Source organism: Mus musculus, chromosome 14 (genome assembly GCF_000001635.26).
Source record: "Mus musculus strain C57BL/6J chromosome 14, GRCm38.p6 C57BL/6J".
Lineage (NCBI taxonomy): Eukaryota > Metazoa > Chordata > Mammalia > Rodentia > Muridae > Mus > Mus musculus.
In genome coordinates this window covers 3,607,718-3,743,200 of record NC_000080.6, presented here as the reverse complement: position 1 = coordinate 3,743,200, position 135,483 = coordinate 3,607,718, and the positions used below count along the sequence as shown (strand labels likewise).

Genomic DNA, 135,483 nt, shown 5'->3' with positions numbered 1-135,483 from the left:
ACTCCCACAGTCTCCTGGGTGCTCCTACCCAGTTATCAACGAGACATGACTGTATCACAGGTATGCCCAAAGGCCAACTTTGTAAAAGACAGTTACTCCACTGAGACACATGATTTCAGGTGATACCATACAAACAACAGGTTTAGACAATGGAGGTGACTGCTATCATGGAACCGTAGCTTTACACAGACTGCCTGGCTTTCCCCTCTCCCTTACACCTCGATAACTTCTGTCTGGCTGACCAGTACTTATCCTGACAGCAACCACAGATCCGAAGTCATCACTAAGATTCTCATCTTATGTCTTCTTAGGAATAATAGACATCCTGATGATGATGGGATGGACAAAGTGGGAAAGGGAAGGAAAAGTGACATTGGACACTGATTTGGTTTGTGATGAGAAATAACTAAGTTCCATGAAAAACAAGTATAGATACAGAAGAGAAACATAGTCTCTGAATAACAGTCAAAGGAGAGTGAAGAGAATTAGTTTGTGTTCCTAGAAATCTTCTGAATAATCCAGTGAGGCAGCATGGTTGGTGAGATTGTCTCACATTCTGTGCAGTGGTGCATAGTACTTTTGTTCAGTCCTTTATAAGATGCTCTTAGTGTCACTGGGAACTAGCTGACAGAAACTGGAAACATATTTAGTGCTTTAGTGTTGATTTTAACAATGACCTTGGCAGAAACTCCTTTCTGTCAGTATTAGAGATTTAGATGTGTGAGGTTGAAGAGTTCCCCAGTTAAAGAATTTCTTTTTTTTATTAGATAATTTCTTTACTTACATTTCAAATGTTATCCACTTTCCTCATTTCCCCTCCAAAAACCCCCTATCCCATCCCCTCTCCCCTTGCTCACCAACTTGACTACTCCCAATTTTCTGTCCTGGCATTCCTCTACACTGGGACATCAAGACTACACAAGACCAAGGGCCTTCTTCCCATTGATGTCTGACAAGGGCATCCCCTGCTACATATGTGGCTGCAACCATGGGTCCCTCCAAGTGTACTCTTTGGTTGGTAATTTAGTCCCTGGGAGCTCTTGGGGAACTGGATGGTTCATATTGTTGTTCCTCCAGTGGAGCTGCAAACCCCTTCAGCTCCTTGGGTCCTTTCTCTAGCTCCTCCATTGGAGACCCTGTGCTCAGGCCAGTGGTTGGCTGAGAGCATCCACCTCTGTATTTATCAGGAGTCTCTCAGGAGACAGCTATATGAGGCTCCTGTCAGCAAGCACTTGTTGGCAACCACAATAGTGTCTGGGTTTGTTGATTGTATATGGAATGGATGCCCAGGTGGGGCAGTCTGTGAATGGCATTTCCTTCAGTCTCTGCTTCACAGTTTGTCTCTGTCTGTCCTCCCATGGGGATTTTGTTCCTGCTTCTAAGGAGGACCGAAGGTTCCACACTTAAATCATCCTTCTTGAGCTTCATGTTGTCTGTGAATTATATCTTAGATATTCTGAGCTTCTGGGCTAATATCCACTTATCAGTGAGTGCATACCATGTGTGTTCTTTTGTAATTGGGTTACCTCACTCAGGATGATATTTTCTAGTTCCATCCATTTGCCTAAGAATTTAATGAAGTCAATGTTTTTAATAGCTGAGTAGTACTCCATTGTGTAAATGTACCACATTTTCTGTATCCATTTCTCTGTTGAGGGACATCTGGGTTCTTTCCAGCTTCTGTCTACTATAAATAAGGCTGCTATGAACATAGAAGAGAATGTGTCCTTATTACATGCTGGAGCATATTTTGGGTCTATGACCAGGAGTGGTATTGCTGGGTCCTCAGGTATTACTATGTCCAATTTTCTGAGCAACAGCCAAACTGATTTCCAGAGTCATTGTACTAGTTTGCAATCCCACCAGGAATGGAGGAGTATTCCTTTCTCCATATCCTCACCAGCATCTGCTGTGACCTGAGTTTTTTATCTTAGCCATTCTGACCTGTGTGAGGTGGACTCTAAGGGTTGTTTTGATTTGCATTTCTCTGATGATTAAGGATGCTGAACACTTTTTCAGGTGCTTCTCAGACATTCAGTATTCCTCAGGTGAGAATTCTTTGTTTAGCTCGGAGCCCCATTTTTTAATGGGGTTATTTGTTTCTCTGGAGTTTAGCTTCCTGAGTTCTTAGTATATATTGGATATTAGGCCTCTATCGGACGTAGGATTGGTAAAGATCTGAACCCAATCTGTTTGGTTGCTGTTTTGTCCTATTGACAGTGTCCTTTGCCTTACAGAAGGTTTGCAATTTTATGAGGTCTCATTTGTCAATTCTTGATCTTAGAGCATAAGCTATTGGTGTTCTATTCAGGAAAATTTCCCCTATGCCCATGTGTTTAAGGCTCTTCCCGACTTTCTTTTCTATTAATTTCAGTGTATCTGGTTTCATGCGGAGGTCCTTGATCCACCTGGATTTGAGCTTTATACAAGGAGAAAAGAATGGGTCAATTTGCATTCTGCTACATGCTAACCGACAGTCGAACCAGCACTATTTCTTGAAAAATGCTGTCTTTTTTCCGCTGGATGTTTTTACCTCCTTTGTCAAAGGGCATTGTCTTTTTCAGTGAGAGAAGCCCTTCCCTGTTCTGAACCCTCCTTTACCACACGCAAAGACACACATTATATCCATGACTGCTCAGCCATGTGTCCATCCTTTTATTCAGGCTGAATTGGTACTTCCCTTATCCCCCAGGTCCTACTGTGTCCTTTTCTGTTTTCTTTCAGAAAGAAATCAATACCTCCTTGTAGATACTGGGCAACAGCACTGCATCCCTGGCACTTTACAACCTGATTTCTGACAATAACTCAACGTGGAAATTGATTCTCTGGAACGACTAGATGACCCAGTCATTTAGGGTGCGAGCTGATCTTACAGGATACCTCAGTTTGGTTCTCATCACCCACATCAGACAGCTCAGTTCTGCCTCTATCCCCAGCTCTGGGGGATTTAACAGTCTCTTGTAGCTTCCAGGGCACCGGCACATTAAAAGAATAGAATAGAAGAAAGTCTACTCACTACCACTCACCTGAAGTCACCTCAGAGGTCCCTGCTTCCTACACCCTCTGCCACTTCTAGTTTAACCCTCACAACATCTTCCTTTCTTTCTCTTACCGTTTCACCCTGCACTGGCCCTATGTCTCTATAACCAGCTCCTGTCATGCACCTATCTTCCCCTGTACCTCTCTTCCTACACAGAAATCATTGGTAATCTCTACTGGATATTCATTGGCTAGCTCCTCAAGCTGTTTACTTAACTTTTCCTGAGCCTGCAGTTCTTTTTTTTTAATTAGGTATTTTCTTCATTTATATTTCCAGTGCTAGCCCAAAAGTCCCCCATACCCTCCCCCTCCACTCCCCTACCCACCCACTCCCACTTCTTGGCCCTCGCATTCCTCTGTACAAAGGCATATAAAGTTTGCAAGACCTATTGGCCTCTCTTTCCAGTGATGGCCAACTAGGCCATCTTCTGATACATATGCAGCTAGAGACACGAGCTCCGGGGGGTACTGGTTAGATCATATTGTTGTTCCACCTATATGGTTGCAGACCCCTTTAGCTCCTTGTGTACTTTCTCTAGCTCCTCCACTGGGGGCCCTGTGATCCATCCAATATCTGACTGTGAGCATCCACTTCTGTGTTTGCTAGGCCCTGGCATAGCCTCACAAGGGACAGCTATATCAGGGTCTTTTCAGCAAAATCTTGCTAGTGTGTGCAATGGTGTCCGCATTTGGAGGCTGATTATGGGATGGATCCCTGGGTATGGCAGTCTCTAGGTGGTCCATCCTTTCGTCTCAGCTCCAATCTTTGTCTCTGTAACTCATTCCATGGGTGTGTTGTTCCCAATTCTAAGAAGGGGCAAAGTGTCCACACTTTGGTCTTCAATCTTCTTGATTTTCATGTGTTTTGCAAATTGTATCTTATATCTTGGGTATTCTAAGTTTCTGGACTATTGTCCACTTATTAATGAGTACATATCATGTGAGTTCTTTTGTGATTGGGTTACCTCACTCAGGATGATGCCCTCCAGGTCCATCCATTTGCCTAGGAATTTCATTAATTCATTCTTTTTAATACAAGAGTAGTACTCCATTGTGTAAATGTACCACATTTTCTGTATCCATTCCTCTGTTGAGGGGCATCTGGGTTCTTTCCAGCTTCTGGCTATTATAAATAAGGCTGCTATGAACATATGATACATGTGTCCTTCTTACAGGTTGGAATATCTTCTGGATAGATGCCCAGGAGAGGTATTGCGAGATACTCCGGTAGTAGTATGTCCAATTTTCTGAGAAACCACCAGACTGATTTCCAGAGTGATTGTACAAGCTTGCAATCCCATCAACAATGGAGAATTGTTCCTCTTTCTCCACATACTTGCCAGCATCTACTGTTACCTGAATTTTTGATCTTAGCCATTCTGACTGGTGTGAGGTGGAATCTCAGGGTTGTTTTGATTTGCATTTCCCTGATGATTAAGGATGCTGACCATTTTTTCAGGTGCTTCTTAGCCATTCAGTATTCCTCAGGTGAGAATTCTTTGTTTAGTTTTGAGCCCCATTTTTAATGGGGTTATTTGACATTCTGGAGTCCACCTTCTTGAGTTCTTTATATATATTGGATATTAGTCCCCTATCTGATTTAGGATAGGTAAAGATCCTTTTCCAATCTGTTGGTGGCCTTTTTGTCTTATTGAGAGCCTGCCGTTCTTTATTACACCTTGGTGGTACACACCTCTGCTTACTAGAATCTTTAGGAAATTAAGTGATAGGACTAATATAATGACATTGACAAGGTCCACCATCTGGCAGTCACAGGAAACTCACTAATACAGGACTCATGCAGGCAATTTCAACTGCTCCAAAAGCTTGACTGGTAGGTTGCCTTTGCAATACACCAGCTGGGTACTATCCTGTAACCCTCTATCCTTCTATTCTCTTTTGAGCAAAATAGAGTGACAACGACAATAGTAGCAGACTAGCGCTCAAGCTAAGATGGATGCTATTGATAGACTTTCTCTGAGAGATAAACTTCACAGAATCAGGTGGAAGCTGAAGGAAAGAGATATTATTATTATTATCATTATTATTATTATTTATTTTCTTTATTTACATTTCAAATGTTATCCCCTTTCCTAGTTTCCTCTCTGTAAATAGAGGCATAGAGGAAGAAAGAGTTTTATTTAGCTGGTTTTCAGGTAATAAGTGAGGGGATAGGAACTCTCCACCTTAATCTCTACCCTGTCATCCAAACACTGTCCCTTTAACTATGTAAGAAAACCCATGTGTAGACCTCAAGAAATCAGAAATCAGGGGTTTGTGGTGTGGGGTACATGTTATATACCAATAGATCTTTTTAAATGGCCCAACAAACATTTGAGTGAAATAATAAAAATGTTACCATTTTGTGGGGTAGTGGGCTGTGCACAGACAGCCTGGTCTCCAGTCGAACAAAGGTCTGGAACCCCAGAGACTAGATGGATGGTGATTTCCACCTACATGGGACGGAAGGTGTTCCATCATGTCTCCTGGCCTTCTGGCTCCTGTCAAAGTTACCATCCCCACAGCCCACACAGGAGAGGTGTGTGGCTATCCGTCACGTAGGAGCAGCACCAAGCCTTCCCACAAATGAGAGGTACCTGCTGTCAAACCCTGAATCACCCCCAAAACTGTATATAAATCCTATCCAGGGAATTAAAGGTGCTCGAGAACTACTCTGTCATCTGAGTGTTATGTTCCAAGAGCTGTAACACTTGGGAAGAGATCTTCTCTCCATCTGAGGTTCCACTGCACTCCTCACTGAATAGTCGGCTTCTCCTTGGCCCAGCCCAACCCAACTCAGTGCAAAGCAGCTCAGAGTTACTGAGTGACCTGGAAGGCATGGCAGAAACTTCATCTTTGCCTGCAATCACTTCCCTTGGCTGGAACCCTGGCATTAGGCCTGGCCAGAGATCTCCATGGAAAACCTCTGGTACCCAGGCCCACATCATTGAGGATCACTTCTGGTGGACATGTTATATAGCAGCCTGAAGAAACAAGAGCCATAAATATACTTATTAACTAAATCCAATTCATGAAATGAAACCACCAGCAACAGGAGAATCAGAAGTGGAGAGGTAGGCCTACCCAAAGATTTCTCAGAGTCAATTGTTAAAGGACAAACAACTCTCGTTCTGTGTCCTTGTTCAGGAGTAGCCTCAATAAGAATGATCTAGATCTATAAGCAGCATGTGGTGGCAAGATGTCTCACAGGAAATTCTCAGCTCCCGGGCATGGGTCATTGGGCTTCTTGCCTCACAGGCACAACAGCCGGCATCATGGGAAAATGAAGAGCCTCCCCAAGGATGACCCTTCCAAGCCTATTCACCTCACAGCTTTTCTAGGCTACAAGGGTGCCATGACCCACATCCTCTGGGAAGTTGACAGGCCAGGATCTAAGGTGAACAAAAAAGAAGTTCTGGAGGCTGTGACTATTGTGGAAACCCCACCAATGGTGGTTGTGGGCATTGTAAGATATGTTGAAACCCCACGAGGCCTCTGGACCTTCATGACTATATTTGTTGAGCATATCAGTGATGAGTGTAAAAGGCAGTTCTATAAGAAGTGGCACAAATCTAAGAAGACGACTTTTACCAAGTACTGTGAGAAATGGCAGGATGACACAGGCAAGAAGCAGTTGGAAAATGACTTCAACAGCATGAAGAACTATTGCCAGGCCATTCGCATGATTGTTCACACTCAGATGAGTCTGCTTCCTCTGTCCCAGAAGGCACACTTGATGGAGATCCAGGTGAATGGAGGCACTGTGGCTGAGAATCAAGACTGGGCCCAAGAGAAGCTGGAGCAGCAGGTTCCTGTAAACCAGGTGTTGGGGCAGGATGGGATGATTGATGTCATCAGCGTGACAAAAGGCAAAGGATACAAAGGGGTGACCAGTTGTTGGCAGACAAAGAAACCACCCCAAAAGACGCATCAAAGTTTGCACAAAGTTGCCTGGATTAGAGCCTGGAACCCTGCCTGTGCAGCCTTCTCTATGGCTTGAGCTGGGCAGAAAGGCTACCATCACTGAACAGAGATTAACAAGAAGATTTACAAGATTGGTCAAGGATACCTCATCAAGGATGGTAAACTGATCAAGAACAATGCATCTACTGACTATGACCTGTCTGATAAGAGCATCAACTCACTGGGTGGCTTTGTCCATTATGGTGAGGTGACCAATGACTTCATCATGATCAAAGGCTGTGTGGTGGCGACCAAGAAGGGAGTGCTTACCCTTTGTAAGTCCTTACAGGTCCAGATCAAAAGTCAGGCCCTGGAGAAGATTGACCTAAAGTTCATTGACACCGCCTCCAAGTTATGTCATGGTCATTTCCAGACCATGGAGGACAAGAAAGCATTCATGGGACCACTCAAGAAAGATATCATTGCCAAGGAGGAAGGTGATTGATTCCAGGATCACTTTGCACAGCTGGTGGGGTCTCAGCAATAAAATATTTCTAGAAAAAAAAAAAGAATGATTTAGGACTGGAGCCCATGCCTCCAGGGCATCAAGGTTGTGGTCTTTTTGGATCCATCTCTTGGGCTCTGGCTATCAGGGCTTATTCACCTGTTTCTGAGGTGTCCCATGCTCTCTTTGGCAACACAATTACACTTGGCTCTTTGATGACTGTGGCCATTTCCCCATGTAAATAATCTATATGATGCTGTATTTCTTCATAAACCTGCTTGGATTAAGCCAAATTAGTAAAAGATCTGAAGACACAGCTTCTATCTTCTCTATCCTTCTAAACTCCTGGCACCTCCCCATCAATAATTTGTCACTGATGTTGGATGTGCTGGTCCAGGTCAATCAGAAATAAAGAAAGGAAGGTTCAAAAATTCTCTGATGTCTCAGAAAGTGATGGCAGGTGGATGGCTTGCCAAAGCACAATAATTATGCCTTCCTTAGAACTGCTACCACTGGGGTAGAAGCTGCAGTCTTCCTCCCTATATTGCCATGTAGAGAAAGTTGAGTTATAGTTGATTCCACTTCCCATGGCTAACTTAGTCACCATTCTACTGTTGTGAAGAGTCAGCATGGCCAAGGCAAGTCCTATGAAAGAATTTAATTGTGGGGTTGCTTACATTTTGGAGGATTAATCCCATAGTAAACATGGCAGAATGCATGATGTTAGGCTTGGTGCTGTATGTATCTGAAAACTGCATCCTAACAGAATGACCAGAGAGATGAAAAGGGACCAAAATGGGGTGTGAAAATCTCAAAGCCCACCTGCAGTGACACAATTCCTTCAAGAATGTTGTATTTTTTCCACCAAGCCACACCACATAATCCTACTCTAATTGTCTCACTCCCTGAAGATTAAGCATATAGATACAGACACTTCTGTTGGGAATCTTTCTTCAAATCACCAAAATACCTTTGTTCGGAGTGCGGGAGAGATATAATCCTCAGTATAACCATCAGTGCCATGGATGGTGGTGTTTGGGGGGGGCATTGTTTTCTCAGTGAAATAGGAAAATTCTGATTACACATTTTTTTATGAGAAAGATGCTTTGGACAGTTGGGATGGCTCTTACTCTTTCGGTTAATATTATAACAAACATTAAATTGTATTCAGAAACATATTTTGATTATTATCTTTGTGTGTTTTGGATCTCATGGCAGTAATAGGTACCCGAGGTGTTAACTACCGTTTCTGTAACAGCAAACTGTCTCTCTCTACAGCCCAATGCTGTGTAGTTTGTATGGTTCATTTGTTGTTGGCTTGTTGTTATTGATGTTGTTTGTGTTGCTGAGGCTAGAGTCTGGGGCCTTGTACATGTTGGGCAGGCAAATTCTCCACCACTGAGTCTCCAGCCACTTTTCTGGAGGTTTTTGTTGCTGTAGATTGTACTGAAGAAGTCTTTCAGCTTTTATATTTGAAAAAGATACCACGGCAAGATACACAGCCACAACCAATGCACCACAATAAATAACCAACCCAACACATGACATTATGATACAGTAAGAATCAATTTAAAAGATATATCACCTCATTCTTGGGTTTGCCTATGTTCTTAATTTTTAGATTAAAAATCTTTTGAAACATTGAATGACACCTCTCATCTATCAACTACTGCCATTAAATATCGCATCTTCACAGCTGAATAAATAGACCAGCCAACATCCAGAATAGTCCTCCAGTCATTCAAGAAAGAGTTCCTAACTAAGGACAAATTGTTTCTACTGATTTCTTTCCTGGGGTTTCATTTTGGATTGCATGTTCACTTTTAAAGATGCTTGCTGATCTCTTCGTGGACCAGAGATGGAGGAAGCACACCACTCTATTTATTTTTTCACCACAAGATTAATTCAGGTCAATCTCAGCTCTCAGGTTTGTTCTTGTAGTGGTTTTGAAGGTTTCAAAGGAAATGTTGCTGCATGGAGAGCTATGAAGCTGCTGATGTTTGCAAGTCAGTTAGAGAGTGACTTCTACAAGCAGATCAGATTGGTGACCCTGGTCTTCTGGCTGTCAGGGGAACACCACTTTGGCCACTGATTCAAAGAATGTTCTGTTGAGAGCATTTGCTAAGGGGGTTCTGATGATGGCAACTTGCTGATGTCAGGGAACTCCAGGGACATGAGCTCACTGAATCACTGCTTTCATTGGAAAAGGAACTTTTTGGCCAGAACAATCCTCTTAGAATCTATCTTTCTGCACAGCAGCTCTGGATCATTTCTCCAATGCCCTGACTGGTTTAGCCTTAACTATAGGGGAAATCACACACACACACACACACACACACACACACACACACACACACACACACACACTGTGGTTAGCATCTGCTTTCTTTCCCTGTCTACCTGGGCCACAAAATTTCTCCACCTCAAATATTTTCAGGTCTCAATAGATAAAAGTTCTGAAACTTCATCTTGATATGCACCAATAATACAGTAACACACAATTTCTAGCAGTCTATGTAACATTGATGTTTTGTCCAGGAAGCTCATAGCTCTTTTTTCAAGTAATCACCTAATCCAACCCTAAGTCACAAAAATTGCAAACCTGAAGACAAAAAGAATCTATTCTGAGTCAGGTGAAGTCTCTGCAATGTTCTTTTGAAGTTCATATACTGTTTTCAGATCTTCCCTCTGATATTCTAAAATGTCACCATCATTCCTTCACTGAGGGCTTTATCAAGAATGAAGTAGGAATATTGAATCCTCTCTGTGGCATTGGCTTTAACTCACTCAGTCTTGGAAGATACACTCATATCATGGATAAATTCTGTTCTGCCACCCACAGTGCAGAGCAAGCTACAAATCTATCAGATATGTGTCAGCATCTACATGTTCACAGTAATTCATGCTTCATGATTTATGACCACACATCTTGAACGATAATATGTCCTGTCTTGATCAAACAAGCTTCACATTATCATCCCCAAATTTTATCAATCGCCATCACCTTCAGTTTTAAAACAAACCCTGTAACATCAGTTATGGTTCTCTCTGCTGGAAATCAGGAATGCATGGAAAATAATTTGTAGGGTCCTTATGATCTGTTTCTGCTATCACAAAATTCAGGAAGTCATAATTTTCCCAATAACTCAAATTATCATTGTCATGACAGCTTTAGTCATCTCAGGGTTATGCTTTCTACATCCTAAGCTTCAGTCAAAATATTAATAGCAACCTCCAGCTATGCTGACCGAGTGCAGTTTGCTGTTTCTGTCTAGTAGTTGTGCTGTCACATGATCCATAAGTGATCCTCATATAGTTTTCCTTTATACTCAGCTGGATCTCATCATAATGAATGGGGCTGGGAGCCCACAATTCTGCCTTGTATATAGGGTGTCACCCTGCCTCTGGATAATTTTGCATTGTACTATCTGTACACGTCTTTCAGCTGATGTTCATTGATCCAGCAACATACATACATACATAGCTGTTGAGCTTCAGGGTAGTATATGAAATAGCTCAGCCAAATGATTAGTAGCTCCAACCTGCAATGTGCATATTGCCTGGTAAACATAGAGCTTTTTCAAGCATTGGTATATTTTGCCCTGAATCATCAATCTCTGTTGGTATAAAATACACTGTCTTGGCTTGCTGACCTGTGGAGAAAAGTAAGTTCCTCATTAGGCTGATACTATAATATGGATTCTTTCAGTCAATCTCTGCTTGTGACCTTCTGGAGAAGTAGCTGAACATTGGGAGCATCTGCTCTTCAAAGAGGTCAAACATGCCCTCTACAAATACTTTCTCAGGACTGGACATTTCAGTCCAGCGGTGAAACCGGAGTCTCCAGTAATTTTCTTTATGGAGGAACAAATGAGTAACGGGAGGAATGAGGGACTGTTGTCATCTCTGACACAAATTATCTTCGTCCACATGTTACTCTTGTGCGTGTGATGGAGTCATTCTGCTTTAGCACTCTACTGGAGTTGGAATCTTATGCATTTGGTTGTCATCTGTTTGGATAACAACCTAGATCAACACAGTTGACAACATTTTTTCATGACAGATTTCCCTACACATAGGGAGAACTGAGGACTCAGTAAGCTTACCACTGCCTTGGGCAGTAAACTGACAAGATTCTTTCTTGCTCACGAGCAAATCTTCCCTCCATGTGGGCTACTTGTTGGTGGATATCTGGGTTTTGAGTACAGTTATAAGGAGTTGGGCAGAGGACATGGAAGTTGAAAGGAGGGGCAGTTGAGTGCAGAGAAAGTCAATGTTTGACCTTGCTTACTGAATGTAATAAACCAAAGGGGCAGTGGTTCCCATAATTCAAATAAGTGAATCATGTGACTATGAAACAGCATGTGATTATATTGGAGAGTCCTATATTACTGGATAACTGGATAGATACCAGGACATTTTTAGCTCTTTTGTTTTCAATGAAGTAGTTCAAACTTCTATGTAGGTTTGTATTTTTAGTGTATTTTGCAAAGAGTCACTTTCTTGATGCATATACTTTTTCCAATTATGGCCACTCCCACCTAATTTATCGAATTGGTTTTTTCTTCCAAGTCCACTGGGTACTTCAAATTTAATATGAGAAACTGAAGACAATGTCCTAAATCTTGTCTCTTGTCTTAGGATTTCCATTGTTGTCAAGTGACACATGACCACAATAATTCTTAGAAAGAAAAATTTTATTGAGGCTGGTTTACAGTGCAGAAGTTTAGTCCATTATCATCATGGTGGGGAGCATGGCAGTGTGCAGGCAGAAATCGAGCTGGAGGACCTGAGAGCTCTAAATTTTGATCTGCAAGTAGCAGAAAGAGATTGGGTTATACCAGGCTTGAGCATATATCAGACCTTGAAGCCCTCTTCCAGTTACACACTTCCTCTAACAAGGCTACACCTAGTGCAACAAGACCACACCTCTTAGTAGAGCCATTCTCAATGGGTCAAGCATTCAAACACACAAGTCCATGCAGGCCATGCCTATTCCAACCACCTCATCTTGGAATTACTCCACACTATCAGCTGGTATCTCATCCTAATTAGGACCAGGTGGTAAATTGTACTGAAATCCTGAATTGGGGAAGTTTTGGGTCCTAGTAATTCTTCATAGCTCCAACAGTCATTAAGTTCTGTGTCTGTTGTTCTGTCTTTATCGTTGAGGAGAGCATGCCTACTTCTTTTGTATTTATTTTAATGTTTCAAAATGTTATTTACAGTCACATAATACATTTTTATCTAAAACACCACACTTTACTTCCCTCAATTCATTCCTATCTGTAACCACTATTCCTTTACACACTATGTATTTTTAAAGAAGATAACAGAGCCCACTTAGCATGGATAGAATTAGCAAAATCTACTGGAGCATGAGTAGCCTCTCAGGGATGTATCCCCAAAGAAAACTGGCTCTCTTCTCCTCAGCAGCCACCATTTGCCAGCAAGTCCTTACCTAAGGATGGTCCTGCATGAGCCTCTCCCTTGTTAATGCTGAGATGTTCATTGCCCAGATCTTGCTCACCTTTTGGGCATGCAGGTACAATTGCTATGAAGTAATGTGTGCAGCAACCCTATCATAACAGATAAATACTGTTTTGGTTTGGACATCCTTACCTCTGCATCTCAAAAATTTCCTCTACCTTTTTCTGCCATAACTCCATCGCTTTGTAGTATGAGGTTGTGATATAGCCGGGTCATGTAAGCTGAGAACTCCACAGACCCATATTCTCTGTACATTGATCAAGTGGTCTTTTAGGACTCTAATAACTGTTATACACTGTTAGGAGAAGTATAGGACCAGAAAGGTGTACAACTTACAGAGAAAGTCTGACACAAGAGTGAGTTTGAAACATGTCCAATCCCTGAAAATATTATCCTGAATACAACACTAGGAGCATTGTGTCCTCCTTGTCTGAGCCTGCATGTTCCAGCTCACTTACAACACCTACCTCCACCACCCTTGAGGTAATCATTTACTCTGGTGACTAGATTACAGGTTAAACTTCCTTTCACTCTATTATGACAGGACCAGCCAACACATGGAGTTCTTCATGCAAATGAAACATTCACAGCACATTTGCACTGGAGAATAATGCAGTTACCCTGAAAGCCCCTACCTACATGTTCACTCCAATTTAAGGAGATCTGTTTCACTGAAAACCGTCTCAAGAGAAGACTATTTCTCCCACACTTACACCAACCAAGATCTTGGTATCCTAACTGGCTACTCATCATTCTTTCCAGTCAAGCCTGGGGTACAATGGTGCCTAGATATGCCCAAGGGAAAAACAGATTTGACTGACAGAGACTCTTTTCTGATGATTACCTAGAGCTATACTATTTTATGTGTCTAGAAATGAAACTTAGAAAACAATACTATTTATTTACAGTGGGCAAATAGTAGCCAGATCTCCCCTAGGGGCTATGTCCTACACATACATATTTAGCCCAGTCAACATCAACATAAATAAATGTGGAACTTTGAATCTAGTGTGGAAAGGGTTGGTTACTCCCATAACATTCACACTACTATTTCACTTGGGATCGTGATTTGCTGGCTGAGGAACATTGTTAATCACAGGGTTCACTGTTGAGGAAATGGTTGATTATTTTCTCACTGTTAGCATGAAGGCCATATCCTAATATTGTGAATGTTATCAGGCAGGGATGAACCTTCCAGGTTAGTACCAGATTGAGTTCTCCATGTCCTATGACTCAAGGATATAATGTCTTCAGCAAAAGGACCTTAACATTGAGTTTTGGAGGCTAACCATGAGCCATGGGATTATTCCATATTTTTGAAGGGATTGTATCTATGGGACATTTTTACTAGATAAATTTTTGGGTGAGAAACTCTCTTGTCAGTATAGAGTAACTCCATTTAAATCCATTTTATATATGCAGATGTACATATTTTACCACCTGTTTACTAATGGGTCTAAAATTATCTATGGGACTATGGAACTATCTTATCATGTTCATAATTAACAAGGTTCACAAGGTTCATGGGTGGGTGAGACTGTTGAAGGCTTTCCCCCAGCAGGTTATAAAAAAATATAGTAGACAAAGAATTGATACATCTGTAACATGGATCAATCCTGAAAACAATGCTAAGTGAAAGAAGCAGTTCATGAAGTCTAATGCAGCCTGAACACATTTATATTTAAATAGTCACCCAAAAATATTCCTCCATGCTCTGACACAACTAGATATAAAGCACAGTTATTGTAGTATGTGACCTCCCAGATCTCAGCTACGTAAGGCATCTTTGGAAGAGTAGAGATTTTATTAATGAGGCCTTATTTGTTGCAACGCTACCATTCTGCATAACTCTCCTTTATCAGTCATTCCCTACCCTAAATTTGACAAGTTAAAATGAATAACGCAATTCATAGATATTTGCTTTAGAGTGCAACACACTTTTCCTTATAGCTCTTAGTCATTTCCTGACATGTCTAAGAGCTGTTGAAATCTTCTAATGGGTGGTCATTTAATGAGTGGACCCTGGCCCCTCAAATACTTCCAGATCCTGTATTTTGTTTTTGTTTTTGTTTTTGTTTTGTTTGTTTGCTTGTTTTGTTTTTTGAGACAGGGTTTCTCTGTATGGCCCTGGCTGACCTGGAATTCACCTCGAACTCAGAAATTTGCCTGTCTCTGCCTCCCAAGTGCTGGGATTAAAGGTGAGCACCACCACCGCCTGGCAGATCCTGTATTTTTATTCAGGTCTTTGGTCAGAAAGACAATGAGAATATTATCAAATAATTATTTTGTGTGCTTTGTTTTCTTTTAATTGATGTAGGTAGTATCCTATCTCAGCATGTCTATTAATTTCATGGACCCAAACATTATCAGTCTGACAGAGCTCCATAATGAGAGCCACACTGTTGACAAACAGTAATAGGGGCAGTAAGATATGTTAGGAACTTAACTTTACTGATTGTGGAATCAATTATTCTTTTAAAAATCTGAGAGAATTGAATATAAATAGTAAATACATTAACAACTAGTATAACTCCATAGGTTGCTTTAACCCCATCATGTATTCTAGCTTTTTACTAAAAATATGATACTAACAAAGAAAAAGTTAAATAAATGCTTTCTTTGTATCATAACCAGTTGGAAACAGATAGAACGGACTGAAGGCAGTCAAGACTGTATCTCACTTAGTTGTTTCCACAAATTAAACCATTAGCCAAACTTCCAGAAACTTCTTCAACAATCTACATTTGCAGTTGCTCTTAAGGAGCTGAACCTTGTGTATTTGGAGCCAGAGTTATAGACTGGTCCTTGTAGATGAAGCACACATGTGCATTAGTGTGCTAGGGATCCACCTTTAGTTTTCATGTCACTTTGCATCTATAATTATTAGAATTTACAACCCTTTGCTGTTGATCAAAAGAGAGATGCTAGTGTTTCTTAATATGGTTAGTATGGATTTCTATTGAAGTACTATAAATTTGCTAATAGTGGTTGAAAATGGCATTAGATTTTAGAGTTGAAGATGCAGCTCACTGTTAAAGCACTTATTCCAACAGGAGAATGTCAGCCTTCATGGGTTAATACTGGTTATGCTTGAGAAGGTTATACTTATTCTAAAAGTTGCATCCTTCTTTTTATTCTTATGCCTTTGAGCAAAATGCAACCCAAAGGGATTGTAACTGAATTCTCATTAAAAAACATTGATATTTTATTTCTAGTTTGTGATTTGCATAAATTTTAGTATACAGACATATAAAATGTATGCAAGTATAGAAATTTACAAAATGAAAGTCAGAGTTTACAGTAACTTCTATTTCTTCTTAATCATTAGAATACAAGTACAATTGATATCCAGCAAAAGTTCCAATCTTTTAGAATTAGAGAGATTCTCATATTCAATCACCACAACCACAGATTTCCTCAGTCACCAGCTCTTAATCTAAATCACTGGTGAGGCATTGCTTGCTAACTTTTCAAATCCATATACAAAGCAGTTAATAGCGCCTACAATAATCATGCTATGTAGCAATGAGAAGCATATCTTTCCAGGCAGGTAGTAACTTGCAGGGTCAACAAGTGCTGAGGCTGGAGGATTATTTCAGGATTTGGTTCTTCTACCATGTGGACCCAAGATCAATCTCAAGTAATCATGTTTGGCGAGTGGCACATTTACCCATTGTACCATTTAACTGGACCCTCAAACAGTTATTACATGAATTAAAGCACAGTATGGTTCCATGGAGCTTTTTCTTCTCTGCTTAGTCTTGGTTATCACTTACCCGTCTGCACTGTTTAAAAATTTCCACTTGCCCCTAAATCAGATAGGGGACTAATATCCAATGTATATCTAAAGAACTCAAGAAGGTGGACTCCAGAAGATCAAATAACCCCATTAAAAATGGGGCTCAAAACTAAACAAAGAATTCTCACCTGAGGAATACCAAATGGCTGAGAAGCACCTGAAAAAAAAATGCTCAACATCCTTAATCATCAGGGAAATGCAAATCAAAACAACCCTGAGATTCCACCTCACACCAGTCAGAACGGCTAAGATCAAAAATTGATGTAACAGCAGATGCTGGCGAGGATGTGGAGAAAGAGGAACAATCCTCCATTGTTGGTGGGATTGCAAGCTTGTACAGCCACTCTGGAAATCAGTCTGGTGGTTTTTCAGAAAATTGGACATAGTATTACTGGAGGATCCCGCAATACCTCTCCTGGGCATATATCCAGAAGATGTTCCAACTGGTAATAAGGACACATGCTCCACTATGTTCATAGCAGCCTTATTTATAATAGCCAGAAGCTGGAAGGAACCCAGATGCCCTTCAACAGAGGAATGGATACAGAAAATGTGGTACATTTACACAATGAACCATACTCAGCTATTAAAAAGAATGAATTAATGAAATTCCTAGGCAAATGGATGGACCTGGAGGGCATCATCCTGAGTGAGGTAACCCAATCACAAAAGAACTCACATGATATGTACTCATTAATAAGTGGATAATAGTCCAGAAACTTAGAATACCCAAGATATAAGATACAATTTGCAAAACACATGAAAATCAAGAAGATTGAAGACCAAAGTGTGGACACTTTGCCCCTTCTTAGAATTGGGAACAACACACCCATGGAAGAAGTTACAAAGACAAAGTTTTGAGCTAAGACGAAAGGATGGATCATCTAGAGACTGCCATACCCGGCGATCCATCCCACAATCAGCCTCCAAACGGTGACACCATTGCATACACCAGCAAGATTTTGCTGAAAGAACCCTGATATAGCTGTCTCTTGTAAGGCTATACCGGTGCCTGGCAAACACAGAAGTGGATGCTAAATGTCAGCTATTGGATAGAACATAGGGCCCCCAATGGAGGAGCTAGAGAAAGTACCCAAGGAGCTGAAGGGGTCTGCAACCCTGTAGGTGGAACTGTTGTCTTAGTTAAGGTTTCATTGCTGTGAACAGACACCATGACCAAGGCAAGTCTTATAAAAAACAACATTTAATTGGGGCTGGCTTATGGGTTCAGAGGTTCAGTCCATTATCATCAAGGTGGGAGCATGGCAGTATCCAGGTAGGCATGGCGCAGGAGGAGCTGAGAGTTATATGTCTTCATCCAAAGGCTGCTAGTGGAAGACTAACCAGTAACCCCAGGGCTTGTGTCTCTAGCTGCATATGTAGCAGAAGATGGTCTAGTCAGCCATCACTGGGAAGAGAGACCCCTTGGTCTTGCAAACTTTATATGTCTCAGTACAGGGGAATGCCAGGGCCATGAAGTGGGATGGGGTGGGTATGGAAGTGGGGGTGGGGGACTTTTGGGATAGCAATTGAAATGTAAATGAAGAAAATACCTAATTAAAAAATTTGGAAATGGAAAAAAAAACAGAAAAAAGAAAAAGAAAAAGAAAATATCTTGCAACATTACAAGGAATTGACACAAGTCTGTTCTGAGGGACATACATATGACATACACATATGAGGCAAATGTCATTTTTGTATAATTTAATTGGGTTTTCTTCTTATATAGTCAGGAGGATTAGACATTCTGCTCCCTTCTTCCTTCAGTGCATCTTGGAGTTTCGACCCATAAGTTCTTGCACCCATAATTACATAAATTATCATAGACTCAGACTGTGGTGTTGTGAGGAAGCAAAGACATGTTACAGGCATATGAAACTCAGATGGGCTGTTGGGAGCAGCACCTGCCTGTACAGGTGTCAAGGCAGCTAAAATCAGAGCAATATGCAGGACAGCTAGTTTTAAGCTGAGGCACCAGTGTGGATGGAGTGGGCAGGGAAGGTGTGGAATGCTCAAGGGAAAGAATGGCTTGGAACTAAAAGAGGGAGAATCAGAAGATCTGTGTGGAGAAGGGGTACAGAGAGGTGGGGGCCTGATTGGGCAGATGTTAATGTCACTGTATGATGTTAACACTGTGTACCCATTTGAATGAATAAGAAAATTTCATAATGTAATGGGAAAAAAATTTCCACTTGCAGGCTCCTCCCCATCTGCTTTCATAGAACATATATTCTGCCCTCCCACTTACCTTGAGATCTGTCTCTTTTTTTTTCTTCCCTTTCATAGTCCCATTACTGCTTTCTGGACTTTACAGGCCCTTCATATTAAACACATTTGTCTGGAACTCCATAGCTATGACCTACATGTAAGACAGAAGAGACACATAATCATTCTGTCCATTCTAAGTATCCATTTTTCTTCCCAAATCTTCATTTGTTCCGCTGCTCATGTTCCCTAGACCTGAGCTGAGGTTCTAAGGCCTCCGAATCTCTGCAGCTGGTTGGAAGTTTGAACAGTGTTTCTTTTTCTCTTTTTCCTGCTTTTGCACTACTGCTTGTTTTGTTTTTCACACAGCTTCTCATTAAACTAGAAGAGGGACTCTCAGATTCTGTCTCTGTCTCCCTGCTTCTCTCTCTGTCCCTCTCTTTCTTGTCCTCTCCCACTGTGTGTGTGTGTGTGTGTGTGTGTGTGTGTGTGTGTGTGTGTGTGTGTGTGTGTGAGTTCCTATCCTCTCATCCTTTTATGTTCATAAAGACACGGTTCAGACCAGTTTAAGCACATAACTTGCTTCTAAATTCCAGTGTGACCTGAAGGTGTTATCTCTACAAGACACTACTTTAAATAAGAGTTGACATCCTCCTAAGGGAAATGATTTTGGGGGAAAAGCACAGAGATCTGAAGAAAATGCATTCCAAACTGTCCATGTGTTGACTCCTCTTTACAGCAACTCTCAAGGAGAAACATTGTATATAGTTTAGAAAGGATGTATGCTACAATATCCCAGAGTGGTTCCACTTGCTAGCTTCTTGCCTGACATTCTCATGTTCTTCTGATAGATAGTGTATCTAAAGCTAGCAACAGCACATTTTTAAGAACATAGGAATTGCCACAAATGGGTCTGTGCCAAGGCATTTGGCATTTCTTTGCTGGGTGTAGCACCATAGCAGTGATCTATATCATGTTCACCTCTGTGGCTGAGGGTTTAGTGTGAGTGAGTGTGAGTGTGAGTGAGTGAGTGAGTGAGTGTGTGTGTGTTTCCAGCTCATGTTGTTTCTACATAGCTCAGGCTGATATCTTACTTGCTACTACTCTGTCCTCAGCTCCTTGATTCAACATATGGGCCAACATACTCTTCCTGGGATTGTTTGCTTCTGATGGCTGAGGGATCACTTGGGCTGATTCAGGACTCACATGGATCCAGCTAGACCTATGAGTAGCTTATCATAACTTCACTAACATCCTCAAAGCTGTAGTGAGTTCTGATGAGGATTTGGGGGAAATTCTCATCACTATGTATGTGATTTCCTTTGAACACCCACTCAAAGAGTGTATAGTCCTAGAATCTTCTCCAGATGCTTGTTCATTTCAGAGGATTCATCCTGCTGGCTCTGTATCAAACAATTCTAAATTCTCGTCATCCTTTTTTTTTCTTATCTTCCTCACTATGAACCTCAGAATGGAAAGAGCCTCTTCTAGCAGTGCTTGGAAATTGAACCTTAAATTCCCCCATAGATTAAAAAGTTTCTAATAAACCAGAGAGCTATTGGAAAGTGGAGATGATAAAGAGCTTTGTTGTCACAAATGACAAGGAGAAAAAAATCCCCTGGTCAAAGCCAGAGGTTCTAACTCTTTACATCACACTGTCTACCAGTGTGATATCAAACCTGCCAATGACACTTTATAGTTCTGAATGCCTGACCTCTTCCTAGCCAGGCATCTTTCCTCAAATTCAAATGCAGGTTTGGACCATCACTCTTTCTGCCAGTGTTTGCTCCTTGTATCAGAGGGCTAAGCTTGTGTCTGCCAGTCCTTAGGTATCTCCAGCCTGACCTGTCACTGCCTGAGCCCACCTTTTCTAACATCATAACGATTGGAATTTATTCTGTTGAAGCTTTGAGGGAAATCTCCATCTTATGTGACACATCTTTGTCACACACAGGCCCCCCCACCCTGACACATTTTACGGGCCCTGAGGATCTTCCTTTTGTCCTTGTATATGTCAGGTGACTGGCTTTTGATATGCATTATCCTGATCCAACTTCCTAGCAACTTTTCTCATCATCCTGATTAGAGGAATTAAGGAGGGCAAGAGCTGGGCTGTGTGGGAAAAGTGAGTGTCCACCTTCCCACATGAAGTAATGACATGATTCTAATGTAGCAGAGATTTCACACTTTTTTGGTAGAAGGGGATGCTAAAGACTTTTTCTGGGTCTCGGGGAAGGCCTGTGGAAAGGTATGTTAAATTGTGGAAAAGCTAACTACGTGTAGGCTCCTGGTGATGACCCTAACAGCTCCTTCACTGGACATTGTCTTGTATCCTGGAGAGCCTTAGCATCCTCTGTGATGCCACCAGTGTTGTGATGCCATCAACTATTCTGGGGCATTTGTTTGTTGCACATAAGGTTACCCATAAATATGTAGGCCAGACTGAACAAGCTGCTTCAGAGAGAGAATGGAGAGCCTAGCAAGAGCAGAGAGAGGCAGAAGGAATCCAGCCTTTGCTTTCAGAGTAAAACAGCAAGAAACAAGAGTTCTGTGGTTGGCACAGAAAGTCCTGAGCAAGGGATGGATGACAAGCTTCCTGAAGTAAATGGTCTGGAGATATGTCTTCTAGTTTTGGGGCTCTGTAGCTGTGAGTTCCTGGGAAGAAATCAGCCTTATAGGCTCCAGCTTGAAGCATGCTGCCCTGGTCATTCGGTGTTTCTTTAGGGTTTTTTCCCCACTATGCAACTTCTTTTTTATTATTAGATATTTTCTTTATTAAATTTCAAATGTTATTCCCTTTCCTAGTATCCCCTCTGAAAATCCCCTATCCCCCCCGCTGCCCCTGATCCCCAAGATAACCTTCCTCCTTCTTTGCCCTGGCATTCCCCTATTCTGGGGCATAGAACCTTCACAGGACCCAGGGCCTCTCCTCCCATTGATAACCGACTAGGCCATTCTCTGCTACATATGCAGCTAGAGCCATGAGACCCACCGTGAGCTTTCTTTGATTGGTGGTTTAGTCCCAGGGAGCTCTGGGGTTACTGGTTAGTTCATATTGTTGTTCTTCCTATGGGGCTGCAAACACATTCAGCTCCTTGGATACTTCCTCTAGCTCATTCATTGGGGATCCAAGCTTTGGTCTTCCTTCTTCTTGAGTTTCATGTGTTTTGCAAATTGTATTTTGGGTACTCTGAGCATCTGGGCTAATATCCACTTATCAGTAAGTACATATCATGTGTGTTTCTTTGTGATTGGGTTACCACACTTAGGAAGATGTCCTCCAGATCCATCCATTTGCCTAAGAACTTCATAAATTCATTGTTTTTAATAGCTTTGTAAATGTACCACATTTTCTATATCCATTACTCTGTTGAGGGACATCTAGGTTCTTTCCAGCTTCTGGATATTATAAATAAGGCTGCTATGAACATAGTGGAGCATGTGACCTTGTTACAAGTTGGAGCGTCTTCTGGGTATATGCCCAGGAGTAATATTGCTGGATCCTTTGGTAGTACTATGTCCAATTTTCTGAGGAACTACCAAACTGATTTCCAGAGTGGTTGTACAAGCTTGCAATCCCACCAACAATGGAGGAGTGTTCCTCTTTCTCCACAACCTTGCCAGCATCTGCTGTCAACTGAAATTTTGATCTTAGCCATTCTGACCTGAGGTGGAATCTACGGTTGTTTTGATTTGCATTTCCCTGATGATTAAGGATGTTGAACATTTTTTAGGTGTCTCAGCCATTCAGTATTCCTCAGTTGAGAATTATTGTTTAGCTCTGTACCCCTTTTTTAATGGGGTTCTTTGGTTTTCTGGAGTCTAACTTCTTCTTTTGGGGTGGTGGTGGTGGTTTCGAGACAGGGTTTTTCTATATAGCTCTGGCTGTCCTGGAACTCAATTTGTAGACCAGGCTGGCCTCCAACTCAGAAATCGGCCTGCCTCTGCCTCTCCAGTGCTGGGATTAAAAGTGTGCACCACCATGCCCGGCTGAGTCTAACTTCTTATCCAGAGATGGGCAACTTTCCTCATGTACAGACCAACCTAAGACATGGGACCCGGTGGTGATAGGGTTAACCTATGACAGGAAAGGCTGTGACATTGGAGGAATGACCTAAGACAGTAACCACAGCAGATGGACATGACTGCAGAGGCCTAGACCAGCCTCAAATTTTAATAAAATAAAAAGGGGGAAATGTGGAGAGCCGTGCCATTAGCAATCGCCATTATAAGATGGCGCCGGCTTCCACTGAGCCTAACTAGTAAACAAGCCTTATGCGCAAGTGCAAGAGTAAATTCACGCCCAGTCACTGCCCATCTCGGGACGTAGTAATGGGGTGATGGGCGAGCAACTAATCAGGTGCTGTCACGCCACATCAGGTGCTGAACCGTCACGCTGCGGGCTATATAAGCAGCACCATTTTCTGGGTTCGGGGTCTTCCTTATGTTGAAGCAATAAAAGCTTTGCCGTAGAAGGATCTGGTTGTCCGAGTGAATTCTTGCCGGCGAGATACTAGCTCGGGTGAGAGTCCTGGGGTTAAAGCACTCCCTGGAGGCAAGCTCTCCTCTGGGAGGGAAGGTGCTCGGAGGACTGAGGGTCAGCTCCACCTCCTGGCTGCAGATGTAGGCCTGTAGGACCCTGTCCCAGAAGCTCTGTTGCTTCTGTGGCCTGTCCTCTTCTGAGTAGACCTGCCTTCATTTCTTTAGGTTTTATGCATTCCTTTTCCACAGGCTTTTCCATGGGACTTAGCATCGTCTCTCCTGGTCTCTCTTATTTTTCTCTACTCTACCTAAAAGGACTATCTTGAAGGCATCATCTGCACTGCTCTTCCCCAGTGATCGGGATACAGAGATGAACAAGGCAGATAAACTGCCATTTCACCCTCAGATTATGACCTATGAGAGGAATGAACTGCATGCAATTCTGGATCATTATAGCAACAGTGATTTGAAGAACATGTAAGCATTACGCCCAGTTCTGTTTTCTGTTTTGACACCATAACATCATCCCCAGTATTTGTCAGATCACAAGAGGTTGTGCCTCAATCATATTCTCATCCCCAGACTAATTTTTATATATTCTTCTAAGAGACAGAACTGATGCCTGGTTAGTAGGTATATGTACTGTGTGGGAAGTATTCTGATCCCCTTCCTCCAAATAAAAAGCAGAGCCTGTCGCATGGAGTCAGGGGATAAGGGTACTAGAGTGTGATCTCACAGCACACATTTCAAGAGGTCTTGACAGGTGTTAGCTTCTGTCATATGCTAGGTATTGTGAGTTTATGGTGAGTCTTTATACTTAATCATCATGAGCATTGGTGCTGATTGCTCAGACTACAGCAGAAGTGATCTGGTGCCACTTGGTCTGTCGAAGTTTGTGAACAGATTTTACCATTGCTCCTTTCTTGTCTACTGCCTTAGACTCTGGGACAGTGCCAATTTCCTTCATTTTTTTGCATGTTTCCCTCTGGATTTTGGTAATTAGGCTTCGGGTCACCAGGATGATTTTCCTTTTACAAGTTCCAAGCAGTGCCAGTGCTGAGACCAGGGAGCCCCACTTTGACCCTCGCTGCTCTTGGCCTATGGCCCTATGTGTTCACCTTGGAGATATATCAGAATTCCTTGTAAACCGTAATCCAGACATCTTTATGTTGGATTTCCTCCTTGAAAATACTGATTGTGTGCTCTGGGCTTCCATGGAGTAACAGGAACCCAGGATCAAAAATCCTTGTTCTGAAGAAAACACAAATGTCACCGCGGGTTGCATGTGAGCCTATATCCCCTGGAAAATTTTTAGAGAGTTAGTTTACTCCTCCAGGCCCATTGAGGGTTCTCATTCATCTCTGGCTCCCTACCTCTGGTTTCCTTTTCTCTGCTGTTTTGGATCATGAGAATAAGTTTAATAAACAACAGGAAGTTCCAGTGGGTAAGAGCCAGTGTTTGACATCCAGTGTGCTAGAACAGTTCAGGACTCACACCTGAATTCATGTTTTCTTTGAGACCTGTGTTCATGGGCTTCTTTGTTGTTGAGGTCAGAACCAAGATATAGATAGATAGATAGATAGATAGATAGATAGATAGATAGATAGATTTTGCTATTTGATTTCTATCACTCAAAAAACATTAATTTAGCACTAGGTGTTGCAAGTAACGTTGAATCTACTTCCTGTGAAGTAATTCTGCTCTATTTTAAACTTAAACTGATGAAACAGATGCGTTCCATGCCAGGGACTAAGTTGAACTACAGTTGAGTATCCCCAGATGCACACACAGTTCATTCAGAAAAGTGAGGCATTAATGCTAAAATTAAACTCAACAACTTTACCCAGCAATATTTTCTTGAAATGTGTGCCTAGGATTTATTGAAAACACCATTTTCGTGACCAAAGGTGAACACAATTCAAATGACTGTCAACTAGAGAACTACGAAATAAATTGTGCTTTCCTTATACAATAGAATGGAGGATGCAGTCAGTTACCAGAGCAGCCACACAGGTAAAACTCTATAACAAACAAGCATGTTATATACACATGAAATCTAAACACAAAAGTGAAGTAAATGCATAGAATTTCAAACTGGGAGTTGATAATGTAACTCAGTGAGTCCAGAGTGTGCCAGGATTGACAGCTAGAGTTTGATCCCAGGGATGGATGTGGTAGCATGACAGAACCTGCTAGTGCATGTTGTCCTTGGCCCCACACACATGCTATAGCACAATCTTGCCCATGCACATATATACATGCAAAAATCAATAAATGCAATAACTATTTTGAGAACAAATTTCACAACCATGTAACTCTAAACGATATATTGTTTAGTGACATAGATATTCCTGGCTAAACGATGGGGAAATCAAGCTTCCCTTCAGGTTCAAGATAGAAAATGAGTGAAGGGAAGCTGCCAGCATATTGCTAGAGAGGAGACCACAAAGGCTTTGTAGGTTCTGGAAGGTTTTACTTACAAACGCATGAGTATAACTTGTATCTATCCATGACAGTATACTCACCCCACTTTGATGTTTTCTGAATGACAGAGATCTGCAGGGAGGAGCATTGACACTGTTGTGCCAGCTGCAGGGACACAATGACTTTCCCTTCTTCCTTCCCTGTTAGCTGTGGCACACCTCACTATCACTTGGCACTTATTCCATGCTCCTTACATTACTGTTAGCTGTGAACAAGTCTATTTTCCTCTGCCCTTAATTTGTTCATTCAGCTAACCATCATGGAATGTCCCTAAAGTGTCAACAGGCAGGAAAGGGCATCAATGAAGAGACCATCCAATAAAGAAGAGACAGCTGGATTACTGGTGTGGTGACAAGCCTCTTATTTCAACACCATGGACATAGGGCAGAAGGATCATGACTCTGTGCCTGCCTGGGAAACATGAGACTCTATCAACAACAGTAATATGAATAAAATAAAGAAAGGCCTGATTATCAGTGGTGGGAAAGAAAGAACCATCTGTGAATATGGCCTGATTTGGTACTAGGCCCTCAAGTAAGGGCTCCAAAAGAGATATCACTATGGAAGCTGAGAGCTCATCCTTTCTAACATCCCAGCATGTGTTTTCTAGAACAGACAGTCCCATCAATATGCCACTGCCAAAGCCAGGGGACAGCTGGGCCTGGAGAAATGAAGGCCCAAGTTATGAGAACTCTACTACCTTAACTGCAGACAGTCACAAGCATCTTTTACTCTTACTGGAGGAGTCTTCTTGGTTTTTTTGCTCACAGGACACTTGCTGATAAGACTGACAACTGTGCAAAAGCAGGCACATTATCCAAGTGGGCCTGGCCAGAGGGTCTGAGCCAAAGTTTGGCTGTATCAAGCCCCTTTACTGCTACGTGCATAGTCTAGTGATTCATCTTCTCTATGCTGAAGAAAGATGGGTCTCATTGTCTGGGACAATGTTTGTGAATCTTAAATGGACTGAGACTAGATGAGTACCCATCATTCCTCAGAAACCTAAATCAATGAATGAATGTTTGAACTCAAGACACCACAAATATTCAGTTTCAATATTACATTTGAAACATTTCAGGAAGGTACAGGGAAGTTGAAAGTAGCTGCATTGGTAGTTCTAAATTGTTTGTGTGTGTCTTTATGTTTGAAATTTCTTTTTCATTTCCCATAGTTAGATCCAGGGCCTTGATCATACGAGATCAGTGCTCTACCAAGGGCCAGAGTTAATCCTTCTTCTTATCCACAAGGTTGACTTCACCATGACTCAATTGTGCCATTTGTTCAAAAAACAGACTGTACCTTGTATGGTGGCTCTGAGGACTGAAACACAATGCTTGAAACTGTTCAGCCTGATCCTACTGGTGTACATGCTGAGATTTGAGGTCCTTTGCTTCTTTCTGGAGATGAAGAGCAGAACAGTCTTGGATGGAAGTCGTTCCATTGAGGGAGAATTTCCCTTCCCAAATCCATGAGGCTCAGAGTACCAGGATACAACTTACAATCCCTAAAACCAGAGCAAAGAAAGGGCATTGGTACCCACTGCCTAAGCAACTATAGGCCTCTGATCACATTGCTTGTCATCATAGTATGCTACTACATAGAGTTTCCCAAAAGGTTCCTAAGCTTGCACATCTGGCCAGTCAGGAGAGAGAATAACAATACCAAGTAGGATTGCTTATGGCCCCTGGAGAAGGCCGCTTGGAATAATCAATTCATTTCTTGACTCTATGCCAGTGTACACCCTGGGGAAAAGGAAGGAATGAGACTCAGATATGGTCATAGTAAAGGGAAGTAGGTAAATTGGAAGCTGAACTAAGGTTAGGTCTGAGGAATGCGAAAGAGTAAGAGCCATCCCAACTGTCCAAAGCATCTTTCTCATAAAAAAATGTGTAATCAGAATTTTCCTATTTCACTGAGAAAACAATGCCCCCCAAACACCACCATCCATGGCACTGTTTAGATGGTTATACTGAGGATTATATCTCTCCCGCACTCCGAACAAAGGTATTTTGGTGATTTGAAGAAAGATTCCCAACAGAAGTGTCTGTATCTATATGCTTAATCTTCAGGGAGTGAGACAATTAGAGTAGGATTATGTGGTGTGGCTTGGTGGAAAAAATACAACCTTCTGGAAGGAATTGTGTCACTGCAGGTGGGCTTTGAGATTTTCACACCCCATTTTGGTCCCTTTTCATCTCTCTGGTCATTCTGTTAGGATGCAGTTTTCAGATAAATACAGCACCAAGCCTGACATCATGCATTCTGCCATGTTTACTATGGGATTAATCCTCCAAAATGTAAGCAACCCCACAATTAAATTCTTTCATAGGACTTGCCTTGGCCATGCTGACTCTTCACAACAGTAGAATGGTGACTAAGTTAGCCATGGGAAGTGGAATCAACTATAACTCAACTTTCTCTACATGGCAATATAGGGAGGAAGACTGCAGCTTCTACCCCAGTGGTAGCAGTTCTAAGGAAGGCATAATTATTAGTGCTTTGGCAAGCCATCCACCTGCCATCACTTTCTGAGACATCAGAGAGTTTTTGAACCTTCCTTTCTTTATTTCTGATTGACCTGGACCAGCACATCCAACATCAGTGACAAATTATTGATGGGGAGGTGCCAGGAGTTTAGAAGGATAGAGAAGATAGAAGCTGTGTCTTCAGATCTTTTACTAATTTGGCTTAATCCAAGCAGGTTTATGAAGAAATACAGCATCATATAGATTATTTACATGGGGAAATGGCCACAGTCATCAAAGAGCCAAGTGTAATTGTGTTGCCAAAGAGAGCATGGGACACCTCAGAAACAGGTGAATAAGCCCTGATAGCCAGAGCCCAAGAGATGGATCCAAAAAGACCACAACCTTGATGCCCTGGAGGCATGGGCTCCAGTCCTAAATCATTCTTTTTTTTTTTCTAGAAATATTTTATTGCTGAGACCCCACCAGCTGTGCAAAGTGATCCTGGAATCAATCACCTTCCTCCTTGGCAATGATATCTTTCTTGAGTGGTCCCATGAATGCTTTATTCCCCTCCATGGTCTGGAAATGACCATGACAAAACTTGGAGGCGGTGTCAATGAACTTCAGGTCAATCTTCTCAAGGGCCTGACTTTTGATCTGGACCTGTAAGGACTTAAAAAGGGTAAGCACTCGCTTCTTGGTCCCCACCACACAGCCTTTGATCATGATGAAGTCATTGGTTACCTCACCATAATGGACAAAGCCACCCAGTGGGTTGATGCTCTTATCAGACAGGTCATAGTCAGTAGATGCATTGTTCTTGATCAGTTTACCATCCTTAATGAGGCATCCTTGACCAATCTTGTAAATCTTCTTGATAATCTCTGTTCAGTGATGGTAGCCTTTCTGTCCAGCTCGAGCCATAGAGAAAGCTGCACAGGCAGGGTTCCAGGCTCTAATCCAGGCAACTTTGTGCAAACCTCGATGGGTCTTTTGGGGTAGTTTCTTTGTCTGCCAACAACTGGTCACCCCTTTGTATCCTTTGCCTTTTGTCACGCTGATGACATCAATCATCCCATCCTGCCCCAACACCTGGTTTACAGGAACCTGCTGCTCCAGCTTCTCTTGGGCCCAGTCTTGATTCTCAGCCACAGTGCCTCCATTCACCTGGATCTCCATCAAGTGTGCCTTCTGGCACAGAGGAAGCAGACTCATCTGAGTGTGAACAATCATGCGAATGGCCTGGCAATAGTTCTTCATGCTGTTGAAGTCATTTTCCAACTGCTTCTTGCCTGTGTCATCCTGCCATTTCTCACAGTACTTGGTAAAAGTCGTCTTCTTAGATTTGTGCCACTTCTTATAGAACTGCCTTTTACACTCATCACTGATATGCTCAACAAATATAGTCATGAAGGTCCAGAGGCCTCGTGGGGTTTCAACATATCTTACAATGCCCACAACCACCATTGGTGGGGTTTCCACAATGGTCACAGCCTCCAGAACTTCTTTTTTGTTCACCTTAGATCCTGGCCTGTCAACTTCCCAGACGATGTGGGTCATGGCACCCTTGTAGCCTAGAAAAGCTGTGAGGTGAACAGGCTTGGAAGGGTCATCCTTGGGGAGGCTCTTAATTTTCCCATGATGCCGGCTGTTGTGCCTGTGAGGCAAGAAGCCCAATGACCCATGCCTGGGAGCTGAGAATTTCCTGTGAGGCATCTTGCCACCACATGCCGCTTATAGAGCTAGATCATTCTTATTGAGGCTACTCCTGAACAAGGACACAGAACGAGAGTTGTTTGTCCTTTAACAATTGACTCTGAGAAATCTTTGGGTAGGCCTACCTCTCCACTTCTGATTCTCCTGTTGCTGGTGGTTTCATTTCATGAATTGGATTTAGTTAATAAGTATATTTATGGCTCTTGTTTCTTCAGGCTGCTATATAACATGTCCACCAGAAGTGATCCTCAATGATGTGGGTCTGGGTACCAGAGGTTTTCCATGGAGATCTCTGGCCAGGCCTAATGCCAGGGTTCCAGCCAAGGGAAGTGATTGCAGGCAAAGATGAAGTTTCTGCCATGCCTTCCAGGTCACTCAGTAACTCTGAGCTGCTTTGCACTGAGTTGGGTTGGGCTGGGCCAAGGAGAAGCCGACTATTGAGTGAGGAGTGCAGTGGAACCTCAGATGGAGAGAAGATCTCTTCCCAAATGTTACAGCTCTTGGAACATAACACTCAGATGACAGAGTAGTTCTCGAGCACCTTTAATTCCCTGGATAGGATTTATATACAGTTTTTGGGGTGATTCAGGGTTCGACAGCAGGTACCTCTCATTTGTGGGAAGGCTTGGTGCTGCTCCTACGTGACTGATAGCCACACACCTCTCCTGTGGGGGCTGTGGGGATGGTAACTTTGACAGGAGCCAGAAGGCCAGGAGACATGATGGAACACCTTCCGTCCCATGTAGGTGGAAATCACCATCCATCTAGTCTCTGGGGTTCCAGACCTTTGTTCGACTGGAGACCAGGCTGTCTGTGCACAGCCCACTACCCCACAAAATGGTAACATTTTTATTATTTCACTCAAATGTTTGTTGGGCCATTTAAAAAGATCTATTGGTATATAACATGTACCCCACACCACAAACCCCTGATTTCTGATTTCTTGAGGTCTACACATGGGTTTTCTTACATAGTTAAAGGGACAGTGTTTGGATGACAGGGTAGAGATTAAGGTGGAGAGTTCCTATCCCCACACTTATTACCTGAAAACCAGCTAAATAAAACTCTTTCTTCCTCTATGCCTCTATTTACAGAGAGGAAACTAGGAAAGGGGACAACATTTGAAATGTAAATAAAGAAAATAATAATAATAATAATAATAATAATAATAATAATAATCTCTTTCCTTCAGTTTCCAGCTGATTCTGTGAAGTTTATCTCTCAGAGAAAGTCTATCAATAGCATCCATCTTAGCTTGAGCGCTAGTCTGCTACTATTGTCTTTGTCACTCTATTTTGCTCAAAAGAGAATAGAAGGATAGAGGGTTACAGGATAGTACCCAGCTGGTGTATTGCAAAGGCAACCTACCAGTCAAGTTTTTGGAGCAGTTGAAATTGCCTGCATGAGTCCTGTATTAGTGAGTTTCCTGTGACTGCCAGATGGTGTACCTTGTCAATGTCATTATATTAGTCCTATCACTTAATTTCCTAAAGATTCTAGTAAGCAGAGGTGTGTACCATCAAGGTGTAATAAAGAACGGCAGGCTCTCAATAAGACAAAAAGGCCACCAACAGATTGGAAAAGAATCTTTACCTATCCTAAATCAGACAGGGGACTAATATCCAACATATATAAAGAACTCAAGAAGGTGGACTCCAGAAAATCAAATAACCTCATTAAAAATGGGTCTCAAAACTAAACAAAGAATTCTCACCTGAGGAATACTGAATGGCTAAGAAGCACCTGAAAAAATGTTCAGCATCCTTAATCATCAGGGAAATGCAAATCAAAACAACCCTGAGATTCCACCTCACACCAGTCAGAATGGCTAAGATCAAAAATTCAGGTAACAGCAGATGCTGGCAAGTATGTGGAGAAAGAGGAACAATCCTCCATTGTTGGTAGGATTGCAAGCTTGTACAACCACTCTGGAAATCAGTCTGGTGGTTTCTCAGAAAATTGGAAATAGTATACCGGAGTATCCCGCAATACCTCTCCTGGGCATCTATCCAGAAGATATTCCAACCTATAAGAAGGACACATGCTCCACTATGTTCATAGAAGCCTTATTTATAATAGCCAGAAGCTGGAAAGAACCCAGATGCCCCTCAACAGAGGAATGGATACAGAAAATGTGGTACATTTACACAATGGAGTACTACTCAGGTATTAAAAAGAATGAATTAATGAAATTCCTAGGCAAATGGATGGACCTGGAGGGCATCATCCTGAGTGAGGTAACCCAATCACAAAAGAACTCACATGATATGTACTCATTAATAAGTGGATAATAGTCCAGAAACTTAGAATACCCAAGATATAAGATACAATTTGCAAAACACATGAAAATCAAGAAGATTGAAGACCAAAGTGTGGACACTTTGCTCCTTCTTAGAATTGGGAACAACACACCCATGGAATGAGTTACAGAGACAAAGATTGGAGCTGAGATGAAAGGACGGACCACCTAGAGACATCCCTACCCAGGGATCCATCCCATAATCAGCCTCCAAACGCGGACACCATTGCACACACTAGCAAGATTTTGCTGAAAAGACCCTGATATAGCTGTCCCTTGTGAGGCTATGCCAGGGCCTAGCAAACACAGAAGTGGATGCTCACAGTCAGATATTGGATGGATCACAGGGCCCCCAGTGGAGGAGCTAGAGAAAGTACACAAGGAGCTAAAGAGGTCTGCAACCCTATAGGTGGAACAACAATATGATCTAACCAGTACCTCCCAGAGCTCGTGTGTCTAGCTGTATATATATCAGAAGATGGCCTAGTTGGCCATCACTGGAAAGAGAGGCCAATAGGTCTTGCAAACTTTATATGCCTCTGTACAGGGGAATGCTACAGAGCTGAGGACAGAGTAGTAGCAAGTAAGATATCAGCCTGAGCTATGTAGAAACAACATGAGCTGGAAACACACACACACACTCACTCACTCACTCACACTCACACTCACTCACACTAAACCTTCAGCCACAGAGGTGAACATGATATAGATCACTGCTATGGTGCTACACCCAGCAAAGAAATGCCAAATACCTTGGCACAGACCCATTTGTGGCAATTCCTATGTTCTTAAAAATGTGCTGTTGCTAGCTTTAGATACACTATCTATCAGAAGAACATGAGAATGTCAGGCAAGAAGCTAGCAAGTGGAACCACTCTGGGATATTGTAGCATACATCCTTTCTAAACTATATACAATGTTTCTCCTTGAGAGTTGCTGTAAAGAGGAGTCAACACATGGACAGTTTGGAATGCATTTTCTTCAGATCTCTGTGCTTTTCCCCCAAAATCATTTCCCTTAGGAGGATGTCAACTCTTATTTAAAGTAGTGTCTTGTAGAGATAACACCTTGAGGCCACACTGGAATTTAGAGCAAGTTATGTGCTTAAACTGGTCTGAACTGTGTCTTTATGAACATAAAAGGATGAGAGGATAGGAACTCACACACACACACACACACACACACACACACACACACACACACACACACACTCACAGTGGGAGAGGACAAGATAGAGAGGGACAGAGAGAGAAACAGGGAGACAGAGACAGAATCTGAGAGCCCCTCTTCTAGTTAAATGAGAAGCTGTGTGAAAAACAAAACAAGCAGTAGTGCAAAAGCAGGAAAAAGAGAAAAAGAAACACTGTTCAAACTTCCAACCAGCTGCAGAGATTCGGAGGCCTTAGAACCTCAGCTCAGGTCTAGGGAACATGAGCAGCAGAACAAATGAAGATTTGGGAAGAAAAATGGATACTTTGAATCCATGTGTCTCTTCTGTCTTACATGTGGGTCATAGCTATGGAGTTCCAGACAAATGTGTTTAATATGAAGGGCCTGTAAAGTCCAGAAAGCAGTAATGGGACTATAAAAGGGAAGAAGAAAAAAAAAAGACAGATCTCAAGGTAAGTGGGAGGGCAGAATATATGTTCTATGAAAGCAGATGGGGAGGAGCCTGCAAGTGGAAATTTTTTTCCCATTACATTATGAAATTTTCCTATTCATTCAAGTGGGTATACAGTGTTAACATCATACAGTGACATTAACATCTGCCCAATCAGGCCCCCACCTCTCTGTACCCGATCTCCACACAGATCTTCTGATTCTCCCTCTTTTAGTTCCAAGTCATTCTTTACCTTGAGCATTCCACACCTTCCCTGCCCACTCCATCCACACTGGTGCCTTAGCTTAAAGCTAGCTGTCCTGCATATTGCTCTGATTTTAGCTGCCTTGACACCTGTACAGGCAGATGCTGCTCCCAACAGCCCATCTGAGTTTCATATGCCTGTAACATGTCTTCGCTTCCTCACAACACCACAGTCTGAGTCTATGATAAGTTATGTAATTATGGGTGCAAGAACTTATGGGTCGAAACTCCAAGATGCACTGAAGGAAGAAGGGAGCAGAATGTCTAATCCTCCTGACTATATAAGAAGAAAACCCAATTAAATTATACAAAAATGACATTTGCCTCATATGTGTAACTGTATGTCCCTCAGAACAGACTTGTGTCAATTCCTTGTAATGTTGCAAGACATTTTCTTTTTCTTTTTCTTTTTTCTGTTTTTTTTCCATTTCCAAATTTTTTTAATTAGGTATTTTCTTCATTTACATTTCAGTTGCTATCCCAAAAGTCCCCCACCCCCACTTCCATACCCACCCCATCCCACTTCATGGCCCTGGCATTCCCCTGTACTGAGACATATAAAGTTTGCAAGACCAAGGGGTCTCTCTTCCCAGTGATGGCTGACTAGACCATCTTCTGCTACATATGCAGCTAGACACACAAGCCCTGGGGTTACTGGTTAGTCTTCCACTAGCAGCCTTTGGATGAAGACATATAACTCTCAGCTCCTCCTGCGCCATGCCTACCTGGATACTGCCATGCTCCCACCTTGATGATAATGGACTGAACCTCTGAACCCATAAGCCAGCCCCAATTAAATGTTGTTTTTTATAAGACTTGCCTTGGTCATGGTGTCTGTTCACAGCAATGAAACCTTAACTAAGACAACAGTTCCACCTACAGGGTTGCAGAACCCTTCAGCTCCTTGGGTACTTTCTCTAGCTCCTCCATTGGGGGCCCTATGTTCTATCCAATAGCTGACTTTTAGCATCCACTTCTGTGTTTGCCAGGCACCGGTATAGCCTCACAAGAGACAGCTATATCAGGGTTCTTTCAGCAAATCTTGCTGGTGTATGCAATGATGTCACCGTTTGGAGGCTGATTGTGGGATGGATCGCCGGGTATGGCAGTCTCTAGATCATCCATCCTTTCGTCTTAGCTCAAAACTTTGTCTTTGTAACTTCTTCCATGGGTGTGTTGTTCCCAATTCTAAGAAGGGGCAAAGTATCCACACTTTTGTCTTCCTTCTTCTTGAGTTTCATGTGTTTTGCAATTTGTAACTTGTATCTTGGGTATTCTAAGTTTCTGGGCTAATATCCACTTATCAGTGAGTACATATCATGTGAGTTCTTTTGTGATTGGGTTACCTCACTCAGGATGATGCCCTCTAGGTCCATCCATTTGCCTAGGAATTTCATTAATTCATTCTTTTTAATAGCTGAGTAGTGCTCCATTGTGTAAATGTACCACATTTTCTGTATCCATTCCTCTGTTGAAGGGCATCTGGGTTCTTTCCAGCTTCTGGCTATTATAAATAAGGCTGCTATGAACATAGTGGAGCATGTGTCCTTATTACCAGTTGGAACATCTTCTGGATATATGCCCAGAAGAGGTATTGCGGGATCCTCCTGTAATACTATGTCCAATTTTCTGAGAAACCACCAGACTGATTTCCAGAGTGGCTGTACAAGCTTGCAATCCCACCAACAATGGAGGATTGTTCCTCTTTCTCCAGTGTTGTTTTGATTTGCATTTCCCTGATGATTAAGGATGTTGAGCATTTTTTTTCAGGTGCTTCTCAGCCATTTGGTATTCCTCAGGTGAGAATTCTTTGTTTAGTTTTGAGCCCCATTTTTAATGGGGTTATTTGATCTTCTGGAGTCCACCTTCTTGAGTTCTTTAGATATACATTGGATATTAGTCCCCTATCTGATTTAGGGGCAAGTGGAAATTTTTAAATAGTGCAGAGGGGTAAGTGATAACCAAGATTAAGCAGAGAAGAAAAAGCTCCATGGAACCATACTGTGCTTTAATTCATGTAATAACTGTTTGAGGGTCCAGTTAAATGGTACAATGGGTAAATGTGCCACTCGCCAAACATGATTACTTGAGTTTGATCTTGGGTCCACATGGTAGAAGAACCAAATCCTGAAATAATCCTCCAGCCTCAGCACTTGTTGACCCTGCAAGTTACTACCTGCCTGGAAAGATATGCTTCTCAGTGCTACATAGCATGATTATTGTAGGCGCTATTAACTGCTTTGTATATGGATTTGAAAAGTTAGCAAGCAATGCCTCACCAGTGATTTAGATTAAGAGCTGGTGACTGAGGAAATCTGTGGTTGTGGTGATTGAATATGAGAATCTCTCTAATTCTAAAAGATTGGAACTTTTGCTGGATATCAATTGTACATGTATTCTAATGATTAAGAAGAAATAGAAGTTACTGTAAACTCTGACTTTCATTTTGTAAATTTCTATACTTGCATACATTTTATATGTCTGTATACTAAAAATTTATGCAAATCACAAACTAGAAATAAAATATCAATGTTTTTTAAGAGAATTCAGATACAATCCCTTTGGATTGCATTTTGCTCAATGAGCTGCAAAGTCAGTACCTCAAAGGCATAGGAATAAAAAGAAGGATGCAACTTTTAGAATAAGTATAACCTTCTCAAGCATAACCAGTATTAACCCATGAAGGCTGACAGTCTCCTGTTGGAATAAGTGCTTTAACAGTGAGCTGCATCTTCAACTCTAAAATCTAATGCCATTTTCAACCACTATTAGCAAATTTATAGTACTTCAATAGAAATTCATACTAACCATATTAAGAAACACTAGCATCTCTCTTTTGATCAACAGCAAAGGGTTGTAAATTCTAATAATTATAGATGCAAAGTGACATGAAAACTAAAGGTGGATCCCTAGCACACTAATGCACATGTGTGCTTCATCTACAAGGACCAGTCTATAACTCTGGCTCCAAATACACAAGGTTCAGCTCCTTAAGAGCAACTGCAAATGTAGATTGTTGAAGAAGTTTCTGGAAGTTTGGCTAATGGTTTAATTTGTGGAAACAACTAAGTGAGATACAGTCTTGACTGCCTTCAGTCCGTTCTATCTGTTTCCAACTGGTTATGATACAAAGAAAGCATTTATTTAACTTTTTCTTTGTTAGTATCATATTTTAAGTAAAAAGCTAGAATACATGATGGGGTTAAAGCAACCTATGGAGTTATACTAGTTGTTAATGTATTTACTATTTATATTCAATTCTCTCAGATTTTTAAAAGAATAATTGATTCCACAATCAGTAAAGTTAAGTTCCTAACATATCTTACTGCCGCTATTACTGTTTGTCAACAGTGTGGCTCTCATTATGGAGCTCTGTCAGACTGATAATGTTTGGGTCCATGAAATTAATAGACATGCTGAGATAGGATACTACCTACATCAATTAAAAGAAAACAAAGCACACAAAATAATTATTTGATAATATTCTCATTGTCTTTCTGACCAAAGACCTGAATAAAAATACAGGATCTGCCAGGCGGTGGTGGTGCTCACCTTTAATCCCAGCACTTGGGAGGCAGAGACAGGCAAATTTCTGAGTTCGAGGTGAATTCCAGGTCAGCCAGGGCCATACAGAGAAACCCTGTCTCAAAAAACAAAACAAGCAAACAAACAAAACAAAAACAAAAACAAAAACAAAATACAGGATCTGGAAGTATTTGAGGGGCCAGGGTCCACTCATTAAATGACCACCCATTAGAAGATTTCAACAGCTCTTAGACATGTCAGGAAATGACTAAGAGCTATAAGGAAAAGTGTGTTGCACTCTAAAGCAAATATCTATGAATTGCGTTATTCATTTTAACTTGTCAAATTTAGGGTAGGGAATGACTGATAAAGGAGAGTTATGCAGAATGGTAGCGTTGCAACAAATAAGGCCTCATTAATAAAATCTCTACTCTTCCAAAGATGCCTTACGTAGCTGAGATCTGGGAGGTCACATACTACAATAACTGTGCTTTATATCTAGTTGTGTCAGAGCATGGAGGAATATTTTTGGGTGACTATTTAAATATAAATGTGTTCAGGCTGCATTAGACTTCATGAACTGCTTCTTTCACTTAGCATTGTTTTCAGGATTGATCCATGTTACAGATGTATCAATTCTTTGTCTACTATATTTTTTTATAACCTGCTGGGGGAAAGCCTTCAACAGTCTCACCCACCCATGAACCTTGTGAACCTTGTTAATTATGAACATGATAAGATAGTTCCATAGTCCCATAGATAATTTTAGACCCATTAGTAAACAGGTGGTAAAATATGTACATCTGCATATATAAAATGGATTTAAATGGAGTTACTCTATACTGACAAGAGAGTTTCTCACCCAAAAATTTATCTAGTAAAAATGTCCCATAGATACAATCCCTTCAAAAATATGGAATAATCCCATGGCTCATGGTTAGCCTCCAAAACTCAATGTTAAGGTCCTTTTGCTGAAGACATTATATCCTTGAGTCATAGGACATGGAGAACTCAATCTGGTACTAACCTGGAAGGTTCATCCCTGCCTGATAACATTCACAATATTAGGATATGGCCTTCATGCTAACAGTGAGAAAATAATCAACCATTTCCTCAACAGTGAACCCTGTGATTAACAATGTTCCTCAGCCAGCAAATCACGATCCCAAGTGAAATAGTAGTGTGAATGTTATGGGAGTAACCAACCCTTTCCACACTAGATTCAAAGTTCCACATTTATTTATGTTGATGTTGACTGGGCTAAATATGTATGTGTAGGACATAGCCCCTAGGGGAGATCTGGCTACTATTTGCCCACTGTAAATAAATAGTATTGTTTTCTAAGTTTCATTTCTAGACACATAAAATAGTATAGCTCTAGGTAATCATCAGAAAAGAGTCTCTGTCAGTCAAATCTGTTTTTCCCTTGGGCATATCTAGGCACCATTGTACCCCAGGCTTGACTGGAAAGAATGATGAGTAGCCAGTTAGGATACCAAGATCTTGGTTGGTGTAAGTGTGGGAGAAATAGTCTTCTCTTGAGACGGTTTTCAGTGAAACAGATCTCCTTAAATTGGAGTGAACATGTAGGTAGGGGCTTTCAGGGTAACTGCATTATTCTCCAGTGCAAATGTGCTGTGAATGTTTCATTTGCATGAAGAACTCCATGTGTTGGCTGGTCCTGTCATAATAGAGTGAAAGGAAGTTTAACCTGTAATCTAGTCACCAGAGTAAATGATTACCTCAAGGGTGGTGGAGGTAGGTGTTGTAAGTGAGCTGGAACATGCAGGCTCAGACAAGGAGGACACAATGCTCCTAGTGTTGTATTCAGGATAATATTTTCAGGGATTGGACATGTTTCAAACTCACTCTTGTGTCAGACTTTCTCTGTAAGTTGTACACCTTTCTGGTCCTATACTTCTCCTAACAGTGTATAACAGTTATTAGAGTCCTAAAAGACCACTTGATCAATGTACAGAGAATATGGGTCTGTGGAGTTCTCAGCTTACATGACCCGGCTATATCACAACCTCATACTACAAAGCGATGGAGTTATGGCAGAAAAAGGTAGAGGAAATTTTTGAGATGCAGAGGTAAGGATGTCCAAACCAAAACAGTATTTATCTGTTATGATAGGGTTGCTGCACACATTACTTCATAGCAATTGTACCTGCATGCCCAAAAGGTGAGCAAGATCTGGGCAATGAACATCTCAGCATTAACAAGGGAGAGGCTCATGCAGGACCATCCTTAGGTAAGGACTTGCTGGCAAATGGTGGCTGCTGAGGAGAAGAGAGCCAGTTTTCTTTGGGGATACATCCCTGAGAGGCTACTCATGCTCCAGTAGATTTTGCTAATTCTATCCATGCTAAGTGGGCTCTGTTATCTTCTTTAAAAATACATAGTGTGTAAAGGAATAGTGGTTACAGATAGGAATGAATTGAGGGAAGTAAAGTGTGGTGTTTTAGATAAAAATGTATTATGTGACTGTAAATAACATTTTGAAACATTAAAATAAATACAAAAGAAGTAGGCATGCTCTCCTCAACGATAAAGACAGAACAACAGACACAGAACTTAATGACTGTTGGAGCTATGAAGAATTACTAGGACCCAAAACTTCCCCAATTCAGGATTTCAGTACAATTTACCACCTGGTCCTAATTAGGATGAGATACCAGCTGATAGTGTGGAGTAATTCCAAGATGAGGTGGTTGGAATAGGCATGGCCTGCATGGACTTGTGTGTTTGAATGCTTGACCCATTGAGAATGGCTCTACTAAGAGGTGTGGTCTTGTTGCACTAGGTGTAGCCTTGTTAGAGGAAGTGTGTAACTGGAAGAGGGCTTCAAGGTCTGATATATGCTCAAGCCTGGTATAACCCAATCTCTTTCTGCTACTTGCAGATCAAAATTTAGAGCTCTCAGGTCCTCCAGCTCGATTTCTGCCTGCACACTGCCATGCTCCCCACCATGATGATAATGGACTAAACTTCTGCACTGTAAACCAGCCTCAATAAAATTTTTCTTTCTAAGAATTATTGTGGTCATGTGTCACTTGACAACAATGGAAATCCTAAGACAAGAGACAAGATTTAGGACATTGTCTTCAGTTTCTCATATTAAATTTGAAGTACCCAGTGGACTTGGAAGAAAAAACCAATTCGATAAATTAGGTGGGAGTGGCCATAATTGGAAAAAGTATATGCATCAAGAAAGTGACTCTTTGCAAAATACACTAAAAATACAAACCTACATAGAAGTTTGAACTACTTCATTGAAAACAAAAGAGCTAAAAATGTCCTGGTATCTATCCAGTTATCCAGTAATATAGGACTCTCCAATATAATCACATGCTGTTTCATAGTCACATGATTCACTTATTTGAATTATGGGAACCACTGCCCCTTTGGTTTATTACATTCAGTAAGCAAGGTCAAACATTGACTTTCTCTGCACTCAACTGCCCCTCCTTTCAACTTCCATGTCCTCTGCCCAACTCCTTATAACTGTACTCAAAACCCAGATATCCACCAACAAGTAGCCCACATGGAGGGAAGATTTGCTCGTGAGCAAGAAAGAATCTTGTCAGTTTACTGCCCAAGGCAGTGGTAAGCTTACTGAGTCCTCAGTTCTCCCTATGTGTAGGGAAATCTGTCATGAAAAAATGTTGTCAACTGTGTTGATCTAGGTTGTTATCCAAACAGATGACAACCAAATGCATAAGATTCCAACTCCAGTAGAGTGCTAAAGCAGAATGACTCCATCACACGCACAAGAGTAACATGTGGACGAAGATAATTTGTGTCAGAGATGACAACAGTCCCTCATTCCTCCCGTTACTCATTTGTTCCTCCATAAAGAAAATTACTGGAGACTCCGGTTTCACCGCTGGACTGAAATGTCCAGTCCTGAGAAAGTATTTGTAGAGGGCATGTTTGACCTCTTTGAAGAGCAGATGCTCCCAATGTTCAGCTACTTCTCCAGAAGGTCACAAGCAGAGATTGACTGAAAGAATCCATATTATAGTATCAGCCTAATGAGGAACTTACTTTTCTCCACAGGTCAGCAAGCCAAGACAGTGTATTTTATACCAACAGAGATTGATGATTCAGGGCAAAATATACCAATGCTTGAAAAAGCTCTATGTTTACCAGGCAATATGCACATTGCAGGTTGGAGCTACTAATCATTTGGCTGAGCTATTTCATATACTACCCTGAAGCTCAACAGCTATGTATGTATGTATGTTGCTGGATCAATGAACATCAGCTGAAAGACGTGTACAGATAGTACAATGCAAAATTATCCAGAGGCAGGGTGACACCCTATATACAAGGCAGAATTGTGGGCTCCCAGCCCCATTCATTATGATGAGATCCAGCTGAGTATAAAGGAAAACTATATGAGGATCACTTATGGATCATGTGACAGCAAAACTACTAGACAGAAACAGCAAACTGCACTCGGTCAGCATAGCTGGAGGTTGCTATTAATATTTTGACTGAAGCTTAGGATGTAGAAAGCATAACCCTGAGATGACTAAAGCTGTCATGACAATGATAATTTGAGTTATTGGGAAAATTATGACTTCCTGAATTTTGTGATAGCAGAAACAGATCATAAGGACCCTACAAATTATTTTCCATGCATTCCTGATTTCCAGCAGAGAGAACCATAACTGATGTTACAGGGTTTGTTTTAAAACTGAAGGTGATGGCGATTGATAAAATTTGGGGATGATAATGTGAAGCTTGTTTGATCAAGACAGGACATATTATCGTTCAAGATGTGTGGTCATAAATCATGAAGCATGAATTACTGTGAACATGTAGATGCTGACACATATCTGATAGATTTGTAGCTTGCTCTGCACTGTGGGTGGCAGAACAGAATTTATCCATGATATGAGTGTATCTTCCAAGACTGAGTGAGTTAAAGCCAATGCCACAGAGAGGATTCAATATTCCTACTTCATTCTTGATAAAGCCCTCAGTGAAGGAATGATGGTGACATTTTAGAATATCAGAGGGAAGATCTGAAAACAGTATATGAACTTCAAAAGAACATTGCAGAGACTTCACCTGACTCAGAATAGATTCTTTTTGTCTTCAGGTTTGCAATTTTTGTGACTTAGGGTTGGATTAGGTGATTACTTGAAAAAAGAGCTATGAGCTTCCTGGACAAAACATCAATGTTACATAGACTGCTAGAAATTGTGTGTTACTGTATTATTGGTGCATATCAAGATGAAGTTTCAGAACTTTTATCTATTGAGACCTGAAAATATTTGAGGTGGAGAAATTTTGTGGCCCAGGTAGACAGGGAAAGAAAGCAGATGCTAACCACAGTGTGTGTGTGTGTGTGTGTGTGTGTGTGTGTGTGTGTGTGTGATTTCCCCTATAGTTAAGGCTAAACCAGTCAGGGCATTGGAGAAATGATCCAGAGCTGCTGTGCAGAAAGATAGATTCTAAGAGGATTGTTCTGGCCAAAAAGTTCCTTTTCCAATGAAAGCAGTGATTCAGTGAGCTCATGTCCCTGGAGTTCCCTGACATCAGCAAGTTGCCATCATCAGAACCCCCTTAGCAAATGCTCTCAACAGAACATTCTTTGAATCAGTGGCCAAAGTGGTGTTCCCCTGACAGCCAGAAGACCAGGGTCACCAATCTGATCTGCTTGTAGAAGTCACTCTCTAACTGACTTGCAAACATCAGCAGCTTCATAGCTCTCCATGCAGCAACATTTCCTTTGAAACCTTCAAAACCACTACAAGAACAAACCTGAGAGCTGAGATTGACCTGAATTAATCTTGTGGTGAAAAAATAAATAGAGTGGTGTGCTTCCTCCATCTCTGGTCCACGAAGAGATCAGCAAGCATCTTTAAAAGTGAACATGCAATCCAAAATGAAACCCCAGGAAAGAAATCAGTAGAAACAATTTGTCCTTAGTTAGGAACTCTTTCTTGAATGACTGGAGGACTATTCTGGATGTTGGCTGGTCTATTTATTCAGCTGTGAAGATGCGATATTTAATGGCAGTAGTTGATAGATGAGAGGTGTCATTCAATGTTTCAAAAGATTTTTAATCTAAAAATTAAGAACATAGGCAAACCCAAGAATGAGGTGATATATCTTTTAAATTGATTCTTACTGTATCATAATGTCATGTGTTGGGTTGGTTATTTATTGTGGTGCATTGGTTGTGGCTGTGTATCTTGCCGTGGTATCTTTTTCAAATATAAAAGCTGAAAGACTTCTTCAGTACAATCTACAGCAACAAAAACCTCCAGAAAAGTGGCTGGAGACTCAGTGGTGGAGAATTTGCCTGCCCAACATGTACAAGGCCCCAGACTCTAGCCTCAGCAACACAAACAACATCAATAACAACAAGCCAACAACAAATGAACCATACAAACTACACAGCATTGGGCTGTAGAGAGAGACAGTTTGCTGTTACAGAAACGGTAGTTAACACCTCGGGTACCTATTACTGCCATGAGATCCAAAACACACAAAGATAATAATCAAAATATGTTTCTGAATACAATTTAATGTTTGTTATAATATTAACCGACAAGTAATATACAAATTTGGTAGATACCAGGGAAATCAATACATGTTCTTCTCTTTCCTTCCCTCTACCAAAAGAATTATGACAAGAGAGAGAGAGAGAGAGAGAGAGAGAGAGAGAGAGAGAGAGAGAGAGAGAACACATCAGCTTTTAGGTTTTCTTGTTTTTGCTTTTGTTTTTTCCATGTTCCTCTGGGTCAGGCCAACCTGAAACTCACTGTACGCTGAGGATGAATTTCTGCTTCCCACATGTCTACCTGTAGAGTTCTGAGATTACAGACACGAGTCACAACCTACCTTACACAGTGCTAGGGATTGAAACAAGGGCTTTGTATATACTAGCTAGGTAAACACTCCACCAACGGTACTACATCCCAACCTGTAAAATGCCACATTTTACAGAACGAAAAAGGAAAGGAAAGGAAAGGAAAGGAAAGGAAAGGAAAGGAAAGGAAAGGAAAGGAAAGGAAAGGAAAGGAAAGGAAAGGAAAGAAAAGAAAAAAGAAAAAAAGAAAAGGCAGGTACATTTCTAGATAGTAGGCAACAACTTTATTACTAACCTGAGACAAGTGTTTGTTTCTTGTTTTATTACCAAAATTGTTGATCCGCAAGGAGAAAAAAAAAATTAAAGCTTAAAATAGCATGAAAAGTGAAGCCAGCTGACAATATTATGGAGAAGGAAGCATCTGGTTTGGACTCAGGAAAAAGCCCACTGTGGTAGAGCCCCCTTCTCGCCACACGCCAAGGGTCACCTTGGGTAAAGGAGAATTGGTTGCCTGGAGGAAGAAAAGTCCCAGGAGCTGTCTTCCTGCAGACTTCCAAGAGAACAGAAAGAAATGCCTGGATTCCAGTCCAGGCTAGATGAAATTAAGGCCTGTTCAGACCAAAGAAACCAAAATAAAGGAGGAGCATACAGCCCATAACAGCCATGGTTATTAGGGATGAGAGGCAACAGTGGTGTATTTCCTGTGCACACTCAGTGCTCCTCCTCCAGCACTTCTCTTTGAGGGAGATCATGTCGTGGTCTGTGCCATGTTCCGGTTTCTACTGGAGTTTACACACTTAGAGAAGAAGAAAAAAAAGTCCTGGTAAGCATTTGTCAATTCAACTGTCCCTCCCAGAACATCTTTATTCAGATGGACAAACCAACATGACATATCAGCTGAGATCATAACGTGCATCCCAAGTGTCATAGAGCACCTGAGCTTGGAATTGTTTCTCACCTTTTAAAAACTGCTAGAAACTGAACTGTCAACTACACATTATACTGGAGTTCTAAAAAAAACACCACATTTCTCCAGTTATGCGGGTATATTATATTGAGTAATAACATTGTAGCAATGTCTGAATGTGAATTCAAGAGAGATGTGTGCAACTTTGAAAACCATGTGGATTCCTTATGGGGTGCGAGCGTGCCCTGAACAGAAGTGAAGGCTATGATTGTTTCTCCAGTGCAGGAACCTCACAGGGTTCCTCTTGTCAATCCCCCTATCTGCAAATAACCAGAGACACCTTACAACACAAAAGCCCATGGGTACTTCATAGGTCCTAGAATCTGCAAGAGTTTGCTAAAGAAAAATATTCCCAAGGCCGAGCAATGAACCTTAAAAGTTATGGTCATGAAAAAAACAAAACAACACCCCTGTACATCTATGACTATTGTAGGGCACACATTCAAACACACATAATATTTGTGTTTATGCAATACAAGCATATTGTATTGCAGTGACCTGTTTAGTTTCCCGGTTAATACAAATATAAAAATCTCCCAGGAAACATTGGAGGCATAAAAAACAAATCTTGAAGGGGAAAGATACTTAGTGGGCATAGCATATAGGCAACACAGTCAGTGATATGCTTTCCACTCATAAACCGGTCTGGGATTCAGGGTTCTTGTCCTATTATCCAATCTGGCTCAGCAAGTTCCCAAGGCTGTGTAGAATAGGTTTGTTTCCCAGCCTAGGCTCACATGTTGTTGGTGGACCAGCCTCTTGTTGTTGCTCACTGTTTCAGACTTGTCCCAAAGTAAACAGTTTCTTCCAATAGGATCTCCCCTTTCCATCACCTGACTGACTTGTTGTCCAAAGGCATGAGCCCAGAGTAATAGGAACTGTCTATAACTAGGATCCAAAGGAACCATTTTCTCCCCAGAATGTGATTGTGCCAGGGCTATTTTGAGTAAGAAAAGGCTGACTAATTGAAGGGCAAAAGCTTGCATGGATTATCTCACACTGAGTTCATGGAAGGGCTGCACCACACAGGACCTTTTCATCCTTCAGCAGATGGACATCAGGATAGCTTCTCCTTCAGGGCTGCTCTGAGGACAACTACAACACTGAGTGCCCTAGACTCTATGGATATCTCCTCCTTGTTCTGGAAACACTGGGTCAAAAAAGACTTCTTTTCTACTTTCTGAACATGGCTTCTGACAGACATACCCAATTTTATACTACCAGAACTGTCTGAAGGTCCTCATTTCTCCCAACCCCCACTGAGGCTGATTTTAACTCTGAGAAAATGATGTTGAAGAACAGTCATGCTGAATGCTACACAGATAAGATAGTGTGAGTACTTTAGATTATCAAGACCCTCAATGGGCTCCTGTAACAGGCCTGGTTTGCTCCACTGCTATGGGAATTCTGCTGGATCCAAGTTCAGCTCCAAGCAACTCAATCTCTCAATGAGTAAAATCCAAGACAAACTACAAGGCAAAACTTCACTGAGTAGAGGTAGCAGGAAATGCAATGGTGGCAGGCAATGAGGAAAACAACCTGGAATGCTTAGAAGACACAGTGAGCCACCTGACCTCCCAGTGGTCCTTCACAATTCACCAAGAGCAGAAAAGGGACATAAACACATGGATTTTATAGAGCAACCTCCTCCTTACCTCCATATACCATATCCCTTACATTTGCTCTAATGATTTTAATGAGAATCAATAGCTTTGTCTCTAGTCAGCTAAAAATCTGACCCTACAACAATTTTTGTGTCCTTTTATTCTTGGATTTTATGTGAGCATGCAGAATAAATGGACTGCTGTATTTGATATTTCATAGGTGCAAGCTAAAACCTCAGAGTGAATTTCTCATTAAATTTGGCCTCTAGAGAGATGCATTTATGCACAATCACACACACACACACACACACACACACATTTGTATATACAAGCACACATATCACAAAATTACCTAGTATTTCACAAACACACAAATTTAATATAAACAAGCTCAGCCAAAGGTGGTCCAAACATACACAAACATACACACAAGACACACAAACATACACACATTATACTGGAGTTCTAAAAAACACCACATTTCCCCAGTTGTGCAGGTATATTTTACTTAGCAATAACATTGTAGCAATGTCTGAATATGAGTTCAAGAGAGATGTAAGCAACCTAGAAACCATGTGGATTCCTTATGGGGTGGGAGCGTGCCCTGAACTGAAGTGAAGGCTATGATGATTTCTCCAGTGCAGGAACCTCACAGGGTTCCTCTTGTCAATCCCTCTATCTGCAAATAACCAGAGACACCATACAACACAAAACCCATGGGTATTTCATAGGTTGCAGTATCTGCAAAACTTTGCTAAATAAAAATATTCACAAGGCCTGGCACTGAACCTTAAAAGTGATGGTCATGAAGAAACAGAAAAACACCCCTGTACATCTATGACTATTGTAGGTCACACCCTCAAACACACATAATATTTGTATTTATGCAATACAAGCATATTGTATTGCAGTGACCTGTTTAGTTTCCCGGTTAATACTAATATAAAAATCTCCCAGGACACTTTGGAGGCATAAAAACAAATCTTGAATGGGAAAGATACTTAGTGGGCATAGCATATAGGCAGCTCAATCAGTGATAGGCTTTCCACTCATAAACCGGTCTGGGATTCAGGGTTCTTGTCCTATTATCCAATCTGGCTCAGCAAGTTCCCAAGGCTGTGTAGAATAGGTTTGTTTCCCAGCCTAGGCTCACATGTTGGTGGTGGACCAGCCTCTTGTTCTTGCTCACTGTTTCAGACTTGTCCCAAAGTAAACAGTTTCTTCCAATAGGATCTCCCCTTTCCATCACCTGACTGACTTGGTGTCCAAAGGTATGAGCCCAGAGTAATAGGAACTGTCTATAACAGGATCCAAAGGAAACATATTCTCCCCAGAATGTGATTGTGTCAGGGCTATTTTGAGTAAGATAGGGCTCACTAGTTGAAGGACAAAAGTTTGCATGGATTATCTCACACTGAGTTCATGGAAGGGCTGCACCATTAGGACCTTTTCATTCTTCAGCAGATGGACATCAGGATAGCTTCTGCTTTCTGAACATGGCTTCTAAAACACATAACCAATTTTATACTACCAGAACTGTCTGAAGGTCCTCATTTCTCCCAACCCCCACTGAGGCTGATTTTAACTCTGAGAAAATGATGTTGAAGAACAGTCCCACTGAATGCTACACAGATAAGATAGTGTGAGTACTTTAGATTATCAAGACCCTCAATGGGCTCCTGTAACAGGCCTGGTTTGCTCCACAGCTATGGGAATTCTGCTGGATGCAAGTTCAGCTCCAAGCAACTCAATCTCTCAATGAGTAAAATCCAAGACAAACTACAAGGCAAAGCTTTACTGAGCAGAGGTAGCAGGAAATGTAATGGTGGCAGGCAATGAGGAAAACAACCTGGAATGCTTAGAAGACACAGTGAGCCACCTGACCTTCCAGTGGTCCTTCACAATTCACCAAGAGCAGAAAAGGGACATAAACACATGGATTTTATACAGCTATGTCCTCCTTACCTATATATACCATATCCCTTACATTTGCTCTAATGATTTCAATGAGAATTAATAGTTTTGTTTCTAGTCAGTTAAAAATTTGACCCTACAACATTTTTTATGTCTTTTTTTCTTGGGTGTTAGGTGAGCATGCAGAATAATTGGACTGCTGTATTTGATATTTCATAGGTGCAAACTAAAACCTCAGAGTGCATTTCTCATTAAATTTGGCCTCTAGAGATACACACAGCTGCACTTATGCACATTCACACACACACACACACATTTGTATATACAAGCACCCATATCACAAACACAAAATACAAGGGTATTACACAAACACACAACTTTAGTATAAACAAGCTCAGGCAAAGGTGGTCAAAACACACATAGACAAACACACACACCATACAAAAGAAACAAAAACATATACAGGACACAATACACACACAGAGACACACAAACTCAAATCAATGAAAATATTACTGTCGCCCAGCACATTTCCTGTTGCATGAGCACCTACTAGGACCTCTAATGTGTATGTGTATAAGGTTCTTAGACTCAGGCAGTCTTTGAGGCCCTCATCTGTAATTAACTCCTTTTCAGAAACTTTTTTCATGCAGATACTTTCTGGTCCTACAAGGAAGTTACAAGCTCGGCACAGATAACCTGGACAACACAATACCAAATTCCCAAGAAAGACATTCCTAAGAAAAGCCTCCAGCAAGCCCCATGTTGACTCTCTCAGTAGCCTTCACTATAACTACACTGGTTCCTTGGTAGCATCAGAGGAAGACAGTGACTTTTGGTCACTACCCAGGAACTTTTCAACCTAATATAGTTCATGTGATATTAAATCTTCCTCAATATCAGTCAGAAGAAAGCTGGTTGAATGACGTGCTGTGACATTTATGAAATGCAGCACTGTGCCAACTATGAGGAGGAAAGTATCCTGAAACAAAGTCATGCCCACGATATAGTTAGCAAAAATCATGTTAGCAGGGGGATGCATGGTAGGATTCTGTGCATGTTCATGATGGAGACAATAAGACAGACCCAAATCCCCCAGGGAGATAATTCTATGCAGGGAAAGTGAAGACATCTAACACTTATTTTTAACATAGCTGTATTGTTTATCAATTTGTTGAAATAAATAAGAGAGGGAGAGCTTCCTGATAGTGGCCAGGAGATGCAAAGACTACTGGACAGAACAAAACAGTAAATGTCACGTTTATTGAGAGACCAAGGCTCAAAGAAGTAATATAGAGAATGACTGGACAATTCAGATGTCATTGAATGGCCTCCCAACATACAAGAGAGAGACACAGGTCGGAAAAACCATGCACACACAAAAAGAAACACATAGACACACAGTCACAGACACACACACAAGCACACACAGAGTTGTTGACATAAAATCATAAGTGAGCAGAAAACAATGAGGTATCTGTTATGGTTCAGGACCAAGATAATTCAGACTATGCAGAGGAGATGTTTCAAGGGAGACCCAACGACTCTGCGATTATTTTAGAGGAATAAAAAGCACTAGAGAAGCCGGGTCATAGTGGCACACTACTTTAATCCCAGCACTTGGAAGGCAGAGGCAGGCAGATTTCAGAGTTCGAGGCCAGCCAGGTCTACAGAGTGAGTTCCAGGACAGCCAGTGTGAACAGAGAAACCCTGTCAGGGGGATGGGGGGGAGGAGGGAAACATCTAACAAAAAGCACTAGAGAACACTCTTCTTGGTAAGAATTGGGGGCATATATTAAGAAATTTTTTCATGAAGCCTCAGAAATCCCACACCAAACCTGAGCCTGTGAGAAGCCTTTCTATCATCTCTGGTCATCCAGACAACTCCAGATTCTAAGGCCCAGGAATGACCACTCCAACAGCACTCAAAGAAAATAGAACTGACAAGCTTCTACTCAGGCTCTCTCAATGTGAACCAAGATATATGAAGCCTGTAGAGACTATTTTGAGATAGAGGGGAAAGGGGTGAATGGAAGTGGCCAAAAGACAGTAATGAAATCCACTTATTTGTCAATTAAACTAGGCTGTCATCCCTGCAAACTATTTCCTACCTAGAATCTCACAAGATCCCTGTAAAGCAAATGTTCTACAGGCCTTTACTTCTTCCTTCAAAGCTCTTGCTATTCTCAACAAAGACTCCAACACAGCACCCTTCAAACTTAAGGCATGTGCTGTTGTGTTGTGATCAACCTATCTCCCTTAGTGATTATAGCAGAGCAGGAACATTTGCATGCCAAACATGCAGTTTCTTGAACCAGGCTACCTCCACCGAGAGCCATATAGATGATCACATAAACAAACACTTGGAGGAGACATAGGTGAGTGCCTGGAGAAGTTGGTGGACTGTGACATTGGATTTTCTATGTTTATGTTTAGACATGAGGGCAATCTGCCTCTGATACACATCATCCTACCTGCTGCTCCTTGGCACTTGAGGCACAGATGTTCTTGCTGGCCTCCTCACAGAACCTCTTTTCTTCCCCATGAGACAATTGCGTTCCAGCCTGCTCCACTAGCAGTTTTCTGTTCTCATTCAGTAATATCCTTACTTTTTCGCTGAGTTGAGTGCACTCACGGAGGAGGTGGTCCTCCTTAATGCTGATCCACAAAGAAAAATTGGTGATTCCCAGCCAGATTCCATTGGCTTTTCACTCCTACAAGTCCCATGAACCCTGCAAGGGCCCTGATCCCCAGAAAGCCCGAGAAGAGTCCCCAATATACATAGCAGAACCAAACAAAGACAAGTCAAATCAAGATACCACCCATATTCCAGAGGATTCCACAACCTTCTGAAAACCCTGTCACCAAGAGTTTTCCCTATACATCACAGAAGATCCTCATGGTAGATTATAGGTCTGTGGTACCATAAAACCTTCATCAAGGGAGGGCTTATCCCCTCTGAGAGAGGTGAGACCACCAAACAGGTGTACACTCTTTCCATTTTTGTCGGGAATCCTAGATCTTTTAATTTGTGGTCAGAACCCTAAAGGTTCAGGGTTCCTGGATATTCCCAGCGTGGTGGAAAAGTTTTCTATGTAGAGGATCTTGAATTTGGAAGAATAAAGTTTGGAGGGTCTTGGACACTCTTCACACTTAGGACAACTGTGTCCAAGAGGTACAAATAAAAGACCCTTGCCTCAGGGCAGGGTTCCTGGATAAAAATAACAGATAGCATAGAACCAGAGTCCTTGCTTTTGTTCAAAGTCCTAAAAGGACAGAAGCATTCCCTGCCTAGTTCTGGGGGTTTCAGTAGTGTCACTGACTCACCTGTAGGAATAGTTATCTTCTATCAGTTCCTTGGAGTACTGCATGGAAACAATTATGGACTGGATCATTTCATTCATATCCAACATTGTCTTCTCATGTTGTGATTTAATGATGTTGAATTCAGTGTTCATCCTGTGTTAGGACATAGCCCAAGAAGCAAATAATCTGCTGAATTCAGGATTCAATAATCATGTGCAAACAGGCTGTATCATGGACTACCCAAACCAAGTACATGCCACATCCTGGCTCATTCAAACTGGGTCCCCTTGGTGCTAATTAAACTTACTATCCTGGACAGAGGACAGCAGAGCCAGGGGACCAAATGGAGCTAGCTGACCTTCAAGAGCTTCCTGGGCAAGCATGAAGGAATAGACTACTTCAATGACAATTTTCCACTACACTGTGCCACAGGCTTGGGTCCAGTAGATATTTGTAATGACTTTCCTCTTATTTTTAAGGCAGGGATTTTCATTCCTTAGGTCCTGTTGTTATTTGATTTCCCAGAGGACACAACTAGTATTTACAGGAGAAAGGCTTTATCACACCTCCTCTCCCAGGTGATTCCTGTGTGACACCAAGGAAACCAGGAGAAAACTTCCCTGATGATCACTTTGGGCCTCTATGGACTCAACACGAATAGGACCTACAAACTGTGCATCACACAAATCCTCAGACCCCATCAAAGGTCCCAGAACCCCAGTCCTGAACAAAACACACACAACTACGTTCACACACACAGACACAATTAGAATGCCAAATAAATCCTGTGAGGTGCCATCTCTCAGAATATAAGGAACAATACAGGCATTGCATTCACACACTGAGAGACAGTAAGTGTGAGCAGGTCCTTCCAACTGTTTACAGCAACAATCAGATTGCAAGCACCCCAAGGTCAAGTACAAAAGAAAATGATAATAAACACACAGCACCTTTTTTATCCAACAATTTAACACCTGTCAGGGCTACTTAATTGAATGATGAGAGATGACACAGTCCATTCATGGAAGGAAATTGGGTTAACAGATGGCACAATACAGTCAACAGGGCATAATTCCTACCTGTAGTTCAAATCCTCATATATGTAAAGTTCCAGGATTCCACCCATTTCCTCTATGTCATTGCTGATCTTCCTCATATCCAATTTCAGTTCTTCTAGTTCATTTATTTTTGATCTCTGCTTAGTGATTTTGGAATTTTGGGTTGAAGTATTTCTAGCAGACCCTGCAGATAGATAAACACAAAAGAATTTGCATACTTGATGGCCTAGGGGCAGGGGAGACTAAGCTATGTTCCTCTTCCTAACCACCATTGTCAGACATATGCCACACTCCCTGTTACAGGACCCGTTGCCTTGAAATCTATAAGCTGCCTCACACATAAAGATGTGGGGAACATTGTCAGGTCATATCAGATGGGATGCAGGGAAATCCTGAAGTTCATAGTGCTTAGCACTATCAAGCCCTAATTAATCATGTGTCTTCAAATCCAAAGTGTCTGAGTCCTCACCACATGACAAGACCAGGGGAGCATCCTTCTCTGTTCTTTTCATCAGAGACTCAAGTTACCGACAGTAATCTGGAAGATGAAGTGCTTCAACTAACTTCCATGAAAAGACACACTGTTATTCTCATAGTACCCACTCCTGGCATTCTTTGCCACTCAAAATGAAATTAAATAGCTCCCAGAAAAGTAGCTGCAGGTTTGTCAATTCCTGCCTCTGTCAAACTAATCATCAGAAATTCTTGACTCTTTGTCTGACATTGACAAAGTCCAAGGCTTCAGCTTCTAAGACCTACTCCTGGAAGGCCCAGCTCAAGCCTACCTCTACCAGGAAGTTCTCCAACTCTGCCCAGGACTCACTGTGCCTTCTCCAGAATGATTTCCTTCTTCCTTTTTCATGAGAAAGGATTCCCTCTTCCTTCTCTGTTGTTCTGATCTCTCCTTCATCGCCATTCTCTTTCTGACATAGCCTGAGCAGCCAGGAAAACATTCCTGCTGGTGAACCCAGAGTAAACAGAAGGGATGAACCACAGGCAGTTGCTGTCACCACAACACAGGTGACAACACAGAAGATTCTAGTTCTTTCCTAAATACAAGAGACTCTCCAGGAAGGCATTACTGATGATGTCACTAGCAACTGCCATGACCTAACAGCTAACTGGTTCTCCCCAGCTTGGTCCTTTTCTGGGGTGCCTCTCCTGGAGCCTCTCACGGTCCTGTGGGATCTCCTTTCAAAGCTGGAGAATTCTAACTACTTCATTAGATGTCATGTGCTTTTGAGGGGGAACGTTGGTTAGGACTCTGTCATGCTTAAGGGATGTTGTTAGCACCCAAATCTCTGGGGACTGTGGATGTAGTAGATGTTTCACAACAATAAATATACCACCTGAGTCAATTCATGTGACATACACTCCAATTTCCCAGGGTTTTCCTGTCTCACAGAGGCAAATATCTTTCTCATATATGTTTAACTGTATAAAACCTCGATAATATTTTCTCTTTTTTTTCCATTTTTATTAGGTATTTAGCTCATTTACATTTCCAATGTTATACCAAAAGTCCCCCATGCCCACCCACCCCCACTCCCCTACCCACCCACTCCCCCTTTTTGGCCCTGGCATTCCCCTGTACTGGGGCATATAAAGTTTGCCTGTCCAAAGGGCCTCTTTTTCTAGTGATGGCCGACTAGGTCATCTTTTGATACATATGCAGCTAGAGTCAAGAGCTCCAGGGTACTGGTTAGTTCATAATGTTGTTCCACCTATAGGGTTGCAGATCCCTTTAGCTCATTGGGTACTTTCTCTAGCTCCTCCATTGGGAGCCCTGTGATCCATCCATTAGCTGACTGTGAGCATCCACTTCTGTGTTTGCTAGGCCCCGGCATAGTCTCACAAGGGACAGCTTCATCTGGGTCCTTTCGATAAAATCTTGCTAGTGTATGCAATGGTGTCAGCGTTTGGATGCTGATTATGGGGTGGATCCCTGGATATGGCAGTCTCTACATGGACCATCCTTTCATCTCAGCTCCAAACTTTGTCTCTGTAACTCCTTCCATGGGTGTTTTGTTCCCACTTCTAAGGAGGGGCATAGTGTCCACACTTCAGTCTTCATTTTTCTTGAGTTTCATGTGTTTAGGAAATTGTATCTTATATCTTGGGTATTCTAAGTTTCTGGGCTAATATCCACTTACCAGTGAGTACATATTGTGTGAGTTCCTTTGTGAATGTGTTACCTCACTCAGTATGATGTCCTCCAGGTCCATCTGTTTGTCTAGGAATTTCATAAATTCATTCTTTTTAATAGCTGAGTAGTACTCCATTGGGTAAATGTACCGCATTTTCTGTATCCATTCCTCTGTTGAGGGGCATCTGGGTTATTTCCAGCTTCTGGCTATAATAAATAAGGCTGCTATGAACAGAGTGGAGCATGTGTCCTTCTTACCAGTTGGAACATCTTCTGGATATATGCCCAGGAGTGGTATTCTGGGATCCTCCAAGAGTACTATGTCCAATTTTCTAAGGAACTGCCAGACTGATGTCCAGAGTGGTTTTACAAGCTTGCAATCCCACCAACAATGGAGGAGTGTTCCTCTTTCTCCACATCCTTGCCAGCATCTGCTGTCACCAGAATTTTTGATCTTAGCCATTCTGACTGGTATGAAGTAGAATCTCAGGGTTGTTTTGATTTGCATTTCCCTGATGATTAAGGATGCTGAACATTTTTCAAGTGCTTCTCTGCCATTCGGTATTCCTCAGGTGACAATTCTTTGTTTAGCTCTGAGACCCACTTTTTAATGGGGTTATTGGATTTTCTGAAGTCCACCTTCTTGTGTTCTTTATACATATTGGTTATTAGTCCCCTATCTGATTTAGGATAGGTAAAGATCCTTTCCCAATTTGTTGGTGGCCTTTTTGTCTTATTGACGGTGTCTTTTGCTTTACAGAAGCTTTGCAGTTTCATGAGATCCCATTTGTCAATTCTCAATCTTACAGCACAAGCCATTCCTGTTCTATTCAGGAACTTTCCCCCCTGTGCCCATATCTTCTATGCTTTTCCCCACTTTCTCCTCTATAAGTTTCATGGTCTCTGGTTTTATGTGGAATTCCTTGATCCACTTAGATTTGCCCTTAGTACAAGGAGATAGGAATGGATCAATTTCCATTCTTCTACATGTTAACTGCCAGTAGTGCCAGCACCATTTTTTGAAAATGCTGTCTTTTCTCCACTGGATGGTTTTAGCTCCCTTGTCAAGGATCAAATGACCATAGGTGTGTGGGTTCATTTCTGTGTATTCAATTCTATTCCATTGGTCTACTTGTCTATCGTTATACCAAGACCATGCAATTTTTGATCACAATGCTCTGTAGTACAGCTTTAGGTCAGGCTAACAACAACAATTTTTAAAAAACCCTCTGAGGCCTGGAATTACAAGCTTGTACCAAATCTGGTCAACTTTTGTATGTATTTCCACCAGAGGTTCTTTTATCCTGGAGAACAGTTTTTGCTATCCTAGGTTTTTTGTAATTCCAGATGAATTTGCAGATTGCCCTTTCTAATTCATTGAAGAATTGAGTTGGAATTTTGAGGAAGATTGCATTGAATCTGTAGATTGCATTTGACAAGATAGCCATTTTTACTATATTGATCCTGCCAATCCATGAGCATAGAAGATCTTTCCATCTTCTGAGATCTTCTTTAATTTCTTTCTTCAGAGACTTGAAGTTCTTATCATACAAATCTTTTACTTCCTTAGAGTCACACCAAGGTATTTTCTATTGGATTTTACTCTTGTGAACAGTGTTGTTTCCGTAATTTCTTTCTCAGCCCATTTCAAAAGACCAAGTCAGAATCAGTGTCAATCTCTTACTTCCTGCAGATAAGGATGTTAGTTAGCTCTTAGCTGTTGCTCTAGCACTAGGCCTGCCTGTCTGCGGCCATACTTCCAACCATGATGACCTTGGACTCTATGAAACTCTAAGCAAGCCCTCAGTTAAAAGCTTCATTGTATCTTACCTTGTTTATAGTATTTCATCACAGTAATAGAACAGTGACTACCACAGGCAGGAAAGAGTTTCTCTCAGCTTACAGTTATAGACCATCATGAACTAAAGTCAGTGCAGGACGCCATGGTGGAGCCCTGCTTACAGGGTTGCTCCTCATGGCTTGTTCAGCCTGCTTCCTTACACCACAGGACCACCTGCCAAGGCAACCCACTTCTTGAAGTGGGCTTAGCCTTACCACATCAATCCTTAATCAAGAAAATGCCCCACAGAATTGCCTACAGGCCATTATGAGACAATTATCTCAAACACCTCATGAGGAAGCTACATCTTTTTTATATTTCTTTTGAGGAACTTCCATGTTGTTTTGCCTGTGGCTCCACCAATTTACATTCTTGCCTGGAGTGCACACAGCTATCCTTTGTGAGGCAGTGGACTGTGTCACCAGAGGACCATGACAACCGGTGACATTGCATAGAGTTTTCTATTGTGATGGGGTATCTAGCTAGGCTCTAAGTGATTAGCCAATGAGCTTCCCTCCAATTCTGTGAAAGATATTCAATCTCTGGTTCACCCAGAGTAAGACTTGTGCATTTTCATCTACCCTGAATAAAACAGTTTAGACAAGCAAGGATTGTCTTCTTCGTCAAGGACCTGAAGGGTGTGGGAGACAGTGGGCTGTGGGGGGATGGGGATGGCAGGGGGGAAGGCTTAGACACACAGAGCTGTGGTTAAGTCTCCTGTAGAGGACCCCTCTTCTAGCCCCTCCATAGCCCTGGCACTCACCTGGAGCTAAGCTGAATTCCCCACACTGGGTTCATCTAGGGCTACTGGCTCCTGTTCCCAACTACTTGAAGTTCTCAGTGGTATCTGCGTACACAAGAGGATTGGGACAACCATTTTCAACTCATCATGGTTCCCAGGAAATTCTGGGTGCACAGGACTCCCCCTCCCCCCAACCCTGTTGTTTTCAGCCAGAGAAACACAGGCTGGGCCCCTTGAGACTGTTTCAGCCTTCCCTGAGCAATGTGGCTCAGCACTCCAGGGGCTAGGAAGAAACACAGCCTAATATCCCTGAGTTTGCCTTCCCCAAGTGGCACATTGGTGGCATTCCTAACCCCCAGAGGGAAGGCAGAGACACAGAATGATGCCTTTACTGTATGCTGTCAGCAGGGCCTGATCTCTCTGCTCTGTTTTTGATATCTGTGCTCACAGGTATGGGGTATGAGGCAGAATGTCACTGTGGTTGATTTGCACTTCCTTGGTGCTTAGGGATAACAAACCCTTATCATAGAAATTAACATTTAGAGTCCTACTTGCTATCATGTGCCAACATACATCCTAATAGATTTAATAGTTGGTATGTTAAATGACTTTTTGTTTAATTGCAATTTCATTCTTAGATCTGCTATTGTGGCAATATTATAACCAAAGTAACTTGGGAAGGAAAGTTTATTTGACTTATACTTCCACATCACAGCTCATCATGGAAGGAATCTGGACAGGCACTCAAACAGTATAGAAATCTGGAGACAGGAGCTGATGCAGAGGCCACTGAGGAATGCTGCTTACTGGCTTGCTCCTTATGGCTTGCTCAACCTAATTTCTTATAGAACCTAGGACCACCAGGCAAGTAACGGCCCCACCCACAAAGGGCTGGGCCCACATCCATCAATCTAATTAAGAAAATGTCCTATAGGTGTACCAACAGCCTGATTTTGTGTTGGCATTTTCTCCATTGAGGTTCCCTCCTCTCAGATAACTTCAGCTGGTGCCAAGTTGACATTAAGTTAGCCAGCTGAGAATTGTTATGGCCAAAAGATACGTTTCCAATGAAAGCAGTGATTCAGTGAGTTCATGTCCCTGGAGTTCCCTGACATCAGCAAGTTGCCATCATCAGAACCCCCTTAGCAAATGCTCTCAACAGAACATTCTTTGAAACAGTGGACAAAGTGGTGTTCCCCTAACAGCCAGAAGACCAGGGCCACCAATCTGATCTGCTTGTAGAAGTCACTCCCTAACTCACTTGCAAACATCTGCATCTTCATAGCAATCCATGCAGCAACCTTTCCTTTGAAACCTTCAAAACCACTACAAGAACAAACCTGAGAGCTGAGATTGACCTGAATTAATCTTGTGGTGAAAAAATAAACAGAGTGGAGTACCTCCTCCATCTCTGGTCCACGAAGAGATCAGCAAGCAGCTTTAAAAGTGAACACACAATGCAAAATCAAACCTCAGGAAAGAAATCAGTTGAAACAATTTGTCCTTAGTCAGGAACTCTTTCTTGAATGACTGGAGGACTATTCCGGGTGTCGGCTGGTCCATTTCTCCAGCTGTGAATATGTGATATTTATTGGCAGTAGATGATAGATGAGAGGCTTCATTCAATGTTTCAAAAGATTTTAAATCTCACAGATGAGAACATAGGCAAACCCAAGGATGAGGTGATATATCTTTTAAATTGATTCTTACAACTACTGCATCATAATGTCGCTCTGTTGGGTTGGTTATTTATCTTAGTGCATTGGTTGTAGCTGTGTATCGTGCCGTGGTATCTTTTTCAAATATAAAAGATGAAAAACTTCTTCATTACAATCTACAGCTACAAAAACCTCCAGCAAAGTGGCTGGAGGCACAGTGGTGGAGCATTTGCCTGCCCAACATGTACAAGGCCCCAGACTCTAGCCTCAGCAACACAAACAACATCAATAACAACAAGCCAACAACAAATGTACCATACAAACTACACAGCATTGGGTTGTAGAGGGAGAGGGTAAACTTGAATAGTTTACTGTCACAAAAATGGTAGTTAAGCACCTCAGGTAACTATCACTGTCATGAGATCCAAAGCACACAAAGATAGTAATCAAAATATGGTTCTGAATACAATTTAATGTTTGTTATAATATTAACCAACAAGTAATATACAAATTTGGTAGATACCAGGGAACTCAATACATGTTCATCTCTTTCCTTCTCTCTACCAAAAGCATTAGGACAAATAGAGAGAGAGAGAGAGAGGGGGGGGGGAGAGAAAAGACATCAGCTTTTTCCCCCCTTGTTCCTCTTGGTCAGGCCAACTTGAAGCTCACTGTACGCTGAGGATGAATTTCTGCTTCCCACATTTCTACCTGTAGAGTTCTGAGATTACAGACACGAGTCACCATACCTACACAGTGCTAGGAATTTAAACAAGGGCTTTGTATATACTAGCTAGGTAAACACTCCACCAACGGTGCTACATCCCAACCTGTAAAATGCCACATTTTACAGAAAAGAAAAGAAACAAACAGGAAAGGAAAGGAAAGGAAAGGAAAGGAAAGGAAAGGAAAGGAAAGGAAAAGAAAAGAAAAGAACAGAAAAGAAAAGAGAAAAGGAAAGAAAAAAGAAAAGGCAGGTACATTTCTAGATAGTAGGCAACAACTTTATTACTAACCTGAGATAAGAGTTAGTATCTGGTTTTATTACCACAATTGTTGCTCCACAAGGAGAGAAAAAAAATTAAAGCTTAAAATAGTATGAAAAGTGAAGCTAGCTGACAATAGTATGGAGAAGGAAGTATCTGGTTTGGACTCAGGAAAAAGCCCACTCAGGTAGAGCCACCCTTCTCGCTGCACGCCAAGGGTCACCTTGGGTAAAGGAGACTTGGTTGGCTGGAGGAAGAAAAGGCCCAGGAGCTGTCTTCCTGCAGACTTCCAGGAGAACAGAAAGAAATGCCTGGGTCCAGTCCAGCTTTGGTGAGTTCTTGGAGAGGACCTTCATGCCTACAAAGGAAAAGGTGAAACCTGAAGATACAGCTCCAAGTGACAAGGCTTGCTCTGAGGCTATGATAGCTGATGAAGAATTATGTTCCTCTTAAGGCAATAAGAAAAGAACGGAAGAAGAATGAAGACTCAGATACTCACAAAAGACTACCGCTTGCTTTCTTCCTGCTTCATTCTGAATATTGTCCAAAGATCATGATTGAATCCCAGGGCTTGTCCACTGGGAATGTAGCAAGGAAATTGGGTGAGATGTGGTCTGAGCAGACAGCCCAAGATAGACCACCATGTGAAGAGAAGGCAGCTGAACTAAAGGAAGTATGAGCTAGGGGATATTGCATACCTTGAGTGTGCAGAGGTGATGAAAGATAGAAGGGCCCTGGTGGGCCAGGAGGCTCAAAGAAGAATGAATAGATGAAGAAGATGAGGAAGAGGAAAAGGAGGAGGAGAAGATGGAGGAGGAAGAAGAGAAGGATGATGTAGAAGAAGGAGGAGGAGGAGGAGGGGAGGGGGACAAGGAGAATAAGAAGAAATTGGAGGAGGAGAAGAAGAGGAAGGAGGAGAAAAAGAAGTGGGAGGAGGGAGGGGGGAAGGAGGAGGAGGAGGACGACGACAATGATGAGGATAATGGGGATGAGGAGGACGAGAAGGAGGAGGAAATGAGGCAGAGGAAAACCAAATGGTTAGTCTGCGATTCCCATGGAATTTGTGGAGGCCCGGTTACTATTTCATTACAAATGTGAAACTTAAGTACAGGTTAACACTGGCTTCTCTATAAATATCATACAGTTTTTTGTTTTGTATAGGATCCCTACCTACTTTAAGGCTCAGGAAACAGTATTGAAGAAGCTATGGAAAGAGTGAGTGTAAAAACCTGATGAATGGAGAAGAATACTGTGAGAGGCTGGCCTCTGAACACACCATGGCTGTTACACACACACGTTCACAGCAGCTGTGGTTACCTGTGCAAGCCCTTCACAAGATCCAGAGTGTTAAACTTTCCATTGTGGAGGGGGAGGGATTCTCAATACCCCATGCCCTTCCCTTACTGAGTTGCTAATGGCAACTGATAACTGCTAAAGGACAGAGAGCCACTTTCCTTTGAGAAAGGTGGCCATTGGCAGGTTTCCCACATCCCTGTGTATGACCCAGCAGGCATGCACGAATACAGGCAGCACCATTGGGACTTAGTGGGTGATTTTATAAAACAACATGAAGTTGGGAGGGATACAGGAGACTTGTTGAGGGAAGTGTGGTGATTCCAAAAGTATGGGAGACCTGTTGGGGGCAGGAGGTGATAGTGGTAATGCTAGAGGGAGTGAACAAGGAATGACTACAATTAAGATACATTGTATACATGTATGAATTTTTTTATTGTATGTTATCAGGATATAGCTCAGTAGTGGGTGCTTGCAGTGCTAACTTAATATTCACAAGGTCCTGAGTTCAATCCCTAGTACTGTGGTAGAGAAAGAAGTTTTTAATACAGTCTGTAGCTTCCCCTCCCCCCAGGGTTTGTTTATGTGTTCATTTGTTTGTTTGAAGCAGTTTCTCTGTCATCAAGCTAGGATTACACTCACACAGATTCCCCCTGCTCCTGCCTCCTTGGTGATGCAGTAATGGTTACTCCACCACCATCTGCAAGCTGGAGGTTTTTTGGAGGCTACTATATACTTAGATTTTTAAAGTTTTGATGTTGAGTGTTCATAAATACTTAGTAGTTTCTTTAATGTCTTGCATGTGGTAACACGGCCAACTTCATAGGCATTCATACTACTAGTATCTCCTTTTGAAGGATGTTTGTAATAAAATTGTGAACATTAAAATATAAAAAATATAACCAAAGACCATCATGAATAATGTACATACTAGTTTATAAACAGAAGTGAAAATGTGAGGTGTGACATCACCGCCTATCTTTGCATCCTCCACTCTTTCTCCTGGCTCTATTCCTCCTTTATGCAAGCTCATAGAAGTAAGAAAGGGAAGGAAGGAAGAAAGCAGGGAGGGAGGGAGGGAAAGAAAGGGGGGAGAGAGGGGTGGAGGGATGGATGGAGGGAGAGATGGAGGTAAATGGAAGGAGGGAAGGGAAAGGGGAAACCCACATACACTATAATAAAAAAAGAATTATTCAGAGGCTCATGTTATCAACACTGATCTCACAATAACATATTGTGAAACCGTCTAAAAATGCTTTCAAGCATTGTTATACAAGGGTCTCATCATTTCCCTCCGATCTTTAAAGCCACCAAGAACTGACAGACTTCCCTTGCATTCTAACATCCTGTTCAACCCAAAACATTTCAACTCTGTGGAAGTGAAAACGAAAAACAAAATAAAACACAACATAGCCCGAGTTCTACAAGAGAATCCAGTTTAAGGAAAAGGTAATTCAAAATCCCTGATACTTATTCAGTCTTTAGAAATCATTTGAAAGGGTGGGAAAGATCAGGGGTTCAAGGCCTTTGAGAGACATTGCCTCAAAAAGCCAAAGGAATAAAAACTACTTGCACCTTTGTGCCTATGTTACCCAGAACTAGTAGTGTCTCACTTGGATCCCCTGAGTGGCAGCAGTCACTCAGTTGAAATCTGAGTTTCTCTATGGGCCTTACAGGAGAGAGTGTCATCATGGTACCCTCTGGGGTTGTTATGGTGGATGTGAAGAGAACATCTACTTCCTCCCTCAGCAGTGCTGTGAGAATGTCCGGGAGATCACATGGTGTGCCCTTACTGAACGTCTTGCCTGATCAACATAACCTTCTTAGATCACAGTCGCCTGTCCATACTTTACCAAAACAAAGCCTGAGACAGACTGTGTAGAACAAAAAAAAAAAAAAAAAAAAAAAAAACAGTACACAGAATTAAACCCGGGAGAGAAATGGAGAAAGTGGGCAGAATGACACAGGCACACATTTACAAAGCACCTGCCTTGCTCTGGGAACAGACAGAGTCAGATATGATTGGCCAGAGCAGTGGTTCTCATCCTTCATAATTGTGACTCTTTAATACAGTTCCTCATGACCTGAACCATAAAATTATTTCCATTGCTACTTCTTAACTGTAATTTTGCTACCGTTATGAGTCTTAATGTAAATATCTGATATGCGGGGTATCCTGTACAGGGGTTGTGACCCACAGGCTGAGAAAGAACCACTGACATCGTGGTTGACAAAGCTGAGGCTTTCAGTGCATTCTAAACACGTGATATGCTAAACATTAAAATTGGGAAGCAGCAGAAACTCCATGCTTACAGAAGCATTATAAGATCCTCCTGTTTAAAAAAGATTTTAAAAGTGGTGATGTGTGGTACAGAAAATGTTCTCAAAAGAATGTGAAGGCCTTGCGGGTAAAACCACCATTCTAGAAGCTGAAATAAAGATGGTCACTATTTCTAAGCTCCCCTGGGCTAGCACCACCTCTCTGTCTCTCTGTCTCTCTCTGTCACTCTGTCTCTCTGTCTCTGTCTCTGTCTCTGTCTCTCTCTCTGTCTCTCTGTCTCTGTCGCTCTGTCTCTGTCTCTCTGTCTCTCTGTCTCTGTCTGTCTGTCTCTTTGTCTCTCTGTCTCTGTCTCTCTGTCTCTCTCTCTCTCTCTCACACACACACACACACACACACACACGTATGCACTTATTTCTCACTCTGGGGCTTTTTGTTTTACAGATGTGGGTGTTTTTTGGCTTATTTGGGTTATTTTTATAAGGAGACAGGTTCTGTTATGTTCTTCACACCTAATCCCTGACCTCAAACCATCCTCCTGCCTCAGTTTCCTGAGTAGCTGAATCTACAGCACACACCACCACGTTTGGGCATTTCAGACAGATGAGAGTACTTTTCTACCTAGTGCTTTCCTGACAAACGTTTTTTTTTTTTTTATTTTTGTTTCGATTTGCTTTTCTGAGATAGGGTTGAGCTTCATAGTCCTGACTGTGGATCAGGCAGACCTTGACATTGTTGGTGAACGTTTTTTTTTCCTAATGTGTAGTTTGCCAATTTGTCCTATTGGCTATGCCCTTTGTCTTATAGAAGCTTTTCAGTTTCTTGTGGCCCATTTATAAATTTTGATGTTAGAATATGAGCTATTGGACTTCTGTTTATGACATTTATCCACATTCCCATGTGTTTGAGGCTCTTTCCTGCTTTGTCTTCAGTTAGATTCAGTGAATCTGGTTTTATGTTGAGGTCTTTAATCCACCTGGCCTTGAGTATTGTGCCAGGTGACAAATATGGATCAACTTTCATTTTTCTACATACTTACTCCAATTTAGACCAGCGACATTTATTGAAGATGTTTCTTTTTGCATTGCATATTCATGACTTTGTCCATGATCAAGTGTTCATAAGTCTAGTTTAATTTCTCAGTCTTCAAATCATTTCTTTTTCCTTTTTAAATCACTTTAATCTTACATTTCAAATGTTAGCTATTTTTCTGGTTTCCTGCCTAAAACCCACTTATCTCATGCTCCTTCGAACTGCTTCAATGAGGGTGCTCCTCCAGGCACCCACACAGTGCTCTCTTGCTAGCCTAGCATTCCCCTACACTGGGGCATCAAGCCTTTAAAGGACCAAGGGCCTTTTCTCCCATTGATGTCCAACAAGGCTGTCATCTGGCACACATCTGCTTAGAGCCATGGGTCACTCCATGTGTGATTGGTGGTTTAGTCCCTGGGAGTTCTAGTGGATATGGTTGGTTGACATTGTTGTTCTTCCTATGGTTGTAACCCCCTATAGCTCATCCATTCCTTTCTCCAATTCTTCCACTGGGGACTCTATGCTCATTCCAAAGAGGGGCTGCAAAAATGTGCCTCTGTATTTGTCACTCTCAGGTGGAGCCTCTGAGGAGACAACTATAGCAGGCTCCTGTCTGAAAGCACTTATTGGCATCTTCCATGGTGTCTGGCCTTGGTGTCTGTATGTGGGATGGATCTCCAGGTGGGGAAGGCTCAGGATGGCTTTTGCTTCATTCTCTGCTCCACACCTTATCTCCACATTTCCTCCTGTGTTTGCTGGCCTAAAGGGTCCTGGATCCACCAACAAGGGGCTTACTCTATACAGGCTCAATTTTACTAAGAAACTGATTGTTGCAGAATCATACCATGGCACCAAGAAGGTCAATTACAGTAACTTAGGTCCAGCTGACCTGGTAGAGAACTGAAGACCTGAGCTATCTGGGGAAAGGAAGCAGCATGCATTGTTGCACAGCTCTCTCTGAGGCAACTGCTAGAAACTGCTAAAACTGGAATAGGGATGTTTGTTTGTTTGTTTGTTTATTATAAGGTAGAGTTTGTACATGCCTGTAATTCCAGCACTCAGAATGTTTTTTAAAAATTGTTGTAGTTAGTATTGCTGTTGTTTCTATTGGTTTTGTTTTGAACTCTCCCAGCTCTTTGCACTGGACCCAGAAAACTAAGCCCATGCTCTGTACAGTCCTATCATTCATGTTAATCAGTGATTTTATTCTTAGCAACCACTCCTCAGATGATCTCATTACTCACTTTCAAATAAGGAAAACAGTCATACAGACATTAGTTAACTTGTATGGTCTCACATAACCAACTCATCATGACTGTAGAGTGGCATCCCAATCTTTGGAATACCCCAGCTTCTATTTTGGAGATGACAGGCCTCTGTGGAAGACTCCATTAGCTGGCAGAGGACCTGGAATGGCTGCCACCTGAAGGCCAAGGCTGCCCCTCCAGGGTCTCTGAAGCTTGAGGCAGAACAGGAACACTTGGCCACAGCTGGTTCAGGTCTGTGTTTTGGATGAGACCTGAGACCTGGATGAACAGAATTCTCCCGAGTTCTAGTAAAGGTGAGAACAAACACTTAGACATGAGGAGAATATTAGATCTTTGGGATTTGTTAGTATTCCTGCTGTTTCTACTAATTTTAGTTTGAACTCTCCCAGCTATTTGCACTGGACCCAGAAAATTAAGCCCATACTCTGTACAGTCCTATCATTCATGTATTTATTGTAATCAACACAGTCATCAATAGTAAACTAAGTATATTGGTTCATGGTTATAGTCTACTCTACTAAAATAAATGATTTTGACTGATTAACAATTTCTAGTGACTGTGTGAGTACAGGAACACATAAGAAGATATTTAACTGAGAATTAGTAAGTAGTTGCCCCTTTTTCTTCATCCATACATAGTAATATGTAAAGACAGAGTTATTTTGAAAACAAGACCTCTGGGGGAAAAAAAACATTCCACGAGCACATATTCAGCAAAAGTTTAAAGTACAAACCTGAACAGAATTATGACAATGACATCTGGTCCCTACTCTTAGATCAGTCTGCTGACGAGACTTTGAAGGAGATTCAACATGAGCCTAGGGAATCACAGTTTGTGCATCTTCAGGAAGTCATTTCAAAAGATTTCACAGTAAAAGTGAAGTGCTTAAGAAAGCATGAAAATATTGTTTCCCCAAGGAAGAAATCCTACCTCACTTCTCTAAGGAAAAAGCAAGATTAAAGGTAATTCTAATTTTAAAATCAGTATATGTCATTTGAGTGCAAAGATGCATCTGTGGGCCCACATCTGCAGAGCTTAAGAATGTCTAGACAACAGGATCTCAGCATTGAACATGTCCTGCATCTTCTTCACACACTCAGTCCCAGCTGCATCCTTGTCCTTGATCATTAAAGCTATAAGGATACAGGTGTAAAATTCCGGGATCCTGTGACCCTGAGATTCTGGGTGTGTCGCAGTTCCTGGGAGACAAGTTGCCTGTGAGACTCTAAGATTCTTGTGTGACTAACTCCTGGGATTCTGGGATCCTGGGATTCTAAGATCCTGGTCATGATAGAGTGAGTGTGTGGAGTGGAGCCTCTTCTTTGGGCTGTGGGACTGTCCTCTGGGTTTGTACCCAAGGTAGACAAGTGCTAGAGTAAACATATGCAAGAAATGATGCGAGCAGTCCTGGGACAGGTGGTGAAAAACTAAAGTTATTTAGTCTCAGCATCCAGAGTAGAGTGGTAGAGGCTATGGCTCTTCTTGGTTGTTTGTCATCCTATTGAGCAGCCACCTCCTTATGTATTGTCCCTGATACAGATGTTGCATGAAAATCTATAGATGGCCAAGAATCTAAACTTGCTGATACTCAGTAAAATCTACAGTTGTTAGGTTTATCATCTTGTGATATTAGGATATTTGATCTCTTTGTCTATTTTTACTTGCTGTAAAAGGAGCCTAGGGGAGCTCCTCATAACTCTCTGTGAGTGCTCAGCATAGCACATTCCTGGTTTGGTAATGTTTTCAATTGCAGGGTTAATCTGACCCCTTACAAGAGGATTTGTAGAGTCATATAGCACTTAACTATAACAACCTTTCTAGGGGTCAACTGATTGCAGACTGATAACAGCCACGTTCCCCTTTTGGTCCTCTACTTAAGCTTGTCTTAAACTTGAAATATCCTAAAAGTTACTCTCAAGACTTATTGTCCCCAAATGACAGATGAGTCTGACTTGCTGTGTCCCTTTCAAGTCGGGTAACAACGATGATTTATAGGCTATGTAGTATATAAATTGCCTTGAATCTGCACTAGCTCCATTATGTTCATAGCAGCCTTAATTATGATAGCCAGTAGCTGGAAAGAACCAAGATTTCCATCAACAGAGGAATGGATACCGAAAATATGGTACATTTGTACAATGAAGAACTAGTCAGCTATTAAAAAGAATGAATTCATGAAATTTTTAGACAAATGGATGGATCTGTAGGATATCATCCTGAGTAAGGTAATCCAATCACAAAAGAACACATATGACATGTACTTGCTGATAAGAGGATATTAGCCCAGAACCTTGGAATACCCAAGATACAAAACGCAAAGCATACAAAACTCAAGAAAAAGGAAGACCAAAGTGAGGATACTTTGATCCTTATTAGAATGAGGAACAAAATAACCATGGAAGGAGTGACAGCAACATAATGTGAAGCAGAGACTGAAGGAATGACCATCCAGAGACTGCTTCACCTGGGGATCCATCCCATAAACAACCAGAAAAACCAGACACTACTACGGATGCCAACAAGAGATTGCTGACAGGAGCCTGATATAGCTGCCAACTGAGAGGTTCTGCCAGTGCCTGACAAATACAGAAGTACATGCTCACAGCCATCAATTGGTCAGAGCACAGGGTCCCCAGTGAAGGAGCTAGAGAGAGGACCTATGGAGCTGAAGGGTTTAGAGCCCCATAAGAGGAACAACAATATGAACTAACCAGTACCTCCAGAGATCACTTGGACTAAACCACCAAACAAAGAAAACACATGATGGATCTCATTGCTCTAGGTAAATGTATAGAGAAGGATGGCCTGGTTGGTCATCACCGGGAGGAGAGTCCTTGGTCCTATGAATGTTCTATGCCCCAGTAGAGGGGCATGCCTAGGACAGGAGGAAGGGAGTGGGTGAGTTGGTGAGCAGGGGTTGGTGTAGTAAACAGGGGATCTTCAGAGGGGAAACTAGGAAAGGGTTTAGCATTTGAAATGTAAGTAAAGAAAATATCAAATAAAAAAGGCATTTGTTAGGATTTTATAGGATGATACCTAATTACAATCTTCATTATTTTTGAATGATGTTTTTTGGCAGACACAGGTGAATCATAAAGTAATAAAATGAACATTGAAGGACCCCCACAGAAACCTATCCCCCAAAAGATTGTGGAATTTATTATCTCTACTTGCAGTTTCCAGTGATTGTATATTTGAAGGAAAGCAGAAGCATACACTGCTGTGTTTTCTGACAGCTTTTTATTCCCTTAGACTATGCTTTGATTTAATGAGAGCTATTACAGAAATACTGATGTATTTGCCATTAATGCGTTCAACACCATCATCCACAGTATTTTCACAGTAGCTAAATATTTGACAGCAACGATGCAGCATGGGTAAGTTTTCCATCATTAAGTTCCTATCCAGGCAGTTGGACATACTCTCCATACTGAATGTATGAAGGACTTTGTAGTTCAGTCTGGCTCAGAAGAAACTATGGAGCCCAAGTCCCATGAAGAGTGCAGAGATCCATCTGGGTCTGATATCTGTGGGCTTTCATGATCACACCTGAAATAACAAGGCTCTTAGAGTGAAGACTTGGAGATCACTGTGTTAGTCATAAGAATAAATGCAATGTACTCAATTGTAACTGAAAGCTGACAGTCAATATGTACTGTGTATAACCTTATCAAAATATCAAATTACTTAAAAGAACAATAAATAACCAATAAATAACAAAACTTTGAATGAAAACAAGAAAAACCAAATACCTAAACTAATCAAAACTCAAACCAAAATCAAACCACAAAAATTGTGCAAAGCAAAATTCTTAGTGTGCTCATTTTGTAGCACAGCCTTACAGCCTGTGGCTGTCCTTGGCAACTTAGTAGAAAAGCAGTTCCTGGAGGTAGCAAACTTTGCAGGAGAAATTTAAGCAACACTCTCCTTTTGGAGTGTGGGTCTGAAGGATATGGCCTCCCAAGTCAAAGCAGAACACATGTTGTAAACTTGGATCCAAGGATTTACAATTTTGTTGACTGATCTCCATGTAATTATTGATGATGACCCATCAGGAAAAGAGAAATTTGCACTCAGATTCTTCCTGGATGCCCAGCAGCTCTTGATGTGTCTCAGCATTTCTCTGAGTCCCTTTAAATGTGCACTCTTCCTGGGCCAGAGGCTAGATGAAATTAAGGCCTGTTCATACCAAAGAAACAAAATAAAAGAGGAGCATACAGCCCATTACAGCCATGGTTATTAGGGATGAGAAGCAACAGTGGTGTATTTCCTGTGCACACTCAGTGCTCTTCCTCCAGCACTTCTCTTTGAGGGAGATCATGTCCTGGTCTGTGCCATGTTCTGCTTTCTGCTGGACTATTTCACACTTAGGGAAGAAAGAAACAAAGGCCGGTTAAGCATTTGTCAATTGAGCTGTCTCTCCCAGAACAGCTCTATTCAGCTGGACAAACCAACATGTCCTATCAGCTGAGATCATAACGTGCATCCCAAGTGTCATAGAGCACCTGATCTTGGAATTGTTTCTCACCTTTTAAAAACTGCTAGAATTGGAACTGTCAGCTACACATTATACTGGAGTTCTAAAAAACACCACATTTCCCCAGTTGTGCGGGTATATTATATTGAGTAATAACATTGTAGCAATGTTTGAATGTGAGTTCAAGAGAGATGTGTGCAACCTAGAAACCATGTGGATTCCTTATGGCGTAGGAGCGTGCCCTGAACTGAAGTGAAAGCTATGATTATTTCTCCAGTGCAGGAACCTCACAGGGTTCCTCTCCTCAATCCCTCTATCTGCAAATAACCAGAGACACCATACAACACAATACCCAGGGGTAATTCATGGTTCCTAGAATCTGCAAGAGTGTGCTAAATAAAAATATTACCAAGGCTGGGCAATGAACCTTAAAAGTGATGGTCATGAAGAAACAGAACAACACCCCTGTACATCTATGACTATTGCAGGGCATACTCTCAAACACACATAATATTTAGGTTTATGCAATACAAGCATATTGTATCGCAGTGACCTTTTTAGTTTCGCAGTTAATACAAATATAAAAATCTCCCAGGATACTTTGCAGGAATAAAAAACAAATCTTGAATGGGAAAGGTACTTAGTGGGCATAGTATATAGGCAGCGCAGTCAGTGATATGCTCTCCACTCATAAACCAGTCTGGGAATCAGGGTTCTTGTCCTATTATCCAATCTGGCTCAGCAAGTTCCCAAGGCTGTGTAGAATAGGTTTGTTTCCCAGCCTAGGCTCACATGTTGGTGGTAGACCAGCCTCTTGTTCTCGTTCCCTGTTTCAGACTTGTCCTAAAGTAATCAGTTTCTTCCAATAGGATCTCCCTTTTCTATCACCTAACTGACTTGGTGTCCAAAGGCATGAGCCCAGAGTAATAGGAACTGTCTATAACCAGGATCCAAAAGAAACGTTTTCTCCCCAGAATGTGACTGTGTCAGGGCTATTTTGAGTAGGATAAGGCTGACTAGTTGAAGGACAAATGCTTGCATGGATTATCTCACACTATGTTCATGGAAGGGCTGCACCACACAGGGCCTTTTCAAACTTCAGCAGATGGACATCAGGATAACTTCTCCCTTCGGGGCTGCTCTGAGGACCACTACAACCCTGAGCACCTAGACTCTGTGGATAACTCCTCCTTGTTCTGGAAGCACTGGGTCAAAGAGGACTTCTTTTCCACTTTCTGAACATGGCTTCTAACAGACATAACCAGTTTTATACTACCAGAACTGTGTGAAGGTCCTCATTTCTCCCAACCCCCACTGAGGCTGATTGAGACACAGGTCGGAAAAACCATGCATACACAAAAAGAAACACACAGACACACAGTCACAGACACACACACAAGCACACGCAGACTTATTCACATAGAATCATAACTGAGCAGAAAACAATGAGGTATCTGTTATGGTTCAGGACCAAGATAATTCAGACAATGCAGAGGTGGTGTTTCAAGGGAGACCCAAGGACTCTGCGATTATTTTAGAGGAAGAAAAAGCACGAGAGAAGCGGGGTCATAGTGGCACACTCCTTTAATCCCAGCACTTGGGAGGTAGAGGCAGGCAGATTTCTGAGTTTGAGGCAGGCCGGGTATACAGACTGAGTTCCAGGACAGCCAGTTTGAACAGAGAAACCCTGTCTGGGGGGAGGGGGGGAGGGAAACATCTAACAATGGTCCAATTTGGGGGCATATATTAAGAAATTTTTTCATGAAGCCTCAGAAATCACACACCAAACCTGAGCCTGTATGAAGCCTTTCTATCATCTCTGGTCATCCAGCCAACTCCAGACTCTAAGGCCCAGGAATGACCACTCCAACAGCACTCAAAGAAAATTGAACTGACAAGCTGCTACTCAGGCTCTCTCAGTGTGAACCAAGATATATGAAGCCTGAAGAGACCATTTTGAGATAGAGCAGAAAAGGGGGGAATAGAAAAGCCGCCAAAAGACAGTAATGAAATCCACTTATTTGTCAATTAAACCAGGCTGTCATCCCTGCAAACTATTTCCTACCTAGAATCTCACAAGTTCCCTGTAAAGCAAATGAGCTACAGGCCTTTACTTCTTCCCTCAAAGCTCTTGCTATACTCAAGAAGGGCTCCAACACAGCACCCTTCAAACTTAAGGAATATAGTGTTGTGATGTCTAATCAACCTATCTCCCTTAGTGATTATAGCAGAGCAGGAACATTTGCATTCCAAATATGCAGTTTCTTGAACCAGGCTACCTCCACAGAGAGCCCTGTAGATGATCACATAAACAAACACTTGGAGGAAACATAGGTGAGTGCCTGGAGAAGTTGGTGGACTATTACATTTGATTGTCTATGTTTATGTTTAGACATGAGGGCAATCTGCCTCTGATACACATCATCCTACCTGGTGTTCCTTGGCACTTGGGACACAGATGTTCTTGCTGGCCTCCTCAGAGAACCTCTTTTCTTCCCCACAGGACACTTGTGGCCAGCCTGATCCACCAGCAGCCTTCTGTTCTCATTCAGTAATATCCTTACATTTTCGTGGAGTTGAGTGCACTCACGGAGGAGGTGGTCCTCCTTAATGCTGATCCACAAAGAAAAATTGGTCATTCCCAGCCAGATTCCATTGGCTTGCCACTCCTACAAGTCCTATGATCCCTGCAAGGGCCCTGATTCCCAGACAGCCCCCAGAAGAGTCCACAGTTACATAGGAGCACCAAACAGAGGCAGGTCATATCAAGATACCAGCCATATTCCACAGGACTCAACAAACTTCTAAAAAACCTGACACCAAGAGTACACCATATACATGACAGAAGAGGAAATGTTCCTCATGGTTGATTATAGGTCTGTGGTACATTAAAACCTTCAGCAGGGAGAGGGCTTAGCCCCTCTGAGAGAGGTGAGACGACCAAACAGGTGTGCAATCTTTACATTTTTGTTGGGAATCCTAGATCTTTTAATCTGTGGTCAGAAACCCAGAGGTTCAGGGTTCCTGGATATTCCCAGCGTGGTGGAAAAGTTTTCTATGTAGAGGATCTTGAATTTGGAAGAATAAAGATTGGAGGGTCTTGGACACTCTTCACACTTAGGACACCTGTGTCCAAGAGGTACAAATCCAAGACCCTTGCCTCAGGGCAGGGTTCCTAAATAAAAAACAGATAGCATAGAACCAGAACCCTTGCTTTTGTTCAAAGTCCTAAAAGGACAGAAGCATTCCCTGCCTAGTTCTGGGGGTCTCATTTGTGTCACTGACTCACCTGTAGGAATAGTTATCTTCTATCAGTTCCTTGGAGTACTGCATGGAAACAATTATGGACTGGATCATTTTATTCATATCCAACATTGTCTTCTCATGTTGTGATTTAATGATGTTGAATTCAGTGTTCATCCTGTGGCATGGCCCAAGAAGCAAATAATATGCTGAATTAAGGAATCAATAATCATGTGCAAACAGGCTATATCATGTACTACCCAAGCCAACTGCATGCCACATCCTGGCTCATTCAAACTGGGTCCCCTAGGTGCTAATTAAACTTACTATCCTGGGCAGAGGACAGCAGAGCCAGGAGACCAAATGGAGCTAGCTGACCTTCAAGGGCTTCCCGGGCAAGCATATAGGAATAGAGTACTTCTATGACAATTTTACACTACACTGTGCCACAGGCAAGGGTCCAGTAGATATCTGTAATGACTTTCCTCTTATTTTTAAGGCAGGGATTCTCATTTCTTGGTTTCTGTTGTTCTGTGAATTCCCAGAAAACACAACTAGTATTTACAGGAGAAAGGCTTTATCACATCTCCTCCTCCAGGAGATTCCTGTGTGACAACAAGGAAACACCAGGAGCAAACTTCCCTGGTGATCACTTTGGACCTCTATGGACTCAACACTAACAGGACCTGCAAACTGTGCATCACACAAATCCTCAGACCCCATCAAAGGTCCCAGAGCCCCAGTCCTGAACAAAACACATGCAACTATGTTCACACACACAGACACAATTAGAATGCCAAATAAATCCAGACAGGTGCCATCTCTCAGAATATAATGAACAATATCAGAGTAAAGACTTGAAGCCTGCAGGCATTGCATTCACACACTGAGAGACAGTAAGTGTGAGCAGGACATTCTAGCTGTTCACAGCAACAATCAGAATGCAAAAACCCCAAGGTCAAGTACAAAAGAAGATGATAATAAACACACAGCACCTTGTTTATCCAACAATTAAACACCTGTCAGGGCTACTTAATTGAATGATGGGAGATGACGCACTCCATTCATGGAAGGAAATTGGGTTAACAGATGGCACAATACAGTCAACAGGGTACTGGGCATAATTCCTACCTGTAGTTCAAATCCTCATACATGTAAAGGTTCAGGATTCCACACATTTCCTCCATGTCATTGCTGATCTTCCTCATATCCAATTTCAGTTCTTCTAGTTCATTTATTTTTGATCTCTTCTTAGTCATTTTGGAATTTTGGGTTGAAGTATTTCTAGCAGACCCTGCAGATAGGTAAACACAAAAGAATTTGCATACTTGATGGCCCAGGGGCAGGGGAGACCATTCTGAGTCCCAAGAAGAAGATGGAGGGAGAGAAAAGATAAAGACAGTGAATTCCTAAAAGAGCAGAAAAGCTATCTTCCAGCTGGTTTGCTAAGCTATGTTCCTCTTCCTAACCACCATTGTCAGACATATGCCACACTCGCTGTTACAGGCCCGGTTGCCTTGAAATGTATAAGCTGCCTCAGACAAAGATATGGGGAACATTGTCAGGTCATATCAGATGGGACGCAGGGAAATCCTGAAGTTCATAGTGCTTAGCACTATCAAGCACTAATTAATCGTGTGTCTTCAAATCCAAAGTGTCTGAGTCCTCACCACATGACATGACCAGGGGAGCATCCTTCTCTGTTCTTTTCATCAGAGACTCAAGTTACCTACAGTAATCTGGAAGATGAAGTGCTTCAACTCCCTTCCATGAAAGGACACACTGTTATTCTCATAGTGCCCACTCCTGACATTTTTTGCCACTCAAAATGAAATTAAATAGCTCCCAGAAAAGTAGCTGCAGGTTTGTCAATTCCTGGCTCTGTCAAACTAATCATCAGAAATTCTTGACTCTTTGTCTGACATTGACAAAGTCCAAGGCTTCAGCTTGTAAGACCTACTCCTGGAAGGCCCAGCTCAAGCCTACCTCTACCAGGAATTTCCCCAACACTGCCCAGGACTCATGTGCCTTCTCCATAACCATTTCCTTCTTCCTTTTTCATGAGAAAGGATTCCCTCTTCCTTCTCTGTTGGTCTGGTCACTCCTTCATCGCCATTCTCTTTCTGAAATTGCCTGAGCAGCCAGGAAAACATTCCTGCTGGTGAACCCAGAGCAAACAGAAGGGATGAACCACAGGCAGTTGCTGTCACCACAACACAGGTGACAACACAGAAGATTCTAGTTCTATCCTAGATACAAGAGATTCTCCAAGGAAGGCATTACTGATGATGTCACTAGCAACTGCCATGACCTACCTGTTAACTAGTTCTGCCCAGCTTGGTCCTTTTCTGGGGTGCCTCTCCTGGAGCCTCTCATGGACCCGTGGGATCCCCTTTGGCAACCTCTCCTTCCAAAGCTGGAGAATTCTACTGCTTCATTAGATGTCATGTGCTTTTGAGGGGGAACGTTGGTTAGGACTCTGACATGCTTAAGAGATTTTGTTGGCACCCAAAACTCTAGGGACTGTGGATGTAGTAGATGTTTCACAACAGCAAATATACCAGCTGTGTCAATTCATGTGACATACACTCCAATTTCCCAGGGTTTTCCTGTCTCACAGAGGCAAATATCTTTCTCCTATAGGTTTAATTGTACAAAACATGGACAATATTTTCTAACGGTGTATTCCTTGACAGAGGGCATTTTTTCATATATATATACATGAGTTTCACAAAATCTCTGGTTTACAACCCTATCTTTTACAAACTTGCTGTCCCTTCTTCAAAACATTATCCTGCACATGCTCCCATTCTCAAATACAACCAGACAATTTAAGTGGGCAACAGAGAGTAGTGGTCATCCTGGACTGTACATTACTGCATTGTAGCCTCATAGCAATTACTTCTCCAATATCTGTCTTCCAGAATTGCTAAGTTGAGAAATGAGGGTGTTGCAGGTTGTAACGTCATACTGTACTCACAGCAAATATAATACTCAGAAGGTAGGGCTGGGAGTGCAATGACCTGAATTGAGATGAAACCTCAATTTTAATGTGTCTATAAGGTCAGGATCCTGTCCCTTTGGCATTATCATCTCTGGCTTTTGTGTTCTTATGCTGGCTTTGCTGAACCTGTGCCCCCTAACCTCACAGATTTAAGAGTGAAAAATCATGTATATCTTCTTTCAGAAAACATCTGAATTTCACTACCTTCTTGAGCCACACAATATCAATATGCAGAGCTCAAAAATCAGGGGGAGATAGGTGATGGCTTCAAAGATGAGGGCTTTTTCTTACAATTAGGGCGCATATTTTTTTCCAATGTGATTTTTCCTTTTCTCTTTCACTAAGGGTGGCTTGTGTGTTTGCTGGCCTAAAGGGTCCTGGTTCCAACAACATGGGGCTTACTCTATAGAGGCTCAATTTTACCAAGAAAAGGATTGTTGTAGAATCATGTCGTGACAGCAAGTAGTTCAACTACACTGTCTTAGGTCCAGCTGACCTGGTATAGGACTGACGACCTGAGCTATCTGAGGAAAGGAAGCAGCATGCAGTGTCACACAGCTCTCTCTGATGCAAACTGCTGGAATTGGAATAGGGATGTTTGTTTGTTTGTATGTTTGGTTGTTAATTATAAAAACAAAAAAAGTTAGCCACAGTTGGTACATGCCAGTAATCTCAGCACTCAAAAGGGTTTTAAACAATTGTTGTTGTTTGTATTCCTGTTGCTTTTATTGGTTTTGTTTTGAACTCTCCCAGCTATTTGCACTGGACCCAGAATATTAAGCCCATGCTCTGTACAGTCCTATCATTTATGTTAATCAGTGATTTTATTCTTAGCAACCACTCCTGAGATGATCTCATTACTCACTTTCAAATAAAGAAAACAGTCATACAGACATTAGTTAACTTGTACGGTCTCACGTAATCAACTCATCATGACTGTAGAGTGGCATCCCAATCTTTGAAATACCCAAGCTTCTATTTTTGAGATGTCAGGCATCTGTGGAAGACTCGATATCTGGTATGGTAGGGGACCTGGAATGGCTGCCACCTGAAGGCCAAAACTGCCCCTCCAGTGCCTCTGAAGCCTGAGGCAGAGGTCAGCCAACAACACAGGAACCCTTGGCCACAGCCAGTTCAGGACTGTACTTTGGATGAGCCCTGAGACCTGGATTAACAGAGGTTTCCAGAGTTCTGGTAAAAGTGAGCACAAACACTTCGACTTGAGGAGAATAATGGATCTATGGGACAAACATCTTTCTTTTTTATTTATCTTTGCTATGTTCCTAGTTTATGTCAATACCAAAGGCACCCTACTTTACAACATCTATTCTCTCTGGGTGTTAAAGTTATTGCCTGTGTATACACACTAGAGTTACTAGAACAATACATTCTGTCCAATTTTTTTAAATAATTAAATATTTTTTATTGATATCTTTTTATTTATTCACTTTACACTCTGCTTTCTGCCCCCTGACACCTATATTCTTTCCCCAATATTGCTGGCTGCTTCTTTTCTGAGGGAATATGTGGCAGCTATCTCAGGTCATCCCTTCTTCTACCAAAGCTAAGTGACCCTGTCCTGGAGAAAGGTGCTGAGGGTGCTGGGAATGAATGACTTCTGCTTGGCTTTCTTCTTGTTCCACTTGGCTGGCTTTGAGCAGTTCTTGCAGAACTGTCCTTGAACTTGGTACTTCATCCTGATGGTCCGTAAGAAGCACTGGTTTTATTAATTATTCTTGAGAGTATATTTCCATCAAACCGAATCCCATCAGTATACTAACAAAGACAAAGGAAATGAGATATGAGACATCTATTCCAGGAGTTTCCAATTGTTCTCAGACCAGCAGTAGAGAAGCCCACAAAGCTGGCAAAGGTAACTGAGGTCACACAGGGACCTGAGAGCATACTGCTGCTTTCCTAAAGAATGTTCTAGAGGATTATTATATCTAAACTCCCATAGATTCGTGTGCACTGGACACCAAAGGGCTCAACATACTTTGCTTTTGTCACTCAGCTTCTCCAAGTATTAGAAGTCCCCCAATTTAGAGGGATTTGAAGGTATAAATAAGTCCCAGTGGCTAGAGGTATCTCAAAAAATGTGTAAGAACAGAGAACTGCTTGAGAATCAGAAAGACAAGAGCAAAGTCATAGCCCAATAAGAAAATCTGAGTAACAAGCCATCAAGTGAAAACTGAAAGTAGCAGGCCATGCACCAGTAAGGTTGGTCCTTGGCTCTCAGGTAGATCTATCTGAAAATTTCTGAGGAACTCCATTTTGATTTCCAGAGTTGCCATAGCACTTTGCAGTCCCACCAGAAATGGAAGAATGTTCCTCTTTCTTCAAATTCTCACCAACATATGCTTTCACATGAGTTTTTTTGATCTTAGCATTCTTCACTGGAAAGTATAACGCTGGACACCACCTCAGGGTCATTTTGATATTCATTTACCTGAAAAAAAAGGACTTTGCACACTTCTTCAGTGCTTCTCAGCCATTCAAGATGCGTTGTTGTGAATGTTGTGTTTAGTTCTCTACCTCATTTTTAGATTGTGTTCTTAGCTCTTATGAAGGTTATCTACTTGAGTTCTTTATAACATAACAACAGAACCTGAGGAAATCCAAAACATCATCAGATCCTACTACAAAAGGCTATACTCAGGAAAACTGAAAACCTGTATGAAATAAACAACTTCCTAGACAGATACCAGATACCAAAGTTAAATCAGAATCAGATTAACGATGTAAACACTCTCATTTCCCTAAAGAAATAGAAGCAGTCATCAATAGTCTCCCAGCCCCAAAAAGTCCAGGACCTGACAGGTTTAGTGCAAAGTTCTAGCAGACCTTCGAAGAAGACCTGATTCCAACTCTCCTCAAACTATTCCACAAAATAGAAACAGAAGGCACTCTACCCAATTCTTTCTATGAAGCCACAATTACTCTGATACCTAAACCACACAAAGATCCAAGAAAGAAAGAGAACTTCAGACCAATTTCTCTTATGACCATGGATGCAAAAATACTTAATAAAATCCTCACAAACCGAATCCAAGAACACATCAAGACAATCATCCATCATGACCAAGTAGGCTGGATCCCAGGGATGCAGGGATGGTTTAATATACGCAAATCCATCAGCGTAAATCACAATATAAACCAAATCAAAGAAAAAAAAAAAAACACATGATTATCTCATTAGATGCTGAAAAAGCATTTGACAAAATCCAATACCCATTCATGATAAAAGTCTTGGAAAGATCAGGAATTCAAGGCCCATACCTAAACATGACAAAAGCAATCTACAGAAAACCACCATCAAACTAAATGGAGAGAAGCTGGAAGCAATCTCACTAAAATCAGGAACTAGACAAGGATGCCCACTTTCTCCCTACCTCTTCAATATAGTACTTGAAGTCCTAGACAGAGCAATTGGACAACAAAGGAAGATCGAGGGGATACAAATTGGAAAGGAAGAAGTCAAACTATCACTATTTGCAGATGATATGATAGTATGTATAAGTGACCCTAATAATTCCACCAGAGAACTCCTAATCCTGAAAAACAGCTTCAGTGCAGTAGCTGGATATAAAATTAACTCAAACAAATGAATGCCCTTTCTCTACACACAGGATAAACGGGCTGAGAAAGAAATTAGGGAAACAACACCATTCACAAGAGTCACAAACAATATAAAATACCTTGGCGTGACTCTAACTAAGGAAGTGAAAGATCTGTATGATAAGAACTTCAAGTCTGTGAAGAAAGAAATTGAAGAACACAGAAGATGGAAAGATCCCCCATGCTCGTGGGTTGGCAGGATTGATATAGTCAAAATGGCTATCCTGATGAAAGCAATCTACAGATTCAAACTTCCAACTCAATTCTTCACTGAGTTAGAAAATGCAATTTGCAAATTCATCTGGAATAATAAAAAAAAACCTAAGATAGCAAAAACTATTCCCAACAATAAAAGAACCTCTGGGGGAATCACCATGCCTGAACTCAAGCTGTAGTACAGAGCACTTGTGCTAAAAACTGCATGGTACTGGTACAGCGACAGACAGGTAGATCAATGGAAAAGAATTGAAGACCCAGTAATGAATCCATACACCTATGGTCACTTGATCTTTGACAAGGGAGCTAAAACCATCCAGTGGGAAAAAGACAGCATTTTCACCAAATGGTGCTGCCACAACTGGCAGTTATGTAGAAGAATGCAAATTGATCCATTCTTATCTCCTTAAACAAGACTCAAGTCTAAGTGGATCAAAGTACTCCACATAAAACCAGAGACACTGAAACTTATAGAGGAGAAAGTGGGGAAAAGCCTCAAAGATATGGGCACAAGGAAAAAGTTCCTGAATAGAACAGCAATGGCTTGTGCTGTAAGATCGAGAATCGACAAATGGGACCTCACAAAATTGCAAAGCAAAAGACACTGCCTCTGGTGCATTCTGGGGGTCCAGTTTCCTGAGGCTGCCTGTTTACATTCTTTCTGCCAGACATCAGGACTTCAGTCATTTTCCCTCTACCAATACCAGATCAGGTTTCCCTCTCCCCACACCAACTGCCCCCTACCATGTTAGGGAGGGAGGGAAGGACCTGGGAGGGAAAGTGATCCTGTTTGTTTAAAAATGACTTTCATTATGATGTGTTAGACTTAGGACTAGCTCTGGATGCTGTATGCTGGCTCTTATGGGACTCTGTTACAGAACACTCCTCTGAAGTGCTCTAGGCATCCCTGCAGCAGAGGCTCTGCCTGGGTTCATCCAGCTACCTCCTAAATCTTCTCTATCCAGAGAACACTATTCACTAGAAATAGGCAGAAACTGCAGAGAGCCGGGTTCAAGGGTGGCAATCTCAGGTCTACAGGCAGTATTTCTCAATAAAAGTGTAGTTTCTTCCAACCATGGTTATGCACTCCTTTAAATCCCATCACTTAAAAGTTATAAACAGGAGGAACTCTGTGTGTTCAAAAACAGCAAGCTCATAACATATCAGAGAGTTTGGAATGGAGGAAGACACTCACTGAGTATCAAACATATTGTTTCCTGGACAGAAGGTCCTGAAGACTAGATCCATGTAAACTATGATGTGTTCTCTTTCTGGCTGTGACCATCAGGTTGTCCATGAGCAGAAAGAAGCCCACAAAAGTCACTCCACAGGATCCTCCCAGGCTTTGTTCCTACTTCATCTGAGAGACAACCAAGCAAGACCAGATTTTTTTTTTTTTATTGCTTGTTCTTCTTCTGCATGACCAGGTCCTTCTGCTCAGCAGTACTATAGCCTTTGCTCCAGACTATCCTGTTCCTGATAATTAGAGTATGTGTTCTTAGTGGAGGGGTATCAAAAAGCATGCACACACTGGAATAAAAATGCAAGTGTTTACAAAGGATACCAGTGGTTGATGATCAGCCAGGCAAGCAAAGCAGCCAGCTTCTGGGCGAAAGAGCAAACAGTATTTCAAGACAGAGGCTGAAAATGAAACCCAATGAGATCTTCTAGAAAATGAAGAAAATGCATGAAAAAGTGCATGAAAAAAAATACCACATGCCTATACTATACAAAAAAGAAAATATACACACACACAAAAACACACATATCCGCAGCCTATCCACCACACACAGAGTATGTAAATGAGAGCAAAATACCAAAAAAAAAGCACCTCGTGCTGCAAGAACACATTCGTTTAGTTATAGCATACCAGCAATTTGAGCGGTATCTTACACTATGCTAAACAAAAGGTGGAAGATACAATTGCTATGGTGAGCATGCTTTGCTTGGCCAGACTATGCTGAAGTGGTTGCATAAAATTTCCTCTTGCAATCTTAAATCTCTGACACCATGACCCTAGCTTGTCAGAATCCCTACCCACATCCATAGTCATCCAGTCAACAGGAGAATGCAATCTACAGAAAAGGAGAATACTCCAGCCTCATTGACAAAAAACATGGCTAACACTCTGCTAGTCAGAGTTCAGTCAGTGTGAGTCTGTCCTGGGCAGATTAAAAAGATTGTCTTGAAATGTAGACAGCAAAGATGAGAAATGCCACATGTCACCCCAAAAAAGATGACATCAAGAACTGCTCATTTGGCATTTGCAAAGGGATTCCCCCCACCCTTGCAAGCTGCTTCTCACATGTGAATTATATGACTGATGCCAAGCAAATAAGCCACAAGCCCTGACTTCACTCACTTAAAGCTCTGTGCACTGAACCCTGTAGGCGTGTGGTGTATTATTGAACTGTACTCATCTTTGGGCTGAAGTATTAAGCAGAGGAGGATTTGCTTGCTGATAATCCACTTTCTCACAAGAAGCTCATTCCCCAGAAATATTTGTGCTTGGACATAGACCTGAACAATTGGCTGTCATGAGGTATGTACTTAGATTGCTGTGTGGATGAGTAAGATGATGGATGAAAGCACAGGTAGGTGGATGAGCTCGTCTAGAAGTTACAAGGGCAGATGGAGCTAACCATTAGCCTGACAAAGCTGCCTGACTCTACCTGTTGTTCCTGACTCTGGAAGTCACTGGCCTCTTCCTATTGGTCCTTATGGAGCCCCTTTAAGTCCCACAAGTACTGCAGCACCAGTGCCTCATCTTCCAGCACTTTCTTATTCCTGTGCCTCCTCAGCATGTCTACCTTCTTCTTCAGCTGATTCAGTTCCATCAGAAGGTGGCTCTGCAGGTTTCTGCAAACACCCAATGCATACAAAGCCCCTGCTATCCTTTTCCTATTAACTTATAAGAAACACCATCAACCCCATCAGACCCTGGTTCTCAGGAAGACCTAGATAAGAACTCAGGACATCTAGGTGAGCTGCACTCAGAAAGCAAAAACTAGAGAACAGCAAATTCCAGAAACACTCATGCTACTTCCAAAAGTCCCAACACTAAGAGGGATCCATGTTTCCTAAAAAGAAGAAGTGGACTACAGTTGTCCCTACCTGTCCATCCTAATGGAGAAACATCACGAAGGAATGGGCAAAGGCACTATGAATTGGAAAGGAGAAACAAGGGGAATACTTGCTATATATGGGTCTGCTGGTAACTAGCTCTCTACAGATCCTGACTCAGCCCCGGGGGTCAAGAAGACCTCACATGATACAAATAGTTCTTCTGTCAAGACCAGGGTTTCTCAATTTACCAAATGCTGTGGATGCTTTAATGCAGTGACCTCCCAACTTAAGATTATTTTCATTGCTACTTGGGTACTATAATTTTTGTACTGTTATAAGCCATAATAGAAGTGTCTGAGATAAAGGATTGTCTGATACACAACCTCTGTGAAAGGGTCCTTTGACCTTTTTTTTTTAACCCCAAAAAGTGTTTCAACCCACAGGTTTACAACAGAAAAATCTAAAGGCTCCTGTGTGAAGTGGCAGAAAGCAAGAACCAGAGCTCGAGAGTCTCCTGTGCAGGATCAAAAGCAGAGATGGCAATTCTACAGCTCATGTGCTCCCAAGCAAGACAGACAGTTACCTATAGCAGCCTTTCTCTTTGCCAGGAATTCAAATGTCTCTGAGGCCTCAGTGTACACATTCTGTAAGCTCTGCAGGTCCAACATTACCTGCTTAGTCTCCACTTTCAATTTTTCATAGTAAGGATTTGATCTGTGGTTGGGCCTGGCCCCAAGAGCAAAGAGTCCCAAGAACACAGGCTTCAAGTGTCACCTGAATCCAGGATGGATTCTGAACTATCCAAGCTCACAGTATGTTACCTTCTACCTCCTATGTACTAGGATCATCTAAGCTTATTAATCTTGCTATCTTGTCCAAAGGTCTCCAGAGGCTGGGTGTCCAGGTGGTTAGAGTTCTGGTTGTTTGAGCTCCCGCATAGGCCTGGAGGGACAGACGAGGTCTCTAAACTCTCAGTAGTTTATGGCACAGGTGTGGGTATACAGAAACTATGAGGACATTTCTCCTTTTTTTTTTCTTTCAGAACAAGGACTCTTGATCTTTGGCCTAGTCCTATGAATTTGGCCAAACTATATAATCCACATTTCAGGGAGAATTACCCAGAATGAGGAGGTCATGGTTCATTCACCACAGAACTCAAATATTTCATCAAGTTGAACACATAATGCAAGTGCATTGTTGCTTGAAGTATGGTTTCCAGTCCTAAGCATTGGCATTGTCAGCAGACTGTAAGGCAGGCAATTCCTCAGGTCCTAGCACATACCCTTATGACCAGAATATAGAGAGAGTCACACACACACACACATGCATGCACACAGAATCAGGGTGTGTTTGCAGGGAGAATGAGAAAGTACAATTGAAATAGAATCCAGAGGAAATGCAGAGGACATTCTGTTTATAAGGCCCAAAATCTGAGAAGAGTATTAATGAGCCCAAGACCTTCCATCATGTATCAGGATGGACCAAATGGGACCAAGCTTTCCTGGTGATATAGCAAGCTTCAGCAAGCAACACCTGCCAGACAATTACAAAGCTTTGCAAACAAACAAACAACGAACTCAAGCAAGCAAACAATCAATCAAAACCTCACAGCAACTAATATCTCACTCAAACGGTCACATGTCAGTGCCTCTATCAATACATGCTGAGACATCACATCCTCTTCAATCCCTCAGTTGTAGGCTTTCATTTTCATATAAAAAAAATAGAATACCCTATGTCCGCAGCTCACTCCTGCTCTGACTTCAAGTTCAGCCTGTGAGAATGTTTAGCGAGAAAAGGTTGGGCACAGTGACACCCTGGAGTTACAGTCTCCCAGTACCATAAAATTTAATAAGAATAAATTGTAGGCCATACCATAGACCCAAGAAATTGACCATGATGTTTGACAGAATGAAAAATACCTCTTGTGCAAAGCTTTCTCACTGATGAAGATCAGGTGATCTTGTAGCTCATTTTTCCCACTGGTCATCGGCTGACTGATTAGACTTTCCACTTTCCTCACCCATCTTCTGAACAGGAGTGTTGGGGATGATGGTGGTACACCAGCAGCCCCTATGGGTAGATGAACACAAGTGAATATGCATACTGTCAAGGAACAGAGCATTGACAGAACACTGAGTCCTATACAGACATCTTACAAAACAGGAATCCATGTGACCCAGTCATTCCTCTTTCGCTTCACTTTGCACATGCATCATGTGACCAAGGACAGGATCCTCAGGCTTATTCATAGCTGCGTATGATTTAATTAGGCAGTACTGTCCATAAGCTTGTGGTATAGAAACCATCAGAAAATTATCATAGCCCACAAGCACCAAGATGGTGTGGAGATGCCCATATCTCCTGTCAGGTCACTCTAGAAACAAGACTATGGATGGAAAAACAGTGCAAGAGCACAACGAGTTCCCAGACTCACCAAGTCAGCTGCGTGAGAGCCCAGTGTGCCCAGAGTTGGCAAGAAAGCACCAGTCTCTACTCTGGCTCACTATTTTGACAGTCCAGTGGCTAGACTAGAGAACAAACTGATACCCACACCTGCTACCTATGTGGGCAACTTTTAGGGAACACTGTTCAGAGACGTTCTTCTGTGACATCTGAGAAATGAAAGGTCTTCCCTGGGAAGCCAATTTCTTTCCTTCTTAGGAGAGCTGGACAGACAGTTCACCTAATGGAGTCCCTGGGGTAAAGGACAGTGATGCCCAGCCCTGAGGTGCTGACATCTCACTCACAGTCCTCTGCCTGCTGCTGCTTTCACTTTTGTCCCGTTCAAACCCATTTCCCCTGTAAGAGCAGAAGCCTGAAACTCCCAGGACAACAGCTTTGGCCTTAAAACTTCATTGATCTGGGACAAACTAATGTCCTGTAATCATTGACAAATTCAGGATCCATGACAAGCAGGGAAGGCCAGAAGCTTCCCAGAGAGACTAACTACTGAGTCCCAATTCCTGAAGACCCAGAAACAGACTGTGGTCTCCTTCAGGAATTTTCCCATCTTCTGACCAATACTTATGGTGGCGCATTTTCAAGGACCATTTATTTCTTGATGCTTTGGTCTGAGGGTCAAGGGTCATCTTTCTTCCTCTCACTTGTGTCCATTCTTTCTCCTAAGTAGCATCCTTCCTCTAGCCAACATATCTATGGATGATTAGGAAAGGCAGTGCATAAAGTGGTCCAAGTGCAGTTGGTGTTGCCACAACACAGGTGACATCTCAAACCATGCCAGGCCTCTCCAGGATACAAAAGAATGTCTAGGGAAGGAACTGCTGATGTCATGGGGAGCTGACACTGCAACCATGCTAACTAGCTCTCCTCACAATTCATGCTGCACTTTCCAGGAGCCACTCCTAACACTGAAGGGAATCCTTTCAGTACCTCCTCCTTCCAAAGACCTCCATTAGATTGGTTGGAAACTCATTACTAATTCCCCCATGGGGAACTGATTGTTTATTTTCAAAAATTTCCCCAGGAATGTTTCATTTCTTTCTCAAAATTCCCCTATTCATCTAAATGTGAAATAAAATACTCCTGAAAATTCAGATTAGGATGAATATGGATGCAGAAGGAACACCTGCCTCAAGTACTGATGCTTGGAAGCACACCCAGGAAGAGCCTGCAGGGCCTTGAACTCACAGATATCTACTTGTCTCTGAGTACTCCCAAGTGCTGAAATTAAAGGCAGGCAGAACCAGGCCAGGCATTCCCATCACCTCCTTTCTCTCCCCTACTTCAACTTGTGTCCCAACATTTTCTTTGGTCCCTACCTCTAATAGAAAGCAGGGCAGAAGGTACTTGGATTCTAGCTAATGGCTCTTTTACTGTCATTCTCTTATGAAGCCTGGACCACATGTGTGCTGTTAGTCAATATGATCACATATAGCTTCAAACATTAAAATATACCCTTTGTTACAAGATCCAATCTTCTTGAAACTCAAACTGTGTTCACTGAAAAATACATCATAGATGGGAGAGTGGGGAAGAGAGAGAGAGAGAGAGAGAGCAAATTCTTGCATACATGTTGCCACATGCCATGATAACACAGTAATCCCATTTAGTCAAGTTTGTATGGTAAAATATTAAATTCCCTATATTTAAATTTTAAGAAAGTTTTTTGAAAAACCAACTCAGAACTGGAATCCCAGTGAAAACAGGTTTGCTTTCTTTGTTGTTCTTTCATTTTGTTTTAAGAGAGTATGGATTTATTTTGTCTCAGAGTATAAATATATCTTGGTGGGAAAGGCATGGAGCTGGGTCTCTAGTTGTGGTTGCCAGAGCATGTACCAGCTGCTTGTTCTGTGCCACCTACTAGGAAGCAATGGGGGGAGGGGACACACACAAAGCTTGAAAATGAGAGTCTCTGAGCACACAGAGTTGGGGCTTCAAAAAGCTGTGATTCTACTGCTTAGATCTGATATCTCTCTCTCTCTCTGTCTCTCTCTCTTACTCTCTCGCTCTCGCTCCACCCTCTCTCTCTGTGTGTCGGTGTGTCTGTGTGTGTCTGTGTGTGTGTGTGTTAGACAGACAGACAGACAGTGTGGCTTCTTAAAATTATATATAGACTAGCAATTAATGTTGTAAGTATAGCATGCCGCATGACGGTCATATCGATTCATTCTGAAGGAAACCAGAACTCACTTCATTCAGATTCTTGAGATCCCTGAATCAAAGTTAAAGACTCTGATTTTGGGGAATTTGATGATGCCTTATACTCTGCTGAAGCAAGAGCAGGGCATGCAGTTTCAGGCCTGCCTGGCCTATCGGGTAAATCCCACAGCAGCCTGTCCTACAGTGTGATGCTCTGTCCCAAACATAAACAACACAGATTCGGATGGACCCAGTGTTCCTTCAAAACATATTTAGATTAAATCGTCAACCCCATTGCACCCCATGCCAGAAAATTTAACATTTAAAGCTGTTTCCTCTACTACATTCTTGCTTTCTCTTGAATACACTCCTCTTTTAGTCGTTCAGGTAACACAACTTTCTTATGTAGTTATATAAAGCATTTGAAAAATCCTTAAATATTGTAGTCATTACACAAAGTTCTGAATAAAATCCCTCGTGAGAACTTTTTATGACACATACTTGGATAGATGTCAACCTTCAGCTATAAAGTAAGGTTCTTGGGGACAACGCTTGTCTGAGAGTTAACAGCTTGCCCAACAATCTCAGAACACGACAGGTGTTGGATAAGAATATGTGCTGAACTAATAAAATGCCTTAGCCACTTACATACGCCAAGTTTTGAAGAGTTCAACATTTAGCCACTGCTCCTGCTCCATCTCACATCTCTGTGAAGGTTTTAGCTTTAAACGTTCATGTTGCGAGACGAGTACTGAAGATTTTCTAGGAGAATAAGAAAGCACTCTGTTTCTTAGCACTTTGGAGAAGAAAGCCGGAGGTTCTCTAATTTTCTAACTGCGGTGAAGTCCTAGCATTCAGCACCCAAAAAGCACCACACATAACTTGGAGCTTCCCGCTGTACGTGGTGGAAGCTGATAAGATTTTATATAGTAAAGTTCAAAACAGGTCGCTGGATTTCATTCCCAATGATCTAAAATGTCAAGACTGAATTGTATGTTTAACCAAGAACACCTTACTCCCTAATAATGATCGCAATAGAACACGAGCAGATGGGCTACCTAACGTGCAAACTCACAAAAACAAACGCAGTGGCAGATGGATCAAAGTCGAAGGACACTCGTGAAAGGTCAGGAAGCAGGAGGCAGTAAATTGTACCCTGGCAAAAGGGCTGGAAGTCTAAGGGTAAGAAAAGAAGCAAGCCTGGCCCCTGACCTACAAGCTCTCAACAGGCAGAGGGCGCACCTGAGCAGACTCAGGAAGTCCCTGGGACAACTTCACTGGAACAGCACCTCAGCAGGGATGAAGCCAGAAATTTTAGACCAGGCTTTTGAGACGGTTCACAACGTCAATCAAAAACGAGTAAGAAATACATAGATAGGGTATGCAGGGCCAAAATTCATTGCCCACTCAAGATTACAAGGGTCTACGCAGGGCGGGGATTCCTGCGAGGAATCCCTGAATGGATGGATGGATAACAGAAGGTTCAGTTTGAGGTGCAAGAAATAAGTTAATGGATTTTAGGGAATAAATCCAAAGACCCCGACTCTCATCTTCTCACAGGCAACACTGAGCCCCAAAAGTGACTCAATCTGCGCGTGGCGTGTGCTGTGAGGTCCAGGGGAAAGCGAAGTTATCTGGGGCTGGATCCCTGGCCAGGTCCTTGACCCTCAGAACAGTTCAGGGCAGCCTAGGCTACCCGAGTCGGAGGCGTGGCTCTGGGCTTCTGGCAGCCGCGGGCCTTCCCAGGCGGCGGTCCTCGGGAACCTGCGTGCCCAGGTGACTGCCAGCGCGCGGTCAAGAGGTGAACCCCGTCTCCTCCTGGCCGCACCCGCTGACCGCGCAACCCAGCCCCCTCCAGTTCCCTGACCTCCATGCCACTCTAGGAAATAAAGTGCAAAGCTGAGAAAAGGATGAAGCGCGGAAATGGTCCTCTCCGGATCCAGAGGCCGACCAGACAAAGGCGCTTCGGGCGGGGAGCAAGGAGGAGCCAGGGCGCGGGAGGAAGCGCTGTCCCGGCTGGGAAGCAGCTGGGGACCTCATCCCGGACCGCTTCCGGAACGGAACCTGGCCGGGACGTCGAGGCGGGGAGCAAGGACAAGCGGGAGGGGTGGGCGCGGGCGCGGGCGCGGTACCCACCGGTTCCTCCCAGGCTGGGCTCTGGGATCCAAGCACGGGGCGCACGTGCTGCGGCTCCATCCTGCGGGCCCGCGCCCGCTGACCGATGGAGCGCAGGGACACGGCGCTCTCTGGCTTCGGACGCCTTCGCCACCCCCCCCCCCCGCCCCCTCCGCGCAGGTCCCTTCCTCCACCACCACCTCCGCAGCCGCATGAGTGCAGCTCCATGGCGCGGTGGCGAGCACTGGGCTCCTCAAGCCTTTGCTGCCTCCCATGGCCCCAGAATCTGCCACCCCACCCCTCTCCTGTCTCTGCCTCCGACCCCCTCCCCTTTTCTCCCACCGTCTGCCCCTTCCCCAGCGACCCCTCCCGGCCGGCGGCCCGGGATGCATGTGACCCCCCCTGCCAGGCCATATATGGCGCCGAAAGGAAAGCAGCCACCAGGCGGTCACAGGCACCTGGCGGTGGTGCGGCTAAAAGAGGAAGCTTCACCAAGGACCCAGGCTCAACAGGAGCATTGGGGATGTCAGGGGCAAGTAGCTCAGGAGGGTTGAGCAGGACCTGGCCCCTTTCCTTCAGGCATTCCTTGCCTCGGGTGCCTGTAGCTCCAGGTGGTTGCCTCCTGAGCTGAGCCTGGAGCCAATTGCCCAGGACAGTACCTGGCTTCAACAGAGCAAGGTTGTGCTTTGCGCCCCTGAGCTGCTCCCAAGCACCTATTCTGGCAGCTGGGATGTCTGGCTGGGCTGGCTGGGGAGCCCTGCTTTTGTTCATTTTCTATGGCTGAAAGATTTTGTGAAAAGAAAACCAGCTAAGGAGCAGGTCTGTGGTTCCCTGTGAGCTCTCAACTCAAATTAGGGACAGGGGCAGTTCAGAGACAGCTCAAATGTCAACTGTCTCTCCTGCTGCTCTCTGGGAAAAAGAAAATGAAAATTGCAACTAGCAAGTTTTTCAATCATCTTTTCTGAAATCATCTTTACTAGCTGTGGAGACAGTTTCCATCTAGTTGCAAACAGAGGAGTGACTGCATTTGCATGGATCATTTCCTCTCTCATGGACTTCAGACTCCTGCATCTCCTGGCCCTTAGTCTGGTAGACAGATGCATTCACACGTTTTGAAACCGAAAATTCAAAACACGTACTTGATCCAGCATGCTCCCAAGTCATACTAACTTCCAAGGCTAATATTCCACTGGAGCTACACATATAAAGGTCACTAAGGATTGTGGAGAGAGCTAAGCCACTGGATGGTTTCCAGCCCTCACTTTCTGTGACTTGACTGACTAGATTTGCATTCCTGAATCTCTCCTTTAAAGGGGCCTTGGAATGTTGGGTCCTCTTTGTTTGTGACTATGCTTTGTTCAGTGGCCTCTTACCTGCTGCCTAAGTAGCCTGTCCTTCATTTACTTTGAATGAGGGTTAAGTGGGGTGAGTGAGCAGTCTACAAGTTCCTCCCTTGCTTTTAGTTAGCAGCCAGATGATAACTCACAGATCTCCATCATTCTGACCATGCTGCCTTTACCTCAGCACTGGGATCACAGATGAACACTGGGGCTCACTCAAACCCAGCCCTTCATTCCTCTAGGCCAACTGAGCTATCCCAGACCAGAAGTGAACTGCTGTTTTTCAAGCATGTTGTTACATTTTTTGACTTTTTTCACTTGGGTGTCTGTGTCTGTGTGTGGGTTTGTGCACAGCAGTGTGAATTCTCATGGAGGCCAGAAGCATCCAGTACCCCTAGAGCTGGAGTTAGGAGGCACCCAGTGTGGGTGCTCCAAAGCAAACTCCCTGCTTTCAGACTCCCAAACCCATCTGGCAGAATGAGCAACCCAACTCCAAAAAGTTGTGTTTCCTCTCTCTCTCTCTCTCTCTCTCTCTCTCTCTCTCTCTCTCTCTCTCTCTCTGTCCCTGTCTCTGTCTCAAACACACACATACGTTATTTTTTATAGAAAGAAAGACAGAAAGAAAAAAAGAAAGAAAGAAAGAAAGAAAGAAAGAAAGAAAGAAAGAAAGAAAGAAAGAAAGAAGGAAGGAAGGAAGGAAAGAAAGAAAAGACATTAAAACAAGAAAAGAAGAATGCAGCTTGCCCAGGGACCTGTGTATCTCCCAGAGCCAGGGTTATAATCCAGATTGCTTCATTAATGTGACTACATATACAGCTGTTTCTATGTTCTAAATGTTCGTATCTCCCCAGTTCCCGTTGAAGTCCTAACTTGCATGAGCACCTAAGGAAGGGGTCTGGTTATGATAGCAGATTCTGTATAAATGGAACTGGTGTCTTGTAGGTGGAGGGGCTGGAAAGATGGCTCAGTGACTAAGAACACTCAGTGTTCTTCCTGAGGACCCACGTTCAGTGCCCAGTAACCACCTTGGGCAGCTCACAGCTACCTGTAACACCAGTTCCAAAAGATCCAATACCCTCTTCTGGCCTCAGGTACCTGCATGAACATGGTGCCCAGATAGACAGGCAGGCACACACTCACATAAAACAATTCAAAACATAAAGCAAGAAACAGAATACCATCTCCATTGTCTTATAACATTAAATTCTGTCCTGTATAATAAAAGTGTTCTCTTTGCTCCTGAATGCACAGTATAACTAGTTCTGTTTTTCAACTCTTCCAAGTCATTGTGTTTTAAGGATGTCCTAAAAATACGGTTTGATCTCACTACTACCAGACCATCCTAAGAGCACTACTTTTAGCATGACTGTTTTCATTCATTGTGTGTATTAATCAGACTAAAGGGCTCTAGGAAAACCTTGCTGCCACTGCCCCTCCCCCTCACCTTATTTCCTTCTCAGGGAACAGTACACTTTAGGAGATTATGGGGTGTGTCCTCTGTTCCACATTACCATCCACCTCCTAAGGCTTTGCCCTCATACAGAGGAGGGAAGTGATACATAGTTTGGGGTGGGAGACAAAAAAAGCAAGGAGCAGCATTGCTTCACAGACCTCTACAGACAGTGGTGTGTGTGTGTGTGTGTGTGTGTGTGTGTGTGTGTCTGTGTGTGTGTCTGTGTGTGTGTGTGTCTGTGTGTGTGTCTGTGTGTGTGTCTGTGTGTGTCTGTGTGTGTGTCTGCATGTGTGTGTGTCTCTCTGTGTGTGTGTGTCTCTGTGTGTGTGTCTGTGTGTCTCTGTGTGTGTGTGTGTGTCTGTGTGTGTGTGTGTATGTGTGTGTCTGAGAATGTGCTTTTTACAGAGGAGGGAAGTGATATAGCGTCTCCTGTGGGAGACAAAAAAGGCAGGGAGGGGCATTGCTTCACAGAACTCTAGACACTGGTGTTTGTGTGTGTGTGTGTCTCTGTGTGTGTGTGTGTCTGTGTGTGTGTCTGTGTGTGTCTGTGTGTGTGTCTGAGAATGTACTTTTCAATTTCTTTCACCAAAGGCCTCTGAGTCTTGTATTTTTATTTCCTCCTATGCCTACATCAAAATTTCAATGTCTACAGAATTCTACATGGAAAGTGATTAACACCAACCCTTCATAACAACCTTTTGGCACCTCGGGCCAGCAATGAGATGTCTACTCTCAGTCCACTATGTTTCTGTCCATCAAGTTTTAATATTTTCATTTTGTGTTTGGACTAATGGTTTGAATCTAAGTGGATTTTAGTTTTAGGATTGTTTGTTTCTTCTTATGAAATTGATATTCATTTTACCCTGAAATATAAATCCTTCTCTAAATCTGAAAATGTTTTTTGTGTTTGGGGGGTGGATTTTTAATTAATCATTTTGTTTACATTTCAAATGATATCCCCCTTTAACTGTCCACAACCACCCCCACCCAACCCTCTTTCTCCTGCCTCCTCTTTGCCTATATGAGGGTGATCCCCCACTCCCCCAACCAGTCCCACCCTTCCTCTAGCATCCCCCTACATTGGGTCATCAAACCTGCACAGGACCAAGGGCCTCTCCTCCCACTAATGCCGAACAAGGTCATCCTCTGCTACATATGTATCTGGAGCCATGGATCCCTCCATGTATACTCTTTGGTTGATGGTTTAGTCTCTTGGAGCATGGGGTGGTCCAGTTAGTTGATATTGCTCTTCCTATGGGGATGCAACCCCCTTCAGCTCCTTCAGTCCTTCCCCTAGCTCTTTCACTGGTATCCTCATGCTCAGTTAGATGGTTGCCTATGAGTATCTGCATCTGTATTGGTCAGGGGACACTCATACCAGATTCCTGTCAGCAAGTGCTTCTTGGCATCAACAATAGTGTCTGGGTTTGGTGTCTCCAGATAACTAATATCAACAATCGGCAAATGGGACCTCAAAAAATTGCAAACATTTTGTATGGCAAAGAACCCTGTCAATGAAACAAAATGGCAACCAACAGATTGGGAAAAGATCTTTACCAATCCTATATACTATCAAAGGATAATATCCAGTCTATACAAAGAACTCAAGAAGAACTCCAGAGAACCAAATAACCCTATTAAAATGGGGAACAGAGCTAAACAGAGATTGTCAACTGAGGAATACTGAATGACCATGAAGCACCTAAAGAAATGTTCAACATCCCTAGTCACCAGGGAAATGCAAACCACACAACCCTGAGATTCTACCTCACACCAGTCAGAATGGCTAAGATCAAAAATTCAGGTGACAGCAGATGCTGGCGAAGATACGGAGAAAGAGGAACACTCCTCCATTGCTGGTGGGACTGAAAGCTGGTCAAACCACTTCTGAAATCAATCTGGCGATTCCTCAGAAATTTGTAAATAGATCTACCTGAAGACCCAGCTATACCACTAATTGGCATGTACCCAAAACATACCCCAACATATAACCAGGACACATGTTCCACTATGTTTATAGCAGCCTTATTTATAATAGCCAGAAGCTGGAAACAACCCAGATGTCCCTCAAGAGAAGACTGAAAATGTTTTAAATTCAACTGTTACTTATCTTCATTCCTGTTCAATTTTCTCTATTTTGAGTTTCTATAACTAGATTTGACACAGAGATTTTATACTATCCTCCAAATCTCGATCTTTCTTTCACCATTCTCCTGTTTGGTGTTGTTGTTGTTGTTGTTGTTGTTGCTGGTGATGGTGATGGTGATGATGATTTGTTTTGTTTTGTTTTGTTTGTGTCTGTGTGTGTTTTGCTAGTCTTGGATACTTTTCTCTGAAATATTATCCAATTCCCTAATTTTGTTTGCAACAATGTTCAGTTGCCAGTGCTGATTTCTTGTCCTTTTGAGGTAAGGTTTTGCTATGTAGTTCTGGTGATTGGCCTACCAGTCTCTACAGAGATGGGACTGGCTTCAAACTTGTAGTAATCTCCCTGTCTCTGTTTAGCCTGCTTCTTAATTTCTTAATATGACCACTGTCTTCTCATTTATTAATCTCCTTAAAACTTTCATCTCATTCTTTTAAAAAGCTGTTAGGTCGTTTTTAATATACTTTGTTTTTTATTTATCTTTTAAACCTGTATGTGGGCATGGGTGGGTGGGCATGTATGTACAACAGGATCTTTCTACATAGCCCTGGCATCAGCAATAGTGTCTGGATTTGGTGTTATTTCTAGCTCATAACTCAAGGTGTAAATTCTACAAATGACCTTATTTTCCTGTTGTCCTCATCTCACCTAATTATTAAGAGAGAAAAAAAAAACTAAATGTCATTTTAAAATGAAAGACAGATTTTTTTAAAGCACAATATAGGGCTGGTGAGATGGCTCAGTGGGTAAAGGCATGGGCCACACAAGCCTAATGATGTCAGTTAAATAGATCACTAAATGCACATAAATGTGGAAGGAGAGAACTAAGGCTACAAAGTTGTCCCCTGACCCGCACATGTACAGAATAGCATGTTCTTCTGCACACACACACACATTACTAATAGTAAAAAAAATGTTATTATTAAAAATAAAAAACTGTTAAATATTTTAACTACCTAAAGCCCAATGTGTAAAAAGTGTACATATGATAAAATAAGAATTTTTGAATTGGTAGGTTATGTCTCAACATGGCTACTGGTTATTAATGTGCAACAGGATTCCATAATTGCATGTATTTTTTTCCTTCCTTTTGGCTAAAGTATGGTAAGATCATGTATTTTTTTCTCCGCACAGTTGTTGTTGCTTGTAAGAGAAGAAAATGATTAATAATTACAAATGATTCATCTAACAAAGAGATCAGTATAGAAAACTATGAAAAAGTATTCCATGACTGCTGGGTGAGGTTGTTAACGATGCAGAGAAAAGAACAAACCAACATGAGGTCTGCTTTCCACAGAGAGAGGATGAAACAATTGAGTCTAAAATAAATATAAATTGTGACAGATTTACTTGTAGTTCAAGAAATGGCACGTTCAGGGCAGGAGAGTCAGCTATAGGTTAAGAGCACTGGTTGTCTTCCAGGGGACCCAAGTTGGGTTCCTAGCACTCACACAATGGCTAACATTCATCTGCAACTCCAATTTCAGAGGATCTGACACCCTCTTCTGGCCTCTACGCATACAGCAAAGTCATGGTGCAAAGACATATACTGTGGGCAAAATGCTCATACACCTAAAATAAACTTGAAAATAAATACGTTTCCTTTTAAAGAAATAGAAAATATGAGGTTCCCTCCAAATGTGCAGGGGAAAAGCCAGGGGCAGCATGGGAAGCTAGTTCTTATGATCCCCCAAGAATACTTCTAGCAGAGCCCCTCTATACAGTGGTAGGACCCAGCACTTCAGATTCCAGCTTAGAGCTCCAAAGCCAAGACACCCAGTTGCCAAGAATCAACCCAGGTGCTCTCGGGATCAATAATTCTGTGATTATTCTCTTAGAATCAATTCTGGAGATTAATCACATAAGGAGCCTGAAGGCAGCTGTAGGTGACTCAGTAGCCAGCATGACATCTAGCAGGGAGGCAGGAATCCAGGAGACTAGAGAGGGCCTTTGAAACTTAAGGGCTGGGAAAGGCACTTCAGGAAAGTTCCCCAAGCAGTCCTGGGCTGCATAGTAATGGCAGTGGAAAAGGAAGACACAGCTCAACATTGACAACTGTCCCTTAGGGGGACTTCTACTCACTGAAAAATGAGACTCTTAACTTACACCACAAAAGAGAAATTCAGTACAAGTCTGTATGAACCATAAATGGAGTTTACTGAGAACGACTGTGTGGGGGTTGGGGGGTGGTAGTTGTACATATCACGGGGCCGTCTTGGTTACTTTGCTACTGCTATGGAGAGAAAGCATGACCAAGGCAACGTATAGAAGAAGGCGTCTACAGGGGCTCCTGGGTGCAGAGTGCTAGTCCATGACTCTTATGGTGGGGAGCATGGCAGGAGACAGGTATCATACTGGAGTGGTAGCTGAGAGTTTACATCTGATCCACAGGCAGGAGACAGGGAATGCTATCGGCTTTTGAAACTCCTCCATTAGGCTACACCTCTTAATCCTTCCCAAATATATGGGGGCTATTTGCATTCAGACCTCCACAGTGCCCATGGACTGCTCAAGAGAGAAGTTATCAAAGTCACATCTAAGTGTCTTAACAATAAACTCTCTCTCTCTCTCTCTCCCTCTCTCTCTCTCTCTGAGAACACACACACACTGTATTGTTGATCTCACATCTACCCATTTCCCTGTAGCCAGACTACTCCCAAACTTGTTATGAAGCGGAAGACATTGACTTACCTGTCTCCATCTCCCTGAGTTCATGCTAGGGAAGTACTCTACCAACTGAACAAATGCTTATAAAACAAACTTTGGTTTTGTTTTGTTTTGTTTTGTTTTGTTTTGTTTTGTTTTGTTTTGTTTTGTTTGGAAATAGCATGATGTAGCTCATGGTGGCCCTGGACTTGTAATTTTCACACCTTTCCTGAGTCTTTGGATATCAGTAATGTTCCATCACGTCTGACTTAAAGAACTTCTCTTTAGTACATGAGGTTACTGTTGTGTCCGGCCAGCAGATCACAACATGGGTTCTAGCCTGGAAAGGCATTTTGGAAACCTGGAAGAGAAGAGGGGCTAGGTGGCAAGATAAAGAAATGTAGCTAAGACAGTCATTCTGATCAAAGCTCAATTTTACTGTTCCACACGCAACTATAAAGCAGGGAAAGGGGCCCCCTATTCCCGCCAATTAATCTTGGGTTCCAATAGCAGAGTGACAATGTGCAGGGCTCCGAACAGCAAAGCAGCAGGTTCCAGCAGTGGGCATGGCAGAATGATTGAGCGAGAAGCTCCACCCCTGAGCAAGCAGGTTTCAGGCTGGGGGAGGGGAGACTACAGGTTACAAAGTGGTATGTCAGGTATGTTGTCTGTGTTTAAAGACAGATAAAAGATGCATAGACCAGAAAAGGTCAAAGGGATTCATAATGTACTTAGGTTACAGTGTCAGCGCCTGTTTGGTGTGCCTGTATACCTGTGTGTGGATGCATGTGTACAAATTTGTGTTCAAATTTGTGCTGAGGCAGGAGGACACCTCATATCCATCCAGAGACTTCACCTGGGGATCCATCCCATAAACAACCACAAAAACCAGACACTACAACAGATGCCAACAAGAGATTGCTGACAGGAGCCTGATATATCTGTCTACTGAGAGGCTCTGCCACTGCCTGACCAATACAGCAGTAGATGTTCACAGCCATCTATTGGTCAAAGCACAGGGTCCCCAGTGAAGGAGCTAGAGAAAGGAACTATGGAGCTGAAGGGTTTGCAGCCCCATAGAAGGAACAACAATATGAACTAACCAGTACCTCCAGAGATCCCTGGGACTAAACCACCAGCCAAAGAAAACACATGGTGAAACTCATGAATCTAGCTAAATATGTAGTAGAGGAAGGCCTGGTTGGTCATCACTGGGAGGAGATCCTTGGTCCTGTGAAGGTTCTGTGCCACAGTAAAGGGGAATGCCAGGGCCAGGAAGAGGGAGTGGGGAGGTTGGGAATCAGGGGTTGGGGGTAGGAAAAAGGGGATCTTCAGAGAGGAAACAAGGAAAGGGTTTAACATTTGAAATGTATGTAAAGAAAATATCAAATAAAAAAGCTTTTGTTAGGATTTTATAGGATGATACCTAATTGCAGTCTTCATCGTTTTTGAATGATGTCTTTTGGCAGACACAGGTGAATCATAAAGTAATAAAATGAATGTTGAAGGACCCGTAGAGAAACCTGTCCCCAAACAGATTGTGGAATTTATTATCTCTACTTGCAGTTACCAGTGATTTTATATTTGAAGGAAAGCTGAAGCATACACTGCTGTGTTTTCTGACAGCTTTTTATTCCCTTAGACTATGCTTTTAATTAATGACAGTTATTACAGAAATACTGATGTATTTGCCATTAATGTGTTCAATATCATCATCCACAGAATTTTCACAGTAGCTAAATATTTGACAACAAGGATGCAGCATGGGTAAGTTTTCCAACATTAAGTTCCTATCCAGAGAGTTGGACACAATCTCCACAATGAATTTATGATGGACTTTGTAGTGCAGTCTGGCTCAGAAGAAACTATGGAGCCCAGGTCCCGTGAAGAATGCAGAGATCCATCTGGGTCTGATATCTGTGGGATTTCATGATCACACCTGAAATAACAAGGTTTTTAAGAGTGAAGAGTTGGAGATCAAGGTGTTAGTCATAAGAATAAATGCAATGTACTCAAAAGTAACTAAAAGCTGACAGTCAATATGTACTGTATATAGCCTTATCAAAATATCAAATTAATTACAAGAACAAATAAACAACCAATTAATAACAAAACTTTGAATGAAAACAAGAAAAACCAAATCACTAAACTAATCAAAACTCAAACCAAAATCAAACCAAAAAATTGTGCAAAGCAAAATTCTTAGTCTGCTTATTTTGTAGCACAGACTTATAGCCTGTGGCTGTCCTTGGCAACTAAGTAGAAAAGCAGTTCCTGCAGGTAAAAATCTTTGCAGGAGAAATTTAAGCAACATTCTCCTTTTGGATTGTGGGTCTGAAGGATATGGCCTCCCAAGTCAAAGCAGAACACAGGTTGTATACTTGGAGCCAAGGTTTTACAATTTTGTTGACTGATCTCCATGTAATTAGTCATGATGACCCATCAGGAAAAGATAAATTTGCACTCAGATTCTTCCTGGATGCCGAGCAGCTCTTAAAGTGTCTCAGCATTTCTCTTAATCCCTTTAAATGTGCACTCTTCCTGGGCCAGAGGCTAGATGAAATTAAAGCCTGTTCATACCAAAGAAACAAAATAAAGGAGGAGCATACAGCCCATTACAGCCATGGTTATTAGGGATGAGAGGCAACAGTGGTGTATTTCCTGTGCACACTCAGTGCTCTTCATCCAGCACTTCTCTTTGAGGGAGATCATGTCGTGGTCTGTGCCATGTTCTGCTTTCTGCTGGACTATTTCAGACTTAGGGAAGGAAGAAACAAAGGCCTGGTAAGCATTTGTTAATTGAGCTGTCTCTCCCAGAACAGCTCTATTCAGCTGGACAAACCAACATGACCTATCAGCTGAGATCATACCGTGCATCCCAAGTGTCATAGAACACCTGAGCTTGGAATTGTTTCTCACCTTTTAAAAACTGCTAGAATCAGAACTGTCAATGACACATTATACTGGAGTTTATAAAAAACACCACATTTCCCCAGTTGTGCGGGTATATTATATTGAGTAATAACAATTGAACAATGTCTGAATGTGAGTCCAAGAGAGATGTGTGCAACCTAGAAAACCATGTGGATTCCTTATGGGGTGCGAGCATGCCCTGAACTGAAGTGAAGGCTATGATTATTTCTCCAGTGCAGGAACCTCACAAGGTTCCTCTTGTCAATCCCTCTATCTCCAAATAACCAGAGACAACATACAACACAAAACCCCATGGGTACTTCATAGGTCCTAGAATCTGCAAGAGTTTGCTAAATAAAAATATTCCCAAGGCCGAGCAATGAACCTTAAAAGTGATGGTCATGAAAAAAACAGAACACCCCTGTACATCTATGACTATTGTAGGGCATACTCTCAAACACACCTATTTGTGTTTATGCAATAAAAGCATATTGTATTGCAGTGCCCCGTTTAGTTTCCCGGTTAATACAAATATAAAAATCTCCCAGGAAACTTTAGAGGCATAAAAAACCAAATCTTGAATGGGAAAGGTACTTAGTGGGCAAAGCATATAGGCAGCGCAGTCAGTGATATGCTTTCCACTCATAAACCGGTCTGGGAATCAGGGTTCTTGTCCTATTATCCAATCTGGCTCAGCAAGTTCCCAAGGCTGTGTAGAATAGGTTTGTTTCCCAGCCTAGACTCACATGTCGGTGGTGGACCAGCCTCTTGTTCTTGATCACTGTTTCAGACTTGTCTCAAAGTAAACAAATTCTTTCAATAGGATCTCCATTTTCCATCACCTAACTGACTTGGTGTCCAAAGGTATGAGCCCAGAGTTATAGGAACTGTCTATAACAGGATCCAAAGGAACCATTTTCTCCCCAGAATGTGATTGTCTCAGGGCTATTTTGAGTAAGAAAAGGCTGACTAGTTGAAGGACAAAAGCTTGCATGGATTATCTCACACTGAGTTCATGGAAGGGCTGCACCACACAGTACCATTTCATTCTTCAGCAAACAGACATCAGGATAACTTCTCCTTCAGGGCTGCTCTGAGGACCACTGCAACCCTGAATACCCTAGACTCTGTGGATACCTCCTACTTGTTCTGGAAGGACTGGGTCAATGAGGACTTCTTTTCTACTTTCAGAACATGGCTTCTAACAGACATAACCAATTTTATACTACCAGAACTGTCTGAAGGTCCTCATTTCTCCCAACCCCAACTGAGGCTGATTTTAACTCTGAGAAAATGATGTTGAAGAACAGTCCCTCTGAATGCTACACAGATAAGATAGTGTGAGTACTTTAGATTATCAAGACCCTCAATGGGCTCCTGAAGCAGGCCTGGTTTGCTCCACAGCTATGGGAATTCTGCTGGATGCAAGTTCAGCTCCAAGCAACTCAATCTCTCAATGAGTAAAATCCAAGACAAAGTACAAGGCAAAGCTTTACTGAGCAGAGATAGCAGGAAATGTAATGGTGGCAGGCAATGAGGAAAACAACCTGGAATGCTTAGAAGACACAGTGAGCCACCTGACCTTCCAGTGGTCCTTCACAGTTCACCAAGAGCAGAAAAGGGTCATAAACACAACGATTTTATACAGCAATGTCCTCCTTACCTCCATATACCATATCCCTTACATTTGCTCTAAAGATTTCAATGAGAATCAATAGTTTTGTCTCTAGTCAGTTAAAAATCTGACCCTACAAGAATTCTTGTGTCCTTTTATTCTTGGGTGTTAGGTGAGCATGCAGAATAATTGGACTGCTGTATTTGATATTTCATAGGTGCAAACTCAAACCTCAGAGTGTATTTCTCATTAAATTTGACCTCTAGAGACACACACAGCTGCATTTATGCACAATCACACACACACACACACACACACACACACACACACACACATTTGTATATACAAGCACCCATATCACAAACACAAAATTACCTAGTATTACACTAATACACAACTTTAGTATAAACAAGCTCAGCCAAACGTGGTCCAAACACACACAGACAAACACACACACCACACACAAGGAACAAAAACATACACACCACACAATACACACAGAGACACACAAACACAAATCAATGAAAATATTACTGTCGCCCAGCAAAGTTCCTGTTGCATGAGCAGCTACTGGGATCTCTGATGTATATGTGTATAAGGTTCTTAGACTCAGGCAGTCTTTGCGGCCCTCATCTGTAATTAACTCCTCTTCAAAAAAATTTTTATGCAGATGCTTTCTGGTCCTACCAGGAAGTTACAAGCTCTGCACAGATAACCTGGACAACACAATACCAAATTCCCAAGAAAGAGATTCCTAAGAAAAGCCCCCAGCAAGCCCCATGTTGACTCTCTCGGTCCCCTCACTATACCTACACTGGTTCCTTGGTAGCATCAGAGGAAGACAGTGACTTTTGGTCACTACCCAGGAACTTTTCAACCTATTACAGTTGATGTGATATTAAATCTTCCTCAATATCAGTCAGAAAAAAAGCTGCTGAAATAACATGCTGTGACATTTATGAAATGCAGCACTGTGCCAACTATGAGGAGGAATCTATCCTGAAACAAAGCCACGCCCACGATATAGTTAGCAAAAGCCATGTTAGCAGAGGGATGCACGGTAGGATTCTATGCATGTTCATGGTGGAGCCAATAAGACAAACCCAAATCTCCTAGGGAGATAACTCTATGCAGGGAAAGTGAAGAAATCTAACACTTATTTTTAAAATAGCTGTATTGTTTATTAATTTGATGAAATAAATGAGAGAGGGGGTGCTACCTGATAGTGAACAGGAGATGCAAAGACTACTGGACAGAACAAAACAGGAAATGTCACTTTTATTGAGAGACCAATGCTCAAAGAAGTAATATAGAGAATAACTGGACAACTCAGATGTCACTGAATGGCCTCCCAACATACCGAGAGAGACACAGGTCAAGAAAACAATGCATACACAAAAAGAAACACACAGACATACTGTCAGAGACAAAGACACACACAGAAGCACACACAGACTGATTCACATAAAATCATAACTGACCAGAAAACAATGAGGTATCTGTTATGGTTCAGGACCAAGATAATTCAGACTATGCAGAGGAGATGTTTCAAGGGAGACCCAACGACTCTGCGATTATTTTAGAGGAATAAAATGCCCTAGAGAAGCCAGGTCATAGTGGCTCAATACTTTAATCCCAGCACTTGGGAGGCAGAGGCAGGCAGATTTCTGAATTCAAAAACAGCCAGGTCTACAGAGTGAGTTCCATGACAGCAGGTGCTTCACAGAGAATCCCTGTCACAGGGGACAGAAAAAAAAAAAACATCTAACAAAAATCACTAGAGAACACTCTTCTTGGTCAGAATTGGGGGCATATATTAAGAAATTTTTTCATGAAGCCTCAGAAATCACACACCAAACCTGAGCCTGTGAGAAGCCTCTCTGTCATCTCTGGTCATCCAGACAACTCCAGACTCTAAGGCTCAGGAATGACCACTCCAACATCACTCAAAGAAAATGGGACTGACAATATGCTACTCAGGACCTCTCAGTGTGAACCAAGATATATGAAGCCTGTAGAGACTATTTTGAGATAGAGGGGAAAGGGGTGAATGGAAGTGGCCAAAAGACAGCTATGAAATCCACTTATTTGTCAATTACACAAGGCTGTCATCCCTGCAAACTATTTCCTACCTAGAATCTCACAAGATCCCTGTAAAGCAAATGAGCTACAGGCCTTTACTTCTTCCTTCAAAGCTCTTGCTATTCTCAACAAGGGCTCCAACACAGCACCCTTCAAACTTAAGGCATATAGTGTTGTGATGTCTAATCAACCTATCTCCCTTAGTGATTCTAGCAGAGCAGGAACATTTGCATGCCAAACATGCAGTTTCTTGAACCAGGCTACCTCCACAGAGAGCCCTGTAGATGATAACATAAACAAACACTTGGAGGAGACATAGGTGAGTGCCTGGAGAAGTTGGTGGACTGTGACATTGGATTGTCTATGTTTATGTTTAGACATGAGGGCAATCTGCCTCTGATACACATCATCCTACCTGCTGCTCCTTGGCACTTGAGGCACAGATGTTCTTGCTGGCCTCCTCACAGAACCTCTTTTCTTCCCCATGGGACACTTGCGTTCCAGCCTGCTCCACCAGCAGCTTTCTGTTCTCATTCAGTAATATCCTCACTTTTTCCTTTAGTTGAGTGCACTCACGGAGGCGGTGTTTCTGCTTGATGCTGATCCACAAAGAAAAATTGGTGATTCCCAGCCAGATTCCATTGGCTTTCCACTCCTACAAGTCCCATGGTCTCACTAGGGCCCTGAACCCCTGACAGTCCCAGAAGAGTCTACAGTATATGTAGCAGCACCAAACAGAGGCAGGTCAAATCAAGATACCAGCCATATTCCACAGGACTCAACAAACTTCTGAAAGCCCTGACACCAAGAGTGCACCCTATACATCACAGAAGAGGAAATGTTCTTCATGGTTGATTATAGGTCTGTGGGACCATAAAACCTTCAGCAGGGAGAGGGCTTATCTCCTCTGAGAGAGGTGAGCTGACCCAACAAGTGTACACTCTTTCCATTTTTGTCGGGAATCCTAGATCTTTTAATCTGTGGTCAGAACCCTAGAGGTTCAGGGTTCCTGGATATTCCCAGCGTGGTGGAAAAGTTTTCTATATAGAGGGCCTTGAATTTGGAAGAATAAAGATTGGAGGGTCTTGGACACTCTTCACACTTAGGACAACTGAGTCCAAGAGGTACAAATCCAAGACCCTTGCCTCAGGGCAGTGTTCCTAAATAAAAAAACAGATAACATAGAACCAGAGCCCTTGCATTTGTTCAAAGTCCTAAAAGGACAGAAGCATTCCCTGCCTAGTTCTGGGGGTCTCAGTTGTGTCACTGACTCACCTGTAGGAATAGTTATCTTTTAACAGTTCCTCGGAGAACTTCATGGAAATAATTATGGACTGGGTCATTTTATCCATATCCAACATTGTCTTCTCATGTTGTGATTTAATGATGTTGAATTCAGTGTTCATCCTGTGTTAGGTCATGGCCCAAGAAGCAAATAATCTGCTGAATTGAGGATTCAATAATCATGTGCAAACAGGCTGTATCATGGACTACCCAAGCCAATTGCATGCCACATCCTAGTTCCTTAAAACTGGGTCCCCTAGGTGCTAATTAAACTTACTATCCTGGGCAGAGGACAGCAGAGCCAGGGGACCAAATGGAGCTAGCTGACCTTCAATGGCTTCCCGGGCAAGCATGTAGGAATAGAGTACTTCTATGACAATTTTACACTAAACTGTGCCACAGGCATGGGTCCAGTAGATATCTGTAATGACTTTCCTCTTATTTTTAAGGCAGGGATTCTCATTCCTTGGTTCCTGTTGTTATGTGAATTCCCAGAGGACACAACTAGTATTTACAGGAGAAAGGCTTTATCACATCTCCTCCCCCAGGAGATTCCTGTGTGACAACAAGGAAACACCAGGAGCAAACTTCCCTGGTGATCACTTTGGACCTCTATGAACAAACACTAAAAGGACCTGCAAACTGTGCATCACACAAATCCTCAGACCCCATCAAAGGTCCCAGAGCCTCAGTCCTGAACAAAACATACACAGCTAAGTTCACACACATAGACACAATTAGAATGCCAAATAAATCCAGGGAGGTGCCATCTCTCAGAATATAATGAACAATATCAGAGTAAACGTGTGATAGCCTGCAGGTATTGCATTCACACACTGAGAGACAGTAAGTGTGAGCAGGTCCTTCCAGCTGTTGACAGCAACAATCAGATTGCAAGCACCCCAAGGTCAAGTACAAAAGATGATAATAAACACACAGCACCTTGTTTATCCAACAATTAAACACCTGTCAGGGCTACTTAATTGAATGATGAGAGATGACACAGTCCATTCATGGAAGGAAATTGGGTTAACAGATGGCACAATACAGGCAACAGGGTACTGGGCATAATTCCTACCTGTAGTTCAAATCCTCATACATGTAAAGGTTCAGGATTCCACACATTTCCTCCATGTCATTGCTGATCTTCCTCATATCTAATTTCAGTTCTTCTAGTTCATTTATTTTTGATCTCTTCTTAGTCATTTTGGAATTTTGGGTTGAAGTATTTCTAGCAGACCCTGCAGATAGGTAAACACAAAAGAATTTGCATACTTGATGGCCCAGGAGAGGGGAGACCATTCTGAGTCCCAAGAAGAAGACTGAGGGAGAGAAAAGGTAAAGACAGGGTGAATCCCTAAAAGAGCAGAAAAGCTATCTTCCAGCTGGTTTGCTAAGCTATGTCCTCTTCCTAACCACCATTGTCAGACATATGCCACACTCCCTATTACAGGACCCCTTGCCCTGAAATCTATAATTTGCCTCAGACGTAAAGATATGGGGAACATTGTCAGGTCATATCAGATGTGTTGCAGGGAAATCCTGGATTTCATAGTGCTTAGCACTATCAAGCACTAATTAATAGTGTGTCTTCAAATCCAATGTGTCTGAATCCTCACCACATGACATGACCAGGGGAGCATCCTTCTCTGTTCTTTTCATCAGATACTCAAGTTACCTACAGTAATCTGGAAGGTGAAGTGCTTCAACTCCCTTCCATGAAAGGAATAACACACTGATATTCCCATAGTGCCCACTCCTGGCATTCTTTGCCACTCAAATTGAAATTAAATAGCTCCCAGAAAAGTAGCTGCAGGTTTGTCAATTCCTGGCTCTGTCAAACTAATCATCAGAAATTCTTGACTCTTTGACATTGGCAAAGTCCAAGGCTTCAGCTTGTAAGACCTACTCCTGGACGGCCCAGCTCAAGCCTACCTCTACCAGGAAGTTCCCCACTCTGCCCAGGACTCACTGTGCCTTCTCAAGAATGACTTCCTTCTTCCTTTTTCATGAGAAAGGATTCCCTCTTCCTTCTCCGTTGGTCTGGTCTCTCCTTCATCGCCATTCTCTTTCTGACATAGCCTGAGCAGCCAGGAAAACATTCCTGCTGGTAATCCCAGAGCAAACAGAAGGTATGAACCACAGGCAGTTGCTGTCACCACAACACAGGTGACAACACAGAAGATTCTAGTTCTATCCTAGATACAAGAGATTCTCCAAGGAAGGCATTACTGATGATATCACTAGCAACTGCCATGACCTACCTGCTAACTAGTTCTCCCCAACTTGGTCCTTTTCTGGGGTGCCTCTCCTGGAGCCTCTCATGGACCCGTGGGATCCCCTTTGGCAACCTATCCTTCCAAAGCTGGAGAATTCTAACTGCTTTATTAGATGTCATGTGCTTTTGAGGAGGAACGTTGGTTAGGACTCTGACATGCTTAAGAGATTTTGTTAGCCCCAAATCTCTAGGGACTGTGGATGTAGTAGATTTTTCTCAAAAATAAATATGCCACCTGAGTCAATTCATATGACATATACTCCAATTTCCCAGGGATTTCCTGTATCACAAGGCAAATATCTTTCTCCTATACATTTAATTGTATAAAACCTGGATGATATTTTCTAACGGTGCATTCCTTGATAGTGGTTATTCTTGTCATTCTTTCCATACATAAATACATACATATATATGTATATATATATCTATGTGTTTCACAAAATCTCTGGTTTACAATGCTATCTTTTATAAGGAAAACTCCCTATTCTTTCAAACATAGGGGATCAACTACAGGGCAAATATAAATGGTAAACTTGCTGTCCCATCTTCAAAACATTATCTTGCACATGGTCCTGTTCTCAAATACAACCAGACAATTTAAGTGGGCATCAGAGAGCAAAGGTCATCCCGGACTTTACATTACTACATTTTAGCCTCATTGCAATAACTTCTCCAATATCTGTCTTCCGGAATGGAGAAGTTGAGCAATAAGGATGTTGCTGGTTGTACCGTGATACTGTACTCACAGCAAGTATAAGACTCAGGAGGTAGGACAGGGAGTGCAATGGCCTGAGTTGAGATGAAACCTCAATTTTAATGTGTCTATAAGTTATCATCTCTGGCTTCTGTGTTCTTATGCTGGGTCTGCTGAATCTGTGCTATAATGCCCGCTAACCTCACAGATAAAGAGTGAAAAACTATGTATGTCTTCATTGGGAAACCATCTGAATTTCACTCCCTTCTTGAGCCAAACAATATCAATATGCAGAGCTCAAAAATCAAGGGGAGATAGGTGATAGATTCAAAGTTGAGGTCTTTTTCTTCCAATTTTCCTTTTCTCTTTCACTGAGGGTGGCTTATGTGTTTGCTGGCCTAACGGGGCCTGGATCCAACAACAAGGGGCTCACTGTATACAGGATCAATTTTACCAAGAAAAGGATTGTTGCAGAATCATGGCATGGCACCAGCTTTAGCTCCAGCTGACCTGGTATAGGACAGAAGACCTGAGCTATCTGGGGAAAGGAAGCAGCATGCAGTGTCACACAGCTCTCTCTGATGCAACTGCTAGAACTAGAATAGGGATGTTTGTTTGTTTGTTTGTTATACATACACAAAAAAGTAGGGTAGAGTTGGTACATGCCTGTAATCCCAGCACTCAGAAGGTTTTTAAACAATTGTTTTTGTTAGTATTCCTGTTGTTTCTATTGGTTTTGTTTTGAACTTTCCCAGCTATTTGCACTTGACCCAGAAAATTAAGCCCATACTCTGTACAGTCCTATCACTCATTTTAATCAGTGATTTTACTCTTAGCACCCACTCCTCAGATGATCTCATTACTCACTTTCAAATAAGGAAAATAGTCATACAGACATTAGTTAACTTGTATGATCTCATGTAACCAATTCATCGTGACTGTAGAGTGGCATCCCAAACTTTGGAAATACCCAAGCTTCTATTTTTGAGTTGACAGGCCTCTGTGGAAGACTCATTATCTGGTATGGTAGAGGACCTGAAATGGCTGCCACCTAAAGGCCAAGACTGCCCCTCCAGTGCCTCTGAAGCCTGAGGCAGAGGTCAGCCAACAACACAGGAACACTTGGTTGGCCACATCAGGTTCAGGACTGTACTTTGGATGAGCCCTGAGACCTGGATGAACAGAGGTCTCTTGAATTCTTGTGAAGGTGAGCACGAACACTTAGACTTGGGTAGAATAATGGATCTTTTGGATGCAAGTCTTTCTTTTTTATTTATCTTTGCTATGTTCATATTTTATGTCAATAAAAAAGGTACCCTACTTTACAACTTCTAGTCTCTCTGTGTGTTAAAGTGATTGCCAGTGTATACACACTAGAGTTACTAGAACAATACATTTTGTCACATTTTGTTAAATAATTAAATATTTTTGTATTAATATCTTTTTACTAATTCACTTTACACTCTGTTTTTTTGCCCCCTGACACCCATATTCTTTCCCCAATATTGCTGGCTGCTTCTTTTCTGAAGGAATATGGGGCAGCTATCTCAGGTCATCCCTTCTCCTACCAAAGCTAAGTGACCCTGTCCTGGAGAAAGGTGCTGCAGGTGCTGGTAATGAATGACTTCTGCTTGGCTTTCTTCTTGCTCCACTTGGCTGGCTTTGAGCAGTTCTTGCAGAACTGTCCTTGAACTTGGTACTTCATCCTGATGGTCCATATGAAGCACTTGTTTTATTAATGTTCTTGAGAGTATTTTTCCTTCAAACCTACTCCCACTAGTATACTAACAATGACAAAGGAAATGAGATATGAGACATCTATTCCAGGAGTTTCCAATTGTTCTCAGACCAGCAGTAGAGAAACCCACAAAGCTGGCAAAGGTAAGTGAGGTCACACAGGTACCTTAGAGCATACTGCTGTTTTCCTGCTGCTTTCCTAAGGAATGTTCTAGAGGATTATCATATCTAGACTCCCATAGATTCGTGTGCACTGGACACCAAAGGGCTCAACATACTTTGCTTTTGTCACTCAGCTTCCTCAAGTATAAAAAGTCCCCCAATTTAGAGGGATTTGAAGGTATAAATAAGTCCCAGTGGATAGAGGTTCCTCAAAAAATGTGTAAGAACAAAGAACTGCTTTAGAATCAGAGAGACCAAATGCTTACCAAGAGCAAAATCATAGCTCAATAAATAAGAAAATCTGAGTAATAAGCCATCAAGTGAAAACTGAAAGTTGCAGGCCATTCACCAGTAAGGTTGGTACATGGCCTTCAGGTAGATCTATGTGGGAATTTCTGAGGAACCTCCATATTGATTTCCATAGTTGTCATAGCAGTTTGCAGTCCTACCAGAAATGGAAGAATGTTCCTGTTTCTTTAAATTCTGACCATGTGTTTTCACAGAAGTTTTTGATCTTGGCATTCTTCACTAGAAAGTATACTCCTGGACACCAACCTCAGGGTCATTTTGGTTTTATTCCCTGAAGATTAAGGATGTTGCAGACTTCTTCAGTGCTCTCAGCCATTCAAGATTCATTGTGAATTTTTTGTGTAGTTCTATACCCCATTTTTAGATGGTGTACTTAGCTCTTATGGTGGTTAGCTACTTGAATTCTTTATATATTTTGTATATTAGCTGTGCATTGGATGGGGAGTTGGTAAACATTATTTCCGAATATATAGCTTGCCAATTTGTCCTATTGACTATGCCCTTTGTCTTACAGAAGCTTTTCAGTTTCTTGTGGCCCATTTATAAATTTTGATGTTAGAACCTGAGATATTGGAGTTCATTTATGATATTTATCCCCATTCCCATGAGTTTGAGGCTCTTTCCTGCTTTCTCTTCCATTAGATTCAGTGGGGATTTGGCTGCACTGATGAATCTGCCTTTAGTTTTAGCATCAATAGCTGCTTGGCTGGACTTTTTGGTCCTTGAGTTCATAAGCCTTCTGCTTTGGTGTGGAAATTCTGGAGTTGCTTGAGACCATTCTGATCATCACCCCTAAAAGAGAGAGAAGCCTTGCATATTATCAGGTTTATTCTGGCCAAAATGCAGAAGAGTATATTTCTCTTGTCCTATTTTGAAAGGACAGCTGACTATCTCTCTGATGCTTATTTTCTGGATGGAAAGACTTCCTATGCAATAGGTCTGCAGTGTCAAAGACATATAGGTTAAAATACTCATAGATGTTTTTTGTTTCACCAGGCAACCAAGGCATACTATGCTTTCTCTTCTCTCTTCTGTCTTCTCTCTCCTCTCTAATTTCTCCTCTCTCCTCCCTTCTCCCTTCTCCCTTCTTCCCTTCTCCCTTCCCTTATTCTCATTCTCTCTCTCTCTCTCTCTCTCTCTCTCTCTCTCTCTCTCTCTCTCTCCCCCTCCCTCCCTCCCTCCCTCCCTCCCTCCCTCCCTCTCTCTCTCTCTCTCTCTCTCTCTCTCTCTCTCTCTCTCTCTCTCTCTCTCTCTCTCTTTCTTCCTCTATCTCCCTTTCTCCCTCTCTCCTGATGGAGCCTAAACTTTGATGGCCTGATTTCTCCTATTCAGAGAGAAAATCAAAAGATTCCTTGGAGATTCCTGTGGAGAAAAGGGATTTTCTGGGACTTTCTGCCATTCTCTCTGTGAGGGAGTGAAATTAAGTTAATTAGATACATTTGGATACATATTAATTTATTTAGCGTTATTCTGGCTAAGTCTTGAGCCTAAAGGAGATACTTGCTAGCATAGTAAGTTTCTTGGTTTTCTTTGTTGCTAGCTTTGGAATATAGTCCAGTGTTAGTGAATATAGGCATAATTTAAATTTTAGCCCAAAAAGTATTTGGGGAATTGGGTGCGGTGCTGCACACCTGTATTCACAACAACTAGGTGAGGAAAGAGGGCCCAGATTGGGGAGCCAGCATAAGCTACATATTGAGATTCTGGATCCAGAGACAGAAGAAAAAAATGGGGCCTGGGATGTAGATCTGGGACAGAGCATATGCCAGTGCAAGGCTTGCCCTAGCATCACTAAAGTAAATAAGTAAGTAGAATCAAAGTGTTTTGCTGTTGAGAATGAGCGATTAGAAGATATTTAGCAAAGCAGTCCTTAATCTTGGGTGGGAGTGGGTAGCAGATAGGTAGTTAGAATTCGAGCTCAGTTTAAAAATGTGGGAGTATTTACAAAATACCTTAAGTGGAGAGAGGCTTGACTATACGTCATTGCCTAAAATTGGTTTTTATTTTCAAATGGTTCTGTACCTGTTGGCATTAACTGATGGCAGTATACCAGTTAATAGTCCAGAATTAATGGACACTTAGAAAGAGAAGTGTTTCAAAGCAAAAAGGCCACAATACAAGCTAGAGGTTGTACAGTTCCCCTTTCTGCCTGGATGGTGAGTCTTTGCCCTTGTGGGCTAGGACCACAGAAGTTCCTGTAATCGACAGCACTGTTGCTCACGGAATGTTTTGTTATCCGCGTAACAACTAAGAAAATTGACCCAGGGCAAATGTTTTGAATGTTAAGTTCTGACTACGGAACACATAGTGATTGCGGAATCGGTTCCATATTGCTGCCAGGGCAGCCTTCCAGTCTGTGCTGGTTCCATCTGTAGTCCTTTGCTTCTGGACTGATCAGGAACATGAGCCCTGCACCATGGCTTCTCAAGTACCCACTCATGGTTTTCAAGATATGACACATAACTCTTAAGTTCTATCACAATTGAAGGTAAAACCTTAGAACATGGGATTAGACACTTTAAGTGTCTCATGATTCTGCTTGTGAGCAATTGATTAGTTCAAAATACCTGTAAGTAGTAATAGAGTGTTCATAAAGTTTTAATCAGCTTTGGCTTATGTCTCTTGTACTTTGGGGGTGAGGGTATGGCACCTTATTAAGAAGAAAACTGACTGGGGGTTCAGCTTTACTCCTTTCTGTATAACCCTGACTGTAGCATCTATACACTGTACGGCCAAGACTCTTTCTTGCTTTTGTTTGTTTGTTTGTTTGTTTGTTTGTTTGTTTGAAACAAGATCTTGCTGTGTAGCCCTTGCGGGCCTGTTACAATGTAGGCCAGACTGGCTTCCAGCTCTTGGGAGCACTCATATCTTAAACTCCAACATGCAAGCTTTCAACAAGATTAGTGATATGTTCTACATGGAAGTTTTATTGTATAGCCCAGGCTGGCTTCACATTTCAGAGGCTTGCTGGCATCTGCCTCTGGAATTCTGCAACCAAAGGTGTGCACTACAATGGCTGACCAATGAAGATCTCAAAGTAACAGTAATAAAAGGGAATTCGTGAGCAGCATGGGAGAAATTATTTGAAAATCTAAAACACTAAAGAAAGTCAAGGAACTTTTTATAAACCAAATGAGACAATATGCCATGTATTTGAAATGGTAGTAGCCATTTAGAGAAATAGAGTTTGATGCTGGAGACCTGCCATAAATGCCAAGTCAGATTGGGCCTGAGGTGTGCTAGGGGACTCCCTCAAGACAAAGAAACAAACTGAACAAAGAAAAGGCAAGTGCATGTCCCTTAGGTCAGAGAACCACTGTGAAAGCTTTTAACTAGGAGAAGCAGTTAGTAGGTCAGAAACTATTTTAAATTGGGGATTCCTTGAAAGTTTCTCAGAAGCAATGGGCTTCCACCAGGCTTTTCCCCTGAGCTGCCTTTAGTGGGAAATGAGGCAGCTTTCCTTTCTTTGCCTACACAGTATTTTCAGCCATCCTGGGTTTCCTCTACAGCTGCAGATGCTGTTGAGTTGCAGTCATTTACTTAGCAGGAACCAGCTTAGACTGGCTTTGCTTTTCAAAGTTACAGGCCTTAGGAGCTGGCTACTGAATTCTGTGTTGATCAGAGTGGGCTGCAAGGCTAGGTTTTTATAAGTAATGGATACCTGAACTTTGAGGAATTAATTGCCTGGCTCCTGGATGTGAAGCTGTGCAATGTGTCTCTAAGCAATCAGCATCCTTTCAAAGAGTAAGAAATGGAACCCGTCTTCTTCCCCAAATAGGCATGGGCCTTAGACCACCTTTCACTTCAGTCACCCTTGACTGGATTCTGGGAAATGTTGCTATATAAAACCTGAAAGTTTAATGTGTAGGTTGAAATACAGGATAGCTGCCAAAGTGACCTTTCACTATATAGAGTGTGGGGAAGAGAACATTAGAATCATAATCACATTTTGGTCCCAGCTTGTGCCCTCTGTCTTCTTTACATTAAAAGGAAAAGTCTGAACTGTGGTAAGCCTTTTACTAGGGGTCTTTGTCTTGACTTGTCTGTGAACAAATAGTCAGACTAAGACAAAGGTCAATAAAAGGGCATTGTTTTGTTTTTGGCCGTGTATGGGCTTTCTGTACTCTAGGCACTGATCTGGATCTCCGACCAAGGCCATTTAATGCTATTGTTTCTTAGAAAGTTATCGGCAGTGTGTACTTGTAGGTACAAAAGTTCATATTATAGGGCCAGAAGGACTTTTGAAGTCCATTTTACCCCATGTTTTCCCTAGCTAAAGAGAATAACTGAAGCACAAGAGAGGCTGTCTCTGTGTTTGAGAAACATGGCAGCACTCTCTTGCTGAATGACCTGAAGGGATTTCACGTTTTCAGTGTAGTTAAAATCTCTTAGAGCTGGCAGCTGATCATAGCTGGGCTTAAGGTTGCACCTGAAACCTGAAAGAATCAAAACCCCAAATCTTAATTTCCAGGAATTTTCAAGGTCAAGGCTAAGTGACAAACTAGGGGAGGAACCTGAAGGGCTAAAAGAATTGATCTACTGAAGAGAGCACCCCCCCCCCAAGTCGGTAGGGACTTCACCATTGGAAAATCACTAACAGCACTGTGAAGGTTTCTAAGGTGGACAGCAGGAAGCCTGTCCTTTTCCTACCCTCTCCCTCAGCCCCTCTTCCCCCACCTGTGTAGGATTTTGAGGTCGAATGTGCATTGTGCACTGCTGCTGCAAGGTAGCTCTTCCCTGTGGCTGTGCTGAAGCAGCTGGCCAGGGAAGCCTGGGAGCTGAGGCTCCAGCCTGTGGATTCTCTTTCCTCAGACTTTAGTCTGGACCAGGGAGTGGTGTTCTCTCCTGTGGATGTGTGTATATATATTCTTTGCTTTATACTTTGTTCACGTAGTTCGGTGCATTCTTCCAGGCATTCTGGATGGGCGCTTTAGCCTAGACATTTATTTCGGCATATTGTCATCTTGGGCTGCATGCATGTCCTCTCTTGTTTCTGAGTCCTCACCATGCCCTTCCCAGCTTCCTGTTAGCCAAAGGGAATCGCTCTTTCTGAACCAAAAGCTCTCAGAGCAGAGCTGAACCTCCCAGAAAATGCTCTTCTCTACCTAATGCGCCAGATGGGGGTGGGCCCGAAGCTAAACAGCACTGTAGAGGTGGCCTAAAGGCCCCGAACCCCCAGTCAGAGGTGGGGAGGCAAGGTCCTAGCAATGTTGCTGAGTGAGGGTCCATGAGACCGAGTTCTTCTCCAGGGCAGAGGGAACATTTAATTAGCTGGAGTTGTACTTTGTGGTCCGAGTATGTGGAGGGATTCGGGGTTCAGAGTGCACCCCAGAACATAGGAGATAGCTCCATGTCCCCCTTTCCCTCAGGAGCCTTCTCCTCACTCCTGCTGCCTAGAACAAGGGGAGGAGGATCTCCACTGCCTGACCTGCTGCTTCATGCCCCTTCCTATCTCTACTCTATTCCCTCTGAGCCCTCCAGACCCTAGGAGGAGTGAGAGGGAGGTCCTTCGAGGCGTATCTCGACATCTGTCATCTCATTCTGGTGCTGGTCATATCCTGGGTCAGCAACACCAGAACATCCCAAGGCTGGGTGCCCAGGCGTGAAGTGCACAGAGGACCCAAGAGGTCTAGACAGGGGAGGCTTGTGATCCAGGGTCCCGGGTCCAGGGTGCTGCGCGGAGGGGATCGCGGAAGATGGTGCTAGCTAGGGGCAGGGCTCAGACTTTCGGGCAGAGCCCAGCAGCTGACCACAGCCCCTGGGGCACTGCTGTGTCCCTGCAGGAATCAGAGAGGATGCCTGGGCCTGCAGCCAGCACCACCCTCAGGGCTTCGCAGGAGGAGCTGTCCCTGAGGCCAGTGTGGTTTGCCCCACTGCTGCAGGACCTGGAAAGGATTCATCCTACAGTGAATTGGAACAGGAGGGGCCCCAGAAGCTGATCCATAAAGTGTCCACCTCTGAACAGATGGGGACCAAGGTAAGGCTCGGCCGTGGACCTGTGAGAGGGCTGTGGGCAGAGGGAATGCTCTGGGAGATCCCTGGAAGTGGTATCCAGAAGAGTGGTGCAGGGGGGGCGGGGGTGGGGCGACCTGGATGGGGCGTGGCCTGGCGCAGAGGACTGGAAGGTGCTCTAGGGATTCCTGAGGTGGGTTTAAGAGATATCTAGGGTGTGTTCTGGAACACTTGTCTAGCCATCACAGCAAGCATCTTGAAGCACGGTTAGAGCCGGGTGGCGAGATCCCACCTAGGAAACTTAAAGGGAGTTTGGTTGTTCACCCATGAGCTGCATGCTATGGAAGCCCTGCTGGATGCTGTATTCTGCCAGCCACTGTGCTTTCCCACCCACAGCAAGCTGAGCAGCTTGAGACTCTCAGTCAGTTTCCCTGGTGTGCTGTGCCCACAGGCTGCCCAGGCTTCTGTGTTGCAGGTTCCCTCAAAGTGTAGGGCTCAGACATCCATGGTGGTTCATCACAAATTAATTTCTTTAGGGTATTTCAGGGTCTGGTAGTGCTTTTGTGGCATTTTTGTGCTGATTAGTCTCAAAGTTGAGCTTTCCTTTAATAATGAAGGCAGAGGCTACTGGATGTTAAGGGACTTAGATATTCTAAAGTTCTTCTTAGTTTAGAAGTCTTCAACACCTAGACTGTCGTTGGTGGAGGAGTTAAAGCAAGATTTTGAGGAGGGAAATGATTAAATTAGTGGATGTTCCCTCTAGTAACAGATTTGCAAAAGCAATTCATCCACACTCATTTCATGACAATTAACTGCCTAAGGCTTATGGGAGTCTTACATGGAAACAATTTGGATTAGTGTTTGTTTGAGCATGTGCTGGCATGTAAAATTCAGTAGATGTATACATGACAATGACTTCAGTTACCAGAGTCAAAGGTTGCTTCAGCCATGTTTACTCAGACATCTTGGAACTACTGTTTAATGGAGACGGATTTGAAGTTCATAGCATTTGTAATTTTTCTGAATTTCGATTTTTTGAAAACTAAAGCTAACCATACATTTAACTTGTGAAAAATTATTCAAAACAAAACAAAACAAAAACAAAAATAAACAAACCAAAAGACCCAAAACCCTGGCCGGACAGTGGTGGCACAAGCCTTTAATTCCAGCACTCCTGAGGCAGAGGCAGGTAGATTTCTGAGTTCAAGACTGATCTACAAAGGTTGTTCCAAGACAGCCAGGACTATGCAGAGAAACCCTGTGTCATAAAAAACAAAACAAAACAAAACGAACAAACAAACCTGAAAAAGTGAGTTAAAGAGAAAAATGGCAGGTTTCAAATTTGGCACATCATATACTTATATGCTTATATACTTATACTTATATACTTATATGCAATGGTCAAAATTCCATGCCTATTAATATCAATATCGGCAAGTAAGATTCATGCCATTTGAAAAAAAATTAGGGATGGCATAAATTGAACTGAGGAAGTAAGATTGAACAAAAAATTTGATAGAGGGCACTATTAAGTTGTTGGCTTAATGAACATGAAAGATTGTAATGTTTAATTTTTGGATAAAGCATGTTTATGACGGCTACAATAAATCTAAGAAAATGTTTTTGTTTGTTTGTTTTTGTTTTGTTGTTGTTGTGGTTTTTCGAGACAGCGTTTCTCTGTATAGCCCTGGCTGTCCAGGAACTCACTTTGTAGACCAGGCTCTCCTCAAACTCAGAAATCTGCCTGCCTCTGACACCTGAGTGCTGGGATTAAAGGTGTTTGGGTTTGTTGTTGTTGTTTTTTTGTTTTTTGTTTTTTTTTTTTGGACTTTCTGAGAAACATTTGCCACGATTATGGCTAATTATCAAGTTTTGGAATACTGCTTCTGATATTCATATCAGAATATCAGGAAATCTGCATTTTATACTGGCTCATATGTCAGTATTTATAAAAAATGGTTTTGTGTTCAAACATCTGAAGTCACAGTAATAAGTTGCTAAGACTAATGGGCCTCTGCCTCATGGCCCACCTCCTGCAGTCCAGGCTGTAACTTGTGCTGTTGTGCCCATCATGGTGGCTCTTAGCTCACATACTGCTCCTGAGAGGAGAAGGTGAGGTCTGTGGAGGAGGTAATTTAAGTAGAGCTACTAAAGGTAACAGTGGGTTCCTAGTCTTTGGGAATTATCCAGGTAAGAAGAGAAACACCCTTAGGAGAATGAAGATATTTCCTCATCTTCTCCCTAGGAGTATAAGGTGAGAGAGGCTTGAATAGAGGCACAGGCCCCAGATTTGGCTAAGGCTTAGTTGGTTTTGAGGCCACACTAACAGTGTTTTCTCAGTCATCCTGAAGATACATCAAGACCCTCTAAGTATGATGGATTAGGATTACTAATAGTGCGTTTAGTTCTGCATTCACACACTTATACATACTACATGCTTACATATAGATGTGCAAATGTGCTCCTGATCGAGTTGTGTAGTTAGGTGTATGGCCCACAGGTGAGTGTGTTGTTCATAGAACTTGAAAATATTTGAGGGGAGGAGCAAGGACTCGGACTGTAAGGTGCTTGCTGTGTAAGTGGAGGAACTGAGGCACATCCCCAATACTCATGTGTCTTTGTTGCCTTTTTGTTGCTGTGATAAAAATACCTTGACCAGGAGAGCTTATAGAAGATTGTTTTGGGGCTTTTACTTCCAAAAGCATAAGAGGTCATCCTGGTGGGGAGGCATGGCTGCATGAGGCAGGCATAGCAGTAGAAGCAGGAAGCTGCAGCATGATGCACTGAAGGCCTGGAACAGAGAGAGCCAACTGAGAGCAGTGTGAAGCTTTAAATTCCCAGACCCTGCCCCCCCCAAGTGAGGTACTTCCTCCAGAAAGAAACTCCTAATTCCTTCCCAAATAATGCCACTGACTGAGGACCAAGTGTTTACATTCCATAGACTGGGGGCATGCTTGTGTGGAGTGGGGGTAGGGAGGGGTCAGGGATGGGGGCAGTCATTCTTATTCAGACCCCTCTACCACATTTGATAAAAGACAGGTGCTGGGGAGGCATTCACAGGAGGATCCCCATGAGTTGTTGGCCAAGCCAATCAGAGATTCAGGTTTAAGGATCAACCTTGTCCAAAAATTAAAGAGCAAAGTGACTAAAGAAGACAGCTGCAGGTCATAGTGATGCCAGCCTTTAATCTCAGCACTTGGGAGGCAGAGGCAGGTGGATTTCTGAGTTTGAGGCCAGCCTGGTCTACAAAGTAAGTTCCAGGAAAGGCAGGGCTACACAGAGAAATCCTGTCTCAGAAGAAGAAGAAGAAGAAGAAGAAGAAGAAGAAGAAGAAGAAGAAGAAGAAGAAGAAGAAGAGGAGGAGGAGGAGGAGGAGGAGGAGGAGGAGGAGGAGGAGGAGGAGGAGGAGGAGGAGGAGGAGGAGGAGGAAGAAGAAGAAGAAGACAGCTGACCATGACCTCATCGAATATGTGCTTGTGACGTGCACGCGCGTGCACACACACACACAAATATCTTTCCATGAATGACTGCATAGTTATGAAATACTTGCAATGTGAATATTATCATTAGAACAAGCCCACTGACTTTAGTTCCCATTGAAGATCCCCGGGGTCATTCCCCTGTTTGGCAGGCAGTGAACAGTGCAGAACAGTTTGGGCTGGGGAGGCAGCTCACTGGTAGACTGCTTTGCTAGCATGCATGAAGCTCTGGATTTAGTTCCCAGTATTGCATAGAAACAAGGTGCAGTGTCACTCACCTGGAATTCTAATGCTCAGGGCATAGAGGCAGGGGATAAGTGCTTCAAGACTATCCTCATTTACAAAGGGAGTCCCAGGCCAGCCTGGGCTACATCAAACTCTGTCTCAAAACCAAACTAACAAAAGGCCAGTGTTTAAGTAATTAACCTTGTTTGAAATACTTTTTGTAAATATTTCATGATACACTAAAGTATTTGCATACTAAAATGGACATTGCTTTACTTGAGACATTTGAAAAGTGTCTAGGCATTTTCTTAATTGAAAACATTGTACAAGCTGGCAATGGGTATTTTAATTATACTGCTCAGAAGGCTGAGGCAAGAGGATGGTAAATTTGACTATAGTCTGGCCTATCTTGTAAGGCCCTATCTCAAAACAACAATAAGACATGTATGTAGCAAGAAATACTGTCTTAGTTAGGGTTTCATTTCTATGAAGAGACACCTTGACCAAGGCAACAGAGGGAGAGCATTTAATTGGGGCTGGCTTACAGGTTCAGAGGTTCAGTCCATTATCATCAAGGCTGGAGCATGGCAGTGTCCAGGCAGGCATGGTATAGGAATATTTGAGAATTCCACATCTTGTTCCAAAGTCAAGCAGGAGAAGACTAGCATCCAGGCAGCTAGGAGGAGAGTCTACAAGCCCACCCCCACACTGTCACACTTCTTCCAATAAGGCCATGCCTTCTTTAACAAGGCCACACCTCCTAATAGTGCCACTCCCTGGGCCAAGCATATTCAAACCCACACATACTAACAATACAAGAGGCTACAGGAAAGGATTCTAGCCATGAGAGAAATCCCATCTTCCACTGATCTCTGGTTTCCTCTCAGAGGCAATCGTAAGTGATGTTTTCTTGCGGTGCTTCCAGAAAATCTCTATGCACTTACAAGTGTTATATATTATTTATGTACAACATACACGTAAGAATATATATATATATATATATATATATATATATATATATATATATGTATATATATGTGTGTGTGTGTGTGTGTGTCTGTATGTATGTATATATACACACATATAAACACAGACGCATATATATATATGCATTTATACATTTTTTAAGATAACCAAATAACATGGTATATACCTGTAGTCCCAGCACCAGGGAAACTGATGCAGGAGGATTGCCTAAAGATCAAGGCTAACTTGGGTGACATAGTGAGACCCTCTCTCAAAAAATAGACATTTAGAAAATATCACTGTCTATTTTTATATTCGTAGATATTTCTACACACACACAATGTGTATATATTCTGTTTAAAAACTGCTAGTAGGACTATTCCCTAATGGCTTTCTGTATATTTACTTCCTTCTTTTTAGTGATAGTAGGCCATTCAGATGAGCTGTGCTAAATTGCTTTCAGCAGTTCAAAGTTGGCAAAGTGTAGACAGTTTCATTTGGTTGAAATAACACGGTATGAGATCATTTAATTAATCATTTTAGTGGGAGGAAATTGGTGGTTTTAGGACAGTACACTAATCTCACCATTTTGGGGGGCGGGGTAGTGTATAGGACAACTTTTAATGTAAAGAATAGGATGTGTGTGTGTGTGTGTGTGTGAGAGAGGGGGAGGGAGAGAGAAAGACACGGAGGAGGGAGAGGGAGGGAGGGAGAGAGAGAGACAGAGACAGAGAAACAGAGAGAGAGAGAGACAGAGACAGAGAAACACAGAGACAGACAGACAGACAGACAGACAGACAGACAGACAGGCAGAGAAAAAGAAGTGTGCTGGCCAGCCGGCCACCATCCGGACCAGAGGACAGGTGTCCGCCTGGCTTGGGAGGCGGCCCCAGCCTCAGCAGCAGCAGTCGCCATCTTGGTTCCGGGACGCAGCAGAACTTAGGAAATTAGTCTGAACAGGTGAGAGGGTGCAGCAGAGAACCGGACAGCTTCTGGGACAGGCAGAAGCACAGAGCCGCTGAGGCAGCACCCTTGGCGGGCCGCAGACAGCCGGCCACCATCCGGACCAGAGGACAGGTGTCCGACTGGCTTGGGAGGCGGCCTCAGCCTCAGCAGCAGCGGTCGCCATCTTGATTCCGGGACTCCCTGGAACTTAGGAATTTAGTCTGCACAGGTGAGAGTCTGCACCACAGAAGCTGACAGCTTCTGGGAACTGCCAAAGCAACACAGCTTCTGAGAAAGTCCCTGTTTTGGGCCTTCTTCTTAGGCCAGCAGGAGGTCCAAAAACAAGATATCTGCGCACCTTCCCTGTAAGAGAGCTTGCCAGCAGAGAGTGCTCTGAGCACTGAAACTCAGAGGAGAGAATCTGTCTCCCAGGTCTGCTGATAGATGGTAACAGAATCACCAGAAGAACAATCTCTAAACAGAGTCAACTATAACTACTAACTCCAGAGATTACCAGATGGCGAAAGGTAAACGTAGGAATCTTACTAACAGGAACCAAGACCACTCACCATCATCAGAACCCAGCACTCCCACTTCGTCCAGTCCAGGACACCCCAACACACCTGAAAACCTAGACCTAGATTTAAAAGCATATCTCATGATGATGGCAGAGGACACCAAGAAGGACTTTAATAAATCACTTAAAGAAATACAGGAGAACACTGCTAAAGAGTTACAAGTCCTTAGAGAAAAACAGGAAAACACAATCAAACAGGTTGAAGTCCTTACAGAAAAAGAGGAAAAAACATACAAACAGGTGATGGAAATGAACAAAACCATACTAGACCTAAAAAGGGAAGTAGACACAATAAAGAAAACTCAAAGTGAGGCAACACTGGAGATAGAAACCCTAGGAAAGAAATCTGGAACCATAGATTTGAGCATCAGCAACAGAATACAAGAGATGGAAGAGAGAATCTCAGGTGTAGAAGATTCCATAGAGAACATCGGCACAACAATCAAAGAAAATGGAAAATGCAAAAAGATCCTAACTCAAAATATCCAGGAAATCCAGGACACAATAAGAAGACCAAACCTACGGGTAATAGGAGTGGATGAGAATGAAGATTTTCAACTCAAAGGACCAGCAAACATCTTCAACAAAATTATTGAAGAAAACTTCCCAAATCTAAAGAAAGAGATGCCTATGAACATACAAGAAGCCTACAGAACTCCAAATAGACTGGACCAGAAAAGAAATTCCTCCTGACACATAATAATCAGAACAACAAATGCACTAAATAAAGATAGAATACTAAAAGCAGTAAGGGAAAAAGGTCAAGTAACATATAAAGGCAAGCCTATCAGAATTTACACCAGATATTTCACCAGAGACTATGAAAGCCAGAAGAGCCCGGACAGATGTTATACAGACACTAAGAGAACACAAATTCCAGCCCAGGCTACTATACCCAGCCAAACTCTCAATTACCATAGATGGAGAAACCAAAGTATTCCACGACAAAACTAAATTCACCCATTATCTCTCTATGAATCCAGCCCTTCAAAGGATAGTAACAGAAAAAACCAATACAAGGACGGGAACCACGCCCTAGAAAAAACAAGAAGATAATCCCTCAACAAACCTAAAAGAAGACAGCCACAAGAACAGAATGCCAACTTTAACAACAAAAATAACAGGAAGCAACAATTACTTTTCCTTAATATCTCTTAACATCAATGGTCTCAACTCCCCAATAAAAAGACATAGACTAACAAACTGGCTACACAAACAAGACCCGATATTTTGCTGCTTACAGGAAACTCATCTCAGAGAAAAAGATAGACACTACCTCAGAATGAAAGGCTGAAAAACAATTTTCCAAGCAAATGGTATGAAGAAACAAGCTGGAGTAGCCATCCTAATATCTGATAAGATTGACTTCGAACCCAAAGTCATCAAAAAAGACAAGGAGGGGCACTTCGTTCTCATCAAAGGTAAAATCCTCCAAGAGGAACTCTCAATTCTGAATATCTATGCTCCAAATACAAGGGCAGCCACATTCATTAAAGAAACTTTAGTAAAGCTCAAAGCACACATTGCACCTCACACAATAATAGTGGGAGACTTCAACACACCACTTTCACCAATGGACAGATCATGGAAACAGAAACTAAACAGGGACACACTGAAACTAACAGAAGTGATGAAACAAATGGATCTGACAGATATCTACAGAACATTTTATCCTAAAACAAAAGGATATACCTTCTTCTCAGCACCTCATGGTACCTTCTCCAAAATTGACCACATAATAGGTCACAAAACAGGCCTCAACAGATTCAAAAATATTGAAATTGTCCCATGTATCCTATCAGATCACCATGGTCTAAGGCTGATCTTCAATAACAAAAAAAATAATAGAAAGCCAACACTCACCTGGAAACTGAACAACACTCTTCTCAATGATACCTTGGTCAAGGAAGGAATAAAGAAAGAAATTAAAGACTTTTTAGAGTTTAATGAAAATGAAGCCACAACGTACCCAAACCTTTGGGACACAATGAAAGCATTTCTAAGAGGGAAACTCATAGCTCTGAGTGCCTCCAAGAAGAAACGGGAGAGAGCACATACTAGCAGCTTGACAACAAATCTAAAAGCTCTAGAAAAAAAGGAAGCAAATTCACCCAAGAGGAGTAGACGGCAGGAAATAATCAAACTCAGGGGTGAAATCAACCAAGTGGAAACAAGAAGAACTATTCAAAGAATTAACCAAACGAGGAGTTGGTTCTTTGAGAAAATCAACAAGATAGATAAACCATTAGCTAGACTCACTAGAGGGCACAGGGACAAAATCCTAATTAACAAAATCAGAACTGAAAAGGGAGACATAACAACAGATCCTGAAGAAATCCAAAACACCATCAGATCCTTCTACAAAAGGCTATACTCAACAAAACTGGAAAACCTGGACGAAATGGACAAATTTCTGGACAGATACCAGGTACCAAAGTTGAATCAGGATCAAGTTGACCTTCTAAACAGTCCCATATCCCCTAAAGAAATAGAAGCAGTTATAAATAGTGTCCCAGCTAAAAAAAGCCCAGGACCAGACGGGTTTAGTGCAGAGTTCTATCAGACCATCAAAGAAGATCTAATTCCAGTTCTGCACAAACTTTTTCACAAGATAGAAGTAGAAGGTACTCTACCCAACTCATTTTATGAAGCCACTATTACTCTGATACCTAAACCACAGAAAGATCCAACAAAGATAGAGAACTTCAGGCCAATTTCTCTTATGAATATCGATGCAAAAATCCTCAATAAAATTCTCGCTAACCGAATCCAAGAACACATTAAAGCAATCATCCATCCTGACCAAGTAGGTTTTATTCCAGGGATGCAGGGATGGTTTAATATACGAAAATCCATCAATGTAATCCATTATATAAACAAACTCAAAGACAAAAACCACATGATCATCTCGTTAGATGCAGAAAAAGCATTTGACAAGATCCAACACCCATTCATGATAAAAGTTCTCGAAAGATCGGGAATTCAAGGCCCATACCTAAACATGTTAAAAGCAATCTACAGCAAACCAGTAGCCAACATCAAAGTAAATGGAGAGAAGCTGGAAGCAATCCCACTAAAATCAGGGACTAGACAAGGCTGCCCACTTTCTCCCTACCTTTTCAACATAGTACTTGAAGTATTAGCCGGAGCAATCTGACAACAAAAGGAGATCAAGGGGATACAAATTGGAAAAGAGGAAGTCAAAATATCGCTTTTTGCAGATGATATGATAGTATATATAAGTGACCCCAAAAATTCCACCAGAGAACTCCTAAACCTGATAAACAGCTTTGGTGAAGTAGCTGGATATAAAATAAACTCAAACAAGTCAATGGCCTTTCTTTATACAAAGAATAAACAGACTGAGAAAGAAATTAGGGAAACAACACCCTTCTCAATAGTCACAAATCATATAAAATATCTCGGCGTGACTCTAACTAAGGAAGTGAAAGATCTGTATGATAAAAACTTCAAGTCTCTGAAGAAAGAAATTAAAGAAGATCTCAGAAGATGGAAAGATCTCCCATGCTCATGGATTGGCAGGATCAATATTGTAAAAATGGCTATCTTGCCAAAAGCAATCTACAGATTCAATGCAATCCCCATCAAAATTCCAACTCAATTTTTCAACGAATTAGAAGGAGCAATTTGCAAATTCATCTGGAATAACAAAAAACCTAGGATAGCAAAAACTCTTCTTAAGGATAAAAGAACCTCTGGTGGAATCACCGTGCCTGACCTAAAGCTTTACTACAGAGCAATTGTGGTAAAAACTGCATGGTACTGGTATAGAGACAGACAAGTAAACCAATGGAATAGAATTGAAGCCCCAGAAATGAACCCACACACCTATGGTCACTTGATCTTCAACAAGGGAGCTAAAACCATCCAGTGGAAGAAAGACAACATTTTCAACAAATGGTGCTGGCACAACTGGTTGTTATCATGTAGAAGAATGCGAATATATCCATACTTATCTCCTTGTACTAAGGTCAAATCTAAATGGATCAAAGAACTTCACATAAAACCAGAGACACTGAAACTTATAGAGGAGAAAGTGGGGAAAAGCCTTGAAGATATGGGCAAAGGGGAAAAATTCCTGAACAGAACAGCAATGGCTTGTGCTGTAAGATCAAGAATTGACAAATGGGACCTAATGAAACTCCAAAGTTTCTGCAAGGCAAAAGACACCGTCAATAAGACAAAGAGACCACCAACAGATTGGGAAAGGATCTTTACCTATCCTAAATCAGATAGGGGACTAATATCCAACATATATAAAGAACTCAAGAAGGTGGACTTCAGAAAATCAAATAACCCCATTAAAAAATGGGGCTCAGAACTGAACAAAGAATTCTCACCTGAGGAATACCGAATGGCAGAGAAGCACCTGAAAAAATGTTCAACATCCTTAATCATCAGGGAAATGCAAATCAAAACAACCCTGAGATTCCACCTCACACCAGTCAGAATGGCTAAGATCAAAAATTCAGGTGACAGCAGATGCTGGCGAGGATGTGGAGAAAGAGGAACACTCCTCCATTGTTGGTGGGATTGCAGGCTTGTACAACCACTCTGGAAATCCGTCTGGCGGTTCCTCAGAAAATTGGACATAGTACTACCGGAGGATCCAGCAATACCTCTCCTGGGCATATATCCAGAAGATGCCCCAACTGGTAAGAAGGACACATGCTCCACTATGTTCATAGCAGCCTTATTTATAATAGCCAGAAGCTGGAAAGAACCCAGATGCCCCTCAACAGAGGAATGGATACAGAAAATGTGGTACATCTACACAATGGAGTACTACTCAGCTATTAAAAAGAATGAATTTATGAAATTCCTAGCCAAATGGATGGACCTGGAGGGCATCATCCTGAGTGAGGTAACACATTCACAAAGGAACTCACACAATATGTACTCACTGATAAGTGGATATTAGCCCAAAACCTAGGATACCCAAGATATAAGATACAATTTCCTAAACACATGAAACTCAAGAAAAATGAAGACTGAAGTGTGGACACTATGCCCCTCCTTAGAAGTGGGAACAAAACACCCTTGGAAGGAGTTACAGAGACAAAGTTTGGAGCTGAGATGAAAGGATGGACCATGTAATTTCTGACTTATCCAGGAATCCACCCCATAATCAGCATCCAAACCCTGACACCATTACATACACTAGCAAGATTTTATCGAAAGGACCCAGATGTAGCTGTCTCTTGTGAGACTATGCCGGGGCCTAGCAAACACAGAAGTGGATGCCCACAGTCAGCTAATGGATGGATCACAGGGCTCCCAATGGAGGAGCTAGAGAAAGAACCCAAGGAGCTAAAGGGATCTGCAACCCTATAGGTGGATCAACATTATGAACTAACCAGTACCCCGGAGCTCTTGACTCTAGCTGCATATGTATCAAAAGATGGCCCAGTCGACCATCACTGGAAAGAGAGGCCCATTGGACACACAAACTTTATATGCCCCAGAACAGGGGAACGCCAGGGCCAAAAAGGGGGAGTGGGCGGGTAGGGGAGTGGGGGTGGGTGGGTATGGGGGACTTTTGGTATAGCATTGGAAATGTAAATGAGCTAAATACCTAATAAAAAATGGAAAAAAAAACTTCAAGTCTCTGAAGAAAGAAATTAAAGAAGATCTCAGAAGATGGAAGGATCTCCCATTCTCATGGATTGGCAGGATCAACATTGTAAAAATGGCTATCTTGCCAAAAGCAATCTACAGATTCAATGCAATCCCCATCAAAATTCCAACTCAATTCTTCAATGAATTAGAAGGAGCAATTTGCAAATTCATCTGGAATAACAAAAAACCTAGGATAGCAAAAACTCTTCTCAAGGATAAAAGAACCTCTGGTGGAATCACCGTGCCTGACCTAAAGCTTTACTACAGAGCAATTGTGATAAAAACTGCATGGTACTGTTATAGAGACAGACAAGTAGACCAATGGAATAGAATTGAAGACCCAGAAATGAACCCACACACCTATGGTCACTTGATCTTCGACAAGGGAGCTAAAACCATCCAGTGGAAGAAAGACAGCATTTTCAACAATTGGTGCTGGCACAACTGGTTGTTATCATGTAGAAGAATGCAAATCGATCCATACGTATCTCCTTGTACTAAGGTCAAATCTAAGTGGATCAAGGAACTTCACATAAAACCAGAGACACTGAAACTTATAGAGGAGAAAGTGGGGAAAAGCCTTGAAGATATGGGCAAAGGGGAAAAATTCCTGAACAGAACAGCAATGGCTTGTGCTGTAAGATGGAGAATTGACAAATGGGACCTAATGAAACTCCAAAGTTTCTGCAAGGCAAAAGACACCGTCAATAAGACAAAAAGACCACCAACAGATTGGGAAAGGATCTTTACCTATCCTAAATCAGATAGGGGACTAATATCCAACATATATAAAGAACTCAAGAAGGTGGACTTCAGAAAATCAAATAACCCCATTAAAAAATGGGGCTCAGAACTGAACAAAGAATTCTCACCTGAGGAATACCCAATGGCAGAGAAGCACCTGAAAAAATGCTCAACATCCTTAATCATCAGGGAAATGCAAATCAAAACAACCCTGAGATTCCACCTCACACCAGTCAGAATGGCTAAGATCAAAAATTCAGGTGACAGCAGATGCTGGCGTGGATGTGGAGAAAGAGGAACACTCCTCCATTGTTGGTGGGATTGCAGGCTTGTACAACCACTCTGGAAATCAGTCTGGCAGTTCCTCAGAAAATTGGACATAGTACTACCGGAGGATCCAGCAATACCTCTCCTGGGCATATATCCAGAATATGCCCCAACTGGTAAGAAGGACACATGCTCCACTATGTTCATAGCAATAGCCAGAAGCTGGAAAGAACCCAGATGCCCCTCAACAGAGGAATGGATACAGAAAATGTGGTACATCTACACAATGGAGTACTACTCAGCTATTAAAAAGAATGAATTTATGAAATTCCTAGCCAAATGGATGGACCTGGAGGGCATCATCCTGAGTGAGGTAACACATTCACAAAGGAACTCACACAATATGTACTCACTGATAAGTGGATATTAGCCCAAATCCTAGGATACCCAAGATATAAGATACAATTTCCTAAACACATGAAACTCAAGAAAATGAAGACTGAAGTGTGGACACTATGCCCCTCCTTAGAAGTGGGAACAAAACACCCTTGGAAGGAGTTACAGAGACAAACTTTGGAGCTGAGATGAAAGGATGGACCATGTAGAGACTGCCATATCCAGGGATCCACCCCATAATCAGCATCCAAACGCTGACACCATTGCATACACTAGCAAGATTTTATCGAAAGGACCCAGATGTAGCTGTCTCTTGTGAGACTATGCCGGGGCCTAGCAAACACAGAAGTGGATGCTCACAGTCAGCTAATGGATGGATCACAGGGCTCCCAATGGAGGAGCTAGAGAAAGTACCCAAGGAGCTAAAGGGATCTGCAACCCTATAGGTGGAACAACATTATGAACTAACCAGTACCCCGGAGCTCTTGACTCTAGATGCATATGTATCAAAAGATGGCCTAGTCGGCCATCACTGGAAAGAGAGGCCCATTGGACACGCAAAATTTATATGCCCCAGTACAGGGGAACGCCAGGGCCAAAAAGGGGGAGTGGGTGGGTAGGGGAGTGGGGGTGGGTGGGTATGGGGGACTTTTGGTATAGCATTGGAAATGTAAATGAGCTAAATACCTAATAAAAAATTAAAAAAAAAAAGAAGTGTGCTGGCACTGCCCCAGCTCAGGGCTAAGACTGTTCTTTGAAGGGCATGTAGTTTGACAGTGATCTCCTGTATATTAGTGCCCTCCTCACCTCCATCTTTTTTGATGTCTTTGGTCCATTTTGTTCATCTTCCTATTGACTAGGTACATTTTTTTCCTCTTTACTCATTCTCTGTTTTTCACTTGTATCTTTCCTCCTGTCAGCTGAGTAGGACTTCAGGTAGTTACATTTACGTTGCTATGTGATAAGCAAGATGATTTTGTGTCCAACTTAATTTCCCAAAGGCAAAAAAAAATCTGCAGGCTTGAAAGAGATGTTGGCTTGAAAAAGGCAACTGGGAGCAGTAAGGTTTCCATTCTTGGTTTTCCTCTTTACCCTTCTGTATGTTCCCTGTGAGGTGGAGTCCCCTTTAGACTCAGTGCTGTAGGTATTTCATATGCATTTCGTAGATATCAATGGTCTGAAAGGACATTGCTATAAACTCTGAATGTGAATAAGTCTGTTTGCGCCTTTTGTTGGCCTGTGAGTACAGTAATCTTTCATTATGCCTCAATGGCTGGAGATTGTTGCTCTACTTTCAAGCTGGCATAGTTAATGGTTGGTCATACGGTGGTACACTCGGATGAGAACTGTCTCCATGACTTTCAGCCATTGAATTATCTCAGCCTGCCTGGCAGCGGTGATGCATGCCTTTAATCCCAGCACTTGAGAGGCAGAGGCAGGCAGATTTCTGACTTCGAGGCCAGCCTGGTCTACAGAGTGAGCTCCAGGACAGCCAGGGCTACATAGAGAATCCCTGTCTCAGAAAAAAAAAACCAAAATACCAAAAAAAACACCCAAACAAACAAACAAAAAGAAAAAACAAACAAACAAAACCCCCCAAAACAACAATAAAACAATTATCTCAGCCAAGGTCAGAAATCTTTGTGTGTCAAAAATGTCTCCTGAGTAAGATATGGATTTCTTATTTTGTTTGACATTCATGTATATTCATTGTTAATTCTGAATGGCTTTAAATTGTTCTCTAAATTTGGCAAAAGTGTGCTAAACACAGAACACAGTCAGCTGATGAGTACCTTGCTTTTAATTAATCATGAATGTAGCTTTAGAGTGAGGCAATTTTGACTTCTGTTTTTCTTTCCTTTATGAGATATAGTTTAGGCAATTAAAAGATTATTATCTGATATGCTTGTGTACAACTTAAATCCCACCACTTGGGAGGCAGAGGCAGGTGGATCTCTCTGAGGTTGTAGCCATCCTGCTTTATGTTGTAAGTTCCCCGGACATCCAGGGTTACACTGACAGACCTTGTCTCAAAAAAACAGAACAAAATAAAAAACCCACCACCCCCAAAACTAATAAACGGACAAACAAACAAAGCAACATTCTACCACCGTGGATTATTATTAATTTTTTAATCATGATTTCTCCAGGGAGGAGACAATAGGGCATTTGGTCACTGACTTTCAAATTGTAAATCATTTTGTCTTGGGAGGTCATGGGAGTTTCTACCTAGTGTTTTAAACAGAAACAATAAACTACAAGGTATCATTAAGAATCTCCAGCCTCTGTTTTGTGTGGAAATATTGGGATCTAGGTCCAAATAAGATGAGAAGGGAGAAGTAAGACCAAAGGTTTCCAGACAAGTTGGAGGCCAAGAGGAACATCTGCAATCATCTGGGGCAGAACTCTGCCTACTTTCCTAAAGATCAAGTGCCAAAGATGACTACCTTTGGGGCTATTAGGATTCCCTCAGAATGGCTCATCTCTGAGAATGATGGTCCAGGGAAAAAGGTAGAAGAGGGATGGAGTGATGTTTGTCAGAGGGTTCAAAATTTCTGTCAGACTGATTAAGTAAGGTCTGGAGTATAGAAAAAGTTGATTTTGACATAAACTATGTACAAAGCAAAGATAAAAAAAAAAAAGAAAGACTTGCATCCCAAAGGTCCATCATTCTCCTCGAGTCTAAGTGTTTGTGCTCACCTTTACCAGAACTCTGGAGACCTGTGTTCATCCAGGTCTCAGGGCTCATCCAAAACACAGACCTGAACCAGCTGTGGCCAAGTGTTCCTGTGTTGTTGGCTGAACTCTGCCTCAACTTCAGAGACACTGGAGGGGCAGCCTTGGCCTTCAAGCGCCAGACATTCCAGGTCCTCTGCCAGCTAATAGAGTCTTCCACAGAGGCCTGTCATCTCAAAAATAGAAGCTTGGGTATTCCAAAGATTGGGATGCCACTCTATAGTCATGATGAGTTGGTTACGTGAGTCCATACAAGTTAACTAATGTTTGTATGACTGTTTTCCTTATTTGAAAGTGAGTAATGAGATCATCTGAGGAGTGATTGCTAAGAATAAAATCACTGATTAACATGAATGATAGGTCTGTACAGAGCATGGGCTTAATTTTCTGGGTCCAGTGCAAATAGCTGGGAGAGTTCAAAACAAATCCAATAGAATCAACAGGAATACTAACAACAACAATTTTTTAAAAACCTGAGTGCTGGAATCACAGGCATGTACCAACTCTGGCTAACTTTTGTATGCTTTTATAATAAACAAAAAAACAAACAAACAAACAAACATCCCTATTCCAGTTCTAGCAGTTGCCTCAGAGAGAGCTGTGTGACACTGCATGCTGCTTCCTTTCCCCAGATAGCTCAGGAGATCTTTTCCATCTTCTATGATCTTCTGCAATTTCTTTCTTCAGAGACTTGAAGTTCTCTTTTTTTCCCTTTTTTTATTTGTGATTTTCTTCATTTACATTTCCAATGCTATCCCAAAAGTCCCCCATATCCTCCCCCTACCACTCCCCTACTCACTCACTCCCACTTTTTGGCCCTGGTGTTCCCCTGTACTGAGGCATATAAAGTTTGCAAGAACAAGGGGCCTCGTCTTCCACTGATGGCCAACTAAGCCATCTTCAGATACATACTCAGACTGAGACATGAGCTCCGGCAGAGGGGGGGGATTGGGGAGGAGTGTACTGGTTAGTTCATATTTTGTTCCACCTATAGGGTTGCAGATCCCTTTAGCTCCTTGGGTACTTTCTCTAGCTCCTCCATTGGTGGCCATGTGATCCATCCAATAGCTGACTGTGAGCATCCACTTCTATGGCAGTTTCTAGATGATACATCCTTTCTTCTCAACTCCAAATTTTGTCTCTGTAACTCTTTCCTGGGTGTTTTGTTCCCAATTATAAGAAGGGGCAAAGTGTCCACACTTCGGTCTTAGTTCTTCTTGAGTTTCTTGTGTTTTGCAAATTGTATCTCATATCTTGGGTATTCTAAGTTTCTGGGATAATATCCACTTACCAGTGAGTACATATCATGTGAATTCTTTTGTGATTGGGTTACCTCACTCAGTATGATGCCCTCCAGGTCCATCCATTTGGCTAGGAATTTCATAAATTCATTCTTTTTAATAGCTGAGTAGTACTCCATTGTGTAAATGTACCACATTTTCTGTATCCATTCCTCTGTTGAGGGGCATCTGGGTTATTTCCAGCTTCTGGCTATAATAAATAAGGCTGCTATGAACATAGTGGAGCATGTGTCCTTCTTACCAGTTGGAACATCTTCTGGATATATGCCCAGGAGTGGTATTCTGGGATCCTCCAGTAGTCCTATGTCCAATTTTCTGAGGAACTGCCAGACTGATTTCCAGAGTGGTTGTACAAGCTTGCAATCCCACCAACAACGGAGAAATGTTCCTTTTTCTCCACATCCTTGCCAGCATCTGCTGTCACCAGAATTTTTGATCTTAGCCATTCTGACTGGTGTGAAGTGGAATCTCAGGGTTGTTTTGATTTGCATTTCCCTGATGATTAAGAATGCTGAACATTTTTCAAGTGCTTCTCTGACATTCGGTATTCC

General features: G+C 42.2%; 2 protein-coding genes and 5 pseudogenes across 3 annotated transcripts; 2 read left to right on the top strand and 5 right to left on the bottom strand.

Annotated features, from left to right (window-relative positions):
- Nucleotides 6,214-7,499, top strand: Gm2877 (predicted gene 2877; annotated as a pseudogene).
- On the bottom strand, nucleotides 10,409-11,548 carry Gm18571 (predicted gene, 18571; annotated as a pseudogene).
- On the bottom strand, nucleotides 28,831-30,117 carry Gm2871 (predicted gene 2871; annotated as a pseudogene).
- On the top strand, nucleotides 41,394-42,533 carry Gm18567 (predicted gene, 18567; annotated as a pseudogene).
- Gm3043 (predicted gene 3043) lies at nucleotides 45,307-54,413 on the bottom strand. Its single transcript, XM_011244789.1, has 5 exons — nucleotides 54,284-54,413; nucleotides 53,482-53,644; nucleotides 52,424-52,555; nucleotides 51,571-51,754; nucleotides 45,307-45,407 (listed from the first exon to the last, which is right to left on the bottom strand). Exons 1-5 carry the CDS (start codon nucleotides 54,411-54,413, stop codon nucleotides 45,360-45,362), a joined length of 657 nt encoding a protein of 218 aa, XP_011243091.1. The 3' UTR covers nucleotides 45,307-45,359.
- A 16,647-nt stretch (nucleotides 54,414-71,060) lies between these two features.
- On the bottom strand, nucleotides 71,061-91,171 carry Gm3020 (predicted gene 3020; annotated as a pseudogene). Its single transcript, NR_033117.1, has 7 exons — nucleotides 91,067-91,171; nucleotides 89,579-89,692; nucleotides 86,251-86,401; nucleotides 75,556-75,718; nucleotides 74,471-74,602; nucleotides 73,612-73,794; nucleotides 71,061-71,070 (listed from the first exon to the last, which is right to left on the bottom strand). The product of NR_033117.1 is annotated as a predicted gene 3020 (transcript).
- Nucleotides 91,172-100,245: 9,074 nt separating this feature from the next.
- On the bottom strand, nucleotides 100,246-108,695 carry Gm3012 (predicted gene 3012). The gene is made up of 5 exons (NM_001378623.1): nucleotides 108,497-108,695; nucleotides 107,603-107,765; nucleotides 106,516-106,647; nucleotides 105,656-105,839; nucleotides 100,246-100,569 (listed from the first exon to the last, which is right to left on the bottom strand). Exons 1-5 carry the CDS (start codon nucleotides 108,624-108,626, stop codon nucleotides 100,564-100,566), a joined length of 615 nt encoding a protein of 204 aa, NP_001365552.1. The 5' UTR covers nucleotides 108,627-108,695; the 3' UTR covers nucleotides 100,246-100,563.
- Between the last annotated feature and the right edge of the window lie 26,788 nt (nucleotides 108,696-135,483).

Excerpts from the sequence above, each read along its gene's own strand:
- Gm3012 (NM_001378623.1), bottom strand. The coding sequence starts at position 108,626 with ATGTTTTCCTGGCTGCTCAGGCTATGTCAGAAAGAGAATGGCGATGAA. Across the intron at positions 107,766-108,496 it reads GTCATTCTTGAGAAGGCACA|GGTCTGCTAGAAATACTTCA; the intron begins GTGAGTCCTGGG and ends ACCTATCTGCAG. Across the intron at positions 105,840-106,515 it reads AAAGATAACTATTCCTACAG|CATCAAGCAGAAACACCGCC; the intron begins GTGAGTCAGTGA and ends TTTGTGGATCAG.
- Gm3043 (XM_011244789.1), bottom strand. The coding sequence starts at position 54,413 with ATGTTTTCCTGGCTGCTCAGGCTATGTCAGAAAGAGAATGGCGATGAA. Across the intron at positions 53,645-54,283 it reads ATCATTCTGGAGAAGGCACA|GGTCTGCTAGAAATACTTCA; the intron begins GTGAGTCCTGGG and ends ATCTATCTGCAG. Across the intron at positions 52,556-53,481 it reads TATGAGGATTTGAACTACAG|GATGAACACTGAATTCAACA; the intron begins GTAGGAATTATG and ends GTCCTAACACAG.